Genomic DNA, 122,783 nt, shown 5'->3' with positions numbered 1-122,783 from the left:
GGGCTGATGAATCACCCGGCGTGCATAGTTACTGCACTGATGAATTGTCAGGCGTTCTTAATTAGCAAACTGGTTAATTTTACTTGGGAAAGTTGATGAGTAGACCAACAATAGGAGCTTTGTGCATTCTTTTAAGAGGTATTCAGTATCGTTCTCCTTCCTCGCATAGCTAATTGCAGAAGGCTATTCCACAGAGCTACTCCTAACGTTCCTGTTTCATCCTCTCGGTTATGACTGTAGTACACATTCCTGCCTTATCTAGTGTCTGCTGTAATCTAGTTCTGGGATGGTGCTAATCACAGGAGACTTCCCAAAACCTGGAAGGGACAAAAGGAGCAAATCCCTGAGCAACTCCACCTGCTTTACTCATTAATACTCTCAACAACCTTCTTCTAATTCTAGCACTCCATGAATGCCTTGCTGCTTGCTTTGAAGTTGCTTAACCTTGTTTGGCTTTATCTTATCTTTTTCAGGAGCCAGTTTGGGAATTAAGAGCCCATGACTGACAGCACTCTGCTTTCCGCTCTTCTGAGCTTTATGCAAAGTTTTTATAGCTGTAATTGTCTCCAAGGAGCGTAGCTTGTCTCAGGTGGTGCTTGTGTCTCCTGGTGCCCTGGTGGCATTAAAGCCATGCCTCTGGAGGAGACAGAAGAGCATCTGAGAACAGGATTGCACTCCAAGAAAAGAACAATATAGCGTGCCCATTTTACCTCCAAATACAGCATCTTCCAATTGCCCCATTGCTCTAGATTTTGTATCAATGGCACGTACAGCTGGAGCTGCTCCACCAGGAGGTGGATGGCCGAGTGTCTTAATTCCCCACCAAGTATCACTGTGGATGTTTCGTTTCGCCTTCTCACACCTATCTGTTCCGTAATGCACCAGCCATAATATTCCTGGTCTCATAATGCAGGTTTATTGGGTGATGGGGAGGAGGGCAGCAGCTCCCCATTTCCCACCTCATGCCATGTGTCCATCCCTGTGTCGACAGTGCAGCCCAGGTTACGTGGCCAGGCTGCCCCTTTTTTGTCCCAGTTAAACAGGGGCTGTCTCACTCCCTGGAAATGTCATTGACGGGGGATCTTGGGACTCTGTAAACACTAATTTACTCTCGGCTCTTGTTAGCAAACGCATGTGTCTTCCACATGTCCTGGTAGCGATCAACGTGAGATCAATATTTAGCATGTGTCATCTCCTAGAACAGTAAAGACGGCTATTTCTGTCAAATGAAAAGTGCTAAACTGGCTAAAAACAAGCCATTTTTTTCTGGCTCTTACAGAAGTATTACGTGGAAGAAGAAATACCAGTTGCCCCAATGTCAGAGAATTGCTGAGGACCGGGCCTGGAAAGCATTGCCAAATGCTCCACTGAATGCCAGATGAAGCAATATAAGTGGAAGCCATCTGTCTCTACTGCAAGGCTGAATGGTGACTTTCAGACTCAAGCAGTTAACTTCATTTAATTTTTCTATTGCAAAAAGCAACAGACTGATTAAATGAAGGCGTTCAGTACGTGGTTTACATAGCACCCTCTTTGTCCTGGCCCAGTCATGCTCTTAAAAGTTCAAAGTTGGACTGGGTTGTGTGGGGGAGCACATCAGTCTATTTTTCATTATGTATTGCCTTTAAAACAGGGCTAGGAAAAAAGGGCTTTAAACATTGGCTGACACCTTATTGCTACCTCGCAATTAGCGTCTATGGGCTTTCTTGGACAGCTCCTCCATGAATGTTGTGCACAAATGTACCTGACACTCAGTTTCAGAAGAATCCTTCCATGCTTTTTGTTAAGTCATCTCTCCGTTTTTTTCTACCAAATGGTCTGTCTAAATTAAATTGCATTTAAATGAGGTGAGTGTGCAACGGATCATCTGACCACCAATATTTCCCTCCAAGTTTTGTGACAAATTGCTCTACTACAAACACCATCTCTCATGCTTTGAACTTTCAGCTGCAATTAAATACTGATCCTTTAAGTCTTATCTGGAGAAAACAATATAGTAATAGCACTCGTGCGTGTTTGCACAGAAAAGCAGAGAGGTGTGCACGTGGCAGTGCTAACAGACCTCTGTTAATCTAGTTTGCAGGGGTCACGGTAGTGTTAAGGACATAAGCGATGCTCTTGGTATGCGCTAGGACCTTCAAGGCAAGCTCTCTGGAAAACAGCATACCTTGTGATTTCTTTACTGGGCTGTTGTTGCATGTTAGCTGAGTTACATCAGCCCAGGTGGTTTTACTAGTTTATGGTATAGACACAGGGAGATGAATATTATGCAAGTACTATGAGCAAAGAAAGGGTGCTGACCAGCCTCCGAAATCCCAGAAAAACTTAATTTTGTCCAAATTATCAGTGGGATATAATGATCGACACTGGAATGAGTCTGCAGGGCATGCAGCTAGGGGATTAGTCAGCTCTCGTTACCACTTCCTCCAACTAGCTGTAAGCAAATCAGAGCAGCTGAGTCAGTGAGGGCTTCAGGAGAAAGTAGACCTCCTCAAAATGCTGGCAGACAGCAGCAGACACTCTGGTTCCCCTTTTGCCTTGGTCTTTTTGTACCTTTAATGCACCTAATCAACTTCTCACGCAGTCGCATTTCTGTCACTCTAGCCCTTGCAAATAGTCTGCCAATAAACGTCGTTAGCTTAGCAGTAACGGAGGAGTCCGTGCCCAGTTCTGCGGTCACGTGCTCCTGCAGCTCATCGTGTTTCCGAGCTTGCTCCATGCAAGCCTGAATCCAGCCTGGAATCACTTTTACTTCAGCCTCGTTTCTCCTTTGGATGCTGCAGACCCCTACTTGCATTTCTTGCTGTCTCTGCCGTTTCTTTTGTTTGTAAGCGTAACATTGATTAAATGACAGCATTAAGGCTGCAGACTTTGTGCTCTGTTAGACCTTAGTTTTTATGTTTGGCATATAGAAGTGGAATATAAGTTAATTTTTCCCCATATAATCCAAAATAAGCATAATTATGGGAACCCTTAAAATATTAACATGTTTTTGGGAGGAGGATGGTTACATGCTGTCGAAGTAGCTGACTTGCCACTGTGCCCTTCCTTATGAAGGGATTGGTTTTACCTTTTTTTTTCCCTGAAGCCTGGTTATCTGTGACTTGTCAGAAATAATGGCGTGATCTGATTATTTTGACCTCCCTTCCATGGGCGTTCCCCCAGCTCGTTAGTACAAGAGTAGCTCCACTGTGATCTCTTTCCACTCAGTACGTTTGACAGGGCTCAGGTGAAGTTGCTAGGGGATATTCAGCAGTGCTTTTAAGAAGATTAGGAACCCAGATGGATGTGCATTGGGGAGGCTCTCAAGTTGGCGATTTCCTAAACCCAAATCATGCTGCTCAGACCCCCTCACTTTTGTGTGTTCCCATTAACAAGTACTCACTTTTATCCCCAGGTATTTGTACAAGTCCCCATTGCTCCCAGGTTGGTGTGGGCAGTGCTGCCATCCAAAATAAATGAAGTGCGTGAAGACCGACTGTTTCAAGGCGTTCAGGAATGCGGCTATTGCAGACGTCGCACGTCTCCTCCCCTCACCTGATGGGTATGTTCTCCTCTGTAGGGACATTTCACAAAGGACTTTCTAAACCTTCTTTTGTCCCTTTGAGTAAAATCAGTTGAATTGGCTCCCTTTCTCGCGCCTTTCTGTTTTCCCTAGGGAACCTGAGTGGATTCTTAACCCGTTCTTTCCCCTAGGACTTGCTAATTTTATGATGGAAACACTTAGAGGTCTAACGAGTATAGACACAGCATGGGCAGGCGGCTGGTAAGCTCACTAGGGAGAGACCAGTTTCTTGTTATCCGAATAGACAAGGTATATAGGTGAAGAGAAGAGGTGTTAGCTCATTTTATGTATAGGAACTGAAACAGCAGCTTGCACAGGGAGGTACCGTGCATTTGTGACACCAGATCTAGTTCTCCCGGGTCCCTGGAGATCCTGGTGCCATTTGCAGGACATCTCGTTGGACTGAAGCATTTACAGACGTTCCCCAGTCACCCGCCACCCTCGGCAGCTCCCGGAGGTGGCTTGCAGCCCGTGCCGGGGCGTGCGAGCTGGGCAGGCTCACCGCTTTCCAACACCGTGGCATCGAGAGATGGAAGATGAACCGGGCTCATAAATACACAGAATCACTTTTTTTTTTTTTTCCCAGGGAGCTCTGAAAGCCTCTAAAAAGCCTCTAAAAATTCCCTTTGTTAGCTGGATTTTTCAGTAGTACAAAACATGGCCTTGATCAGTTCAGCTTCGTTAAAAATACATCTACGTGGTGGTAGTAGGTGGATTATGTGGACGCTTTTATTAGCCTGATGGGTTTCTGTACAGGTCACACACAATGTCTTATTTTAATTCAGTTGTTTTTTCTTATGAGAGTTTCCAAAAGCCATTTCTGTCAAATGCTGCTTAGGACAGATGTGTTTTTATTCCCTTACGGCTGGTTTGAATCAAATGTTTTTTCCTAGGTAACTCAAGTGTCTTCACTGGAGTTACTCCCACTTTACTGCTCTGAGAACAAATTGTAGTCGTTTTGGTGACCTTCTGCAGAAGTTGAATTTCTGTGCACGCATGCGTAATCTATTAGTTAATATTCCCTGCCCAGCGAATAGCAAGGGAAGGGAGAAAGCGAGACCTAACCGGTCCCCCGTGAGAGGCCGGTGTGGATCTCCCCAACCTGCCCGGGGCTCCCGGCCGGCGGGGAGGGATCCGCCGAGCCCCGGGGGGAGCTGCGGCGTCCCGGCCTGTGGGGGAGAGAGATCCCCGCGCGGGGGTGGGCTCCGGGCCGGGGGCTCTCGTATTTCGTGGGGGATCCCTGCGCGCGCGTGGGAGGTCTGGGCGAGGGCGTCCGGTGCGCCGGAGCTCCCTGAGTGGGAGGCCTGGGTGGGGGATCCCCAGGTGTGCGAGGTCTGGGGAGACGCCGTGTGTAGGAGGGCTCTGGGGGCAGCGACCCCACGCGTGGGTGGGCTCCGGGAGGGCGCTCCCCACGCGTGGGTGGGCTCCGGGTGGGGGTTCCCCACGCGTGGGTGGGCTCCGGGTGGGGTATTTCCTGCGCGTGGCTGGGCTCTGCGTAGGTGACCCCCCCCCCACGCGTGGGAGCGCTGTGGGACCCCACGCGCGGGCAGGGGGCCGCGCCCGAGGCGCGGGCGGCGGCGGCGGCGGGGCCGGGCGACGCGGCGGACGTGCCGGTGCCGCCCCCTCCGCCCGGGCCCGCCCCGCTCCCTCCCTTCCTGCCAGGCGGCGCCGCGCAGCCCCCGGCTCCCCGCGTCGCGCCGCGCTCCGCCGCGCCCGGCCCCGCGCCGCCCGGTGAGTGCGGCCGCGCCGCGCCGGGGGCAGGGGGGGGGCGGCGGCGGCGGCGCCGTGCGGCCTGCGCGGGCCGCGCCGCGGGCGGGGGCGGCGGGCGGCGGCGGGGCCTAGGCCGCGGCGGGGCCGCAGGTGCGCGCGGGGCCGGCGCCCTTGGCGGCCTGCGGGCGGCCGGGCCCCGCGGGCGGCCGGGCCGGGGCCGGGGCCTCCCCCCTCTCCCTGCGCCGCTCCGCTGAGCCTCGGGCCCGCGGGCGGGGGAGCAAAACGAGCTCGTTCCGGGGGGCTCTGAAGCACCCGTGTCGTAATTCCCGAGGAACCCCCCAAATCTCTCTTTTTCTCTCTTTAAAACTGTATTAATTTTTTCCCTTGGGGGGGTGTGGCGAGGGGAACCCCCCCCCCCCCCCCCCGGGAGCTGCGGCGGGGCCGCCGCCGCCTTCCCGCGGCCCGGCGCCCCGCGGGCCCCTTCCCGCGGCCCGGCGGGGGAGAAGCCGGTCGGGGCTCGGGCGCGGGGGGACCTGCCCGGGGGAAGGCCGCTTCGGCTTCAGACCTCGCTTCTAACACCGTCCCGCCGCCGCCGCCGAGCCGCTCGAGGGCCGTAACGCGCTGTTACGTTTGGCCGGGTTCAACGGACCAGCCCGGTTTACATCCTCGCCGGGGTGCTAACTGCGAACGGTAGAGCGTGCTGGGCTTTCACATGATTGTGGGTTATCTTTATATTCTATTTTATTAATTTTCTTTTTAAAGCTATCCATGCGCGCCGCTGTAGCGCCTGCGCGGGTTGCACGCGGCTACGTTACAGCCTGGAGCTGTTGCCACCCCCCTGCCTCTGGCTCCCCTTCTCCCTCGCGCCCGGCTTGCTCCCTGCCAGGCTCCTGCCTCCCTCCGCAGCCAGGTGATGCGAGCAGGTACTTCCAAGGGCCAGCGCTTGCTGGAAAACCATGTCTGCGTGGGTTATCCGCAAGGAAATGTGGTGGTCCGTGACCGTCTGGAAGGTAGTAGCCTCTCTCAAGGTCTTCCCGGCCTGCTTTGCCTTCGTTTCCCTTGATCGTATGGGATGGTAGCGGTGAAAAGAGGCGCTGTGGGTAAGAGAAAAAAATTAAGGTTGCGAGGTTGCGTCTTTGCAACTTCAGATAAGCAAGCGCTTAGCGCTGAGCTGCTTAAATGATAGTTGTTACGCTTTGATAAACTTAAATCTGTCCCATCCATTGCGGTCAAGTTATAGAATAAAATTATCTGAATGCTTGATGCATCTTGTTATATGAGAACTATCAACTAATGATGACTAGTGCCTATTTTAATGAAGTAGGTAGCTATTAAGAATAGCATAGCATAATATCTTTATATTAAGCAATGCCAGGTGCTACTTTCTAGCAGTAGGCATCTACATTTGTGTTTTAGACTTGCCAGGGATTTATTTTAAGATCAATAATAGAAAAAAATAAAAGTACTTCTTGTTTTGTGCAAGGTGACTGTTGGCTGATACCCTAACAGATGTAGTGGTTTTCTGTTTTTTTTTTTTTTTTTTTTTTTTTTTTTTTTTTTTAAGAGAATTTTGTGTCGCTGCCTCTGTCGAGCAACGTGCATGTAAGCTAAACTCTTGGTATTTAGTAGACATGAAGAAACATTAAATGCAGCTTGACAGTTCTGTGTGACAAGACAGAAATCTTGTACTAGAAAGCCTGGATTAATTGCTGTGGAAGTAAAAAAGGGATCCGATTCAGGCAAAATTCCTTCCTTCAGGTATTTTTCTTGCCTGTTGTAGTCTTCCTAAGAGATCCTAAGTGGATCTCTAACATCCTTGTGTTTGGTTTGGGCTGGAAGTGAATTTCTACCTTGTGGACCTCTTTCCTAGAACTGTGCTCTAACTTCCATCCATGAACAAACCATGCAACTTGCTTTACCACATTTTTTTTCTCCTTCTTGCCTCATATGCTGATGCTGCTTTCCACATGCTGTGATTAAAATAACTTGTGTCTGTAACTGCAGCAAGGAAAGATTGGGTTTGGACAGAAATGCAAATGTTCTGTTAGAGTTTTTACACAGATAAGTAAAATAAGTTATCTGCTTGGTGTCAAGAAGATACTTTTGACTCTCAGAACGAGCAGTTGTGATAGGATATGAAATGTGCAATTAGGGTTTATATGATGGTGGAGGAAAAAGGGCTGAATGAAAAACTGCTTCAGGTAGCTTAGCCTGCCAGCTACTCTGGGTTTGAAACCCCTTAAAGGAAAGGGAAAGGCTTGTTCAAGCCTGTATAAAACTGTGTTGTTATTTGGTTAACCGTGTGATATCTTTCATCTGTATCATCTGTTCTTTCTGCTTGAGATTAGATGATTATGGCTCAAAACTGTCTAATCATTGCTTGAGCATCAGTGCCATAAAACCAGGTTAGCAAAATTCATGAGAACCTAGAACTCTATTGAATTTTAGAGGCTGTGGGCATAGATTAAGTAAGTTTTTGGCCAAGACTGTTAAGCATAAGGATGTGGGGGGAGAGGACATTTGTTTTATTTTAAGCATCCAGCTTCGTTACTCCTAATCCTGCCCTCCTGTCCTGCCAGGACACCTTCCTCTCTCCATTGACTGTGTGAGAGCTTCAGCTCCTAAATTTGGTTCCCTGATCATACCCAAATTATATGCCATTAGTAAATAGTGTGAATGCCATCCCCCGTGGTGTCCTGGAGGGGTCAGGAAGAAATATCAGACTGCTTGTTGTCTCGATTTTGGGGGCAGATGGTAGGAATGAAAAGCTGCCCTCCTACGATTCTGCTCCGTGAGAACCTGAGACCGTAAGGGAGCTCCTGATGGAGTTCAGTTTCTCTGTTTGTAGCAAGCATCCATGTCGTGAATGCCTTTCATAACGTAACTGCTTTTAAGGTGAAACTCGATCATTTTCTCCTCTCTCTCCAGAACAGTCCCAAAATTTCCACCTCCAAGTTATTCATGGCCTGTTCGTACGACTTGTTTTGGTTCTGGCATCGCCATTTCGTTTGAACAGTTGTTTCCCCTCTCTGATGTGATTAGACGGAGCGGGCATACCTCTTATTTTGATAGGTTAAACAAGTCAGTTTTAAGTCTTCTCCTCTTGTTCTCTTATCAATATTATCATTGTTTTCTGCTTGGGGAAAACCCTGTTACATCTGTCTGTTGAAAGCTTTGTACTATAAAGGGCGTTTTATACATCTGCATTTAGCTCTTAAGCTTTCTGCTTAGCTGTGTTGGCAAAATAGCTGCAATGGACTATTAAAAAAAAAAGTGAATATTTTTCTGAGGGCCTACCAGCTCTCAACCACTTTGCTCTTTTTTTACCCTTGCTACCTCTAAGCTCTCAACCTTTTTGACATTTATTGGGTGAATGTTTTAGGCTAGTGAGACAGTGAATTGCTGGGCTAAATATATATCTGCTCCAGATGATCACTTTTTGTTAATGACTATGCATAAACTATGGAGATGATAGATTGGAGAATTACCAGATTGTGAACCTTAGGAGTCCGTTTCTTCTGCCATCATTATACAAGCTGTCCAAAAGAAATAAACGTGTAATGCCTTAAAAAAATTAGTGTTTATTTATATTTAAAAACTTGCAAGCTTCTTCCTGTTAGTATGCCTGAAATAAAGCTGAATGGAGGAGAGGAGGGTACCTCGGAGATTTGAAAACTTTCTAATCTTTGCTGGAAGGAAACCTTTAAGTGCCTCCGTAAAATGGGGCTTGTTGATGCCTGTGGCCTCTGATTTGGGAATGTGTCTGTGCCTGTTGGTCTGGGCCTCGACTGGGGGCTCTTCTGCCACCATGGTGCTCAGCTGGGGCTTTTATTCCCAAGTAGTGGGGAGCTGATACGTGCAGCGCATTGGACTACGCGCAAATTTAAGAACCGGCCTTTAGCCACGAAGGGGGAGCGGCAGGGCGGCTCCAGGTATCGCGTCAAGCAGCGAGACGGTGTACGGGCACCTGCAATTTGTGCGATTCCTCCGAGCTTTTCCGCAAGGGAGCCAAAGTCGCTTCTGTGCCAGGCTGCTTGGGTCTGAACTCCCGCTCTCGTGGTCGCCGTTACTGCCTGTGTGCTGGAGTGCTGCAGGCTAATTAGATTATATGAGAATGAATAAGTGAATCTTAATAAATGAGCTTATGGGGGCACACTCAGGTCAATGCAGGCCCTAAATATAGGTATTAGGCACAGTGCGGGCTTGGTGCAGTAGCTGTCAGGGCGACAAAGTTAAATGGAGATCGCCTGTGAACGCATGAATTCTGCTGCCTCGCTGCGTTATCAGCCTGGATGCTCCAGCATCTCGTTAGTGCAAGAAGCACCCAAATCCAACTCTAATGGGGGCGTTCTTTAATTGAAGCTTGATGGGACGTTGGAAGGGGAAATAATGTGTGTGGAAACCGTAATAATCTGAGATGCTAAAGTATGCAAATCTCATGATCCCTTTTAATGCTTCCCATTTAACTAAAGGTGAATTTTATTAAGTCTCTTAGATATTTCATCAAGCAGAGAGAAGGAAATGGTTTCAGTTGTATGTATACACCTGAAAACTCTGGAAAGTTGCTTCCTTAAGTTATTTCTAGCACACGTATAAAGAATATGGTCTCCTGTTCTTGCAGCTCTCGGGTGTGGAGAAGGGGATTAGGAGTTTCAGCCTTTAGTTTTGCTGTGCAATGTGTGGGGGATGGGAAGGAGGGGAGTGACAGAACTGTAAGGCATCTGTGCTAAGCAGAAGTAAAATTATTAAACACTAATACAGGTATATTCCTTGTTTTCTGTAATGTTCCACAGTGTTTTCTTTTTCTTTTTTTTTTTAATTCTTTGTCTCTACCCTGTTTATCAAAGGGGACAGCTCTAAATTCCTATCACTGAAGAGAAGTGGATGAAGTTGCTTCTCTTCTCCCTGAGGAGATCTAGCTGTGAGGATAGCATTTTTTTTTCTTCAAACTAAATCTCATCTTTGTTTGCAGGTCACTGAGGTGCACTGCAACCCAGAGAAAGTGTCTGTAAATTAGTAATGCTGGCAAACCACTCATTTTCTTGCAGTAATAATCCCTATTATAAATAGCGTTGTCCACCATTAGCATTAACGGGCAACTCCTGTTGTCAGGTTGACAGGATTTTCAGTGGTCCTTTGTTATGGTTTGGTAAAGAAGAGAGTAAATTGTGCAAAGCAGTGCTTCTGCTTGCAGGTTTTGACTGTTTCCTGTTGGATCTTGCTGGGAGTAGTTAAGGGTCCTAAACTCTGTCTGCAGCTGTTTTCCTTAGATTTTTTTTTTCTTTTTTTTTCTTGTGACAAACACTTAAAGTCAGGATCTTCAGAAGCGTGATTGCTGATGTAAGCCAAGCGTCTGTCTCCTATGAAAAAGGGTTTTTGACAAACATACTGGATATGGGAATCACTCTTTTGAAAAAGACGCAGGCGAGTGCGGTGCAATGATTTCCCGGTGCCTGGAAGCCAGCACGTTCCCTCCGGATGGGAAGCGGAGCCTGTTGCCTTGCACAGAGGCAAGGTGCAGCTACAAAGTTCACTGGTTTGCAGTGATCTATCTTATCACTGGGCAAGGCAAGGTCTCTTTTCTCCTGCTGGAGTCATTTGCACACCTTAAGCTCTGTAGGAAGGGCTGGGGCTGGCATCCTCCCATGCAAGACTGCTGATCCTGCTGTCTGCGCTGCGTTGTCTGCATCCGCTCCAAGCCAGGCAATCCTGCAAATCATCGGCTCTGCTCAAGAACAGCTTGCACGTTGCTAACTGCTCCCTGTTTGTAGGAAACAGTCTCTGCCATCCTCTTGTGCTGTAAAAAAGGTGAGGAAAGAGAGCAAACCCTTTGATTTCCTTCAGGTCATAGTTTAATGGTGAATTGAGTACTAGGTAGTTTGTTTTCCCCATGGTGCCAGGGGAGGTGTTTCAATGCTGTGCTGCAAAATATGAGTTCTTTTGGTTTTTGGATTATATGTATTAATTGAATAGTCAACCTTGTCAAGGCATCTGACTGGTGTCCAGCTCATGGAGTGCTTGTTGAATGACCCAGGGAAAATAAAGCTTGACTTCAGAATTACATGGCTGTTGAAGGCTTTTAAGGCCCAGTATATTTATGCCTGTGATTCATGATGCTTCCAAAAACAATTCAGCTCTCATATCCTGCAGGGGGGAAGTACCTCAGCCGCTCCAGTGAGCGGCTGCATTCATAATTTCTTGCTCAGCGGTGTCACTCACTAGAGCAATATAAATGGAGTTGCTGCACAGAGTATTATTTTGGGTTCCTTATTCTTCTGTTCCCCAAACTTTCCCTGCTCCTCCCCATCCTCCCTAGCATTTTTGCGCAAGGAGCGCAGGCTTACTTCTGCATTGCTAGTATTTACATTTGCCCGTGTGGTCTTCAAATGGTAAGTAGGGTATTTTATTTTAGAGGTGTGACATTTTAGGGCATCTTGTTCCTGTGTGAGATGTGGAAAGGTGTCTTTTGGGTGTCTGCAAACATAAAGGAAGTTTTTGAGACCCAAGCGATGAAAGCAATACCTCTTCTAACTCTTTTCAGTCAGCAGAAGATAGCTTTCTCCTCCTCAGCGCAGTGTAGTTCTGCTTGTGTTCATCCTTGTAGCATATCGGAGGGGTCCTGCTGCTTACGGGGAAATCTGAGTGGACTCGTAATCTATTTGCAAGTGTATAGCTGTCAAGGGAGATGATGACTAAGCTGTCGCACAAAGTACTGGTCTTCAGGGAGAGTGCTGGGATTGGGCTGCGTTGTGAGTGGCTGATAAGAGCGCCTGTAACGTCACTCAGCTGATATTTTATTGTTACTGGATTAATCTCTGACCACTGGCTACAGCTGCTTTTTTTTTTTTTCCTCAGCCTGTTTGTTGTAGAATTTTAAGTTGAAAAATCTGTCTCCAGTAAGAAAAAAAAAAAAATAAGACAGACACCCAGCTTGTCAGAGGAAGTGAATGGTTCCCATGGCCCTTGTGCTGAGCGCTCGGTGGCAGAGGTATTTAAAGCCACTGACTCAGCTGCCCTCGCGCCCGATTCCCCAGTGCCGCCTGCATCGCGTTCCTTTGGAAAGGGACCTGCCTTCTGCCCGCCCCTGCCGGATTCTTCCCCGGCGCCACTCGCACGCCCGAGCGCGTGCGAAGGATGGGGATGCTTCACTTCCAGTTTAGCAGGGGGGAAGCACCCGTGACGCGAGCCGTGGAAGGTCGCCGGCGGCCGTTCCCGGGTCCCGTTCGTGACCCAGCTGCTGGGGAACGCCGCCTCGCGCTCCCGGGCCGGGCGGGTGGGAAACTTCTTCTCCAGTGGCTGTGGCTATTCCTGCACCTATCTCGCTTTCCGAGGCCCCGCAGTGTTGTGGGTGGGAGGCAGAGCCTGCGCCCGGGAAGTGATGTTTCTTCCTTCCCTCTTTGAAAGGGCACTTTCAGATCTGAGAATCGGAGTTGAGCAGCGCTGTGGCAGGAAGGGCCCTTTGCACTGGGGCTGGAAGGGGACTTTCCTGCCCCGTTAAACTCCCTTTGCTCTGGGGAAACTCGGCACGCCTCTGGCTGAGATGTGCTGTTGGGAAGCTCTCTAAAAATGAGATTTGTGGGTGAATGCTGCAACCCATGTCTCAGCTGCTAACCTTTGCTTGTGTAAATGCTTGTGGGGAACGTGTGGCTTCAGCTGTGAAGGACTGATGAAGAACTGTGTGTCTTTTTGCCTTGGCCTCTGCTGCCTCGTTTTGCATTTGTAGCTAGCGGTGGTGATGGTGGTTGTGGAGGTCCAACAGTGTCACCTCCAAGTTCGCAGTGTGACCAGGGAGTTGTCATTAGCCCCGGTATTTGCTGAGAAGGTATCCTGGCCGGACCCACCCTCGCGCGAATGGTGAAAAGCATCCTCAAAGAGAGAGGCTGAGGTAACATCTCCAATTCTTGGAAACTGCCAAGTCTCGGAGAGAATTTACGTAGGAGGCAGCAGGATTTTGCCGGGTGCGATGGGCTGAATGGGGAAGTACCTACGGTCCTCACCCACTACCTTCGCATGAGGTCACTTCCATATCTGTAGCCTGTGATACACCATTGCTGGGATTGGGTTGCATGCTAAATTTAGTAAACCTCTTTACAGCTTAGTGTGCATGTGTGTATGTGAACACAGATTTTTAAAAGTAGCTTTTAATGAGTTAGAGCCTAGTGCAAAATGCTCAACAAAGCTAGACTTTCTGTGTACAGCTGTTAGTATACTAGACCAATTACGGACTGAATAGGTGCGTTTATTTTTTTTTTCCACCTCGATGTACTTCAACATGTGGATTCAGTAAGATGCAGAATGCTGCAAGTGGGAGGGTTGCAGAGGTACAATTACAACTCATATAATGTGGTCTGTAGTTTCAGCTGTATGAAAAGTGTTAGCTAACGGGTTGTGTTATGAAGGACTTAAACTTGCAAAAATTCCCAGTAAGATATTTCCATTACAAGCCTGCCTTTCAATACTCCTCAGCCCAGTTTCTTCATTTCTTCCATGCTATTAAAGCTTTTGGCTTCTGTGCCAACAGAAGAATTTTCCTGATTTCAGGTACGATGTGTGTATTTCTGAAGTTATGTCTTAACCACCCCTGTCCCCACTACAGACTGCTGGAGAAATAGTTAAGCGTATAACCAAAGCCAGAGGCAAGTAAGTTTGGATCTGTGTAGTTGTAATGAAGTATTTGTTAAATTTTCACACGCTGAAGGAGGAGCAGCTTGTGGGACAGTAAAGTGAGGGGAGTGAGAACCCAGGGAAGCATGAAAGAAATGACCTGAATTACTTTGAATTTCTATTGCCAAGCATTTTTTAGGCTTTTTTTTTTTTTTTTTGAATAACTTGGCATGTTCTCAAGTTCAGATCTTAAAGCTGAAGCTCAAATTTGAGAGCACTGATCACTAAAGCTGATTTATTCTGGAAGTGTGAGTGTTTTATCAGACCATTTTTTGAGGGGTGAGGAGGAACTTGAGAATGCTGGGGTAGTGATTTGACTTGAAGTCAATTCTGATAACAGTGAAATGTGTGTTTGAGGTCTTTTTAAGAAACTTCTAGAAGGTCGGTCCTTGTGGTCACAGGTGGAGAAATCCAGGAAATCCTTAGAGGGGCACTTTTTGGGGGTTCTTTGTGTGGGAATGTGTTGTGGCCCCTTCCTTCCCTCTGCTTCTGGCGTTGTGCTGTATTTGGGGTTATGCAGTGATTCGAGCCCAGTCTAGGTAAGGGCTCGTGCAGGGCCTGCTGGGCGGCGGCTGCTGCTGCTCCAAGAAACGTCAGCAACCCTCAGCTTCATTCACCTCGGATCCAGCAGCTGCAGGAGGAAAGTGGTCAAAGAAAGCTTCACAGCATGGCTCAGGTGCATTAGGTAACTCTGGAGGAGCTGGAGTCTCTTCCCTGATGCTGGAGGGGAGCTTAGCCTGATGCTCTGGGTGTTTAAGTGAAGAGATGAGTATCTTCTTGGAGTTGGCAGAAATACCTTGCTGGTTGCTGAGTGCACAAGACTTCCTTCAAGTGCCTGTCCAAACCCTGCAGAGTCCCCATGCTGATGGTGTGGAGGCTCTGTACTGCTCTTACATACAAGAGCCTTTAGCAGACTGGCAAATGAAGCATGGAAAGGTTAACTCGGTGAGAAGAAACTTCACGGACAGGAGTGTGAGATGTTCCTGCTTTGGAGGAGGCGTTGCCGGTGTGAAAATCAAAAGGGCAATATCTTGGTGGAGCTGTAGGCAGTGAGGTCCCTGCAGTAGTGCTGTTGGCATTTCAGATGGAAGATGACGTGAGCCCTTAATGCTGTCCTTGATAAATGGGCTACAAGCCACGTCTTGCAGGGGGATGGAGAGACGCCTTAACATTTAACCTGTTTCAGCAGGGATCAGGGAAATGACTGCTGTGGTTCAGCAATTCCTTGAACATCATGTTAGACTTCTAAATTAACAGTTAAATGCTCTAGCTCATAATGCATTTTACCCTTTGAAATGTGCTGGACTGCCTTGTATGCTGCTAACTTTTTGTACATAGGGACTGCTTTTAAAGAGATTTTTTTTCCCAACCTTTCTGAAAATTTTAACTAATATTTTGAAGAGCATAACTCTACCATGTTCTGTAGCATAAAGCACCTCGCTTGGATATAGAAGTACGATCTTCTATGTGCATAATACAAGCTTTAGGATAAATTTTGGATAGGATAACTGCTTTGCTACAGAGCAGTCAAACTCTAACTTGAATCTGCTGTGGATGTCTTAGGGATGGGAATCTGCTCAGCCTTCAGCTGCTCCAAATTCATGCTGGATCAGAAGGTCAGAACATCAGCATTGTAGGCAGTGCACCATCATCAGCAGAAACTTCTGCAGCCCAAATTCTGTCTTGAATGATACCTCTACAAATCCCCTGTATTCAAAGGGTTTTATAAGTACAGCATGAGCAGGGTTTTAATCTGGTGATTCATTTTAAATTTAATGCGCAGTCATAATAAAACTGAGCCTCTTTTGCTGGTATCTTTCCTGATAATGTGAATAGGGATTGAAACCCACGGACTGCTGCTAACGTAAGACTGGTAGAGGCTTCTGCTGTTGAACCACCTTCCCTGCGCTCCTGGGGCTCTCGTTCACCCCTGTAGCTAAACTGGGGGAGTTGTGAGCAGGAGGCTGCTGCGTGGCCAGGGGTGTTAACATAGGGAGACTGCTCTAGACATCGAGCTTTAAAAAAAGGCAAAAATAGCCATGCGGGTGCGGTGCCTGCCCAGCTGTGCACGTGGAGCTGTACGGAAGGAGGGGGGCGACTCGCAGTGCTCGCGAGTTCCTAGTTTGGTAGCCGTGCGGTGCGTGTCGGTGTTGTATCTATTTATGATGCCTCTGTCAACTTAAAGGAACTTCTGTCCACTGTATGTCAAGCCTGCAGTCCTCCCGTGGTCTAGCCCGAACTGAAGCTGTCCTCCTAAAAACGTTGGTGTGAGGAACAGCTGTGTATCCCTGGTGAGCGTTAAACCTTTGGCGTGTTCTGAGATATGTTACAACCGTGCAAAATTGGATTGTTTAAATGGAAACTCCCCCCCTCACCCTCACTCTCCTGTACGTGGTGAGAGGGGGGAACCTACCTGCTGATTTCATTTTGCCTTTTGAGCTGAAGAACTATGAAAAGTGGAGTCTAATAACGGGATATAGCAGCCCTGTTTCAAATGCTGCTTTCTGTTGCTCTAATTTAGCTAGGCTGTGCCACATTTACAGTAATTTTGATGCATCAGTCGCGTTTTCTTTCCCTTTAAAGGCAACTGAAATCACTCAACTGTTCAGACTTGGTATGTGCAGTAAAGAGGATCTTAAGGCTTCAGGTGGGTAGAGAAAGCCACAGGAAAGGATCTTCTGATATGCTGCCCGATCACGCAAGGGTTGTGATTTCCCTGAGCGGGTCGTGAACAACTCTCCTTTGAATCGTTGCTTGTTTCCTAGGTGGGTAGGTTGGTCAGGTTTTTTTCTCTAGGAACTTCAGATAGATGAGAGCATCCGTCTGCTGTCAGTCTGTCCTTTTGTCCATTATTCCAACAGTCGGATGGTCGAGTCACCGAAAGGTTAACGAAGCACCGCTTTTGTCGGCGGCCCAGTCCCTTTGTGTAGCCGTACGGAACAGCAGACTGAACAGAAATAATAGGAACATCTCGTTGCTGGAATGACCGGGGCTGTCGTGCCGCAGTACCGGGCCGAAGAGCTGCTTCCCCCGCCGTCCTCTGGCTGCGCGTAGGAAGGCCGGTTTCGGATCGCCTTGCGTGTTCGCTTCTCCGTGTTTAATAGTGTTAGAGGTACGGGGATCTGAAGGATTACAGTTACTGGTTCAGGAGTAGCTTCCAGTTTAGCACTTAAAAAATGGTTTAACTGTAGCAGGTCTGTTGGGGCTTGGCCGTTAGGAGAAGGCGGAATTGTTGTCCTTAATTACGAAGCAGAGGAAAATTGGAGTTGGGCAGGCAGGCAGCAGTCCAACTCCTCCCTGCCGAGCGAGCAATGTTCTTGTGCTCTGCCGTCCCCGTGCACCAGCGGCTGTCGCAGGCTGCTGAGAGATTGATTGGTTTTGACCTCTTTTAAGAACAGGTTGGAAAGTTGTAATTTTGGGTTTATCGCAATAGGTTTCTACCCTGTCGTGCTGAGCAAATCTGTGACGGTGCTCACCCCGAAGAGCTTGCAGTGTGGGCAGCTGGCCGGGGGAGCACGGGATGGCAGGGAACTGCTAAATCCGACTGCGCCCAGACACCGGAGGGTGTATTTGTCTGGCTTGAGTGGGTGTTGTGGCCAAGTAATAGTGGTGAGAGATTTGAAGGAGTGGTGGTTTGCCAGCTGCCCAGCCCCTTCTCACGTGGAAAGGGCGTTGGGAGGAAGACGGACGGAGAGTGACGCGGTTTGACAAATTGGGGGTGGAGGTGGGGAATTAAACTCGGAAAGGTGTGGGACACGGCGCGTGGGTGAGCGCGGCTTGCTGGATGCTTCTCTCCCTGGGGAAGATCTTTCTCCTCCAGTATCTGTTGTCGGCACTCTGGTGCGGGCATCCCTCGCTCTGCAGAGCTCGGGACCCTGGAGACTCCTGCTTGTGGCAGCGCTTCCAAGAAACCTTTCCCTTCTCCGACTGCAGGTTCCCAACCTCTTTTTTTTTTCCCTCCTCTTTTTCGAGACTGTGTGGTGGTTGGCATACGTATGGAAGTGCATTCTCCTGTTGGGAATGTTAAAAATACTCTCTATAATTTTCCCTTTCCACATCCCAAAATATATTAATGTGCTGTTGCTTTGATTAGTCATTTCCTTTTCCTTTGTTCCTTTTGCAACAGGGTAGAGGACTGCAGGCACACGCTTCAGTACGACTTGAGAAGTCTAATGCTGAAGAGATTCTCTTCAACTAATAGTTGTCTTTTATCAGCAGAGGGCTATTGGTCTCACTCTTAAGTATGCATTAAAAAATAAATCTGGATAAAGTCACTGTTATGGTATTTATCCTAAATAGCTTTTTTTGAAAGAAATTCTAATCTGAACATGGTTAATGCTCCTATTATGACTTTAATATATGCATTCTTGCAGGAGAATTTCTGCAATAAATAGCTGTCAAAAAAATTCCTAATTCTCTGCTTTATTTTGAGGTTTATTGTCTTGCTCCCGTTCTGTTGCCTCTGCACTCCCACCCCGAGTTCGTGCAAGACCTTGTTTAACGTGGGCAGGAACTTTGTGAAAATAACACTGTGATGTTGCTGAGCTGTGCGTGGCTTGCTTATGGGGCGGTTCTAGCAGTGTGCAGGCGCTCGGGGTGTGGAGGTACAAAGGTTGGCAAATTCAGATACGTTAACCTGCCGAAGTGTTGCTCGAGTAACTTGCCAGCCCTGCAAGGTCGCGTCGTCTTTGCTCCTCCATTGCCACGGCTGCTCATCGCAGGCGTTTCTCACTGCACCTCTGAGGAATTTGGCAAAAATCTTCAGTGCTGGCAGTCTGGAGACCCGCGGCGCTAAGTGCTAAGTTTAAAACTGTATTTCTTGTCTGGCTGGAGAAACTGTAGTGAGTAGGCTAAGAATGTCATCTGAGCAGAGCGGTTAAGGGCCGAGCTGAACAGAAATGTTGAGAATCGAGCAGTAAATTAAAATATAGTACTACTTCTCCTAGGTCTGTGGAAACTTCAGAAATAGGCCCCCGAAACAAAGTCCTATCCGCAGCATCCTCGTTAGCAACTGCCTGGGTTTTCCTGTAGTTTCTTCCCTGCGCACATCTGCTTTGTGCTGGATTTGTGCCCCCCTGGAGTGTGGCACTTTCGGGAGCCCAGGTCGGGGGAGCCGTGCTGCCCCGCTGCCAGTGAGCCTGTGGAAGGGGGTATGGAGGCAATTTGCTGGGATATATAGGCAGATGATAGAGTCAGGTCTTTTCCTTGACTCTTTGTGGCTCTTGTATATAAAAATCTGGGCTGAATTATTATTTTTTTCCTTTCTTTTTAAATGAGCGTTAGCTTCTCTGTGCTCAAATTCCATTCATGCTTTCACAGCAATCCCCAAAGGCCAAAAAAAAAAAAAAATCTTCCAAACCCTGTAGTCCTTTTCCTCTTTTGTTTGTCTCCTTACTTTACATTTATTTTTAAAATGCAAACGAGTCTATAGCACAGGAACGTATATATAGACAGAGCTGTAATACTTGTTTGCTGTATACACTGGAAAAAGGTTTCATTCCAGCTTTTTCCCTCTGCAGACTGCTGAAAGCATGAGCGGAATTTGACTGCTGAGAAGCTGCTCCTCCTACCTGCTTTGCTCACTGCTCTCCGGCTCGCAGGGGCTGAATTGCATGCAAGGAGATGAAAGGGGTGTAGCAACCTCAAAATTTCTCAAGAGGTGATCTAATATTTTTTTTTGCTTGGAATTTGAGGCTCTGCCTGGCTTGTGACCACAGGATAGTCAACAGTGTAACTGCGATGGGTGTTGCAGAACTTGCTTTAATTGAGTTAAAGGAACAGCTAGGCTGGTGCAGATGTCCCAGAATAAACAGACTTACGCTGGTACAACTTATTCCTATGTCAGAAAAGGATTAAGCTGCATTGGAATAAGATAGCCTGATAGCCTTACAGCTGCGGCCGCCAAGCTGGCTCATTTTGGCAGAACCGAGTTGAGTGACAGCACGCAGCGTTATGTCAGCAGATTGAGGAGCGGATAAGATGGGCGACGAGCTACTCCGTGACCCCTGTCGAAGGACGGGCCAGCGGTTGAGCTGATATGGCTAAAAAACGCATCCCCAAGGAAGGGTCCTGAACTAGGATAAAATAAATCTTCTGAAGCCCTGGGCAAACCAAGCCCTGGCTGTGCAACGCTCAGCGTCTTGGCTATCATATCTGCCTGCAATTGAGGGGCAAGATAGCTGCGCTGGGAGGCTTCCTATGCATCTGAGGTGAAGATTATACTGTGAATATGTATTTATACAATAGACCACAACAGATGTGGAACAGCCTTTGTTGCAGTGAATAATGGCTTTAAACTTGTGTAAATGGCTTTTGTGTGTAGTAAACCCAAGCTGCTATGGACTGTCGCATCAGCTTGGCTTATACAAACCTCTATTAACTTTCCAGACAGCTAATCAGAATAACAAAACGTGGCTGGCCTGACTCTTCCCTCCTGTCCCTGGGCCCGGCACAAACAGATTTCAGGTGCAGTTGTGCATGTTTAATGCTTCTGACTTTCTGACCCGAGAGCCCTGACTTAAATTTGTATCTGGCTCGTGCTGCTGAGCAGTTCAGTGTGGTAGGAGGCCCCTTGATACTTGAAAAATGCATTACATCTGAAACTGCTGTTCAGACTCTAATGTGCCCTTTTGTGATGTGCTGACACAAGAGAGAAGGCAAAAGCAAGCTTTAGTGTGAGCTACGAAGCCGAAGCTAACCTGATGTTTGGTTTCTTGCAACTTACTGTTGTATCTAGGCCAAAAGTGCAAAAGGCATCTTCAGTGAAGCGCTTGGGCAGTGCTGCGGTGAGAACAGCATGGTTTATTTTGAATCAGATTGGCACGTTGAGGCTATTAGGAACATAACCTTAATTCTCTTCTAAACGGCCTTACTTGCTAGATTTGTTTGTTCAATCTGGCAGCTTTGGTGGAGAAGTTGGACTTCATTTCTTGCTGGCTTGCAGAGGCTGCGCAGCTTGGAGTGAGTGCACTGAAATGCTTTTGCCTTAATGTCAGCAGAATTGCTAATGTTGTTGCATTTGTATAGTTAGTTTTGCAGCCTCTTGTTGGCAAAACATGCCTTTAGATGTGACTGGGGATATTTTGGCTTTTTTTTTTTTTTTTTTTTTTTTGAATATCTGTGTTAGTGACCTTGGCTTCTATAAATCACTGTCTGGTTTGGGATGTGAACGAAACATCAGGCTGGGAATATCAGCATCTGTATTGAATCTTTTTAAATTTTGCTGCTGGTTGTTCCTTTATGACAATTTATGAAAGTCTGTGAGCGGTTCCAATGTATGTTTTTTCCATATTTTGAGCAGTATTATTTTCCAGTGTTGCCTGTGCAGAAACAGTGCTGATTGAAGAGCAAACGATGGATTTAGTCTTTGCTTGCAAAGGGAACAGGAAAGGAGACCGTTACCAAAGACCATGTGCTTGCATGTTTAAATATCCCTCAGTGAATGCTGCAGTGGCAGAGTGTATCCATACCGCAGCCTGAAGGAGGGAGTTGGGGCAGTTTCAGGGACTCCCTGGGAATAGCGGAAGGGAGAGAGGTGGATGGACGTAGCTGCATTGAAGAGTGCCAGGAGCCCTTGCTTGGTGTGGTCTTCTCCACCATGCCCTCCCGAGGGAGGTGAGAAACCCTTGGTCTTCTGCAGGCAGTGTGAAGATATTTGCTATCTTCTCCCCCTGACCTTAAAGGTAAGGCTTGGGTTTTAGAAGTCAGTGAATTCAAGGGAAGGTGTGCAGTCGCTGTCATCAGCCCCACTGGACTTGTGTTTTCTTTTGGCCCTGGTGGCTTTGCCCTCTGTGTATAAAACAAAAAGCCGGCCCTGCCTTTTGGGGTGCAGGGCTTGTCCCAAATAACCTCCCCTGGAGACTGTTGCGAGAAGCCTTTGGGTTTGTTAAGTACAAAGATGTGTCGTTCAAGGAGTCTTACAGCTTGGTGGAACGTCGCCTGGGTTGTTGGCGCAAGGGGATTTCGGTGGTTTCGGGGTCCCTGCGCAGCAGGCAGGGCAGCGGCTGGCCTCACGGCGCCTTCGTCCGCTCCGTCCCGACGGCCGGTGTGTGGGCTGCTGCCCCCGGACAAACAGGAGGTTGCTCGTTCCGCTTTCACTGAAGCGCGGGTTAATCCCGACTCCGGACTTTCTTCCGGGGAGTTTCGGGGCGTCAGCTGCCGCGCGGTGGATCCCTGCCCTACCTTATCTTGTGCCGACTTGTTTGGACGGGCCGGCCGCGGCGGGAGCCTGCTGCGCCCTCCCGAGGCTGCTCTCTGCTTGCTCCGCTCCCCCCAAAAGCAAGGAGGCTCGTGGGGTGCCGATGGCGCGGCCGCGTAGCCGAAAGCGCGTGTTAAAGCGCGTGAAGGCTTCGGCTGCAGCCGAGCTGCTTGTTTTCTGGGATTTGATAAATAGCACGTCTGTGTTAACTAAAGTAAAGCAACTGCGAGGAGACGGAGCCCGGCAGATGATAGGAACAGCGGCACGTTTGGAATGGGAAGCGTTTACCTGGGGGGCACGTGAACCCCGAGACCGCGCTCGGCCAGCGGCTTAATTGTGCCAGCGTGATCCAGCGAGGAGCACGGAGATTTGTGGGCGAGCCTCGTTCCGTTCCTGCTAGCAGCGGTTTGTAGGGGGCATTAAGCGCTGTTAAGCTTTACTTGGACGTGCCTCCTTTGCAGAGGGGAGTTAACGCTAATGTATGAATGTCCCAGTGTGTTATTTTAAAGTTTTCTGCTATCACTGTATAAATCGTGCTGTTGGAGCAAGCATTTAAATGAAAAACTCTGAATTTGAGCTGCTGTTTATTGTGCTTCCCTTTAAGATGTATTTTTGAGGGGACTTGTATCAACAGAGCGTGTAAATTTAGCTTTAAAAGTCGAGCTTAAAGAGCCTTAAAAAAAAAGGTAGGTTAAACTTTGCCATCAGAGTTGAGACTAGCAGGGTGACTCGGAGGCACAGAGTTTTCCCGGCTGTGCAGTGGTTGTGGATGCAGGTTTTCTGGGATGTGGGTGCCTCAATCGTTCTGCAGTTTTAAGTGACCTACGAGAAGCCTAAGCTGTTCTAATTTTGCAGGTTTTTCAGCAGTACCGACTTTAGGTGAGCTGGCTCTACGTTCTACTGCAGCCTTCCTTCCTGCGCCGTGAGCCGAGCGGTTAGCGCTCGCGGTCGAGCTGTCGTCGGGAGCTGGCCGTTCCTGCTGAACGGGCGATGAGCCGGCATGCCTCAGCCTCTAGCTGAATTTCATATTTCACCTGTGACAGTTGTGGGTTTAGTTGCCTCCTCCAGAGCCCAAATCGCTGGGCATCCCCTCCCTGAAGAGCTCCGGAAAGATAAGTTTGGGAGTGAAGCTATTTTCAAGGTTGTCGTCTTTACAGCTGACAAATACGAAGTCTGTTGCTAATTGCGTGCAGATTAAAAAGAAAAAAAAAAGTGTTATCTATTAGAAGAATTTATTCAATACTGAGGTGTTTTGCTGTGCTCCTCGTGACTGTTGCACGTGAGGACTTTTTGGTTGCTTTGCCGATCAAGTGGCTTGTGTGGCGAGTGCGCGCTGTTGCCTTAGCTAAATCGTCTCTCCTAAATTCCTTAGGGTGCAACCCCCCCACCTGGCTGTATGTATTTTTTTCCCCCTCTTTAATGCTCATTTTTAGAGAGGCACAAATCCGTGGAGATCGCGTGCATCTTGATCTAGGCGCTGATGGAGGCTGCGCTGCTCTCGTGCTGTGGCTAGGCTAAGTGTGACTCATTAGCCAGATGGAGCTATAATTTATTTCTGTCTTCAAGTCAATTAATCCCGTGGACCTAAAAACTGAATGCATATCCAGTGCAAGGTGGTATCTCTGCAGAGGGAAACTGGAGTTTTAAATGCAAAGAGCCAAGGGCGTGGTGTGAAATCCAGCAGTAACGAGCGGAGGAGGTCAGGTGCCAGCAGTAGTTCTGCGTCCGAGTTCAGAAATAGTTATTTTTTTCTGGTGCAGCCGCTGTTTGGGGGAACAAAAGTGCAATTCTTTTGTTAAGCGCGGAATGAGAACAGTGGCTGAACCCATGCGCGGCCTGGGACAGACGCGGTTTGTTCCCTTTTTTCCCCGAGTGACTAAAAGGATGTTTCGGGTTCTTGAATTTAGAAACTGGCTGTGAGTAAGTCTTCAAGTGGGGACGATGACATAGGAATTGGGGAGATAAGCTGGCTTCTCTGCCGTCCTCCAGGTCTGTAAGATGCTCTACCCGTTGCTTTTTCCAGGTTAGTTATCTGGTATGGATGAACGGCGAGAAGTTAACTACTTTTAAATGTAAAAGCATGCTGTTAAATTCGCAGCGACTCTTTGCAGCTGCTGCGAGGATGAGTACGGAGGCAGTTTCGGCAGGGTGCCCCTGGCTTTCCGCGGGATGTCCGAGCGAGGGGTAAAACTCTCCGTCGCAAGCGCTCCTGGGGCACGGGCGGTGTTATCTCTGAGGGCGTCTCACGTCGTCGTAGCTAGTGTGAATGGGAGGAACGGCAAAACTAAAAGCTGAGGAGAACTTAAGATGGCACGGGAAGGTTTTTAATTAAACATTCACTTTTTTTTTTCTGATTTAATAAAAGCTTCTCCCCTTGCACTCCCCCCAGATTACTTCCTTTTTTTCCCTAGATGCTTTATCAACTCAGTAGGGAAGTATAAACGGGAACCGAGAAATTTTTTAGTGCTTATAAATTGGCAGAGGATAGGTAGCACTTTACTTTGCACAAAGCCCACAGTTATTTGCCCCGTGGCAAGGATGTTGCTTTGGACGGAGGCTGCGTGACAAGGGCTCGATGGCAAGGGAGCCAGCTACAGCATCCTTCTTCCAGAGGGGTTTTTTCAGTGCCTGCGCTCGTGCAGGGCTGACAGTGGAGACTGCCATCAGAGCAGCGTTCTTGTTTGATGAGTTCCGTTCTAGTTGCATCTTAAGGCTTTTACTTAATTTTTCTGAACCTTGTTTCCGTGAGAAAAAGGCTTTGTATCTATGAAAATTCCCTTTTGGACTTTGAGGATCACTTCTGCAGTCCTCTGATGAGAGTATTCCTGGCGGATATATTGATTTTGCTCCTACTCCGCTTTGCTCTGAGCAAGTGAAGAACAGGAGCAGTAACAGAGTTTAGCAAAGTTCTGGAATTAAAATTGCAGCACTCGCCTCTGGATGCTGTGTATGCTGCTTGGTACCAGGAGGCTGCCAATCTGTTGTCTCTTGCACCTGACATAACTGGTTGTCCCTTTAGGAGATGAATCCATAACTCTAAATCTATATATATTCTGTATTATAGAAATATATATATTATACATTCAAAAATCTTGGTGATGTTCCCACCTTTTTGATGTATGCTTCTTCGACAAATAAAATAAAGCTCTCTGGGAACAGATGCTTTAATTTTGACTTCCAAGAAATTAAACACTGTCACGCTCTTCCTAAAGGGGTAATGATGGGGGAGATTTTCAGGGCTTATGCAACTGGGAACCCGAATTTGCCAAGCTGTTGGGCTGTAATTGTTTGTGACACTTTATTTTCCCAGTGCCAGGGGATTGCAAAGGAGTCGTTGCACAAGTGGAGGAAAGTGCAGGGAAGGGAGGCCCTGCGGGGAAGGGAAAACGGGAGGGAGAGCCAGGAGATGGATGGAGGCGCTCTCAGCAGAGATGTCCATTGCGTTGCCAGCTCTGAGATAAGAGCTCACCTTGTTCAGTATGTGTTCCCCACTCGGACTAACTGCTCTGATTATGTATTATGGTTCCTTGTGAAAGCATCTGAAGCTTAAATACATGTGGCTTCAGCTTTCCTGCTTTTAAAATGTCAGCTGCTTTCTGCTTACGCTTGGTCCTGCCTTGTTGACCAGCCTCGCAGCTGCAGGGATGGTCATCTCCGTCATGTTGCGACCCTGCTCCCTTTCCACCCAGTGTCGTTCCAGTTGGTGCAGCTCTGCCAAGCCATGACTGCTGCATCTCCTGGTGCTTGACGCCTCAGGCCTTTACGGGGCGTGTTGTAGGGTTTTTTAATTTTATTTTAGTTTTGCCTAACATGCTGACTTGGCTTCAACCTGAGCGCCTGGTGTCTGGTCTTGGGGTCAGCTGCAGGGTGTGATTGCCAGGCGTGATGAGTTTATGGCCAGCTGCGCGCACGTGTGTTGGCGAGACAGAGGTGGGCATGTTCTGGTGGAGCGCTCTTAGTGCGTTAGGTATCGTAATTGTTACAGTAATGTACTGAAATGAACAACTTAATTACACTTTGAAAAATCTGCTTAATTACATATTTACTTCAGGGATTAGCTTCTCCCCTAAGCATTCAATATTGACTTTGGCTGAGACAGATTTTTTTCAAAATCTGCTCCCTTCAAGTGATAACTAATATTAGATAATTTAGTAATACAGGAAACTGGATTTATCAAGTAGCTGTCATTATTTTGAAAGCTCCAGCTTTAACACACTTAAGCTTTTCTCCCAAACAGACAAGCTCTCCCTCTTTTCAACCCCCCTAAAACTTTCTCTGCTGCATGTAGTTCTCAACGCAAGCCTTTCAAGTGAGTGATGTACATGCAGAAAATAAATGCAAACCGGGAGGGGACTTAAGGCAACTGAATAATTAGTGTATTGAAAAGTTGGTCCTTATTTTGATAACTTAATAGCCAAATTAGAGTTCTCACATCTTACTTTTTGTCCTGCTCAATGCACTGTACAAATATGTTATTTCAGTAACTCTTCTCTGTCCAGAAGCGATTGCCTGTAACAGCTTTTCCCTCTGAGCCGGGCTGCCGTCGCTGTGGCAGGATGGCAAACCGGTTTCTGACAGCAGGTTTCAGCACATCCTGGAGGTGATGTAAAAATTACATAGAAGTAATGCTAGCAGGTGTTCGAGAGTAATCCTCAGCCTGCCTGGAGGTGCGGGGAGCCTGGACTTCTCCAGGACCGCATGGACTTTCTGTCCCTGGGCCCTCTGTAGCCGTGTTTGGTTTAGGAGGTCTGAACTTTGCTTTTTGTGGAGGCCTGGGGTTGAATTTTCTTGTGTTTGGGTGACTACAGATAGAATGATTTTATTTTATCCTGCTTCAGGTGCAGCCAGAAAAATAATTGGTGGGCTTGCTAGCACAGGGATATGAAGAGGGACCACCAGCATGCTATGTTTCTTCTCTTAAGCAGTGGTGGGAATAGTCTAAGTGATGCTGTTCTAAATTGTGAGGCAGTTCCTCCTACTCTTTCTGGAGTCATCCATCTTACGTTAAGCCTGTGCCAAGCTCTTGTCTCAAAATTGTTTGAGGAGAAACAGAAGGGCAAATTGATGTGAAACTGTCTGGAGTCATTGACAATATAAGTCATGAAGGAACTTGTTTTTGGAGACCTTTCTGCACATTGACAGTTTTGGTGGATGCTGTGGTTGGGCAGTGGAAGACTCTGCTTCCAAGAATCTTGAATTGCACTTATTTAGTTGAAATTTTGGTCTTGTTTTTTAATGATTGGTGTATTTTTCCTTGGGACAAACAGTCCGGGTAAGATTTGAATTATTTCTGCAAAAATCCAGATCTTTTTTTTTTTTTTTTTTTTTTTTCCTTAGTGGTCAGTTGTGAAGTGGGCAAGTTTGTCAAATCTTGGCCCCAAAGTCAGGTTTGTAACTTATTCTGACTATATTTCCTTACCTCTGTGGTTACTGCTTTTTAAAATTATTTATTGTTGTTATTATCCAGTGCTCTAAGCATAGTGTTTCAGCAAATTATCTTGAAGTCATGTGGTCTCTTGGTACCCAGCAAGTTGTATTCTGTTATGTGCACAAAATAAGTAACAGATCTTCCTGTTTTCCTATATGGAGTCTTTGTGAGTTTAAAGCTTCAAAAAGCATTTTTTGAAAATAACTGAATCTTTATGGTTTACTAAAATTTAGGGCTTTCTCCCTTCTTCCCTTCATGTAGCTTCTGAAGCTGTCAAATCTGGGAGCAAAAGGAAGCTGAAATTTGACTTTCCCCTTTGCCAAGGTAAAAATCTTAATTCATAGTGTTTAATTTATGGCAAAAGATTTGACTGTGAAGAAGGTACTGTGTTGCTCTGCACGTACTGCCTATTCACAGCTTCTGAAAGTGCGGTCTTGTGTATTTGTGCAAAAGCTGTAACTGCATGAAAATCACCTGAGAAGGGAAGAACGAGGAAAGTAAGGAAGGAGGAGAACTGCCCTCCTCCAAGATCATCAGTCTTAGAAGCTACAATTCTTTCCTATGCAAGCTTACAACTTTGAAGCAAATGGTAAATGGATCCAGAAGTTGTTGCCTGATTGATACAGTTCATAATTTTGTTAAAGCTATTTTAAGGCTTCTCTAAAGCAATAATGTCAAAGTTCCTATTATTGCTATAAGTGTGTGTAGGAAATCTTGAAGAAAACTTGGTCAGAAGACTAATTATTGTTTTTTCTTCCCCCTGTAGATTTTTTTTTTAAACATAGTTAAGAAAAAGCACAATGGAGTTTTACGAGTCTACCTACTTTATCATCCTCATTCCTTCCGTGGTGATTACAGTCATCTTCCTCTTCTTCTGGCTTTTCATGAAAGAAACGCTATATGATGAAGTCCTTGCAAAACAGAAAAGGGACCAAAAGTTTCCACCTGCCAAGACTGATAAAAAGAAAACAGAGAAGAAGAAGAACAAGAAGAAAGAAGCTCAGAATGGGAACATCCATGAGTCTGATTCTGAAAGTACTCCTCGGGACTTCAAACTCTCTGATGCCCTGAGTACAGATGAAGAACACGTAGCTCCTGTTCCCTTGAGCGTGGCTGAAGCATCTAGTGGTGTTAGAGAGCGGAAGAAGAAGGAGAAGAAGCATAAGACGGTTCAAGATGATCATGTAGCGAAGGAGTCGGAAGGATCCAAGTCTTCAGGCAAGAAAGTAGAACCAGTCCCTGTTACAAAACAGCCCACTCCACCAGCTGAATCAGCAGCATCTAAGAAGAAACCTGGGCAGAAGAAGCAGAAAAATGGAATGGGTATCTCCTGTTGCATACGCTTTTTGCACAGAACGCCAAAACTGTGTTCTGCTTTTGGCAAGGCCACAGAGTGTCTCTTTCTCAGAACTGTCCTACCTGAGCTGTATGGGGCAAAGCTCACTTCTAACTTTTTTCTTTTTAAGAGCTTTTGCTTTTTCTCCTGTCTTCATCTGGCAGCACTGTTCTGTTTTTCCTCCTCCCATGCTTGCTTTCTTCTACCAGAGACAGTTGAGGGAAAGAGAGTAGCTCTTATCTCTGCTTTGCTCTATGGTTTGTCTACTTCGCTCTCAAGCTGCCAAAATTTTGATTAGCTCAAAGAAGTCATTAAATGTTTGGTGTGTGCCTTCTGATGTCAAGCCATGAAAAAGTGGAGCTCATAAGAGAATGGTTGCTCTGATAAGGAAAGACATCTAGGAAACCCCGTACCAGAGTGTGCAAAATAAATTACTGTTCAAGTGCAGGCTTTATGTACAAAGCGGTGTATTTGGTGGCTGAGCTGCTGGAGCAAAGCACTTACCTGTGCTTCCCAGCTATTACACCTTTAAAATCAAGTAGAACTGATCCTAAAAGGAAACCAATGCAGCCGCTGTAACTAGCAGAGTGTCATTTGACTGTCTTGATCATATTCTCAGCAGAAGTGAGCATACTCTATTCATAATCAGACAAGAACAGATAGAATAGATACAGATAGATATATAGATAGGGATACAGTTTCTGAAATAAGAGAGAATCAGGATATTTACAGATTGCCCCTTTTTAGATGCAGATGTAGCAGAGTTACTAGAGGGAGTGAGGAAAAAGAACTGCTGCCTGATGTGGTGGATTTTTTTTCTTAAAAAAAGACTGAGAAAGACCCACCCACCAATAACAAAAAATGTCAAATCGTGGTTGTGGGTGTTCTCTTAAAAATCTGTGGCTTGGTTAAAATGTGGTCTGCGAACACTGTTCTGAGGGCAGCCACGACTAACTTTTATCCTTGGATTACAGGAGCCAGCACCATAACCCTGTATTGTGTGTGGTCAGCTCTGACAAGAATATTACACAGCATATGCTCTCAAAAAAAATCAAAAATCTCTGGCTTGTAATAATAACTTTTTAAAAGAACAGTTCCCTAATGTGGAACGCACATTTTCTGCTTCTCACAGTCCCAGTATTTATTGGGGGTGTGTGTAGGTTGTTTAAGTGTGTTCATGGGGAGGGAGGGGAATACTTCCTGCAATTGAGAAAGTAATGTGTGTGTGACACATGCTATCCACTCTGCAGTAAAACCTGGATTGGATTTGTTAAGTCTTTAGTTTCATTGTTCTGCTTGCACATAAAATTCCTTATCTGTCAAAACATTAGCTGTAGTGGCCCTTGATCTGCTTGACTCTGCTAAACTTTTCTATTGCTTTGGGCTGTCATCTGGTATGGGAAGTGTATGTGTTTGTGTGTGTATGTTTGTACATATGTAAAATTTTGTGTCCCGATTAAAATACACGAGCTTTTTTTTTTTTTTTTTCCTCTGGGAGTGGATTTCACTGATTATTACAAATTCACTAATTTAAAAGTGATGACAAGAATATACAGCAGAGCATGTTGTCTTAATTTTCTGTTACAGATGATCAAGATGCTAAGACTGATTCTGTTCCATCTCCTGCCAAAAAGCAAGACCCGGTGCTGCTCCACCAAGAGATAAAGCAAGAAAATGTATCAGGAAAGAAGAAAGTCTCAGCAAAGAAACAGAGAGTTGATAATGGTGAGAATACTAACAGTGATTTTTTTTTTTTTTTTTTTTTTTTAGTTCGAACAAACCTCACTATTAAAGTTTTGTGCCATCTGTACCTTGCTTCCTCTTTCTTTGGAAAAGAAGGTCATATAAGTCTAACTTTAGTTTGAAAATGTAGGAATTTCAGGTAGGAGGGCTGTCTTAATGTGTCTCTAAAAGACTGATCAGCCTGAGATGCTGTTCTTCCTTTTATGAAACTCTTGTGCCTATGAACATGGGATGACCGTGTGAACCTTTCCGAGCCTTTGGATCCAAACATCCACACTTGAATCAAGGAATAATATGTTATGACTTAGAGCAATTTAGAGCCTGTTCAGCTTATGCCCTGAGTGAGGCATGTCTGTAACCATAGCAGTAATCTGCTCAAAACAGGGCTGTACTTTCCTAGCCAGTTGCTTTGAGCGTGTTCCTCTCTTATTGTCCTTTTGTTAGCTGTCTGTTGCCCCAACATACACTGCTCGTCTTTGCTGTCAAGGCCTGTACTGTTCGTCATCCCTCGTTCTCTGCCAAGATGTTGTTTCTTGTCTCCTCTTGGCTCAGTTTGCCTCTGTGTTTCTGCCTGTCACAATGACTGCTGTTGTGCCTGTGGCATTTGGGAAGAGCATCGCCGTGAAGCTCTGTGAGGCTACCTTGTTAGCTTCTCAAAACTCTTCTTTGCTGGGTCAGCTATGAGGACGTTGGCAGTCGCAGAACTGCTCCTAGTGTACACAGTGTCAGTCACTGTGTTTCCTTTATGCTTTTGATGGTCAGGCCATCAGGGCCTGGATCAGCTTTGGGCCCTGGTTAGATCAGGGTGGAGTTCCAAGTCACGTATAAAGTTTCTGTGAAAACCCCTTACTTCCACATTGTCCAAGAAAGAAACCCAGTAATGGGGAAACTAGTGCGTAACAGTCTTCTGTGGGTGTTCTTGTGCTATCCCTGATGCATATGTTGCTGGCCTTTGACAATGGCATATTCCTGTGTCCCTTCTTGAGGGACCGTTTTGTGGACCACAGGCTTGTCGGTACGTGCATAACTTGTGTCCATGTAGCATTAGAGCTATACTGTTCGTGCTGCATAGGAACAGCTTGTAGTTTATTTGAATAAAATCTGTTTTGCTCTAAAGCTGCTTGTCTAAAATGACAGAGCAAAAACTAGCTGTAGTGGACATCTGCATTAGCCAAGACAGTGTTGTAGGTGTTCCACGTATTACTGATACCACCAAAGGCTCTCAGTGGTATTACATGTGTTTTGGAAAAACTGGAGGAAGTTAAAATAGGGAGGGGAAGATAGTAAGGAGAAGATGGGAAAAGGTGGGGATGACAACTGCAGGAGATGGAGGAAGCTTCTGCTAGAGCAGAGTTCTCTGCACTTCTGCGCTTGCTGTTCACAGCAGCTGTTTGCTTGCTACTTAAGAGAGTGTCTAGTGGGTGATATCAAAGGTCTATCTACCTATTTTGCTCTTTAAAAGAAGCTAGAATACATAGGTGGTTTTTGATCTGCTCTTTTGCAGCCAGGCACTGGTGCAATATGAATATGCATCCCTGAAACCTGATATCCCAATTTCTTCCTATTGTGTCTGTGACATGACATCTTTTCTCCATCAAGTTTTTCAGGCTGGGCTGAGCAGCTCGGTGAGCTTTCTTGCTGTGGGTAGACTGTGCAGAATGCCTCATGTATGCCAGGCAGTGTGGACCAGGAGCTCAGGCACCGATCAGACAACAACCCTGGCTTTCTTAGCTCTGTTGCTGGCTGTATCTGTCATCTCTGGTCTGGCACTCTTCCTCTTCCCTCCCATGCTTTTGTCTCAGCTGTGCAAGGCTGAAAAGCTCTTTGGGCAGGGGATGTTTCTCACTAAGTGTTTATACAGTGCTACGTGAATGGAGACCCAGGATCAGTCAGTACCCCTGGGGGGTGTCTCTGAATGTTAATGATGCCTAAAGCCTGCTCTAACAGAGGAGATGTCTTCATTAAGTGCAGTTGAGTCTGCATGTGAAGTAAGCTTGATGGCTGTCTTTACCACATGTTCTGTCTAAATGCTTTAGTTCAGTAGTGATGTAACCTGGGTGAGGATGCCAGCGGTAAGATACTAGCATTTAACAGAATAGTGGAAAGACACTTTACTATATTTATTCTTAGGGATGCTGGAGGTTTTTCATATGCGGCCACAAGTAAACCTGTCTTGTGGATGCTGTGTGCAACTTTTTCATTAAAGTGAAATAAAAGTCGAAATGTGAAGTTTCTTCTCCGTTACTGTTTAAAATGCTAAAAGGCAGCTTTGAAAATGTAAGTTTAATTGAAGCTATTAAATTACTGTGCATTAGAGACCTTTATTTAATGAACTTACCTGAAGAGCTTTAATGAATTAAGCTGTGAAGTATAATAGAAATGGAGAGTATAAATAACTATTGAGGTTAGAATGTTTTAATCCAACTCTAATGTATTATGCATCATTTTGAAATGCTGAGGTTAATTATTAAATAGCTCTAACCTATCCCATGGACTTTCTGTTACAGCTTTGGTGGATGAACCTCTTATTCAACCAACTACTTATATTCCTTTGATGGATAATTCTGATGCCAGTGCTTTGGAAAAGAGAGAAGCAACTGAAGTAGCAAAACAAAATATAAATGAGGGGATCCAGAAGAGCAGCAGCAAGAAACTGAAGAATGAAACTGATAAAGGTAACGGATAGATGACCTAATCTCTCAGGCACAGTCTGAACAGCAAAAGCATACTGTGCATGTGAGGAGGGGGATCTTTTTCTTCTTGTCTAGGAAGAGGTGATTTGGGGAAAACATTTGTGGCTGCAGGACACTGTTATTGCTTCTCTGTGCTCAGATTCATTTATCCCTTGTCGTAGACCCTGTTAAAAGGGCTTTTGCCAGTTGCCCGTGGACGTGGACTCTGGCAGTCCCCAAGGCTTCTGATGTTCCTTTTAACGCAGTGGGAATTGGTTGGGATATGGCAACTTCTTTCATACTCTTATATGGGGTCTGGAGTGATTCTTGAATTGTCTCACTTTGAACTTCTAAATAATCCACTGACTTGCTCAGAGTGTGGCAGACTTAGTGAGCCATGAGATGAGACCCTCCAGTGTGTGGCAGCTGTAGCGAGGAGGCCAAGTGACTGACTGAAGCAGTGACTCTTTTTGTTCAGGCTAGTGCAGAGCATTGGTTGTCGCATGTTGTCTGCCTGGCTGCTCACTGCACTGTTTGGAACTGCTGTTCTTAAACTTGTGTTTTTCTTCTTCTTCTTCTTCTTTTTTTTTTTTTTTTTTAATGCACACGTGAAAGCTTCCTGGCAACTTGGTATGATATCTAGACTGAATTCCCACCTGCCTGAGGCCCTTCTTGTGCTTTTAACTCAGATGGCTGCATATTCCTGCCCCATGGCATCAAAGCCTCTCGTGTGCCCCTGTCCCTTCTCATTTCCTTTTCAAGCTATAACCTTCTGTATGAGCTCCTAATTCTTCTGAATCAGCTGGGATTTACCCTCCCAATATAGAAATCTTTCCCTATCCTAATTGTAAGCTTCTTGGGCGCAAGGTCAAGGTTCTTTCTGTGTTCAAGGAGCACAAAGTGCAGGCTGTTTCACACCGAAGTCCTATGGACTTCCAGCTAACCAGAATCTGGTCTATCAGGATTTTGGCATTTCCTTGGTAACTGCATCACTGACTATTTCAGTGCAACGATGACTTAATCTGAAGTTTGTGGCCAAGGCTCATTTGGGTTTAAGGCTAGGAGATGGTGCTGGAATTTCTCAATGATTCCTCCCTGCCTGCCTGGACTCTGTTATTCAATGACTTGTTCTCATGCTAGATAGTCTCTCTTAGGGTTTTAATAACACTAATATTTTTGTATTTTTTTCCAACTGTACTTTTTGTTTTGAAAACTCTGGGGAGGCTTGGGTTTGATTTGTGACTTGAGTTCTGTGACGCACTTAGTACGTGTTGTGAGAAAGCTGGACCGTTCTCCATGAGCTTTGGCATACCTTTTTTACCTGAACCAAGCATCACTGGTATGCTTAACTTTTTAAAAAATCCCCTTGTATATTTTTGTGTGCTGGTGAGTATTTGACAGAGGTAGTGGGAGCTTCAAGAGTCTTGTGCTTCCATTTGCTTAAGTTAGGGGGCCACCTAATGACTCGCTAAGTGCAGCTGCGCTTTTTTTGAACTAGATTTTTGCTCCTTTAAGGATAGATAGTTGAGTTGATCTGTGTTCAACTGTTTGTCTTTTTAAACACTTACAGGGTCTGCAATTAAGATGGATCTTACTAATTTATTTTTCTACTGCTAAACTCCTTCTACAGGAATTAATTTCCAACCTTAGACTTGGAGTAGTTCTCTAATTTCCGTGTATTATCGTCTTCAATATGTCACTACTTAAATTCTTTACCTTGTCATTTGCATCTTGCTTATGGAGCCAGATTTTCCTTTAAATTGGGAGCTTAGTTTAAATTATTGTTGTAACTTGAAGATTCCTTCCTAGTATATTTTCACATTTGTGCTATTTTTTTCCAAAAAAAAACCAAACCCCAAACCCACGAACTGTTATGCTTTGTCTTTTTGTTAGTGACATTATAAATGTTACCAACTGTAAAAACAAAGTGGTGGGATTTTCTTCCCAAAACTGTCAGCGGACAGATTGTTATCAGCTTTAAATCTAAGATATGTTGTTTTTGCTGAATATTTATGACCTTTTGCTTCTGACATTTTAAACTAAAATTAAATGTTATATATAATGGCATGCTATCACATGTTATTCTGAGGCAAAATAAATAATTGTGTTTGCATTCCAATGTGAAAATTCTCCCTTTTGTTTTGCAGAAAATGCTGAAGTAAAATTTAAAGACTTTGTAATGACCATGAAGAATATGATCCTCACTGATGATGAGGCCCGTTGTGTAGTGGAGGTGTTAAAGGAAAAATCCACTGCGATTCAAGATGCCTTACAAAAGGTGAATGACTGTGGGTAGGGCGAAGAGTATTAAATAAGCAGAAATTGCAAGACACATTATCAAATTAGTTATAGCAATGTGGTGTTGCAATTTCTGCATTATGTCTTTGGAAGACATTTTCCAGCTGGTTTGTGCTTGCTTTGCATACATAAAGCAGTTGTCAGGTATCTGTGTACTGCATCTGTCATCCTGTGGGTTGTCTAGACAGACTGATGGCTTTTGGCTGGGTCAGAAGGAGTAGATGTAACCATGGCGTGTAAGGTACGTAATGTAGCCTTCCTCTGTGCCAACACGCAGCAATAAGCAACAGTTAATCTATCTGGTGACTTCTTTAGGAGTGATGTTGCATAAATGTGTAAATAGGATGAACTATCGTAGAAATGGAGGAAAACCCTCCTGCAGCAGTGCAGTCTCCCAGCTAAATCTGTGTTGTGCAGCACTTACCCTCTTGTAAGTCTGTACTGTCTGGTCTTCTGACTTCTTTGGATGTTTGTCATAGGGTGACTCGGATGGGAAGGGAGCTCAAAAGGTCTCTTGTCCAACCTCCTGCTCAAAACAGGATCAGCTCTGAGGTCAGGCCAGGTTGCTTAGGGTCTTAAAAACTTTCACGTATGGACACTGCCCAGCCTTTCTGGGCAACCTGTCTCAGTGCTTGACTCTTTTTAATTCTTATTTTGCACTTAGAGGAGAATAGTGACCACCAATATCTCTTACAAATACCCTCTCCTCTCTGCTGTAAGTTTTTCTTATGATGGCCCTTTTGTGCTTAAAACGTCCTGTTGGTCACACTTGAAATCTTGCGCTTTGTTCTTCTGTGGATACGGTACCAGAACAGAAATGCAGAATGAAACATGTATTGATTCAGCTAATACAATATAATAGCCTATTCTGTAATAATTCAGGGACTTCAGGAGGTAAAGCAGCCCAACCTTCTGCTCAAAACAGGCTTAACACTGATTTCAAACCAAGTTGCTCTCAGTCTCGTTCAGCTGGGTCTTGAAAACCTCCAAGGACAGAGACTTCACAGTCTCTTTGGGCCCCTGTGTCACGGCTTATCTGAAAATCCTTTAACTTTATTTCTGCAGTTCTATTGCCTGTTTTATTCAGAACAGCAGCGTGTTTCTCTGCTCTGTGTGTGTATGTGTAATTAAATGTATATTATATAAATTTTACTTATATATATATATATATTTTAAAAGATTTGACATTAAAACTGGAGCTTTAGGGCTAAAATGGATTCCTGTGTTTGTATGAAACTCAATATAAGATAACTTTTTGTAGATGTAAATGTGAATATTGGCCTATCTGCAGCACATCTCATGGTGCTGACAGCCTGTTTTGTGTATGTGTGCAGTACACAAACTTCTTGCTGTACGCCATTCCGGGTAACTCCTATATAAAGTAGCAGTTTGCCACTCAGTCTTTGTGAAAGAAATGTTAACTGAGTTGCAAAGTTCAGCATTCTTTGTGTTGTGAGGAAGAGATTTCCTTTGCTCATGAACTAGACTCAGATAAAGTAATTTTCTTAGTGTTTACTTAACTGCTTCATATATATATATATGTATGTATATATATGTGTGTGTATATATATATATATACATATAAATATATATACATATATATATATATATATATATGTAATTTTCCCCTTTGCCACAAGCACACAGCAGAAAAGATACAACTTTCAAATAGTTGTGGAGTGGTCTTATGGGACCTCTTTGCAGTCCTCTTTGCTCCTTCCATTATCAGACTTTGCTCAGTGAAGTCAGAGTGCAAATGTCTTAGAAGTCGGGCCCCTTGTCACAGTTACCTGAGTGGGGACAGGTGTACAAGTGGCAGTGGTGTGGGGAGGCTTCTAGCTCTGTTTCTGTTCCATTTCCTGTGGCATCTCTTAAACTTGCATGTCAGTTCTCCCCAGCAGCATTACGGTTATGTCAGCTGAAAGCTCTTCTGGCGAATGCTGTCAGCATCTGCAGGTAGAAGGAGAGACCGGATTGGCATTCTCCTTGTCTCTGTAGCGAGATATTTCAGGTGATTAAGCTTCTTCTAATCCATATTGGACCTGCTTTGAGCATGAGTTGGACCAGGTGATCTTGGAGGTCCCTTCCAACCTCAGTTATTTAGTGATTCAGCATATCTATAACTTTTCCCTTTATTTGTCTTAATTGCAGTTCTCTCTTTTTCCCAGCGCCACCAAACCGACCGTCTTGGAAGGCGGAAGCACCTTAAGAGCTCATTTGTTCTCTTAATTGGTTTCAGAGCACTTAAAAATGCATTTCCTGGTCTAATGAAAACAGCCCTGGAAGATCCATTAGCAGAATTTAGTGCTAGTGGTGCCATGTTATGCCACGTGGGCCAAATGATTGGGGGGCAGAGAAGGGTGTGTTTCTTCTTTTCAAGTTTGCTCTGCTGCCTCTTAGTGTACTATTCAAGTACTTCCAGGGAGCATGATCCTTCTAATGTACTTTTGCTGCAGGCTAGCAAGGCAGAGTCGGCTGCAGCTATACATCAGCTGCAAGACAAAGAGAAAATGCTTGCTGCTGTGAAGGAGGAGGCAACTGTTGCGAAGGAACAGTGCAAGCAGCTAACCCAGGTAAATATAGACATGTTTATACATAAAGAGGGGTAGGGGTAAGGGCTTTAGAACTAATAGCTGGCAAATGATGGTTTACTGAGACCGGTATGAATTAAAAGGGGAATCTTTTTCGATTAAAAATTTAGGAAGACATTATGTATGTTTTTTATGACATTAGTAGTACTTGTAGAGTTATTTCCCAGTAGTTTTTGGGATCATTTACTATGACTTCTAAGCTGAGACTGTGTTTCCAGTTTAGAAAATATTCTAGCATTCATGTGCTTGTGTGCTTCTAGGTGTGATAATCGAAGTTTTCTTCTTGAAAAAAGCTATAGAAAGCTTACTTAGCCCTTTTAGCTGCAGCCCTAGGAGCTTTGGACTTAAAGGGATGCTGATGTGTGATTGTCAAGACTAATTTATGAAACCTGTTTTTTCTGTTTTCCTTTCTTCTTTCCTTTTTTTTGGTGAAGATTTCAGAGGAAAGTGGTCTCTGTAGGAGACGTTATTATGCAACTATTGCAGTAGTTGAGAAATTGTTTTTCTTATGTTTTGGGAAATCCAGTGGCAGAGTGGCATTAGGAGCAGGACAGTTGTGTTGTGGGACAAATGGGCTCTGTTCAGAAAGCTGAGTGGTTAGCAGAAGGGGACAGGACATGAATTGGGAGCCTTGGCAGATGAGAAAGAAGTAGTTACTTTGTGAGCTACTGGAAGGCTGTGGGTAGGTGTATGCCTGCAGATGGAGTTGAGATTTGGGATAGTCAATACATGGTTGTGTGGAGGAGAGACTCAAGTCATTTGGAGAGGAGGGAAAAAGTCTGGCTGGGGATTGCATAATGAAAGGAGGGTATCTGCTGGTGAAGAAGTAAAGGGAACGTTGGAAGGAGCCTGGTTCTGGGGGGGCAAGTTGCTGCGGTGGCAGGAGACACTCTGCAAAGTGGGACTTGCAGAGACGAGGCCTGACCTATGGAGCAGCAGGGTCATCTTGAGGCTTTTGCAATTTGGGTTGGGGAGGGGAAGGGAGGAGGAGAAATGAAAGTTCCTGAAAGCTAGAAGAAAACAGGTAAAAGTTAAGTCACGGTAGTACTAAATCATCAGGATAAAGCAAGCAAGCTTAGCTGGACTGACAAAAAGCGTTTATTTTGTAACTGATGTGTTGCTTTGAAAACATTGTTAAAAGCTATGGAGGAACCATAGCGGGGGGGGGGGGGGGGGGGAAGTGATTTAACACTTTCAGTGTGACTTAAGTTCCTAAATGGCTCTGTGAGCATGAGCTTGGGAACTCATGTCACTTATCTCATTCTGGAGGGAATAGCCTCCTGAAGGTAATGAGTTGTATCTAAAAGGAGAGAATAGCTTTTATTTAAATTAAATTGCAAAGCTATAATTCACTATGAAGAGATGGAAAGTATTCAGGCTAATAATTTGGAGCACTTAAATTTTCTATCAAGATTCCTTGTGCTGTCAGAGAGGCTGATTTCTGCAGTAGGTGCTTTTGAATATCTTCTGGAGAAATCGCTGGCAATACAAGGAGCCAGTGCTGTGGAGCTAGAAGCACCCGAAGCTCGGCTGGTACGAGTATCTCATCCTGCAATAGGAGCTTGCAGAAAGCTACACTTGGTTTATGCGTCCTGCAGCAAATGCATTTATATTGCAGAGGAGCAGCTCTGTGCACTTCTTAAGTGTCTGGGTTGAGTTACTGGCTAATAAATGATTCATCCAAATAGAAACGTGTATTTTCATTTGAAAGCTTTAATACGGTGTCGTACTAGTGGGATTCAAGGTGTCTCTCAGTTTGGCTATTGGCTGGATGCTACAAGACTGTTCTTGACCTTGCCTTTGCAACATCCTGTGAAATGGTATTTACTCTAAAATGCTCTGTAGTCTTGTCACAGTCCTTTACCTAGGTTCTTCCATTTTGCTAGATTTGGGAGGAAAATCTAAAATCTGCCATGTGCAATGTCTGTGGCTGTAATTGTTAGGAATTTCTGTGATTTGGCCAAGCCCGATAAAAATGAGATAGCTATGAAAGATTACTATTTAATTTGGCAAATCCAATTTTTAGTAATCTTAAAGCAACGTGACCATTATACTGTAGAAGAGAATAGTAGATGACTTTTCTTTGTTTTTCATTTGATTTCCCAAGGAGCTGGTTGCAGAAAAGGAGAGAAACAGTTTACTTACAGCGAAAATGAGAGAACGTATCAACACGCTAGAAAAGGAACATGGCACTTTCCAGAGTAAAATACATGTTAGCTACCAAGAATCTCAGCAGATGAAGATAAAGGTAAAAACGCTTTACCAAAACTATTTGAGCTGAAGTTCAGGAGCAAGCAGATCAATGCTGGGCAACACCTGTTTTAGCAAAAGGAGCAGCATTTATTTCTGTAGTAACTGGCTTTTTGTGTTACCCCAAACCTTGAGGAAGGCAGTGCCTTTGACACATCTGCATGAAGATGGGAAACTCTGTGGCAATTTTCCACCTTAAAAGAAAGGCAGGGTCTTTGCACAGGGGACTGTTTGAGTCTGTGAAAGACCAATGTTAGGCAGCTTGCCTTTGATCTAGTTAGTTCCTCTTCATGATCTTCTGCTGAAATGTTATGCAATTAAAGTGTAAAATCTAATTGAAATACTCAACTTCAGAAAGACATTAATGCTAATCATTATTTACCAGCAGCTAAATCTCATTTTAAATTATAGTACAAAGTGATTGGGCAATATAATTCTCTTATGATGTAAAAAAACGCTGTTGAATGGAGAAGTACTTTGAAAATATTTGAAGGGCAGATTCCTGAGGCTTTTTAGACCCTTGTTATTCTAGGTCACATTATATTGGAGTGATCTCAGTGTTTTAGTTTAATCAGATTAAAAAGTTTAACTTAGTTTTCTACCAAAACCAGCTTCTCTTATAGCATCTGACTGGTGCTTAGATTTGATGTTTTAATCTCTTTTTTTTTCCTACCTAGATACCACAGTGTCAAACCTAGCATATGAAGTTTCAAACTGTATCTTGTATCATGTCTTAGCACTTCAGTGAGGACCATTTCTGTGGGTTTGGAGCAGAGCTACACTCCCCAGAGCAGAGACTGTCCTATTTGAACCTATGCAGGAACTGCCTAAGGAAGGGGGCTTGCATCTGGCTGGGGAGGTTGAAGCAGATTTGGGCAAGAATAGGTGATTTTGTGAGGAATTGGTGCTCTGGTTCTGCTACCCCTGCTGATGTGCTATAACACTGCAGATGGGCTGAAACCCTAACCCAAGTTTCCAGTTACTGTGGGCTGGGCCCCCTTTTCTCTCAGGACTTTTATATCTGTGTTGCATTTAAAAAAAAAAAAAAAAAACAGAACGTAAAAAAGCCACCCAACCAGCTTGGTACATAGGTTGGTGCTGAACTTCACATGTTTGCCCTAGAAGCTAGTGCTGTCTTCTGCTGCACTTATCTGGCAAGCATTTGTTTGGACTTTTTTTATATACAAAATTCTCATTGAGTCAGTCATTTGATGAAACTAGGTCTGGGAAATGGTGTCACCTGTGTTCCCACATTGGTGCTGGTGAAGAAAGAAAGAAACACTGTAAGCTGCCTGTGCTTCAGGACTGTTCAGAGCAGGCTGTTGGCCTGTAGGAGCCAGCTACACTGTCACCTGGATGTGCAGCGTCCTGTTTTTCCTTCAGATCCAGTCTGCTGATCTTGTTCAGGCTTCTGAAGCAGCCCTGGGCTGCCAGGGCTTCTCTCTGCCTGAGCTTCAAACTGTCTGAAGTGCACCAGCAACATGTTACCGTTTAAACAAAGGATCTAGTTCATAGTCTTGACTGCAGCGTATTAGATAAGGACTAAACTTTGGCAGTTCACAACCTGCAGTCCCTGTGGTGTTAGTAGTTTTAAACTTTTCTACTTTGTTTGAAGGCTTTTTGAACTTCTAATGGCAATTCTCGGTGGATTTATTTCAGTTTCTGTTGAAAAAGTAATATATCGATATCCACTTATTGGTAACTATCTAAAATTATACACTTGAGAGTAATCAGTGTCATATGTAGTACTTATGTGCTATTTACAGAGCCTGTTGCCTTCATACACAGGCTGATGCACTGGTATAAAAGGAAACCAGTATTTAGATTCAAGCAAGAGGGTCTGAGTTGTGCGCTTTAATTAGGAAGTGGGTTTGTGTTGAAGAAGGAGGTGAAACTGCCCCCTCCCAAAAACTTCAGATCAGTTTTCATTACTCAAATTATTGTGATATCATTAGTTCTACTATTTGCTAGTTTAATTCTTTTGGGATTGTTTTTCCCTCCATCAGTTCCAGCAACTCCGTGAGCAGATGGAGGCTGAAATAAGCCACCTGAAGCAGGAAAATGGTATTCTGAGAGATGCTGTCAGTACTTCTACCAATCAAATGGAAAGCAAGTATGTTAGCAGCTAATTGGATCTCTGTGTGTGTGTTTTTGTGTGCCTTAAACTTTCCCTAAAGAGTTGTTCTACCTTCTGCTCCCTCTGTTTCCATCTTCTTTGGCTGTGTCTGAGTTTGTGGTTATACTAGGAGCGTAGCTATGTGGGGTTCAGGAGGTGCATGTTTACATTTGCCTTGAGCCAAGGCTTTCAAAACTGATCGGTGTCTCTTATCAAACTGAAAGCTCGTTTTGCTGCGCCTCCCCCTCATCCGTTGAGAGTGGGTGCAGAAGGTGTTTTTTCCCCAGACTATGTCCCCTTTCTCAAGTGGCTTTAGGAGGGGTGCAGGTGCTGGCCTCTTGGGAGGCCAAGAGCTCTAAACTTATAAATCAGTGCTGTAAAAAGTGTCCACAGCCTGCAGTTAACAGTACCGCTGGGGAGGCAGCGGGATTTATGTAGTGACTTTGCAAGTGTTCAGAGGAAGGAAAAGGCATCTCGGTGTTTCATCTGTTGCAAGTCCCTGAGCCAAGGAATAGGACTGTGTGTGTGTGTGTGTTATGGTGACAGCTGAGGGCCCCAGGAAGGTGTGTAGTCAGACTATGCTTATGGTTATACTTTATCATAGCTGATGCTGTGAAAATTTTTATTTTTAGGCAGTCGGCTGAGCTGAACAAACTGCGGCAGGATTATGCGAGGCTGATGAATGAGCTGGGAGAGAAGTCCAGCAAACTGCAGCAAGAGGAACTCCAAAAGAAGAATGCAGAGCAGGCGGTTGCTCAGCTAAAGGTGACTTCTGTTTCCTCTGCCTGTCGAGTTGCTCTCGAGGCTTTATCTGAGCCAATTTCTGCATTGGGCAGAACTGGGTGTGAGGCATGTGAGAATCCCTTCAGCTGTTTCCCTGGCCACTAAATCTGTTTGTTCTGTTCCTCTTGCACATGTGCCTTTTTTCAAATAATTGCTGATCCAGCCTATGGGGTTATTTAATGCCTGATTCAATACTTTGTATTTTCAGTAAATACTTCGTATTTTCAGTAACTACAAATTCCCTATGAGGTAAAACTTATTTTGCCAGGAAAATAAGTTTTCAGAAGCTTAACTGATAATTTGCACTTTGTTTTCAGTGAGCATGCAATTCCAACTAGATTTGATATTTTGCAGTAATTTGCTCAGATGATGTTACCCTTGTGTGATTTTTTTCTTCAAAGTACATGTTCTTGCTTCTGTGTATGCTTGAATAAAAAAAAAAACATACTTTTTTTTTTAAGAGTTAAAACATAGTAGCTTCTGATGCATCTCCTTCTTTCTGTTTGAAAGAAAAGGTCTCCTGTATTAAAACATATTTCAAAAAAACCCTCAATTTCTCAATTTTGAGGTGAGAATGCCAATCCAGAGATCATTTACTTTTTTCTTTTTCTTTTTTTTCTATTCTGCCCCCCCATTTATAGTTAAATCCTGGTTTGCAGAAGTTCTTGCTGACCCTAGCTATTGCAGATGGAGAGTTGCTATCTAGGGCTGAGACATTTTAATAAATGCAGATTTACATGATATGTGGCTAGTCTGGCTTTTAGTGTTAATTCTGAACTTGCAGGGCAAAAAAAGCTGTATCTTCATATTACAGAAACCATCCTGCTAAGAGCCTGTGATGAAATCCTGTTCACAATTTGCCTTCAAAATTAATAGGCTAAACTGCTGTAGTGGGAAGGTTTTAGGGCGCTCGGTGTCTCTGATGTGCCCTAATGGAAACAAGGAACAATTTTGCTTCATTGCCGTATGTTTTGGGAATAGCATTGAAGAGATGCACTCTGTTCAGTGCTTCAGAAATGAAGGCTTGACTTTTTTTCATCAACTGTGTTCAATGTGAAGGTCCAGCAGCAGGAAGCAGAGAGAAGATGGGAAGAAATCCAGGCATATCTCAGGAAAAGAACAGCAGAACAGGAGGCAGCACAACAAGGCATGTATAAAATTCTCTAATCTCAACTGCAGTGATCTGGCTGTTCCCTTTTGTTTAAAAAAAAAAAAAAAAAAAAAAGAAATCAACCCACTTTGTTATCAACGTCAAGCTGAGGTGAAGCCGGTACTGCTTCTGCACCCTGAGGAAACAGTGTGGTATTATACAAATTATTTTGAATAGTAATATGACAGCTGAACCTCAGCTTGCTAGAATGAGGCTTCTAGTCAGCTTCCATGTTTACAGTAAGTTATTTCCCTAAAATTCAAATACTTCTGAATTAAAATCCTGACATTTCTGCTACAGATGTGCAGAATAAGCTTGTGGCCAAAGACAATGAAATCCAGAGCTTGCACAGTAAACTTACTGATACAATGGTGTCAAAACAGCAGCTGGAGCAGAGGATATTGCAGTTAATGGAGGCTGAGCAAAAGAGGGCAACTGCAGAGGACTCTATGCAAATGCAGGTGCAGGTATTGCTCAAGTATCTTAATTTTTTTTTCTCTTTCCCCTTTGTGCCCATGGAAATCCAGTAGTATCTTGAAGTGCTGCTCTAACAAAGCTTTGCAGCTGAAGAAAGAGCAAGAAAACTGTGCCAGTCTCATCTGGTAGCTTATGAAATGAGATGCTGTGCAGTGCTGCAAGGAGGTCCGGGGCTGTCTCAGACCCTTGAAGCACTCTAGGCAAGTCAGGAAAATGTGCTGCGCTGGGTGATTACCCAAGCTGTGAAATGATGTGTTAGTCTGGGGAGTCTGGAAGAGCCAGCATGCACCTTTCGGTATTTGTGTAAATGCTTTTGGAGGGAGCTCTCTTCTTTCGGCGTGAAGTGGTTACAGGCAGCGCAGCCATAGCTCGCGAGGGCTTCAGGGAAGCCAGCTGGCATGAGGAATGTTTCCTTTTGACAGGGTGTGTTGTTATGCTTCCGCTCAAATTGGTTGATCTTAGTGGAGAGAAAAGCAATGTCTTCAAAAAAAAAAAAAAATGTCTAATACATGACTGTTATGCTGTCCTTACTAACTTAATCACAGCTGAGAGCTCATACCAGCAAATATTGACCAGCTGCAGATTTCAGCCTGCTTTTCTTTGTGCTCTTTTTACAAGGAGCTGATCGAGCAGAATGATGCTTTGAACGCTCAGCTTCAGAAGTTTCATTCACAAATGGCAGCCCAGGTACAGCATGTTCTAAGACTTTACTCTTTCTTTTGTGGTCTTGAATTTTGAACTTCCTTTTAAAAGGCTTCTTTTAAACTCAAATATGAGATGTATCATATTGAAAATGAACACTTGTTAGCAGCATCTTTTCTAGTGCTTCTCAGTCTGATTTAAAATCTAAGTTTCTCCTCTTTTTTTCGAGGGCAGGGTGCAGGGGGGAAATCCACCTGTGTTTTCCTGTGGTGTTAAATCATTTTTCATTTACAACCAAAAGGTAGAATACAGCATCTTAAATGTTTATTTCCCATCACTTTACATGTGTGGGTATTTAGTCTCATGTTGTTCTTTGGACTTTTTGTAATCTTCCTGTGAACCACCCTATAATGCCTTTCTTTTACGTGGCAGAGTTGAGAAAGTGTCTTGTGGTAGCATCTCTGTAAAGCTGGCTGTTCGTTTTGGTGTTGACTACTCGGAAAAGTAAAAATTCTGCCTAATGCCTCTCGATTTTTAGGCTGAAGGGGAAGGGGCATCAGTATGTGCTTGTTGTATTCTTTCAATGTTCCTTAGCCAGGAAATACTTGTAAATCGCTTGTGACAGTTTAAAATAACTTTAGACAAATCTTAAAATGCTATTTCTGGCTCCCCGTAGAAGAGGATTCTTTGACTTGCCTTACTTTCAGCAATTTATTTTTTTCCTCCTGCAGACCTCAGCTTCAGTCCTGGCAGAAGAACTACACAAAGTGTGAGCATTCATTTCCCCTTCTATTTGGGAAGGTGTTACTGGCTTTGAGTGCATACCACCTTTCCTTAGTGTCTCTGTGGTGCGTACGGGGGGGGGGGACTTGTGAAAGAAGTGCTGTTGCCCATGCTTTTTAACTCTCCAGTATGAGATGCTCGCAAGAGCTGTGGAACTGCTTCCTTTGGATTTCCCTTCCTTGCCTGGCCTTGGAACTGGAGTCCGTTATGTGCAGTTCTGTTTGCACAGAAAGCTGTCTCCTCTCTCTTATTTACCCCTGTCTATATGCAGGGGTAAATGTGCAGGAATGTGCATGACCATGAGAATGTTAGTATTTTGGGCTGTATCACTGTGCCAGGAGACTTCTCCCTTTGGGAGATGGGGTAGTTGTGTTTCAGAGCCAGAGAACATCCCATACATTCTTGGCAAGCAAAGAGCATTTAAAATGGATGGAAAGTCATTTGGACTGAAAGAGTACTGTCAGTAGGAGTGCGAGTAGTGAGCTGGATTTGAGGGCTGGTGTGTATTTCATGTTTAGCCTGGTGCTTCACATATAAACTTCACCCAAGACATCTTGGTATTGATAGTCATCTTTTTTCATTTGTACAGGATTGCAGAAAAGGACAAACAGATAAAGCAAATGGAGGACTCATTAAGCAATGAACATGCTGGTTTAACCTCCAAGGAGGAAGAGCTCAAGGTATAATGAAAGCCAGCTGATACAGTGACAGGCACATCATATGTGCATTGTAAAATGCATCCTGAAAGGCTGCTGTCTTTGCATCCAGAACCAGCTCCTTTGGCTATAAGTCTGACTTGGATCTTCTGGGCAAGATCCGTGCTTGATGCTGGAAAGCGGGTGACAAGAAAGCTTGAGGCTTTTCCTTGCTTTTAGCACTAGACTCTTGTAAAGGGTGACCTGAAATACTTCGCACTGAAAAATGGACTTACTTGAAATACTGACTCTACAAAATACAAGTATTTGTCTTCTTCCTTCAGGTCTTACAAAGTATGAACTTATCTCTGAAATCAGAAGTACAGAAGTTGCAGGCTCTCACAAATGAACAGGTAAAAAGATTGTGTTTTATTTATTAAAGATCTCATTGTACTCCCCGCCTCCCACCCCTGTTCATAAACACAAGGGCAGGTCCATTGGTTTTGGTCGGCTATGTTTAAGCCCTTTAGAGGTGTGAGGCTGCAGAACCAGACTATAATATGTGATTCCACAGAGTTTACAGCTGGACTGAGGCCTATTTCTTACCTTCTCCACTAGCTGACTTGGTTAGCCAGTAAGAAACAGATTTACTGAAGCAAACTGCTTGTTAGTTGGGCTTTTTTGGTAGACTCATTTAGATTTGCAGGCATGCAAAATGCAAGACACTTCACAGGAGCAAACACAACTGTGATTAAATATGCAGTCCTGGCAGTTGCATACAGGGTCATAGCCATCCCTCAAAAATCCCCTCTGACATAGATATATTTTTATAATAAAACAAAGTGCAGTTACTCTGTTGCAGCTATATGGCCTGCATGTTACAGAAGTGGAAATACTGTATTTAAAGAAATTCCTGGTCATCAAACACATCTCTACAAGCCCCCTCCATGCTGATTAGTTTCTTGGCTGGTATACACTGGTGTTTTACAAGTGTGTAAAGACAAGCTTACTCCTTTCACTCTTGCTAGTGAGTCATGTGCTGAGAGACCGAATGACTTGTTCTAGCTTTTTAATATTGTGGAATGAAAGGTTGATTGAATCACGTGATTTGTCCTAAGTCTATGTTAATCCTCTTTATATCTAGGCTGCTGCTGCACATGAGCTAGAAAGGATGCAGAAAAGGTAAATAGCTTTGACATTTCATAAACAACTTCTACTGATATTCTTCAGAATTGATGCTTTTTGTGAGACTTGAAGGAGAATGTGTGTATTTAACTGTTCTGCTCTGTCTCAGCATTCACATGAAAGATGACAAAATAAGAACTCTTGAAGAGCAGCTTCGAGAAGAACTTGCTCAGATTTCAAACACAAAAGAAGAATTTAAGGTGAGATATGCAATGGCTATCCTCGTGCTTATTTACAGTAAGTTTTCTAGACTTTTGTGGTTGGCGAGCAGTTCATAGAATTGAACAGTGATTTGTGAAATAGAACTGGCTTCCAGATGTTAGGTTGTATCTCAGTATTCTGTTCACAGGGCAAGAACAATGTGAGATGTGACAGGAGTAGGAACAGACTGCAGCTGAATGTGATAACACAAGTCAAATGTAGTGTCTACAGCTGTGAAGACTGCAGTCTCTGAAACCTGGAAGAAGAGGTTGTTCAGTAAAAGCTATTGTAGTTTTTCTGCATTCCTCTTTGTAATGTAACTTCCAAGGCCTTGATAAGAGCTGCTGTTGCTTGGCTTATGCTGTCAGGTCTCAGTCTTTTATTTTGTCAAGATAGGTGTAGAAATGCTTGCTTTTCTCCTGCCATCATCCAAATTGTTGCTTCTAAAGCAGCAGCTAAATTGCTGAAGCTTTTAGTTCTGACACTTGGATTCTGCATGGCAGAGCTGGTACTTGTTTCTAAATAGCACGCTCAGAGTGACATAACCCTTCCTTTGGCTCTTCCCCCCAAACCTTTAGCACTTAGAAGTGGAGACCTACTTCCAAAGAGAGGTGTTACCTCTATCTTAACTCTTTTAAAGCCCATGTTAGGCAGTGCTGCTTTTGTGATGTTTCTGATGAAAGGTTACTCAGTCTGAACCCCCTAGTGTCAAGCTGGTGGGTTTGCTAGTGAGGAACGAAGAAGGTTGATGGTAGGTACCTGCAAGGGCAGAGTCAACATGGCTTTTGTAGAGGAAATCATGCCTCATGAGTTTTGTGGAGCTCTTTGAAGGTGTTCAGAAGCAGATGAGAAACTTAAATCAAGTGCTGTAGTTGCATTTTCAGAAAGCTTTTATGAGGGTCCCTTGCAAGGGCCTTTAGTTTCCTCTAAGCTGTCATAGAAGGAGCACAGGACTTTAAATGGTCAGTTTTCCTAAAGAAGATGTCAGCTAAACCTTCAGTGAGGCATGTGCAGGGTAACGTCCATAAATGATCTGGAAAGGGGAGTGGGAAAAGGTGTGAGTTTTATTGGTGGTACACTTCAGTGCCTTGAATAAACTAACAACTTAATCGCAGGGTTTTCAAGGTGGAGTGTGTTAAACTGGCAGGCAAAGCATTGAAAAATGAATATGAGGAGGAACAATCTGAAATTTCTTAAGAGTGGTGGTCTGTGTAGTAGCTGTTACCTGGGGAAAAAGACCTCAGAGCTATTGTGGATGGTTAAATATTGAAATCAACTCGATGTTCAGTAATGACTAAAAATCAGCTGGAGGCAATCCTACGAGTTCAGTTCCCTATTCACTTCCTATGAACACAGATCATCATTGTAGTGATGCTGTGGAAATTCATCGTGTACTCACAGCTTGAATGCTGCAAGCACTTCTAGTCTCTTCCTCCTCCTGTCTTTGATCCCAAACATAAGTCAGTCCAGCTCTGTGCTGAGTGCTTCCACCTGAGCAAGTGTTTCTTTCTTTCCATACATATGAAAGAGGGGGAAAAACAGATTGAGAACAGATTGATTCCTTAATCCTCTCCCTTGCTACTCCTTCCTGCTTGTATTGTTGGGCTCTGGGGTGGCAGCATAGATCGTATGTTCTGCTTCTTACTTTCATAAACCATCTAGCAGTTCTTCAAAAAGATTTTGTAAAATAGAAAGCAATGCTAGAGAGGATTTAAAGTACATACGAGGAACCTAATTTACCAGAAAGGCAACAAGAGGAATTTTCCCAATTTCTCCCCTCTCCAAAATGAGGAGGTGATCAAATATGTCTAAAGGGATCTAAAAGTTTTGAAACTAACAGTTGCCAATCCAACCTCTGTTTAGTCTGCTTTCTTGAGAGAGGTAAATTCATCCATTGCAAGCAGCTGTTCCAGAGTCTGCAGGAATGTCCCTGATGTGAGTGCTGACCTGAAGAAGACATGCCATTAATATTAGTTGTTTTGTGTACTGGAGGCTGCTTTTCCCCCTGGCACCCTAGCACCTTCTGCAATCACAGCTGGTGCTGTGAGGTGGTGGTAGTTGAACGGTATCAGCGGGCTTAACAGCAAAAGCAGTGCTGTGTTCACTGGAAACTCCCTTTCCCAGGAGCACCACCGGCGTGCCTAACGAGGCAGCCTGCCTGTTGACGTGCTGCTTCATCCGTTGTGCTCCAAGTCAGTGGAGGCAAGAGCTGTGACGTGGCCTTTTGTCACCTTGAGCTGCCTCTGTGGCCCTAGGTGGGCTGCACAGTGCAGGAGGCTGTAAAAACCTCTCTGCTGAAGTGCTGGTTTCTTGCTGTGTGTCATAGATGTTAAGGCAGCTGAAAAGTATTAGCGAAGGGATGCCAGATCCTTTCCTTCACCAGACGAGTGTTTTGTAAAAGGCAGCTCTCAAATCTTGAAATGATGCTGATGGTGCTTTAGGAGGAGAATGTGGTTTCACTTGCATCTTCTGCCTGGTACTGTCTGATCCTCTGCCAGGGCATGAAGATGATAACAGTTGAATTTTTTGTGGGAACATAAGGACAAGGGTATTAATACTGAAAAGAAAAAAAAAAAAAAAAAAAAAAGAAAGGACTCTCTGTAGTCTTGCAGTGTCTGTTCACAGTAACAATTTCTCTGCCATTTAATTACCTAGTTGCTGTTATGGAGAATGCTGTAATTGGGGTGTGCAGTTCTGAATTGATACTACGTTTAATTTCCTTCCAGGTTCTCAAGGATCAAAACAGAACTTTGCAAGCTGAAGTTCAGAAGCTGCAGTCTGTCTTGTCTGAGCAGGTACAGCCAGTGTTTGCTGAGATCTTATACAATATCTTACGGTGATGTGGGTGGGGGGTTTTCTTCCCCCTGCTGCTCCCCTACCCTCCCTCCCTTAAGTATTTTTTCTTAAGCCAGCCATAGGATGAGCTGCTTGAAAAACTGATGTGCAGAGCTCATGCATTTTAGGACATTTTCTCTTCCATTGAAGATGGAGGGTCTGAGCAGTTGTGGCTGCTTTCTGGACTTGGTCAGGACTGTTCAAACTAAATGTGAAATCCCCCACAAAGACAAATGCTGGGTTATTAAGCCAGGAACTTCCTTCTGGGATCTCTTCTAGTTTTTGAACGCTTCCATGTTTTTCCTTGTGGCACACTTGCTGCAACGAGTCTGACTGGTACTCACCCAGGATGTTACAGGTCCACAGCTGTGCTGTGCTGTTCTGCCCCATCTCCCTTGCAAGTGTTGCCTGGGACAACTTTGAACACCCTTAAATTCACACTACTTTGGAATGAGAAAACTTTGTGGAGCACTGGAGAGGAAAGGGGGGGAAGCAGCTTGCCAGACATAGAAAATTGTTTCGTTTTCAGTCTTGTGCTGGTACCTGCCAGTGAGCAGCTCCCTTTCTGGAGTGGCTCCCTTTCTTCTGATGGATAACCAGATCTGCAGTCTTATTCCCCTGGGCCTGGCATATCTGACATCCTGTCTGAAACAGTAAATGCTCAAAGGAGGCAGACTTTTCAGTTCTTGAGCTGGCTGCTAGGGATTAGATGCTGCACAGTGCTCGGCATTCTTGCTACTGCCGAGGATCGTGGAGATTGTGTCCCACAGCAACTCCAGCAGTCCATCTTAATCTTAAAGGCATTTGGGCTGGATCTGTAGCTCTCCTGAGGGATTTGCGTTTTATAAGATCCGTATTAGAGACATGCTATGAGAATATTTTTTTTTTCCCTATTCTGTTTTCCCTTCTGGAGTAGTGTAGTTAAGTAACTAAACTTCTGGGGAAGATGATGTTATCTGTTCCTTCCTGTTAAAATCTCAAACCAGTATTGATTCAGTTAATGATCAATTTATGTATTTTTAATAGGCAAACAAAGATGTGTTAGAGCAAATGGAAAGAAGGTAAGAAATTTTTCTTCTGAATCAGAGGCTAAAATAGAGACCTGACTTGGGCAGCAATTTTACTGTTGATAGCTGAAATGCCTTCAAAGGTTAATTCTGTTTTTATTTATTTTTTTTTGTTATACTTGCCTTTGATTCCTCAGCGTGAGAGAGAAGGATGATAAAATCAAAATGGTTGAAGAGCTACTTGAGGCAGGACTCATACAGGTGGCTAATAAAGAGGAGGAGCTGAAGGTAAAACCTCTGTCATATTTTTTTATGGGGAAAAAGAGATTAAGTGCTCTTGTGCAAAGTGTATCTTTGGGGCTCGTAGTGCAATCTGAAGTCATTCTCTTTGAATAGGAAAATTCATGTCCTGGACATGAGGTTAAAAACATTTCAGTAACACAGACAGAGTGTAAGCATTAATGGTGAACAGTTGGTGCTTCTCTCTGCTTAATCTAGAGAAGATATTACTAGGATTTTTACCTGGTTTCTCTTGAAATAAAGCTAATGCATCTCCAGAACCATATGTATGGTCTAATTTGGAATAAACCTCTTTAGAAAAGGTGGTTGTGTATGGGGCAGTGTGGGGCTTTTGCATCTTCCTGCTTGGTTGGTGTTCTGAACTGTGAACTGAAATATAAATGGATGACACTTCTGGACTGATGAAGATGTTTTTCTCTTGTGTTATTTGAAGCCAGCAACGAGAAATCTGAAAAACTAGTGACAAAAATCCATCTGCTTTTTAAGTTTTTTAAGTTTTTAAGTTTAACTTTTAACTTTTTAAGTTTTGCTAGAAAACTGTGTCCCATCTAACTGGATGTAGCCAAGGCGAAGTGCTCTTTACCTAATGTCCCTATGTGCAAGGTGGGGAGAAGTTGTACGCTAGGAAAATGCCAGGAAATGCAGCAGCGTGGATGCTAGGGAGCTGCAGATGTGAGCAGATCAGCCTGATGCTTCTCAGTATTTCAGCACCTATAGATTCAAGTCCACTTTGAGGTGTCTGCAGGGATTGTCAGAGCTCTTCCGTTAGAGTAACTGTTCTGTTGAATAATTTGGCTTCAGCTGCTGCTGAAGGTGTTTATTTCCAGGCTTTTGAATAGTTTTTCACTTGTTCTAAGGGAAATGATTTTCCCATCAAGCTTAACACTTCTTCCCCCACGCCCATAAATGAGTCTTTCATTACCTGTCTGTTTTCAAAGGCACTGCGAACAGAAAATTCATCCTTGAGAAAAGAACTTCAAAGTCTGCAAATTCAGCAATCAGAGCAGGTAGTACTTTTCATCTAAAACTTTTATTACACCTAAACTACATCTAAAAGAATTTTGCTGCCATTGCAAAAGTCAAGGGAAAAAGGTGAAGATGTCTCTGAAGCCTGTTGGCAAGGCATGCTGTTTTTCTTTTGGTGTTGGTCTAGAAGCTGCTACTTCAGTCAAATACTTCCTTAGCGTAACTGTCAAATGCTGTGGATCTAAAGGTCTCAGTTCAGCTGAGAGTCTGGGTTGATTTTCAGTCTGCTACATGAAATGGCTGTGACTTGCCTTCTTGCAGAAGTAACAAGCATGGCTGGTACTCAGCTGATGCAACGTCAGCTTTCTATGCATCCTTGAGCTTTCTGAAGTTAATTCATATCCATGCAGGTGGGATTTGCCCACCTTTTATGTATGTCTGTTTGCAATGACACTATCACAGTATTATTGTTTGACGTGCATTCTGTGTCTGTTTAAAAAGTGCCTTTTGTGATGCCCAGCTCTGCTTGGACAGCTCAGGAGAGCACTTAGTTGCTAGAAAATCTTCTATGGGAGAGAAGAACCTGTATAGATATATGTTGTTAGAATGATTGTGGAGAAGTGTGCAACGCCCATCACAATGTCTTTATAGCCCATTCAAAAAGGGGGGAGAGGGGAAGAAACAGCTGCACTGGCCATAGTTGGTTCATAGTTCAAGAACTTCAGTTCACTTTTTCTCAGAGATTAAGTAACAGCCCCTAAGGTTGTGATGACTTGACTGTATATTTACTCTTGGATAAATGCGGTCTGTGACCTGCAGAATGGATTCATTTTCAGAAGCTTGAACTCTGATCTGGCACTTGTTTGTAGTGGTCTGCTTATAACTTACAGGATTGCTTGTATGTTAAAACTTTCAAGCCTGGGGTGTGATTAAATCTAGTTGATTGAATGCTGGCCTTGAACCTCAGCCTCTTCTGGTAAAAAAATGGTATGGATTTTTGTTTGTTTTCCTGTAATTTGCTGCAGGCTCATTGCTATTGGTTTGCCAGGAAACATTAGCTAGTTTTGTATAAACTGCCAGATAGGAAAAATCTTGGGGCTGTTACACAGACTTTACCCACTGCCAAAGAACCTGAGCTCTCTATTACTTAACACTTTTAAGTTGTTTGTGTTGCTATCTTCTGTTTTTGTAAGTTAAAATTTCTTTTGTACAGGTTTCTTTCCAATCACTGGTGGAAGAACTCCAGAAAGTGTAAGCTACTGCACCAATTTAATTTCTAGTTGTTACTTCTGCTTGTCTTTATTCCATGCCTATGGGCTTTTTGCTTCCCGGAAATGACTTACGATTTGTTTTTTTAACTAGATGAAGTGTGTGTGTGTGGCAGGAAGTCAGCTCTTTGGAAATGTATCAAATCAGATCAATACCTTTTGAAAATCCAATGTTTTTTCTGCTAAGCTATTAACTTTATAATCCCAAGTTTTGACTAGACGAGGAATCAGACTGAACTATCAAATAAATGTTTTTCTTCAGTAGGCACTGCAACAGTAGTGAGCTTGTTTACTGTATTTCTGTATGTGTAGATCTCAAATTAATAATCCATATTTTGCTGGAATGTCCAGTGAAGGCTGCAGTTAGGTGCATATCATTCCAGGGATCACAGATGCTATTTTTTTGGTCTTAAAATATAAATTCAGTTATCTGCATAGCGTATTTCTCTTGCTTTTTGCATCTGGTTTTGGAATCAGTGAGTGATAGTACCTACAGTAATTGGAGTCTCACTGTGTTTCCCAGAGGAACCTGCTGGTGATAGTAGAACCAAAGCTAGCATATTAACTCTTACATAGCACAGTTATTCAGCCAACTAATGAAGTTCCTCTGCTCTTATTAAGAATCCATGAGAAGGATGGCAAAATAAAATCAGTGGAAGAACTCCTGCAAGCTGAAATCCTTAAAGTTGCAAGCAAGGAGAAAAGCGTTCAGGTACTCATCGGAGCAATACCTTGTTTCCTTTCTGTGTCTACGCCATTGACTACCATTTATTTGTTACTGCACTGCATTCTATAATAACAAATTTGTAGCATCCATTTTTGTGGTGTTTTTGTGTTTCCATTGTCCAATCCTGTCTGTTTTGTCATTGAAAAGGCTTTGACACAGGAAATAGAGGCTCTGAAAGAAGAAGTAGGAAATTCCCAGCTTGAGATGGAAAAACAGGTAAAATTACTTAGTGCCAGAAGTGTGAAACAGCCTTGCCTTAGATGTGCTGCTCATTCATTTCTGTTCTAGTATGTTTTCTTTCACTGGTGAATGTCCTTGGATAGGGGAACTTTTTAATGATACAGCTACACTGTACTTGGATATAAAACTGTAAATATGTAGCACAATTATTCCGGTCCTTCAGAGACTCCCTTTCACTGGATTCCCAAGTTTGGGACTCTTAGTTTGAAAGATTTGGCAAGAATTGCTATCGCTTAAAGCTCTGTAGCGTTGGCCCTGGCTGGGCAGCTTGTGTAGTGCCCTGTAGTAGGCATGGAAAGCTTGGGACATCCAGTGGGGCTGGCACCTTCGAGCTCTCACGTGCTCAAGGTGCTTCTCCTTTTGCTGTTTCTCTGCTAGAACAGCACTACTGGCTCAAATTGCATTTGCTTTCTGGGTAAACTTAAGACCATTCGCTTTCCCACGTCCAAAAAAAAGCCTGTCTTGGCAGAGTGAGGTTTTACCCTAGCTGTCAGGAATGCAGAAGTGGAGGAGCGTTGGGTTTTGCAGCGTGCCTGCTGTCTAACATCTGAAATGGTGCGAACCCACGTTTCCTCAGGGAGTCTGCTGTGCAGGCAGCTTAATCCCCTGTGCTGCCGGGAAGCTTGCTTGCTTGTTTGTGTGTTGGTGGTTCTTTTTTTTTTTTTTTTTTTTTTTTTTTTTTTTTTTTTTTTTTTTTTTTTTTTTTTTTTTGTCTGCATTTTTTTCTATCTTTCTAGTTACATTCTAACATGCCACTGACTTTCTTTTCTCCTTAGTGTTAAAGCTTTTGTCCCTTTTTGGCAAAGCTTAAGAGGATATGTTTCTGTCCTGGGTTTTTCCTCTAAAGCAGATTCCCAGGAACTGGAGGAACTAATATTTTATTTTCCTTCCCTGGAACTTGCACAGTGCTCGCAGCAAAATGTAGTTTGGAGTTGCAGTCTCTAGAAAACTGCATTTGGGAGACACTTGCTCCAGAGGTGGTGTGCATGCATTCTTTGGTCTTCTGCAAGCGAACTAGAGGTTATGGGGAATGTCTGAAGTTCCTCCCATGCTGTGGAGCAAGAGTAAACTATCTAAGCTGTTTTGAACAGCCAGTATCTACACTGTTGAAATCTGTTATAATAGCAGCTATTTAGTCTGTGGCTTCTGTCAGGCTTTTATAGAGAATTCAAAGGAAATGTAGCCCTTTAGGTATTTTTCTCATTTGTGTTCCTCATTAACAAGGAGCACTGCCATTGCAGAGAGAGCATCTAAAGTTTTTCCTTGTGCAAGGGCTGGAGATGATTTCTCTGATTTGAGCTCCGTTTGGCTAGTGAGGTGGATATCATCAGTCTCTGCTTTTCTCTTCACCGCTTGTATTGGAGTGGTGCTCTGGTGGGTCTGCTCGTTTGCCTGTTTGTGTTTTTTTCCTTCCTGAGGGGAAGAAATTTTTTAAATGGGGAGAGGGTAAACAGTGGAGATGTGTTTCTTCATAATTTATATTCCCTCAAAAAATGTGTGTATGCTCACACTGCTGTAGCGAGTAGTGGCTATTGTAATAATCTCCAATTGCCTTTTTCTCTATTTTTTCCATAAAGCAGTTCTTAGCATTGATATGGGTATTGAACTGAAGTACTGCTTGTTTTCTTTAGGTGTCAATCGCTTCACAAGTCAAAGAGCTTCAAACACTGTAAGTATAGTTGTTAAAATGTCTGATTTACCCTGTGGACCCCTCACTGCCCTACTCCCAGTCTATATTAGGTTAAAGTGTTCCTACCTGATCTCTCTAGTTTGCATGAAGTTAGCCAAGTTGTTAACAGTTTTCCTAGTGGACATACTCCTTATTTCAAACACCATCACCCCGTTGGTCCTGTCTTTTGAGACAGCAAACAAGGTTAAGTGCTATGTGGCTGCAAGGGCCCCAATCAACCTATAAAGGATTAAATTCACCTTGGGATGGAAACATGTAGGCAAGGCGCTGTGGGAAGATCACTTTGTAATGTAGCTGGGTAGGTAAGTGAGAATGAGTCACCATGGTTGTCAGTCCCTCACTGTCCCCGCATGAGAAAGGGAGAAGAAATATTTTTAGCTGAGGAGAGCACACGCGTATGGAATTGTTGCAGTACATGTCGGAGCAGAATTTGGCTGTGTTCATTTAATGAGCAGTATCATTGATTGATTAAGGGCTCCTGCTAACCCAGATTGAAGTGGGAGTGTTCACACATTGATTTTTAGCAGGTGAATTGTGGTTGTGCCTTTGATCACACAGGCTGCTTTTGCTTGTTACATGCGCCAAAGCGTAGGGTTTGTTGTTTTCAAATGGGTAAGAGTGAGGCTTATTCTGGGTGTCTATGTCTATATAATGGTACAGGTTGAAGGGGAAGGAAAAGCAAGTAAAAACCATGGAGGCCTTATTGGAAGAGAAGGAGAAAGAGATTGTCAAGAAAGGAGAATGGCTGCAGGTAAACTTCCTTGCTATTCTAAAGGGAAACATAAGTTCTGTTGCAGTATTTCTGAATGCAGAAAGGACTTAGACTTCTAAACTCTCTCTCTCTCTCTCTCTCCTTTTTTTTTTTTTTTTAATCCAAAGGGTCAGCAAGATACAATTGCACAATTAACCAGTAAAGTTCAGGAGTTAGAACAACAGAACCTGCAACAGCTCCAACAGGTATGGCCTGCAAAGCAGATGTGTCGGAAACAGGGCTGCTTAGTTGAACTGGAAGGTGGTGTTTGCTTATCCCCAAAGGTATCCTCTCAAAGGATTTGCATTGGTTTCAACCTGCAGAGCAGTTTTTAAATCCTACTTGACTAGACTGATAGTCTACAGTCCATAGAGCCCATTAGTTCAACTGTCTTTATCCAAAACATGTTATGCAGAGAAGCTCTGAGAGCTTTTCTTTAACCTGGATGATGCTGTCGTTGATGAGTGGCTTCAGTGGCTTGAAAACTTTGAAGCTCAGAGACTGAATCATGATTGTGTCCTGCGTACCTTCATGCCAGGCTGCAGCAGTGCCCCTGTAGGACTATGGACCCTGAGGGACCTCCTGCTGGTCTTGAATAAAACCACTTCCCTGTGCATGGTCAGGCTGTTGCTATGATTCCTTCCTGCCTTGACTTATTGAAGTGGCAACTGCATGGAATATTCTGGCTCTGGATTTTCTGTGCTGGTCTTGAAAACAAGCAGCTGGACATCCTTGCAGTTGGTTGTTACTTTATAGAGGAATTTTTCCTATCAGGTGGTATCTTTAGCTCACGTTGGAATTTTCTTAATGAAAGAGGGGAGAAGCAGAGTTGCATTCTTACTTTGAGTGGATGTCTAGAGAGGTATTTGTCCCAGGGGAAAGGTGGGAGGGAGAGAAACTGGCTAGCATGAGGTTTAGGACACACAGTGTAAGTCACATATCAAAAACCATCCTGTGTTCAGATATTTTTAGAACAGTGTGGAATTTTGTGATGCAAAACTTCTGATATTTCCTTGGAAAATCATATTTCAACCTTTGTGGGGTCTCTGATCGTGCAAAGAGTTGTTAATTTGACAGCTTTACTGTGCCATCAAGTGTGACTGGGAATTCTTTGTCAGGTACCTTCTGCATCCCAAGTCCAGGACCTGGAGAGCCTGTGAGTATGCTTAGCTGCGGTTTCTCAAGTGTCTGCTGATAACACGCATTCAGTGCTGATGTTTTATTTAAATTTCAATTGGAATGTATGACTTGATTTCAAGAATTTTATGGGCTTTGCTAAAGTAAACTGTTAGCGCTGATGGACGTGTACCAGCCAGTGTGTCTGCTGCTGTGTGTAATCGCAGTCTGGCGCTTGCCTGCCTAGTAGTGTTCATACGCTCTGCGAGAGGAAACAATCGCTCAGGGCTTCACTAACTAGTGAAATTGCTGCTACTTGTGTTTGGTGATACTTCCTCCTTCTGTTCAGCATGTTTTAGAGTGTGGGTTTGCGTGCCCAGGCATATACAGCATGCTGGAGTCAGTAAAGCAATGAACAGATATAACTTGCTATTTTTAGTCTGTGAGATGCAATAGCCGGTTCTCCAGCTCCTGTTTTAAGAAGTGTTGCCATGCTTTCCTCTGATTTTTGACTCTGCTCTATTTGGTCATTTGGCTGCCCTAAATCAGAAAAAGGTGTATTTGATTGTGCCAAAAAGGGCTCCGTTTTCAATATAGCTATTGTAACGTGCTGCCTGCCCAACAGGGCTCCTGTTTAGCCAGTATGTGATACCTCGAGTTAGACTCACCTTTGGGAGGTTGTGTCCCTGGCACATACTTCAGGCCAAGGTGGTTTGGAGCATTTGCTCAGGAGACCGAATGCTCATTGCCCACTTCTGCTCTGGATGCTGCTGAGTTCATTCATGCCTAAAGGCTTTTGCTAACCGAGACATGAAATGAGTAGCTTGCTTCAGGCCGGTTCTTAGCAGGTAAGTGTTTGCAATACGTGTTCCTGCAGCTGATGTATATTTTTATTAGCTTTCTTGGTTTAGAGCCATAGTGTGGTGGCTTTTTTTCCAATGTATGTGCTCTCCATGTGGCTGATTATTGTATATAGCATGGAAACTTCAACTGCTTGCTGCTGCTGAAAACTCTGTGCCATCTAAAGCATCTGTTCCTCTTTTCGGCATCAATTCTTATTTTATTTTTTTTGTTTCCTAAACTAACTTTGCAGGTTGAAAGAGGAAAATGAACAAATGAAGAAGTTGAAAGTTGTATTGGAAGAAAAGGAGAGAGAAATTGCAGGCCAAGTAAAACAGATACAGGTAAAGTCTTGATAGAGTTGTGTTGCAGATAGGAACGTACATGTTATGTGTTTTTTTTCAATAAAAATATTTTAATAATACATATAAACATATTGCCCCTTTTCTTTAAATAGGACGTGGAAAAAGAAAATGAATTGTTTAAAGTTCAAATTCAAGAATTAAAACAGGAGAACTGCCAGCAGGTACAGCTTCCAGTTGTGCTGTGACTGAGTGAGGTTAAAGTGTTGGCAGTGGCTTTTATGGATGCATGGAAGACCAGTAGTTGTATTGCATGTGCAAATCCAGGAAGAACCTCAGGGTTGGATTGCATTAGGACAGCTTTCCTGACTGTCGGATGTCTGCTCTTGCTTCCCTTTAGTGTGTGGATTTGCAGCCTTGTATTATTTCTTATGCTTGTTGTGTTTCCCATCTGGCTTTCCCACTCCTATCTTTAGAGTCAGTGCATCACAGTCAGTATTTTCTGGCTGAAGGTTAGACAGGATTCCCTTGAAGCGATGAGTGTTGCACTTTATGCTGCAGCGATGACTGATTAACCAGGCAGATCATACCCTCTGCATCACTTTGTGCTGATGTGCTCCTAATGAATTTCTGATCTGTTTGTAGGCGTCTCTGGCTGCCCAAAGGGAGGAGCTGCTGCAAGTGTAAGTACTGCTAGAAGCTGAATGCGATAGACGAACCTCTCATTTTACTCATTACTTAGAAAATTTAAATGAATTAAAAAACAAAACAAACAAAACAACAACTGATACCTAATAAAACCTGAATATAGAGATTCTGCTCGTGCGAATAACCCTCAGTTGTGGTTTTCTGTGAACAGTGCTTGCTCTGTGTGTTGCAGTCATGGTGTAAGCAAGGCACGACAGATTTAGTTTTAGACATGTGCCGGCTAGGCTGTTTGTCTGAAGAGTGATATGTGAAGATTTCAAGCAAAACTGGCAGGCTTTTATTCTTAGAACCACAGCCTAGCAGAGGATTTTTGTTCGTAGTGCGTAATTGTCTTCCCGTGGAAAGCCTTGGGAGTAGAAGTAGGTACAGTGCAGAACTGAACTGTAGTAGAGAACTATGTGGAAGCTTATGCCATGCCAGCTTACACTGTGCTACACAAACTGCCACTGTCACGCATTTTGACCGACTGAATTATTTTTTTTAAGTTAAATGACTTACGATTTGTGGACTAGGTGCTCGAAAAGGAATGTTCTTATCCAGCGAACAGTGCTCATCTTGATTTTTATACTAGTTTGGACTGGCTGACTTAATGTGGTGCCTTTCCGTGGCCTTGATGAATGCGTGCAGATGCCTGTTGTAAGCCAACAGCAGGTTTGCAATAGGTTTCATTCTGGCAGCCCACAGCTCAGAGCGGCAGAGAGCAAGCAGTACTGTCAGGTCAGCAAGAGCAGTTTTTCAAGCAAGATATATTGCTAGAAGAGAAAGTATGCTAGCCTGTGTCAAGGGAGGGTGTCGCTGCTTCTCTTGCAATGTCCTAAATGTCTCCTGATTTGTTTGTGATTCTTTCTGGTAATTCAGTATTGCAGGGAAGGAGAAAGAAATCACCAGTCTCCAAAGTGAGCTTGCCTCTCAGAGAAATGCTTTTGAGCAACAGAGGAAAAAGAACAACGTAAGGAACCTTCTTCCCCTCCCGCCCCCCCCCCCAAAAAAAGTGCAGCAGTACTAGATGCCTAGGGCATTTTTCTAAGAAAACACTTATCTGACAACTGCCTGCCACATTGTGTGCCCTGAATACCCTGCTTTCTACCTTGGGAGTAAATAAGCATCCCTTCCCTACTGCTCTGAATTTTACCGGCTTTTTCACTGGTTGCTGAACTGGTGGAGGGAGGAGACTTGCTGGGGGACACATCTCGTGGTCAGTTCTCATGACTTAAATTCAGCCTTGTTAGCCCTGTTCAGAAATGTGCCCTTTCCCTAGGGAAGAGGGGAGGATTTGGGGAGGGAGGGAGGATGAAAGGGGCTTGTTCTCCAAGCTGTGTTCGGTGTGTACGGACGTGGGAGGAGGCGTTACCTTCAGGGCTCTCAGACCTGGCTCTTCCCATTCAGAAAATCAGGATTAGGCACTTTCAGGAAAAGGACAAGGACAGGAAGTGTTGCTTTTGTGGCAGCCGCTGACAGTGTGATACAGGTTGTTTGTGAGTGGAAGCAAAATATGCATCTTACAGCACAGAGCTGTGAGATTAGCTCCCCAGAATACATTACCTGTGCTGGGCGAGAGAGTGGCATCCTTAAAACATTTAAAAGATGATTGTTAAAATACAGATCTCTTACCTCATTTTTCTCTTCTTGATAGCTTGCAAAACCCAGCAAATACTACATAATAAGCCATATTGATCTAAAAAAAATGGCCCAGTGTGTGAGAAACACAGAAGGAAAATATTAAGAGTGCATTGCTCTTGGCTTTTGAGCATGTAGTGTAACTTAAGAGCTGAAGTAAAATAGAGGGAAAGTGGCTAGGTAGTCTCAAGATTGATGAGCTGGGAAGGCAGAACATATGTGTGCTTCCCATGGGCTCGTTTCCTGGGGAACTGCAAGGTTTAAGTGCCCTTCATCGTGCAGGCAGAAATCTGGTTACTGCTAAAGGCAGAACATGCCTGTAAATCCCAGCTTTCCATATGGTGATTTTATCCCCCCCCTCCTTTTCTTTTTTTTTCTATTCAGTGAAATAGCTCATAGGTTAGGCAGGTAAAAATAATACAAAGGAATAATGAAGCAAAGCTGGTGTAGGTATATACTTGAATTTGGATGCTTTGTGGGATGAATAAAAAGATGCAGCCTTTTAAAAGTAGCCCTTTGCTGAAGCTGACTGCTCTGAGGATTGAGGGGGGGAATAGTCCTAAGTGCTGTTATTTCCTCCCCACAAGACCAACTATCCTTCCTAGGTTACGGCTGTGAGGCATTTCCTTTCCTCTTTTTTTTTTTTTTTTTATTTTTAAAAGTGTTTTCAGGGTTAAGGCTCTCAGGCTAATAACTGTGAGCTTGCCTGATGACATCTTGTGGTGTACACGTTTGATGACCTTGCCAAGAAAGATACAGGAGCACAGCATGGTACTACGTCGTTCCCGAGCACGTCTGGGGTGCGCTGGTCGCTGGTGAAATCCCGAAGCCTTCGGGGCAGGCGTTGCTGAGGGAGCCGGCGTTTTATTCTGGCGCAGCGAATTGGGGGTAGACGCTGCAAACCAAGGCCCTGAACTTTGTATTTCCACAGCCAGCCCTGGCTTAGCAGGTCTGCGCTGAGGCACGAGGATCTCCCCGGTTAGATCCAGTTGCAGGGTCAGGGGCATAAATGTGCACACTTCCATGTGTATTTGGGTCCATTCTAGGTTCTGCAATGCAACATGCCTAACACTCTGTTGTGTAATCTGTGGTTTGGTGTCTGTGTTCCTCACTACTTTTGAACACTTCCCTCTTTCTTCTTACAAGTGCAGTCAAAGTATGGGGTTGCTAGCACTGTAATGATACGCTCTGCAGTTGAGTAACACTTGGATCGATTTTGGACACGGGGGACGGTTGGGCAGAAATTGGCACTTTCCCTTTTTCGTTCAAACTCTGGAGCATCACACGTTTTTGCTAGTGTATGTCATCTTACCCAGCAAAATCATCTTGCAGTAACCAGCATTTAAATGCAAATGATGGAATGTAATGCAAAATATATCTCTGAAGTAAAAGCGGAAACAGTTTGAATATTGGCTGAACTGAAATCATTCTTTCTAAAAATGATTAGGACCTTCGGGAGAAAAACTGGAAAGCAATGGAAGCATTGGCATCAACTGAAAAATTGCTGCAGGACAAAGTGAACAAGACTGCCAAGGTTGTAATGTTAACCGCTAGAAATGATGCATTAAGCTAGAAACAGATCTGCAGCTGTTTTTTTTTTTAATCAAATGGAGGCATTTAACTTTTACTGCAATTTAAATATAGTCTGTTCTGAGTGATCATTCATATACTCTCACCTCTGCTTCTTCCTGTCGTCTTCAGGTTTCTTTTATTTTTCCTTAATTTGTGGGCCTGCTGATTTGATTTCTGTTTGCATAATTGTTAGAGCTGTTGTGAATCACTTTTCTTTGTGAGGAGCTCTAGGAGAAGAGCTGTGCTGGTGAGCAACCTGCTTTCACCTGCTGGGCTTTCTCTGTTCTTGAGTAAATATAGCGGACCCAGGAAGAACTGGGACTAGATCGTTATTTAAAAACCTGGGAGCTTCTCAGTAAAGCTGTCACCGTAGCTGTGAATTCCCTCCTTGGAAGTATCTGGAGCTTGACAGGACCAAACTCGGCGGTTAAAATGATACGGGGAGCGAATTGTTCCGCAAAGCGCTTGTATTTGTTATGAGCCTGATCTGGTGTTAATTGTCATCATGCAGAATTCACAAAGCATCTAAATAACTTCAAAACACAAGTCAGGTAGCCAGAAGCAGACGATTGCTGCTTTGGGATTATGTGTCGATGCTTCTCAGATGTCTCTGCTCTTGGCCCAGCCTGGTGTTTGGAGAATTTGGGCAGCTGCTTTTGCTTTGTCTTAAATGCTTGTCTGCTTTCTCTTGCAGTCTAAAGGTTTTGATTAAACGGCCACTTCCTGGCGGTTTCCAGATTGCCAAAAACTAACACATGCAGCGCGGTTTCACAGCTTATGTCTCCTATCTGTTTCTGTCTCTGAATTTCAACCTAGTGATGCCACTGCCCTCTCTGACAGTAGAGGAACTCAGAGCAGCAAGGCTCAGTAACACTGGCATTAAATAAAAAGAAAATCAAATACTAGTGAGGAGTGTATTGTGGAAGGCTGCCTTACACGTGGAGGTCCCAGCTTTCTGTGTTTAAACCTAACTGGGAGCCTAAGTGTAAGGAGTGCTGTATAGCTAAATAAACCTATTTGCCCCAAGCACAGCAAACAAGCATCCTGTGGCTGGTTGTCTTTTAATGCTAAATAAATCTCAAAGTAATTAGAGATCTGTAGTGTCTCTTGGCTCTGTGGATTTTTTTTTTTTTTTTTTTTTTTTAGTTTGCAGAGCGATGACAAAGAAAACCCAGAGATTGTCACACAGCTCTAATAATTATTACCCATTCCATCCAAGCTTGGGGAAGGAGGATGTAAGGGTCTCCTTGCTAAATACTTGAAAGTAATATTTAGAAGATGCAGTATTGCTTTCTTGGCCTGGTTCAAATGTGCATTGACACAAATTTTCCTTTTGACTTTAATGCTGGTTTTGATGTAGTGATGTTAATTTATGATATTTTCCCACCATAAAGTTATTTAGAATAAGTATAGGTTCTTTAAATGTTAACCAAGCAAACTTCTTGTTTTTTGAGTTATTGCTCAGCTTATTATTTGAGTGGAAGGGTTGGTGTGATCTATGGATATGATTACTCAGCACCGGTTAGTTCATACTGTAAATAATTGAAGGGTAGTGTAAATTCTGTTGGAACAGGCTAGCTTGGAGGAGAGCTTCATGGATAATAGCTTAAAAGCATGAACAAATTTGAAGGCCAAATTCTGAAGCAATTTAATGTCAACTTTTGAAGGAAGTTACTGGCAATTTTAGAGACTGTAAGCCTTTCTCGCTCAAAAATGATTCTTCTAGGTTAAACTTTAGGCCTAGAAGAGGGTATTGCCAGGTCCAGGGAGTGTGTTTCCCAACTTCATGAAAGCCATTCTCTTGGTTTAGGAGAGACAGCAGCATTTGGAAGCTGCCGAGATGGAGACGCGAGAAATTCTCCAGAAGCTCTTCCCTGAAGTGTCTCTTCCTTCTAACATGGTAAGAGAAGCGACTGTCTGTCCTGCCAGGCTGACGGGGAGCTCTGTTTCTGTTGTGCTGGGCAGTCCCAAGCACTAAACCATGGTCCCTTTTGCCCCAAGGCGTTTATGGTGGGAAATGACTGTCTTCTGCTGGTGCTGTGTGTACTGCTGGCAGCAAAGAGCTTCATTCTGAGTACAGACAATTATATAAAGAGAAGTAGTAGAACAAACGGGGGGAAAAATAAACCCACTGTGTTACTGTTATCTTGTTTTTTACCTTACCATCATCCATGTCATCTGCCTGTGTTATCTTGTCTCTAAGGCAGTAAATTTTCAAGAGCAGATAGTCTACTGCATGTTTATTCACTGTCTAGGCGCGGTGGGAATCCAGCTTCCCAGACTGCTGTGCCAATAACGACCGAGTGCCCTTTCTAGGGGGGCTGCGCTACCTCTAAGGCAGTTAGTATTGCTCAAAACTGTTTATTTTGTTCCCAAAGTCTCTTTGAAAATCACTGACTTCCAGTTTTGTATTCTCAGTGGCTTTCAGTGCTTTGTTAAGGAAAACTGCGTTTGCCTCATTTAGATTGACTTGTAATGTGTACCATAAAGACCTTTTAAATACTAATAGTTAAATGTTCTCAGTGTTCTGAAGTTAGTGTCATGATGAACTAGGAGGTCTCTGGAAAAATGACTTTTGTTAATCTGCCTTCTTAGGAAAGTCCCCAGAATCCTGTTGAAAGAGTCCTCTTTAACTATTTGTGGATTTTGGAAAACATTTTTTTAAGTCTTCAAATATTTGTTGTAGAGCCCTGACACTTTCAGGTGGACCTTTGTGACCCAATCGTATTTCAGCAGCTCTAAGCCCCCATGAGCTGTCTCTCTCCTGTAATTTGTATTCCTGGATTGCTGCCCGTGGACTGTCAGCTTGGCTCAGCTGTGTGCCGTCCTAGATGAAAAGCTCCTGTTGGGCTGTACATGAACTCATGGGAATTCGAGTGCTGGAACACTCTTCCATAATCCTGTGGTTGGAAGACAGATGTCCTCAAGATAAATTTATTAAGGTTGCTTGTAGCTCTAACAGAGTGTATTTCCCAACAGAGTCATAGCGAATGGATATGTGGATTTGAAAAGATGGCTAAAGAATATCTGCAAGGGGCCTCAGGATCTGAGGAGATCAAGGTAAGCAGAAGCAGCGGACAGCTTCCTTGTGCATGGCATATTTCACGCTATAGATCTTGCAAATTGTGCTCTGGATTGTGAGGCTCAAATGAGTGAACAGGTGGCAAGAGAACTGTTTTATAAATATTTACATCTTGTAAGGAATGTATTTGAAACTCCTGAAAGGACCTTGTGGAGTTGTGAAAACGTCAATGAAATAAAGATCTTTGGTTCCTTTCCAAATAAATATGTTTTCAAGCAACTCAGTAAGTTACTGCAGTAACTTGCGTGACGGCTGTGACTGGGTAGTGAAAAGTTGCACTTGATATTGGTGTGTTTGCGCAGGGTGGAGAGACTGATCTGCTGACGTAAATAACAGCTTGCTTGTGACAATATGCTGAAGAGCAGAGCTCAAGCCTGCAGCTGAGACTTAATTTTGCTGGTCTCCTTTCTCCTTTGGCAGGCTATGGAGCAGAAGTTGAAGGAGGCTGAGGGAATGAACATGCTGTTGCAACTGGACTGTGAGAAATACAAGTCGGTTCTGGCAGAGACGGTAAGCGGCACGTGTGGTCACTTGTACCTTGTGAAGTTGCAAGCTGTCTTTTTTTTTTTTTTTTTCTCCTCTCTAAGTGTTTAAACTGCATCCTCTCCTTAGGAAGGGATTTTACAAAGGCTACAGAGGAGCGTGGAAGAGGAAGAGAGTAAATGGAAAATAAAAGTTGAAGAATCACAAAAGGAACTTAAGCAGGTATTTCTGAAGATCTAGCTTTTGGAATGGCTGGGCAATTTCCACTTCAAGTCAAAGGTGTTTGACTGCCGCAGAGGCTAGCAGATGAAAAAGGTGAAGTCAGCAAAGGGTATTATACCCCTTTTTGTTACAGTAAGACTTCTACTGCCACGTTTAGTTTCTATTTATTTATTTTTGAGAGACATCTTTATGTTAAAAACCCTAAGAAGTGGGGGAATTGTTGGTATTTTTGGATTTGTGAGTAATTCTGGTTGCTGTCTTCAGAGCAGTAAGAACAAACAGCATGGCTGCGAGGTCTATGACTGGTTTATTAAGTCCTTAGCATGCTCCTTTGCAGATGATGCAGGAAACGGCCAAATAATGCATAGTAACAGTAATGCCAGGTGGGATAGAAGCCCAAGATTTGGGGAAAATACTCATTGTCCATTAATGTGCCCAGAAATATGAATGTTTCTGGTTCTGGCAGCTCAAGCTGTATTTGTCAGTCACCTCTTCTGAAAAGTCATTTTGTGAAAAGATAGACTTCGCACTAAGGTTTAAATATCCTACAACCATAAGCAGTTTTTTGAAGATGTTAAAATGGAGCTTAAAATCCATTATGGTCAACTAATTACACTTGAAATTGCCCAGAGATTTTCTTTTTGGGAAGGCTGTGTTGTTAGCAAAAGTGGCAGGAGAAAAGCCTTTTATGTTTCTTTCCCAGTATAAAGTAGGTCAAGAAATTTCTTTCAAAAAAAATCATTTGTTAAAGTTGCATTTAACATTGCAACTTTGAGTGCCAGACTAGGAGCCTGAAACAAACATGTAGATGAATTAAAAACCTTTTGTTTTGAGGTGCTTGTAACAGGCTGTCAGCTCTTACTGTAGGTATGCTACCATCTGCTATGCCTAGGCCATCTCCAATGTGGCTAAATATGCTGGGTCTAGGTATAGTTCATGAATGCAAACGTTCTTCACTGTGAAGTGACTCTAAAGGATCCTACCTTACTGCGAGTCACAGACAAGTGGCTTAGTCCTTGTACCTCAAATACTTGTCATCTGGCTCCAAATATCTGTTAGAGGACTTCTTATGTTGGGGGAAAGACAGAACAGGTATGAGTATGTTATGATGGATACTCAATATACTGAATTATTCGAGTGTCTTATTTGCAATCACCATGATTTCATCATCCATAATGTTTTTGAACCATAGAAATAAATGCATATGGAGAGTTTGCCTTAGAACAATCTTACTAAGTGATGTATTTATCTTTCTTGAAATCTGCAGTTACGCTCTTCGGTTGTTCCTTTGGAGCATGAGGTGGAGAGGTTAAAGGAAGAAATCAAAGAAGTTGAAACTGTACGTGCAGATGTTTCTTCCCTTTGAAACTTTAAAACATGATTTAAGCTTGTGTTCTAAATTTAAACATGGTGGGACCTCTCTCTTGCATGTAGTGCAGCTTGTGTTGTAGTTTAATTGGGAATTTCTGGTTGGTGTTTTTCAAGAAGCAGATGGATAAAGTTGAGCCCTAGGAAGTGTCCTTTCTTTCTGTTTTTATTTTTTAACACTTCACTACTTGTCCGCTGGAGGCTGAGGCTCTGGGAAGTGAGGCCATTTGTTTGGGAGCCAAGCAGTTTACTTTGTATCTGCTTTTTGATGGTCTTGGGCCTGATTCTTTTCAAGTTACTTTTGAAGTGGAACAATTTAAATATGTGCATCGTGCAATCACCAGGTTTGAAATGCTCTCTAAATGTCATGGAGTGTTTGATAGAAACTTGCAGCTAATAATAAATTAAGAAACAATACTGTAAGGTAAAGACTTTGAAAATGTCTGTTTTAACTCTGTTTTTCTATTTCTAGCTTAAAAAAGAGAGAGAACATTTGGAAAGTGAACTAGAAAAGGCAGAAATAGAACGATCTACTTATGTTTCAGAAGTCAGAGAGGTAAACATAATTGACCAAACTGTCTTTTTTCTTTTGTTTGGTTACCAGTCAGCTGACAAACTAATTAAGTGCTTAGCCTCTGTGGCTGAGGAATTTGTATGCTTGTGACCTCAGGGTAAAGCAACACACTAATAACTGGAGAAAAGTGGGCATCCTAAGGAGACAAATCCTAAAACTTTAAACTTCATTTCAGCTCAAAGATCTGTTGACTGAATTGCAGAAAAAACTTGATGATTCATATTCTGAAGCAGTAAGACAGAATGAAGAGTTAAATTTGGTAAGAAGCTTGTTCTCCGCTGGGCACAAACCAGGCTCCCAGCATACTTACGAAGCGGAGACTTATTCCAAATCCTGTCTGTTCTGCTAACCTCTTCAGCTTGATATTTTTGTCCATTGCAATCATTTATGTGGTCTGACTTTTACAGTTTGTCTCTCTCTGCTCCTAACAATAGCATGTCTGGTTCTTGAGACTTTTTCCAAAGTCTCTAGGACTTTCATACCTAAAACTTCTTGAGAATCAATGTTTCACACAGTGTAGACACATGTAGCTGCAAATATAATGTCTTTGGAGTAATAGAAGTTGTGCTCTCATCAGTGTAATTTGAGGATTATCCTTTGGTTGTCTTCCAAAGCTTTGGAGGATACAACTGTGGTGTCCATGTAAGCCTGACAGTGGAGAACCTCTTCTGTGGTCTTTTGTATGTACAGAAATTGGCCAAAACAATGTTAGGTTTGTTCCGAGTGTCCAGCCGCTGAGTGCCCAGTGCCCTGATGCGGCAGAACAACTGTTCTGGGTTGTGGCTTGCACTGTGTAGGGTGTATTTTGGCTGCATATGCTTTCTGGCATTTAGTGTTCCTAAAGCAAGTTTCTCAAGAAGGAATTGAATTAAGTGATGCCAGACCTACAGCCCCAAAGATGCATGATTTTACAGTCTGAGTCCTTTCAATTCTTATCTGTTTTAGTAACATGGTTTTTATGAGGCTGTCGGAGCAGGCTGATCTTCCCTCTGCTTGTGTTTGAACTGAGCTTTCTTTATGCTTTTGAGGCATAATCGGAGAAGATTTTCTGCCACCATGGCTTTGCTGGTGGATCTGAGAGTAGCTGATGGGCCAACCTGTTACTGCTGGTCTTGCCAGGGTACCACCACTAATATAACTCTGTTAAAATAGTTGATTTAAACTTAAGTAGATTGTTACTGGTTTTTTTTAGTATACTTGGCAAGCTTAGTATTGCATTGATTAGTGTCCTACCTCAGCAACTGAAGCCTCTTGTTTTGAAAGCAAGGGAAATGGGAATTGAACACGTATCTTAGAGTTAATCAACAAACACCAACCTCTTGAATATAAGAGGCAACAATCTATTATATCCGTAACAACAAAAGCTTAAAAAGCTGAGCTCCCTAGCAGGGCAGCTTGACTCTGCAGTCTGATGCTGTGCTGGTCGAAGCATGAGGAAGTGGTAAACAGGCTTCAGGCAAACACCTTGGGAAGGCTGTCCAGTTTACATTAGTGTTTTTGTAATAGGCAGGAGGCTGAGGAAGAGAAATGATGGGATTTCAAAACTTCCCACTAATTTGTAAGGTGAACTCAGGAGAGAAGATGAAGCTGCAGAGGAGCCCATCAGTGCTTCCTCGAACTGTATAAAAATGGCACGTGCTAGTCCAGGTGCTGCAGAGGGGGGGAAACCTTCCAAGTCCGAGACAAATATAGTGCAGGGGTTTGGAATTAGAATTCAGTGGTCTGAGTAGCCTATTGTTCACTTCTTTAATCTCCTGCTGGTTCCTGAGAAGATTGACAGCAGGAATAGTGAACATCAGCACAGTGCACTTCAGAGTCACAAATCCAACAAAATTGGCACTCAAGCTTCGTGTTAACTTTCCTGTTTGAGGCTTGTGCCTTAAGTGGTGTGGCTGGTTGTCTGTGCTGTGTTGAAGAGCAATGGAAATATTCTTAAAAAAATGTTTATATCCTTTCTTTGGAAGGCTGTATTTTAAGGGCAGCCAGGATTTATCTCTATTGACTGAAATAATTTCACTTTTTGGATTGAGTCTAAGCACAATCAACAATTTAATATACCCCTGTCAATGATTCATTCCTTGACGTGACACTAACAGACTGGTTAAGTCAACACTGTTGTAGTAAGTGGTGCTTTATTAAGATGACAAGTAGAGTTTTTAGTCTGTTCAGCAGTAAAGTGACTATTTAGCCCGAACTGGGAAGATGACAGTTTACATTTTTGCACATTTATTGTGAATTAAGTTGAAGTCTGGACTGACTGGTGATAGGAAAGCTAGAGAAGCTTAAGGATATTCAGTATTGCTAATGTTCTTTTTGGCAATATAATTTAAAAGTTGAAACCACTTGTAATCAAGTTGATGCTAACCTTGTCTTTTTTCTGTAATTTCCATTCTTTACATTTATCTTTACAGATGGAGTCTGTCTTCCTTGACTGTCCTTGTAAACCTCATCATACATGTTGACTAATCCAATGTGTGTAATTGTTAGTAATCGTACTGCCTCTGCAGTCAGTGTGCACTGGGTTAATCCCCAAGGGAGATGGATTAAAGTAGGGGGGAAACTCATTTTCTTGCTTACTATTTTGCAGCTGAAAACGCAGTTAAATGAAACACTATCAAAACTCAAAATTGATCAAAATGAGAGGCAGAAGGTAGCTGGTGACTTGCCCAAGGTAAGCACTGTTTTTTAACAGTCATAGATTTAAGTATTGTAGAAGCTGTCATGAGTTGTAGTTCAGCAGTGCTGGAGAATGTGGTTCCAGCAGTTTGAGCCGACTGCCAGCCCTATGGGGTTTTTGCTCCACTTAGTGGTTCCCCAGGTGGGGGACTGGGTGTAAGAGCTGATGCAAAATACCTGTGTGTCTGCTGAAATGATAAAATGCAACAAACAGCTCTGTTTAATTATCCTTCTTGAAAGCATCTCTTGTTCAAGATAATTTTCTGCCAATGGGAATAAGTGATGATTTGGGGCTGATGGATCGTTTTTTGAAAAAAAACAAAAAAAACCAAAAGAACCCCCTCCCAACTGAACAGAAACACCTGCATCTCTCAGTCCCCATGTCAACGCATACTGGAGCATTTAAATCCAGTCTTGAATCAATGGTTGCAAGTTGGTTACAAGCTGACAACCTCTTTGCAAGTGGTTACAAACTGGCTGTAACCTAGGACACTGCAAGTCTCTACAGTTAGCTCTACACAGCCTTAATGAGACAGGCAAGTGGGTTACCTCTGCTGTTCCTCAGTGGCTGCTTAAAGGGAAAACTTAAAGCATGAGATGTCTCAGTGAAGCAAACCTCTCACGGGAGGACTGATAAAGATAGACAAGAATAACCTGCAGAGTAGCTGCAGCCTGGCTCCAGGTCATATGATGCCTCCTTGTTCCTTCTGTGATGCTGTTTTCTTGGTTGTGTTGCATACAAAGCCTGGAAGCAACATGTGAAGGATGAGTTTAGTTGGGTTAGTTTTAGTAAGATGAGTTGCTAGTACTTTGGTTTTAACAGCGACTCTTAGATACCTGGAACATGTACAAAGCTAGTTTGGGGGTGGGCAGAGGACATGAAGTAAACGATGAAGGATGGATGGTGAGCCTCCCCTTAAGGAAGGCGAGAATAGCTGAAAAGGGCTTAGAGAGCAATAGCACATGCCTTGACCGAAGGCAGAGGAGAGAGGCAAAGCAAGGGTTGATCTGGTCAAACTGGCAAGCATCTACCCCACAGCTCCTTCTGAGAGGTGATCCCCAAGGCTGAACAGCTTTCATCAAAAGCAGAAGCTGAGCCAGAAATTCGGCTACGTAGCTCAGGAAGGAAAGGTGGTGGAAGGAAAGGAGGGAAGGACATCAGGCTGGGTTTCTGCAGGACTGGAAGGAATGGATGCTGAGGGAGAGCTGTGGTTGGGGTAGGAGGCAGCCTTTGTCCTGGGACAGGGACAAATGGCCACATAAGCACAGAGAAAAGATGAAAGGAGACCTGTTGAGATAAGGTGTTTACAACACTTACTCTTATGTCAGCCTCCAGCTGCTCTGAAGTGAGATATGCTGATGTCTCTGGTTCATGCAGATCTACGATCAGGATTTTGGAGGACCTGCCTGTGCTACACTATCTTAAAAAAAAAATGTTGCTGTGCAATTTTTGCCTAATAACTTGATGTGACACTATTAAAGCATCCCCACAGAATTACTTTCAAATGCAGGCAGACCGAGATGCAAGATGCTGATTATAAGGAGACATGTCAATCTCAGAAAATGTGTTGGTCCCCTAAGTGAGTCTAGCATAAAGCAGATTTCCTCCAGAACAGTGGTTACCTGTGCCTCTAGTGCTCGTGGAGAGACAGGGGTTTGCTTTTCAGCCTTTGCTAGTTGTTGCCTCCTCTGTGTTCCCCCTACAGGCCCAGGAGTCTTTGGCATCTCTTGAGAGAGAAATTGGAAAAGCTGCTGGGGATCCCAATGTTATTGAGAACAGCGATGTTTGCACAGAGTCGGTGAGTATTTCCTTTGAGTCCATCCCTAGGGGCAATGCAAGTCTCATGCGAATTACGAACTTTGGGAAATGAGCTCTAGCGAAGGAACAAGATGTGTGCTACTGATGGTAAATTAGGGCTTGATAAAGTTTCGTAATTTACAACTTGTCTGTGTGGTATTTAGGAGCTGTATCCTTGGGATACTGATGTTCTTTCAAGCATTGGGAGTTCTGGATCATGACATCTGTCCCATGTCTCAAGTTTGCAAGGAGGAGGGGAAGGGATTCTGTACATGACGCTTGGGTTTCCAAAGGGTTGTTGGTTTGGTTTAGGCAAAAGTGGGGAGTGTGGGGAAGAGCCCCAAACTTGTTTGCTTGTTAAAGGAGGCTAAAAATAAGTCTACTGACTATTAAATGAGCTTAAAGTGTTGGGCTGGCACTTGCTGTCTAATGCCAGAGGAAGGTGGCTGTCTTGGAGTGCCTTGGTATTGTAGGTCATGCAGTCTGTTGTCAAAATGTTGAATCTTCTGATCCTCTGCAGTGTGGACAAGAACTTGTTGTTAGCTATAGGTAGGTGGCAGAATTCAACTTCAGCTGACTCTGGCTCCTAAGAATTTGTGCTGACCTTGACTTGCTCCAGCAGCAAAATCATACTAGTCTGAGCTTTAGCAAGCAACAAATGTGAGTAGTGCCTTGTGCTGTGGGTAACTGGCTCTCCAGACCAAGGGAGTTTTTTATATCCTCTGGTAATGGGGTTGCACTTGTGGGATTTGGAGTCAGGTGGACTCTATCTGGCATGGTCTGCTTTCATCTTTGCAGGTAGCTCACCTGCGAAGCCTGTGGCTTACTGCTTGCATGAATGACTGCTCAACTGCTTGTGTAGCCAGTTCGAGTGTAGGCCCTAAAAAGGCACCACCTGTATGAGACGCTGAGCCCTGGGTTCAAAAACTGGGCTTCCCCATCTCTGGAAACAAGAGCTTTGACATCAGGTTCAAAATAGCTTTCCAGAAGGCAGCTGAGAAGTAGAAGGCTAAAACGGGTATCTTCCCAGTACGTTTGATACAGCTCAGTGGTGTCAGTGAAACTCATTACCCGTTTTCTTCTGATGGATAGAGTGGAAGGAAATGTTGTAGTCTGAGGGGGAGAGGAGCACTTGCTTGTAGGACAAATAATTTATATTGACTCCTTTTAGCTGCTAAAAATAAGTAGCTTCATCAGCTGCAAGAGGAGGCTTGGAGTTCTCCAAGGAGCACTGTAGAAAAGCCTTTGCCTTTGTAGTTATTAGCAGAAATGAAATGGCTTTTCTGCAGCATGATCAGTCAGGGGTGCTATTTGGCTGTTGCGTTGTGGGCTAACCTTGCAAAGAGCTGGAGCTGCAGGTGGGCCTCTGAGACCACTCATGTTTCAACTCTGTGAGCAGGTTTCCTGGAGAGGATATCCAATTTGCTGAGCCCTCCCTTGTGCTGCCAGCAGAGGCCGGCTGGTGATGGTGAGTGACACTTGGGTGCTCTGAGTCCCTGCTGCAGCAGATGGGAGAGGAAGAGCCCTCATAAAGCCAACCTGTTTACCCTCTGCTATGCCCTTGTGATGACTTCTGTTTTGGTTTGATGCTGGGGATTGAACAGAGAGTAGAAAGGGCAGGCTTGAAGAGGCTTTGAGGTGCTCTCCCACCTTGACTGGACCTGGGGCAGAGCTGACCAGGGAGAGGCCCCTCGTGCTGCCCGTTTGCCCTTTTCTTGGAGTTTGCTCCGCCTCTTGGGATGAATGTTCCTTGCAAACACGTGCTGGATGCATCTCTTAAGCTCCACAAACATGATAGCAGTGTAGGCTCACATTAACACGCTGGCTGAGTCTGCAGACACATGGTAGAAAATTTGGCGATGTTCCACAGCAACTGCTGGATTGCAGACGGTAGGAGCGTGGTCCTACAAGCTGCCTGCTCGCGCTGGATGGTAGTCGTTTACCGAAGTTGTTCCTATACTGTTGGCCGTGGCGCTTCCTGGCTAGCAACACCTGGCGAGCACTCCTAAGCCAGGTGTCCTTAGATGTGCCCTGCTGTGGCCTGAGGATGTTACTCTGGTTTAATTGCTTTAGCTATAACAGCTTGCACGACCCCTTGGATGTATGTATTGCTCTGCTGTGGCTGCATGGGCATGTTGGAACCCCGACCAGGCTTCCTCCAGAACGTCAGTTCCTCTTTTCTTAAGAGGACCGGGGAAAAATAGAGTCCCAATAAACCTGTAATTAAATCTTCCTTAGTAGAAAATGTTAATTGTCTAAACATTGCTTTAAATAGATAGCTGTTGCCAGAGACTAAAATTAGAACGTTCTTTGTCATTTTCCCTTTTTGCTTCCTCCTTTTCCTTTTTTTAAAGAGCTGTCTCCCCAGAAGCCTAAAAAACCCAGCTTAAAATAGCTCTCAGATTAAAAAAAGAAAGTCTTCCAGCCACTTTTACCTAGCAACAGTCTCTTCTGCTCTTTTTAAAGAGGATCTGAAAACGCTTGCTTGTAAATGAGCATATTTGTTCCTTCTGGGTATGGGAGCCGACCCACAAAACTGAGGAATGATGCTTGCAAAAACCCTCAAACACATTCTGTGTGTTTTCTTTAGAGTGCTTTTCTCTGCTTAAAAATGGATCGTTTGGGTTTTCTAATCAGCTTCCTTATCGCTTATGGAATTAGATGATACTGAAGGTGCCTTTTAGCGTGCTTTAAGGAAGTCATTTATATTCAGCAGCTTTCCTAGGCAGTAAACTTATTTTGAGACTTACATGCAGTCTGATGCTTTCTTTCCCCAAATCCCTATATAAAACACTCCGTCACTGCAAACAAAGTGCCTTGCGTAAAGCCTGCTGGAGATGAACGTGGCGGCTCCGTGCCTGTCCGGAGGGAGATCCGAATTGCAGAAGTACCCACAGCTCTAGTTGTCTGTGGGATTCTGTGGGATCTGTGGGATAAGCTTTTTGGGAAGCTTAACCACAGAGGGCAAAAGTGGCTTCACCGGCCCCAAAATCTTGGCTGCCAGGGCCTCTGAGAGGGTGTTTGCTGCTCCTCGTTCTCCCTCTCTCCCTCCCTGCCCTGGGCTCTGTCTATCCCGAGACATGTCCTTCCCCTAGCTGCAGAGAGCCTGTGGTTCGGGTGGGGTGGTGTTGAGCCCAAATCCATCCTTACCTGGGTAGGATTTGGCCCCCAAGAGAGTTGAACATACGTTTATGATTTGATCAATGGTGGTCAAGCCATAAAATCCAGGAGAGGAAGCAGAGAGCTAAATAAGGGCGAGGAGAGCTCTTTCCGGACGGGAGGGCTGAGAGGGAGTTGAAAGGCTGCTTCTGCTTGTGATGGTTTTGAAGGTGATGCACACGCTCTCCCATCTCCAGCAGTACTGGTCAGTGCCGTGATTCATTCGTTTGCTCGGATGCTCATTGGATTTGCCTTTCTACTTGCATCTGTCCGCTTGAGATCTGTAAGTGAATTCTCGGTCTGCACGGAGTTGTGCTTGATTTTCTACTTTAATATGGGTGAAGCAGGTTAAAGCTACTCCTGTACAGATTCCCGATGATTTTTACGGTAGGGAAGATGCTTGCCGCTTACGCTCAAGTAGAGCTTTGCTGGGGATTGCTTTGCTCTCTTGCCTGAGCCCGGAATAACGCTTGTAACGGTGCAGCTGGCTGAGCCTGATTTACTGCCCTCCCTGCGTTACAGGCAGGTCTGGCCGCAGCGCTAGCCGGCTGGGCGGTCTGCAGGTCGCCTTCTCTGAACTCGCCCTAATTTTCCTTAAACTCTAGGGAGAGATTTGCAACAGTATGATGCATCAGTCTAATTCTGTTGCCACCAAAGTTAATTGTGAAAACTGCTTTCAGTTGGAGCGGGTTGGCTGATGCTGAGTGCTTGTGATCGCCTCTCGGTGTCCACGTGGAGAATTGAGTAGTTCTGTATCACGGCCACCAAGGTCACTTTGCTTATTTTTAGCAGATGAATTCTTGCAAGGGAGGTTTTATTAGGTATATCTGCGTGTCTGCCTTATGAATTGAATAAGGAATAGTAATGCATGTTTTGGATGTGGAGTCCTTTATGTCTGTAAAGGAAGTAATTGGTAAAGGTAGTAAAACGGATTATGTTACTGTTAACTTGGCAAGAAAGGAGGGCAGGGAAGGCTGAGGAGTCTTTTTGGGGTTGTAACACGTCCCTGTTCATACAGAACTGTTGAACTCTGGAAAAAGTATTTTGTTTCTGTGTTTTTCTAAAAGGAAATCAGTGTTTTGATTTCACAGCAAGAAACTAATTTTCTGACTCTTTTGAGCTTTCTTTTCTAGTTCTCAATGTCAATTGGTGCTTAAATTACTTTGAAGTCTTTTTATGCAAGTTCATGTGTCACTGTACTCTCGGGAAAAAGGGATTTTACTGGGGCTTAGAGCAGGAGCCCTTGGGGGAGCTGGCAGGCGGCAGCAGCCTGCACGCAGATGCCCTGACCTGGAGCAGGCGTGCTGGTGCTGCAGGGCGGGTGGTGAGTAGTGCTGTTCTCGGGCTGCTTTGAAAGGTGGTGTCAGGATTCACAGCTGGAGTTGCCTTATGCTTGGGATGGAACATTATGTACTGCTGAGGACTTGATGCAATGGAGCACGACAGACCTATTGAGAGACATCGGTGCCTTGTTAGGCTTCCAGCTGCTCGATAGGGCATGGGGCAAAAAATCCTTACAGACGCCAGCCAGCCATCTCTTCTGCTGACTCCAGCTAGTGGTGCACGTGTGTAGTACTGGCACATCTGTCGGAAGAAAAACATTCGCTTACCCTCCAAGCTGCCTGTTGGGTCCTGCACAGCTCTGTGAACAGGCCAAGTCGTTGGTGGTGCTGCAGCCTTGTTGCAGCTGCAGGGTGTCAGGAGTCATCCTTCCTCCGGGGCACACTGTTGCTGTGCTTTGCAGGCCTGTTAAATTAAGCATGCTCTCTGGTCAGTGTGGGTTTTTAGTAAGGTTTGTGGGGATACATAGTAATACTTTGAAACCTTCTGAGGCCAGGTGAGCTGTGGTTATGAGCTCGAGCTCTGAGCAAGGAGACTGGGGGGCAGTGATGCTCTTGCCGGTGTTCAACATGTGCAGGTAATTCCTTGGCGCAGGAAATGGCTTCTTGACTTTGAACAGCGTTCTCTTTAAATGTGGCTATAACCCTGTGTTTTACAAGAATTGTTCCCATCTGTGCAAGAAGCTGTAATTTTATATGGAGAATCTATTTCTAGACTTGCTTGATAATTAGATAGTAAATGAGTTTTTAATGACTTTTTTTTTTCTCCTTCTAGGAATTGACTGATAAAAGACTAAATGTGGCAGTGAATCTTAACCAGGATGTAGGTCATCTCAAGAAGCTGCTTGTGTCAGTAAGCCAAATGCTGTCAAAGGGACGAGAACACTATCAGCTAGTAGGTAGGAATGGCCGTGGGCTGCCTCGCTGAGTGGGTGGGTTTGTTAGGAGGGATGGGTGGGGACCCTGTTCAGATTTAACACATCAGATGTTGAAATCTGAAAATTTCTATGTGGAATTGATCAAAAGCTTCCAGCGAGCACCAGAGATGTTTCTCTCTGAATATTTGCTTCACTTAGCTGGGCCCAATCTCTCTTCCTTGTGTCCCTGGCTGTGTGGAGATGAAATTCTTTTTATCTCTGCTTCTTTCTGCTCGCTTTTTCACTCAGATTTTCTAGGTTTTCTTCACACAGTGCCCGTGCCTTGTTTTCCTCTTGCCAGTTACATGGGCAAAATGCCTGTGCTTTTGTGCTCCAGTTGCTTTGGGACAGAGAATATTAAGTAACCCACTGGGCTTTCCCCGAGTTTGTCGTGGCGGCTTGCTGTGGTCATGGGGATGTGAATATTTAAAGCATCAATTTGGCCTGAGCTCTTGATCCAATTATAGGTACACGAACAAGGCTTTTATTTAATATACGGCCAGCTTTGAAACGTGGGCTTTTGTGGTTCACTACATCGTGCTGTTAACTTCTGAAGTGACTCAGAGTTAACCGGCAGTTGGATAAACTGGAGACACCAGAAGTTTCTCACAAAGCCCCACCTAGATGAGCTGTAAGATGGGTCTGAAGGCGAGTTGTGAACTGTTCAGCAGGAGAGGCAGCAAAGGCTTGGCTGCAAATCTTGCTGTTACAAACAGTGCCAGAACTCTGTTTACTGGGGTTGGATACGTGGGGGTTTTTGCCCCAGTTTAGGAGTTTTTCCCGCTGCTGCCTCTATAGCACACTGTAGGTAGCAGAGCTCCTCTTGCAGGCTAGCAGCAGGGTGCTCACGGTGGGGTGAGGACGGTCCCGTGAGAAGGGCTTGGTGCTGCTCTTCATGCACGTGGGAGGACGGGGCCACCCGTGTCTTGGCCTCCGCCTCGGGAAGGCTGTAGCCTTTAGCCTCCTGTCGGATAGGCCTCCGCCTCCCTGCTCGTCCCTCTGGGCTTCGTCCCGGCACCGAGGCTAACGAAGCTGCTGAGATGAGCTGCTGAACCAACGTGCTGGCTCTGGACGGATTTGCTTGAGCACTGCTCTTCAGAAACTGCTCGGCTTATGTGACGTTTTGTGTTTCTCTTGCAGAATGAAGTCACAGGGGAATCGTTAATTTGAGGATAGCAGAAGGCATTGTATTATATTTTGCCAAATTAAAGCCTTATTTATGTTTTCACCCTTTCTACTTCGTCAGAAACACTGAACAGAGTTTTGTCTTTTCTAATCCTTGTTAGACTACTGATTTAAAGAAAAAAAACCAACTCTGTAGACACCTCCAGAGTTTAGTTTTATAATAAAAAGAAAAAAAAACTGTTTGGGTAATTAGACCTTTACATTCCTGGAGAGACAGTAAACATATAATCTTTTATTTTGCTCAATAAAACTTGTTCAGAAAACTCCAATGTGGTAAAGTCACCAATGAAATATAACATTTTAATACTGATGTTGTACACTGTTTTACTTAAATACATTTTGGGATTAGCTGCCTCTGACTTCAACCTCAAGTAAACACTTTTTTTTTTTTTTTTTTTTTTTGGTTGCTAATGTAATCAGTTTTTGTAATGGTGTCAGCAAATAAAGGGATGCTATTATTCAAAGTGTTTCTGCTCTGTTCTTTTAATTGAAGTTTGTGAGGACTCCTCAGGTGAGATTTCCACTTTTCCCCTCCCTGAAACAAGTGTCAAGCCGTGCTCAGCATACGTGTCTCCGGGCAGAGGCTGAGGCAGAGAAGGCACGAGCTTGGAAAGAGGCACGCTCGGGCACCTCGGAGGAAGTCTTGGTCTGAAGTCTGTAGAGAAAGGGTGCTAAGGTTTAAAAAGAAAACAAAACAGCAGCAGCAAACCGTCATGCAAACTCTTTGTGGTTCTGCGTCATGTATTTTCTTTGGCAAAATCAGCGAGTATAAAGCAGTTTGCCATAGAGTCCTCAAAGCTTTTAAGCCAGCACTTGTGGAAGCGTCAGATTAAACCCATCTGGCTGTTGTCAGCATACAGGTTATCTCTGCTCGCCCTTGGACCTGCCTCCTGGATGGAGTCTGCAGTGGAAGGTGCGTGTGGGGATTTTTGGATGCTTTGTTGGTACTGGGTGCTTGCTGGGAGCAAACCTGGGCAAGGTGTCTGTGATGGGACAAAGCAGGGGGATGTGTTGGCCTTTCCCTGCTTTGGGTTTGTAAATGTGCATGTTAAAGGACTTCTCCAGTTCTGTGTTAGGACCTTAGACAAAGTGAGATGTTCTTGCTGAGTTTTTGATAATACTTTAGGATGTGATTATCCAAGAGAAAGCAACAAAACAGTTGGGGGCCACAGTTAATTAATTGTAGAGGTTAAAAATGGTTCAAATTGCTCAGCCTGAGCTTATCACACCTCTACCTATGTGGGATTTTTTTTCTTTTGTCCTTTTAGCACCCAGCCCTGTTGACCAGACAGAAGTCCAAGAAGTTTCTTCCGTACATGGACTCAGTAATTTCCTGATGCCAATCCTGTGGTGAGCTGAGAAATGGCTCAGAACAGGGGCAGAAAAATTGTGGTTCTTTACAACAGCTGCATTTTGCTGAAACTTCAACTGTGGTCGGTAAACTATTGTACTCCTTGGAGATGGTATTTCACTGAGTAAAACTCAAATGCCTTTAGCCTGTGTTTTATAGGTACTTTGAAATAGTAGGCATTTCTAGTGCTAGTGATACCCCCTACACTAGATTTCAAGAAAACCCAAGCCCTGAAGGGTCTCTGCACTTGCCCAAGTTATGGTTGGATGTGTATCCTGTGACAGGTGTGAGCCACCTGCAAAAATCTGCTTTTGGTGGGTAACAGCTTAATAGATGCATGCAGTTTTGATTGTTTTGAAACCATTTATTCCATACGCTTAGGTGAGCTTAGTTTGGGCATTGTGGGCTGGGTGCTCTGATTCCAGTCCTGCCTGTCTGGAGAGTCCCCATGACCACCCCAGCCAGAAGTGTTCTCTTCTTCAAAGCTATTTCACTTAGACTTGGTTGTTGAGGCAGGGGCTGGTGGTGGTGTCTGTGTAGGACAGCAGGCTGGATTTTCTCCAGTACAGAGGAGCAGGGTGAGGAACTCCCTGCTGTATCCACCCTGCAGTGCTTTGGACAGTGCTGGCTAGGGGCCTGTGGGCTTGTAGTGCAGATCCGTCCAGCCTGCGGAAGGCACTGGGGTTTCTCTGCAGCGTACCTGTGTCTTCCTGGCCTTGGTTGTCCTCCTGGCTGTCGTGGTTGCTTTCCAGGGTGCAGCCAGCAGGAAGCTCACCTCCCTCTGGGTCAGTGCTCTCTTTCAGCTCCTGCTGGAGCTCTGCTCTGTTCTTTGTTCCTCTCCTTTCCCCATGTGGAGAAGGGCCCTGGACAGCAGGGAAATGTCACAGGGAACTGTTTCTCACCCTCCTTGGGCTCTCCAGATCCCAGTCTTCCCATTACCCTTGGGTAGCTGGTCTAGAGGTTCTCAGGACTTTCTTGAGTGCTGTCTTGCCACATGTGTTGCTTGTTAAGAAGTGTGTGATGGGCACTAGCAAATTTCCTCGATACTACTTCTGTGTTCAGATTGGGACAGTTGCTTTGCAGGAGCCTTTTTGAATGTGGAAAAGATGGAGAAATGGGGAACAAGGAAGTTGCACAGATACTAAGTGAAGTTGGGCAACCTGCATCTATTTGGAGATAACCTTCTCCTCCTAGATGTGCTGCTGCAAGGGCAGAGCAGGTTGAGGAGAAGCTATGTTGATGCTGCCTCCATGGCTAGAGTTGGGGTCATTTCTTGGGTAACTTTGGTATGGGCAAACCTGAATGAAAACTGAGGTCTCCAGGTAAGACGATGCCCCTTTTCCTTCAAAAGGATTGTTTTGCAAGTGCTGACAGTGCCTTGGCTATGGAAGAAATGCTTCGGGGTGCCTTGAGAGCCTTTGTGGGGGTGGCATTTGGAGGAGCAAAGACAGTACAGGATGGAGTTGTGAATGTGGTTTCTTCAGGCTCTTGATCTTTTCTATAGGGCAAAGTTGCAGAGCAGAGATGAAGGTGCTGCTGCAGTGCCTAGTTTGAAAGTTTAGGAATTGCAGAGTCATTCAGGTCTCTCTTGGCAGAAATCCTCCCAGGAGAGGATGCAAGAACTTTGTTATGAAATCTCAGTGCAGTGTAGGGTGGATTTTTTGGTTTGCTTTAGGAGATGCAAACATTTGGCTGCCTTTCCAAAGGTGTTAAAGGTAGCTGTAAGAAAATCATCCAAAACCCCAGCTGAGCAAACTCTGATCCTCTGTCTAAAGGGTGAGGAGAGGTTAGGACTGTTCCCCAGGACCTGTGGGGAGGTTGAGAGATCATATATAGTCTCAGTGTCCTCTCCAGCCTTGAACTAAAATGTAGCTGATAGTAATTCTCTCTCAAATTTGCACAGCTTTAGCTCGGTGATTTCATCAGTAAGAAGTCAGCGTTGCTCTGAGCATCTTCTGAGATGAAAATGCGGTGACTGAAAAGAGAAAAATCCCAAGCGCGGTCGGGCAGTGCAGAGGCCGTGCTGATGGTTGTCACGCTTGCGCAGCCTGGCGCGAGCCCCGGCTCCCTGCAGCTGGAGCCTCGGCCTGTCTGTCCCCGCCAGCCCCGGGGGCCACCGGGGGCCACCGGCGGCGGAGACGGCAGCCGCGAGCCGGGGCTCCGTGTGCTGCGAGAGCCGCCGCAGGCCCCGGAGCGCCGCGTTTCGGCTGTGCCTGCGCTAGAGGGAGACAATAGCTAATGGATAGAGAGGAGCTTTTGTTGGGAAAAAACCCATAAATGTGGATGTTTGGATGCCAGCGATGGATCTTAATTGAAACGCCGGAACGATTTGCCTTAGAAGAAGCTGTGCACCGTAAGCCGCATGCGTTGCGGTGCTAAACATTTTCCAGCCTGGTGCTAGCTGTGTTTCTGAGCGTAGTTCACGTTCAAATGACATCTCTTTCTTCCTGTTCTTAATCAGCCTCTTTAGAAATGGCGAGGAGAAATGCATGGGAAGCTTTGGAGCTGCCTATTTACTCCTGTGGCTTCCAGAAGTCACGCTGCTGCTGCTGCATCCTTAACTGTGACCCCCTCCCCACCCTTTTTCAGCTGTACCCAGCAGATGTTAGCAGTAAGGTTTACAAAAGTTGTTCATCTTTTGGTAGCTACTGTTGAGTTTTCTGGGCCAGTGACCCACTCTTTTTTTAATGTTAATTGCAGTAATAACTATTTATCTCATGCACTTTTAATTTAACCCTAAATAATTCAAATAATTGTGCTGTAAAACTGCTTGTAGTGACACTGACACTTCCTTCCTATGGCCTCTGCTGTGGTAGGTACCGCGGTGGTGGTGCAGGTGGCCAGCGCCGTGGGGCGGCCCCTACGTCCTCCTCGCTTGGTGAGTGACCTTGGCCCTTCTTGGCTGCACTCGCAGTGCCGTTTGCAGTCAGCCCTGAGTTTCCTTGTATTGTTTGCTCCAGTGCAGGTAGGCTGTTCTGGAGAGAGCTCTGCCCTCCTCCTGGGGCGCTGCGGGGACTCCCTTGGTTTGTGTGTGTGCGTGGCATCTCTGGCAGTGTCTCTCAAGGCTCTTCTGCACGTCTTGGTCGAAGCTGTGAGCGGGGAGAGCAGCCGCTGGCCAGCTGTGAGTCTCTAAGGGAGCATCCAAGAGACGAAGAATTGCCATTTCTGCCTGTTTAGCTTCAAGCCCTCGGCTGAGCTTACCCAGGACGTAAAGGCGGGGACGGAGTTCAGCTCCGCGGTGGGTGTTGACAGCCTGAACTGTGGAAGAGCTTTTCTTTTCTTTGCCTGGACCCTTGAGTCTACTCAGCTGAGCCTTGTTTGGTTAAATGTTTTCCTCTAACATGTTCCCCTCTGCAGCTTCAGAGCCTACCCGTGGGCTGGCCAGAGAGAAGAGGAGGTCTTGCAGGGGGAAGTCTGTGTTTATTGTAAAAGTTGTATCACCCTTGGACTGAGCGGGGAGCTCATGTTAAATGGACAGCCTGACTGTGGAGTTAATGTTGGCCAGAAGGCAGCGTGCAGGACACTGGAGGAGATCTGGGTACCTCTTGGTGCCTCTCTGAAACTAAGTTTCAGAAGCCTGTCCTGCCCCGGCTCAGCAGGGCCGGAGGAGGTACTGCAGGTCCCACTCTGGTTCCCCTTGGTGCCCTCCTGGCCCTGCCATTGCGTTCTGGGGTGACTGGTGGCCCTGGTGCAGAGCAGCAGCCTGCTCACGTGAAGCTCAAGTAGTGAGATGACTCCCAAGGGATGGGGAGCAGAGTGTGACCCCCCTGTCTCAGTCCTGTTGCCACCTACAGACCCCAGACACCATCTTATGGCTCAAATCCAGCACGTTTCACTGATGTGTAAGAAACTTGCTTGTAGAGAGGACTTCTTCTCTGACTGCAATTGCTACGTCCTGCCAGTGCCTCCAGTGTCAGGCAGTCCTAGAGGTGTCGGTGCTCCGCTGTCACGGGCCATTTCTCACTGCCGTGGTTTCCCCAAAGCCTCGTCCCTCGTAGCCAGCCCGAGACGGGGCCTGACGCCGCTGTCGTTGCAGGGGCTGAGACCGTGTTGCTCCTCACTTCTCCCTGGTCCGTGTCTGTAGGTGTCCACACCTCGTCCCTCTGCCTGGAGTTTAGCAAGAGGTGGCCTCTTCTGCTGTGCTCCTGGAGCAATGTCGGTTTTGCCGAATGTCCTCAGGCAGGGCATTTCCTGCCCTTTCTGACCAGTAACCAGTCAGGTTACTTTTGGTCAGAGCTCTGCCAGTCGCGGTGGCAAGACTAGAGACCCGGCAGCTCACCTTGGCCAGTCAAAACTTCACCTGAATGTTGCCCTCTGCGAGCTCAAGCGTAGGAAATGGGTCAGCGAAAGCCTCGAGGAGTTTCCTGCCTCTCCGAGAGAGACCAGGAATAAATTTACCAGCTGACGTGCAGGTTGTCTTGGGCATGCTGCTTGCAATGCTGTTGGGTTGTGGGGTTGATGTAATTTGAGCTTGCGAGTGGCTGGCTGAGGAGCATGAGGCTCTGGTTCAAGCCCATAGCACCAAACTGGGTGGATTTTCGGCTTGGGCTGCCCAGCTCCTTCCCAAAGTCAGGACTGATGCTTTTGTCCTTGTCGTATTTTTTTTGTGTCAGAGTTAGACTCCTTTACTTAAGTCAACTGAAAGCATTTGTAAATGAAAAATGACCCTGCAAGAAAACCTAAATAACCTCCAAAACCCTTCAGACTTTCACTTGCAGGAGGGGGAAAAAAAATATATATATATATAATATATATATAAATATATTTTCCCTTCTGTCTAATGTTCTTTCTAAGAAAGAAGCTACACTGTCTCCTCTCCTAAACCCCCCCAATGACACTTTACAACGGCTTGGAAACGGTCTTGCCCAACAACCCAAGCCTATTAGCACTGAGCGTGTTTCTCGTTTCTCCTTTTCTCTCCATCGCTCGCTGAGATGACGGACGTCCCCCGCTAATAGCCGTCGTGGGGCTGCAGCTGCCGGTTTTATTGTGGTCCTAGTGGGCGGCCGTGGGCCGTCCCCACCGCCCCTGCACCTGGAGAGGCTACGGGTTGGCTCTCGCACCACCAGCACCATCTGCGCGGGGGCCTCGGGGCTCCTCGGTGCCTCCCTGCAACTTCCTCTGGTTTTGGAGAGGTCGTACCTCAAAATACAGCTCCGGTTTATCCTGCCGGGGTACCGAAAGATGCAGCACGGTGGCCCCGAGCGTCCCCCTGGCCGTGTTCCCACAGGATGTAACGGGTAAAAACCCACCGCCTCCGAGCAGCGACGGCGTGAGACCCTTCCCAGCGCGCGGGGCAGGGCCAGCTCTGAGCGTGAGTCAGGGCGTGAGCTAGAGGGGAAGGCTGTCGGCAGGTGTAGGTAGCGATATACTGTGTTTTGGACTCAGGGGAAGGGAAACGAGGTGAGACTGTCCGTCCACGCACACCGGAAAAGCAAACGAGGCGGGACGTCGTTCGCCTTCCTGCAAGGCGCTCTGAAGTGCTGCCTGTGCTGGAGTCACGCATCTGGGGAGCTTGTGAGACACCAGAAGCTCCTTTGCGGTGAGCCGGGAGTGGGAAGCGCTCTGCCCCGTGGACCCGCGGTGGCTTTGCTGAGTCCTGGCTGGAAGTGGGTGACGCTTTGCGTTTGGTGCCTGGTTATATCGTGTGCGCGTGGGAGAGGATGAGGAAAAGGGGAAGTGGGTGCGGCGGGGGGTCTGGGCTGCTCTTGGAGCGTGATGTCCTTCTGCAAGGAGAAATACTGGTGGCTTGAAATGAATCATACAGCTCCAGTAAGCCCAGTTGCTCCCTTGCTTAGAGGCAGTAGCTGATGCTCTTGGTCGCTGTTTTTCCGTTAACGTGAATGAATGGATCAGTGCTACGAGTAGAATTAAAGACAAGGAGGAACCGATGACTTTCTCAGGTGTTTCTTTGGTGTAACCCTGATTGCCTGCTGGAAAAGTTCATTAGAGATTTCCCCAAATGTGACGGGAAGACGACGTTTCTCCTCTGCGTTGCTTTTTCCGTTCAGCGCGTAGCCAAAACTCTGTCCTCAGCATAGCGTGCCCAGTGCCTGCTGTAACAGGGCCCTTAGGCTGCTGCGTCTGGTCCTTTCTCCTGTTTTGGCCCCTCCTCATGGACATCCTAAACTTTCTCAGGACATGAACCAGTGCCTCCCACGTTGAAGTCCACCCTGAAGCCCTTCGTTTAGGGGAGCTGGTATGTGCTATGGAGCTGCTTTCTTCCACCATTGGGCCTCCGCTCCCATCCGCACGCCACAACTCCATCTTTACTAGGAGGAGTTGAGCTGCTGAGTCGCTTCCCCGTGTCTTGCAGGCTCTCAGCAGCCTCAGGCCTTTTTGGCTTCAGCTGGAGCAAACTGCTCCTCAGCTTGCGGCATGGCGCTGGTTGGAGAAGACCGCGGCACAAGTGGAACAAGGGCGCTTCTGCCTGCCAAGCCTATTGCACCCAGCAAAACGGAGGGGGACCTGCCGGCAAAGCCCCTCTCGCGCCGGTGCCGCTTCGGGTCCGTCCATCCGTGCAGCGGATGCATCCGTGCATCTTCCCTGGGCTCCGCTGCGTTAGGGAAGGGTCGCTTCGATATTGGATTTTCTTTCTTTCTTTCTTTTTCTTTTTTTTTTTTTTTTCCTATTTCTGAAGTGTAACTCTGGCTAAAAAGCCCGTTGTGGCGAATAGTAGGGCGCTTGTGTGGCCTCCCCGAATAGGAGGGGTGTTATCCCGTCGCCATGACGACGGGCATCTGAATTAAGAGCAGCCTGCGCCGAACAATTTGTCACGCACGGGCCGTAGGAAACTGCCTTGAAACCTTCCTCGGCTTTCCAACGGCCTCGACCGCGGCCGGCTCCCGAACTCGGTCCTGCAGCGCCCGAGTCCCGCGCTTGGCGTTTTCCCGGCCGTCCCGGGAAAACCGGCCGAGGCGGCCGCTGCTTGGGCGCTTCGGGGGGTCGGGGAGGCGATTGGCACCCGCGCGCACCTCCGTCCGCCACCCGAGGTGATTAAAATCTCCACCAGTCACGAGGTTTAATAGAAATTACGGCGTTGCGGGAGAGGATTAATGTCTTCTGCCTTTAGAGATAGCTCCCTTGCTCCCCTCTGCGGCGCTTAGGGAGCGCCAGGCAGGGCGTCAGCCCGTGACAGCCCATGTCGTTACCGCTTAATTAAGGCACGTCCGCACTTTATTCCCTTCTCAGCTGGAAGGGCCGAATTCAGCCCGGGAAATTCTGTGCCTCCGAGGGGCGGTTTCTCCCGGGGTCGGCTTTAACCTTGTACGGGGCTCGTCCCGCGGAGGGCTGAGCGGGCTCCTTCCCCGCCAAACCGGCGCTGAAGGCTCAGCCCTGCGGCAGCGGAGCGAGCCCGCAGCAGCCGGGCTGGGGCCGCCGAGGTGCAGGGAGGAAAAAAGGGTTGGTGGAAAACTCTGCAATTTTTGCGTGCGTGCCTCGAAGCTGCAGAGCAGAGAGGAGGAGGACGGGAGGCTGCGAAGGGCGCTGGAGGCGTGCGCGGCAGCGCGGGTGCTCTTCCTTCACCAGGGGCCTGAGCGCGGTCGCTCTGCGTCTCGGACCGACGGGGTGTTTTTTTCCAGAACGCCCCGAAAGGGAAGCGGGGGCATCGCCGAGCTCCTCCGCGATGCAGCCGCCTGGTTTTGCAGCTCTTCTGTCCGCCGCCGCCAAAGAGAGCTGCTGCTGCTTTCGTTCCTGCGTGGAAGGAAGGTTGCAGTGGGGTGGGGGGAAACGGTCGGGACAACCTTTCTGCAGGAGGCCGGCGGTCGCCTCTCCCTTTAGAGCGAGGTGACTTTGTGCTCCCGGCTCGTGTCCCCGCTGGGGCAGGCGCCGGCCTCGGCGTTGGCGCGGGGACTGGGGAGAGCCGCGGACCGTCGCCGCCGCGGGGGCTGAGCGAAACGGGTCCGGGCGCCGGGGGAGGCGAGCCGGCGCGTGGGAACGAGAGGACGAAGGGACGGGGCCCGCGCGTCTCCGTTCAGCGTGACGCGGCCCGAGGGGCGCCTGCCCCTGGCTCGCTGCGCGGCGTCGCTGCCGGGGGGGGGGAAGGAGCTCGGAGCTCGGCCTGGGGGCAAAAACGGGGGCTTTGGGCACGGCAGAGAGCGCGGGGCAGTGATTTATGGTGCAGACGTGAAAGCGCTTGAGGGAACGTCAGCTTCTCGTTTCTCCTTTGGGACCACGTTTTTGAGTGCTGGCAGAGGTCAAATCTGTGCCTACGTGAACCTTTGATCTCACCCTGCACTTCTGTCCCCAGTGGATGTAAACTTTTCTGTGGATCAGGCCCTAAATGCCCCAAAAGGGAAAAGCATGGATTTGATACCACCCCCTCAGGGCCCCTGCACTCCCCTTTGCCCCCGGGCAGGGATGGGATCTGGACCACTCTCCTGCAGGTGGTTGCCTCCATAACCACATAGCAGTGGGAACATCTCCCTCACCTTGTTTTGCATCCAGCCCTGCAAGGAATGGTGCAGCAGACCCTCTCCACATCCTAGGGAGCCCCCAGGACCTCTCTCCTGCTTTGTCCATCTGTGATTGGTTTCTTTTCCATGCAACTGTAACCCGGCACCTGTCCTGGCCACCCACTTCCCCATCCTACTCTTCCTTATTCCTGTATGCTCGACCTGTCGCACAACTAGTGGCTGTACTATAAACCTGGTGTGACCCTGGTGTACCTCTGCCATCTTTGCTTGACTCCTTGGCCTGGTTGGGGAAGGGCTGTCCAAGGAGGACTGAGGGAAAGAGAGGTGGTGGACCCAGGACCTTGGTTTCCCACATCTGAGTGAGACCAGCAGCAGCCGCTGCAAGCAGTCAGAATTGCAAACCAATTTCAGATTTTCACCTGAACCAGGGAGTTGGAGAAGAGGGTTTCGTTGGGTTATGGGGCCAAAACCCTGGTTCTGGGTCCAGCTCCAGTTGGCTGCTGTATGGAAACTGCCTCCTTTGCTGCTTCGGGCTCTCTGGTGAGGAGGCTGGGATTTGGGTCTAGGCAGTGCAATTATGGTAAATCTTCCTGCAGGAATGTGCAGATTTCCCATCCGCTGGCCAGGCCTGCTGCCCTTGGTGAGGACTGAGGGGTGGCAGGTTTTTGCTGGGGAAATCTCTGTGTTTCCCACCTGTGACTGTTCAGCACTGAGCTGCTAGTGCCTGAGCAAGCTGCTCTGCAATTAAAGTTTAGCTGAGTGAGAGGCTTAATTAACTCTGGCTTTCTAGGGTTATAGCCACACGTATACATTTTGCAGCTGATTCTTTCCGTTAGAGTAGCTGAAGCCTGGCTATGGCTGTGAGAAATTCCTCACGGGACTTGCTCAGGTCCCTTCAGCATCTGGCTCAGCTTGTGGGTCTGAGTTAGGACAGCGGGAGTCAAGTGAGGCTGTGAAGCAGTCCAAGCTCTATGTCATGGGACCTCCGGTGGTCTCGTCCAACCTTGGAGTGGGACTGTGACCAGCACTTGCTCAGGTCATCCACAGATCTGCTGGATGAAGTCTTGAAAACCTCAAGCCACCATGGATGGGGACCCCACAACCACTCTGGGCAACCTGCCATTGTGGTGCACCACCATCTCGCAAAGGAAAGACTCAGTTTGAGTCCTGGCTGTCTTATCAGTCTTCTGCCCAATCTCTTCTAAGAGCTCATCTCTGTCACCTTTAGCCCTTCCAGTTTTTAAACAGAAAAAGTTCCAGTTCTGTAGATGTTTTTTTGGTGCCTAGTGGACAGGAGTGGATTTGGGTAGAGCTGCAGGCAGTGCCACGCTGCTGCTGCTCCTAGTGTCCATGAAATAAGAGGAAAGTGGTGGCTGGGCTCATGGCAAAGATTCCTGAGCGAATAATAATGTCTCTCTAGCTTTTTTTTGCAAGGCACTAACAAGGATTTTCCTTGCCCATTCTGCTCTCCATGTTGGTTATAAAACTGCTTGCGGAGAGACATTAGCCTTTTCAAGTTGACACTTTTTCCATGAGCACTTTTTTCCCCTCATTCACATTTTATGGAAGCAGATGTGCGATTCAGCAGCCGTGACCTGGTGTGAGCGCTGAAGTCACTGCTGTGACAGATGTGTTGCTCTTTTGATATAAGGTAGGATGTTGGGTTCCTCCTCCCCCACCCTGCTATAAAATTCTGGCTCCTGGGATCAGATGACTGCCCCCAAATCACTCCACGATGTTGCTCCCCTGGCCTTCACTCGCTGCTCCTGGTTGCCTTCAGTGGCTGCAAAAATACCCTGAAACCGTCCACCGGGAACGTAGGGGCTGGCATAATAGTTTAAAGCACCATGAGTTTTGCACTAATGCCCTTATTTTGCCAAAACTCCAAAGAAACAGAGCTGTGACGCTGATGTACTTTATCCTGAGCTACGCGGACCTTATCCCACCGGCCGATTTTTCATTTAAGGAGGGAATGGACCAACCCCAGAGCCAGCGAAGGCCAGACCCTGGAAGGACGGTGCTGGTCTTCACGGACCACCAGTGCACGGGGGATCCCTGACTTGGCTCTGAGCTTCTAAAGGAAAAAAAAAAAAATTCTCCGGATAAAAACCCTCCTTGCGGGTGGTTTGGGCACCACCTTCGTGCCTGAGGCTGAAATTTCAAAGCCTCCCGTTTCCAAGCAGACGCCAGCGGCAGCCCCGGTCCGTGCGAGCCGGCGCGGCGCGGCGCGTCCGGCTCCGAAGGCGCCCGGCCGCCGCGAGCCGAAGCAGCGTCGCTCAGAGCAGCGAGCTGTTTTTGAGTTATCGGGGCTGCAAAGCTGCTCTCGAGAATATATGGCTTTTATGTGCTTTCACGGCACCCAATAATTTAACGCGTTTAGTTAAAAGCAATCCCCGTTTTTTCTTTTGGCTGTTGTTTTGTGACAGCGGGGATCATTTTTTTGGTCGGAAATAGATACCCTTGGGAAGAGCCGTAACCCCCTGCCCCCCGGGGAGGCTGTTAACGTGCACGAAATGCCCCCGCTGCGCTGAGGAGTTAACTGGGGTCAAAAGCATGATATTTTTTTTTCCCCTGGCTGATAAGGAAAAGGAAGTTGGTATTTATGTTCCCGCAGTAGGCTTGTTAAATAGGAAAATAACAAATGGAAAAAGAGCACCTTCCCAAAGGTATTCCTTTTGCCCGAAGCTACAAAATAATCTCTTCTGCGGCCTCTCCTCCTCCCACGCGAGGGTAAATGTCGCTCCTCTGTTTTGCACGAGCGTGGCGCGTCCCCAGGGTGCATCCCGGCGAACGGGCTCACCGCGTGCTCCAGCAGCGCCCCGGCCCTGGTTCTGGAGCCTGACGTGTGTTTGCTCTAAACAGGTCCGGGATGGTCTTTGAACTGGCTCCTTCTCCTTGCCCCAGCTGAAGGTAGGCTGGCCTCTGTGACCTGTCCCTCACTCCCCGTGCTTGGCCACATCCTTGGGCTGCTCTTTCCTCCCACGGTTTTGGCAGTGACATCAAACTCCGCTGGTGTATTGCAAATGTACGCTGTTGTCTTTGGGGTTTCATGGAGTAATTCTGGATTTCACAGAATCAGGGACCTCTGGAGATCATCTAGTCCAACCTCCCTGCTCAGCAGGGTCACCTAGAGCATGTTAGACAGGGTTGCGTCCAGGCGGGCCTTGAAGATCTCCAGAGAAGGAGACTCCACCACCTCTCTGGGCAGCCTGTCCCAGTGCTCCATCACTCTCATAGTGAATGGGAAACTCAGCAAATCCAGGGGTCTTACACGGCCCACTTGATGCAACTTTGCTCTTGCAGGTATCTCCTGTGTTACCACCACCAGTGGTCCGTCCGCCACCAGCCGTGCGCAGGGATATTCAACTTTTCCAGTCGTTAGCGGCCCCGCGCGCTCAGACAACAACGGCCTATTGTATTGCCTTAATCCGCGGCCGATCCAGGAATTAGCCGGGATCTTTAGAAGCACCTTAGCTGCTGGTACAAGCGGCTGAGTTTCCTCTCCTGATCTCCCACCGGCAACTGGTTTGTTTATTTTCGGGTCCCCGCGCCGGATAATGTGCGTAAGCTGGTTACAGCGAATTTGTGTGAATAAGCAGGCGCTTCTGCCCAGGCTGAACAAGGCTTCGTTAAGGCGAATAATTATCGCAGAACGTTTCTACGTGCAGAAAAAGCTTGCCGTGGCCGACGCGTCGGATGCGCGTCCGTTCCTGGGAATCGCGCTGAGCCGAGCTCCGTCGTCGGTGGTGGCGAAGCCCTCGGGGAGGTGCAGGCAGGTTGGCTGCTGGCAAGTAGGCCCGCGCTCGAGCACTGCAGCAAAGCCGCCCGTTTCCCTACGGCTTTGGCTGAGGAGTGGGACGGAGGCACAGGACTGAGGCAAACTCGGGGGTAATCCTGCCCCCCAAGTGCCCGGGTGGAAAAGCAGCGCTACGGACCTGCCTGCGGGCAGGCGGTGCTGTGCACGGCCGGCGGCGCTCCTGCCCTGGCCCGGCCGTAAATCAGCTCCCGCTGGCGTAGCTCGGCCCCGAGCCGGAGACCTCTCCCTCGTATTTATTTCAAAGGTCAGGGGAGACATCGGTGATTTACCTGAATACAAGCAGCGTTGCATAAACAAAGCCATAAATACTCCCTGCTTTGGAAATATTACCCAGGGCTCATTCCCTCGCCAGAGAATTTATTGCACGGCGCGCAAATTGGACTCGCGAGCGGAGAGACGGTGGCTTTTGGCCTCGCACCCAGCCAAGGGCTTCCCACCTTGCTCCGAGGAGTTTTCCTCCAAGAAGTGGGGGCTTTGCACAGCCTCCTCATCCCTGGATCCTCTCGGGCTGAACTTGGAGGATTTAACATCCATGCTGTGCGATGCCTGTGCAGCGTCCTGGCAAGAGCAGGGGCAGAAAAAAATGTTTGGTTTTCAGCCGAAGCTCAGTCACTTTAGGAATAGGCTCTGCCTGTGTCTCAGGCTCTTCGGCACGTGCTGCTGCATACACCGCGCGTTGCTCGCTCCTTCGAGCAAGTTATCACGAGTTTCCTTAAGAGCAGGTGCTGAGCCCTGTTTAGGGCTGTTGTGACGACTCCGAGACCAAACCCCCTCCCATTTTGACCGAGCGCTGGCGAAACACGACCAAGCCGATTGCTGGGAGGGGATTGCCTGTGCTTCCCTGCTCCGAAGCCAGCTTTGGCATCTGAACGGATGTCAAGAGCAGTCGGTGTGCCTGGGCCTAATAAATAAATAAATAAATCCAAGATGTGTTGCAAACATCAGGCTTCTACGTGAAACGGCTGGATGTAGAGCCGCTGCGTGGCTTTGGGAGGGCAGAACAAGTGTCTTTCTCCACCTGAGCGGCATCTGAGCTGATATGGGGGACCTGCAGCATCTCTGCTGAAGTCCAAGTGCCCAGAGCAGTGCCCGTGCTGAAAGCAGCAGGCTTCCTCCAGACCTATAGGACCAGGATTTGGGCCTAAGTCAAGGAAGATCTGGAGGGACTTTTGAGGTGTTGACTCCTAGGTGCTCCCATGCAAAGGCAATTGCAGGGGAAGGACTAGGCGCAGAGACGCAAGGATTTAAGATAACTTCTCCAAGCTCAAGCGCTTCACCTGGCCGTGGTGCCAGGCGGGGGGTTAACCCGAGATCCCCACGCCGTCTCCTCGGCCCTTCCACCCTCCTCGCCGGTTTGATCTGTCGGTGTCTTTCTTCGGGCCTCGGCCGGCGAGCGAGCGGGGCCGGGAGGAGGGAGAGGGCTGGCGGCGCGGCCGCGCCGGGGGCCCGGCTCCCATCTGGGCTGCCTTATCGAGCCCGGCACAGCCTCGCGTGTCACATTGGAATGTAAATCGCATTAATTGCATTCGCTTTGGCTGCGCTTTTGGGAGCAGACAAGGACCGAGTCAAAAATCTCATTTGCATACTGATAAGACACAGTTGAAAAATGATGCCTTCTAATGAATAAAATGTGTGTAACTGGTCTGGCTTGATATTAGCATTAAAGTGTTAATCACTTTGGCATACAAGTTTATAGTGTTGAGTAAATTTGTCTTCAAAGGGTCCTGAAACAGAAATCTATGTTTCTGGACTGCCATAGCAACGTATAGACGTCTTCATTGTATTTCTTGGTCAGAAAGCAGGTGCCAGCTTCTAATTAAAGCCTAATTTGCAATTTGTGTCTTATTCACTGTTTTCACGGGAACTTTGATGGCTGATGTGGCAGTAACCAATAATCGGCAGCAAGACTTGAAAGCCCTGATGGAAATTCATCCTCCCTGGGGGCTGCTGGGCTAAGCGAGCACAGGCAAGGGAACAGGCCAGGGACATGTTGTGACGGGTGTCTCTCATCCAGGAGGTTGCTTGCAGCGAGGAAAGAGGAAAAAATCTTTGCAAGAGAGCTGACATCAGCCTTGCAGGGGCCTGTAGTCATCCTTGGTGCTCTGCTCCGACCTCCTTGCGGCCACACTGCCCCCCCCCTCTCTGAAGAAGGGTGAAAAATGCTTCGTCCAAGCTCCTGGTTGAAGGCTCTGGGTTGATAGTGCAAGACTGGTCTGTGGAGGTCTCCTGTTGCAAGTGCTCCCTGGTCACGGTACGCTTCTGGCTGATGAGATCTTTGCCCACCCAGCTGACCTAAGTTGTCTCATAGTTTCTGGTCTTTCACTTGTCCCTACTTAGCCCTCTCCTCCTTTTGCTTCTAATTACAGGCTTATGGGTTCTTCCAGGCAGGGCTGTGTTTGGTATTTGTATGATATGCAGCCTGCTCATCTGGGCGTGAGGTTCTTGATAACTGCTAATAACAAAAGGTAATTAGCTATAACAGGTTACTGATTGACCAGTACATTGATCCATGGTGTAAGGGTTGGTAGATCTGTCCTGCTGTTCAAGGCCACGCTTAGGAGTTTGTGCTCTTCATCTCAATTTTTATTAGAAGACCAACTGTTTTGCTCTACCTCAGAAGCGTGAGTTTTGGAGAAGACCTGGGACGTTAGGGAACTGCAGGAGTGCTCAAAATTTTTGAGCTTCCCGGCTGCCAGGCTTGCTTCCTGGCACTCACTGCTGCCAGCTGGGTGTCCAGGGAGTGATGGATTTTGATGCTGCTGGTGCTGAGCAGCCAGCACCCCTGTGTAAGAGGTGTTTGTGGACCTGGTGTGACAGCAGTGCTGCTCTCCCAGGGCTTTTTATGTCCCAGTCAGTGCCTCTTCCATGCAGGACGAGGGTCTGGAAAGGCACCTGAGGGAGCTGAGGTTCAGATCCCATTGAAATTCAACGCTGCTCTGGATTCCTTTGAATATTGCAGCCTTGGGCACTCGCTTGAGAGTGGAGCCTTCCAAAATGCGCAGCCCAGAGGGCGGAAATGCTGCTGCGAGACAGGCTGGCGGAGCTGGAGTGGGCCTACTGAGTGAGGAGCTTTTCTGAAGCTGTTGCCCAGCTGTAGACACCATGTCTGCAAACCCAGGCTGCGGAGAGCTCTTGCGGGCTCTGCCTCGCTCTTGTGGGTTGCCTGGCCCAAGGGACCCCAGACCCACTGATGAATGTTGTGCTCTTCATCAGCTTGCTGTTGAATTTGTTATTAATGATGGTTTGTGTTGCAGTAGGTTCAAGGATGGGTGGTCACAGTTCCTGAGAGGTCCTTGCCTCAAGGGCCACTCAATTGTACTGGTGTAGCAGGATGGCTGGAGACTCCAAACTAACAGGTAAGAAGTCACACGGCAACGTGTCCTTCAAGAGTGGACCACAGGCTTCCCATCATGGTGCCAGAGCTGGTGGGGAGGGACTTCTTGGGGGGAGGGGGATCACCAATCCAACCTGCTACTCAAAATGGGACTTTTGCTGGGACTAGCCCAAGTCAGTCATACCTTGGAAACCTCAAGGAAGGGAGATATCGCAGTCTCCCTGGGCCCCTGCTGCACCACCCTCTGATGAAGAAGTTTTTTTATCCAAGAGCATGCCTCTCTGCTGGGTGCTCCTTTCCACCTCAGGCCAGATTTTCAGCTGTGATAAATCAGCATGGCTCTGCAAAAGCCAATTTTACAGTAGCTGCGGCTCTACCTCTTGGTATTCAACCTCCCGCCCCTCATTCTCCTGCACTATTAAATCCCGACATAGCCACTGTAGGCTATGTGTTTATTAAAGCCCCGTAATCCGTTGTGGAATGCTCCTGCTTTTATAAAACAGGCAGGAGCTTAACAACGAGGTCACTGCGTGTTTGTGCTGCACCGGGAGGCGATGTTGCTTCCAGTGCATCACCATGCACGTGGCGAAATGGGATGTCAAACACCAAATCCTTCAGTCCTCAGCCCGCCAGATCCCCTCTCCGTGCCCTCCCAGCTCAGGTCTCTACCTGCAAAAAGGGAAATGCCAGCAGGCTTCCTCGTCAGCCGTTAATCGCCTTCCAGAGGGATTTGGGTCCCTCTGGCTGGGCTACAGCCGGCAGCGTCCTGGAGGTGTGATTATCTGCTAATAAGCATGTTCTCCTTATTGCCTTATCGCTTAATCGTGGCGTGCATGGAAACGCCGGTCTCCTGAGCAGCCTGAGATGCTGCAGCACCTGCGGGAGACCTGAGCTCTCGCCCTGGTTCGTCTCCGGGCTCCCTCTAGTCTCTCTGCTTTAGCCTCAGGGCCCCAGCAGCACTTTGAAGAGCAGGTGAACGTTTTTACACATAGCTGCTTGGTGCCTCTTAAGTACCGCGGGTAAATCCCTAGCTAAGGATATAGCAAAAGTGGTGCGCGCGTCGCTGCTGCTATGAGCTAGGGCTTTAGCCGGCAGTTTTTGTGATTTCCTTCGCCACGTGGGGCTGGGCTGATCTCCTGGGTGGGAAGCCCTTCCGACCATCGCACGCATTTCCAGCCGGGTAGAAATCTTCTCAGGCTCACGCATGTGCACGAGCAAGTATACACACGTTGCACAAAGCGAGGCCGCTGTGAAAAAGGCCAGTAAATGGGTGTCGCCAGCTCAGAGCCCAAATCAACCAAACGGACCTGGACCTTCCCCTGCCTCCCTGGCGGCGTAACTCCCTGCAGCAAGGCGCGAATCCCCGTGGGAACCCGGTTGGCTCCGTACGCCCTGAAACGGCTTTAAAAATCTGCTCCTCAGCCTCCCGGGCTTCCCGGGGCACGGGGTGCCGTCCGCGAGGGTCGTTTACAAAACGCCTCCCCGGGCGCTCGGGGAGGGTCGGGGCGAGCGGCAAAGTCAGCTAACGAGCAACCGAGAGGAGTTAGTCGGCTTCTGGGGTTTCCGCCAGCTCGAGTTACGGCTTGTTCTAGCCCAAACATCCCCAACCACACGCTAAATATTATCAGTGTTATTCAAATATTAGACCGGAGCCAGAAATGTTTGAAAAAAACCTGTTACGGCATTAGGCTAAGCGCTTTAATGCGGCGTCGGGGACCGGTGCGCTCTGTTCCTGGTGCAAACGGCCTGATTTTTTTTGCTTCTTAACCCAATTTGCCATGGCTGGGACGTGCCGGTGTGTGCAGGACCCGGCCCCAACCTCGCGAGAGAGGCTGTGCTGGCAGGAACGGGTCCCGCGCGGGCCCGATTTTGGGTCAGGGCCCGCGTTTACGCGTTACGGGTCTGAAGGATAAGCAGGCAGGAAAGGGGAGCCGCTATTTTCCTGATTTGTAGGGGGGGGAAAAAAGGAAAAAAACCCTGTGTCTTTCCCACGGAGCAGCGAGCTGGTTTGCAACGCGGCGCGGCCCCGGCTCCGCGTCTCCCTTTGCTCGTCAAGGTCTTTTGTGCGGCTCGGATTAGCAGATGTCTCGTCGCTCGCGACGCGACGCCTGCCCCCAAGGAGCCGGGCGGCAGGCACAGCAAAAGCAGCGCTACTGCTCGAGAGCAAATATTTGCAAAATATAGCAAAAGCGACTCGGCGACAGAGTCGTGACTCACGAGCTCCTTGCTTAGGCTCGTAGCGAATAATTGCCGGGATGATGCTGGATGTGCAATGTCTTGCTATTCGCTAGAGAGAGACTATTTGCGAGCGAATATATTCACACCCCAGATGTTTGCATGAGGAATTTTTTATTGCCTGTTTTCACTAAAACGTCGTTGAAGGAATAAACCGTGGTGTTTCCTTTCTATCTGCAGAAACAACAGCAGGGCATTTCCCGCTGCCTGGCACAGGCTGTCTTAGTCCCGTTGTGCGGCACCGACTGCCTTAACATCAATTGCCACAGAGGCATGGTAGAAATGCAAATCACTGGCCATTTCTAATGGTTTCCCCAGCTCAAGGATGTTTTTTCTCCCAGCACCTGCAGCACAAACACAGCAGGTCCCCCACAGTGCTGAGACCCCCCAATGAAATCCTCCAGGGTTTTTTGAAAAACTACATTAAAACACATTTTATGCTTGATGCTCCTGCAGCTGCCTTTTTAGCAGGCAAATGCAGCCCATAAATCCCTGCTTAACTTCTCTCTGACCTCAGCTTTACAGTCTCCTCTTTGCTGAAGATGGAGGAAGCACGACTGGGAGAAAGGCTGATGTCTGTAACCTTGCCGAGGTTAACGTAGCCCGGGGTAGAGGGCTCCAACCCAGGGCAGGGAAAGTCACGTCAAGCTGAGTAAAAATTATTTCTATTATCAGCTTGGCTGCTTTTAAGTGAAAGTGGAAGACTGTATCCTCATCTGGCTCCTTTGAGGAGAAATGCGGATTTCCAATCTTTGTGCTTGTCGGGGAGAGAAAGAAGAAGTGAACCTTAAAACTCGATGGAGCAAATGCTTCTCCCTGCAGGCTTAATCTTGTGCTTTCAAGGGGATCTTTGAATGTTTGGACAGAGGAGACCCAATATTTCTGAGCTGGGAGAGGTCCCTCTTCTCTGGCCTCGTCATGTCCATGCTAACCCTCCTGCAAGGGTTACAAATGGAAACCACCGTCGTGCACCCTGCCTCTGCCTGGGCTGCGGTCAGTCACGGAAACACATCATTTGCAGGTGAGTCCCTGTTTCTTCCTGTGTTAAAGAAAAGGAAAAAGGGAGAGGAACTCACAAGTGGGTTCCTCATGGTGAAGGCAGGCCTCCAATCCCATCTGAGTGGTCAGGTCTCTTGGCTGGAGTGCCTGGGAAGGAGTGCAGCTTGGTGTTGGGCTGGGAGCTCTGTCCCTGCTCCTGCTCCTGGGGTGTACCCAGGTTGGGTCACTGTTTTGGAGGCTCTGACTAACTGGGGTCCTCCAGTCCCCCAGTGCTTCCTAATGCAGCCCCCTTCAAGGGAGGATGTGGTTTTTTTCCCTCCTCTCTTCATTAGTGTCCCATCCATTCTGAGACATGTTGCATCAGATATCTCATGCTTCAGCGATCCAGCAGCATGAAACAGCCGTTAGGGCTGATTGCAGGCCATGGTGTGGAGGAAAATGTGATGGGGCACACCTCTGTCATATTGAAATCAGGTGTTCCCCAATAGTCATTACATAAAGTCCTCTTGTAACAGGAAACTCCACATTTGGAAGCAGAGATTTAAACATAACCAAGCTAAGGTTAGGCAGTAGAGTCTACTAAACTCAGTGCTGCTCACCTGCATGTTCATGCAGGTAGAGAAACACCAGGGATGTAGGGTTTTAAGCAGAAAATAAGTAAAGGTAAAAGGCTGAGTCCTAATATTTGGACTCTGTAAAACAGCACAGGTCAAGGATGTGCTGATTTTTCCCCGAGGTCACTGCAGACATGAATTTCCTTTTTGTTTTGTTTTCAGTCTGCAGTACTTGGTCTGTTTAGAGAAGGACAGATGCGGGAGTGATTTTGGAAAAAAAGAAGTCCTTGGTCCTCTATCAAGGCCGGGTAAAGACGGTTTGACGTTAGGCCTTATTGTTATACAACCAAGGGGTCACAAAGTAGAGGTTAGCTTTTGTGCCCAACTGTCCCTAAACCGTAGGTGGGATTTGAACCTAGAGTTTATACTCAGACTAATCTCTAATTTAATTTGAACTCTGGATTTCAGGAACCTGGTTCTGATTCAGATTATTCTGGAATGTGGGTAAGTGTTTCTGGTTCTGTCTTATTTCCAGTTCTCCTGACTATAACCAGGAGAAGAACTAAGGCCTGGTGCCCACCGAAGTCTCTGATGAAGCTCTGAATTTGCTCGATCCTCAGCCAGACCAGAGATAGCTAATCCTCCCACACCAGGCCCCATTCTGGTCTCCTTTTTCTCATCTAAAGCAGAAATCAGACCAAGGGAAGAGAATGGGGAGAACAGAATTACGGCTCGAAGCCTTCTCCAGAGGCTCGGTTTGGCAAGCTATAAATTGACAGCATATCCGAAACTCTCCTGGGGGAATGAGAGACATTACAGCCACGCTCAATAGACTCCAAATGCAGCTGCAATTACTTCAGACACCTTTTTCAGGCACTTATGTTGTCATCTTAGTGTCTTATTCAACGCTGACAAACAAAAATCGTTCCTCCCAAGTCATGAGGGGGGCTTAAACGTAAGGGCTAATTGACTCCACTGAAGAAAGACATTTTTATGGCACATTTTTGTTACTATAAAACCAGTCTAAAATAACGAGACTCATGAAAGGATATGACCTAAACTATAAAACGCCCTTATTAAAGTCATATGATAAATCAGGGAAGGACACGCTCGCCTTTTCCTAGGGAACCGCACACAACCAGATAAGAAATTGAGGCAAGACAGATTGATTCCTGGTAGGTAGCACTCTCCCAGTTGGGGGTAAGGAATTAGCACGGGTCAAATTGCTCGCAAACCTCTGTCACGCAATATATATTTGTCTAGCCCAAATGTCAGGCATAAAATCCACTGAGGGAGAATAGAAAACCTGAGCCCTGCGGTCCTGCTATGTCACAGCATGGGTCATTTCGGGAGTTACAAAACTCCCTTTACTCTTCTATCTAGATGGTGAATTTTTGCCCCCCTTTTTTTTCCCTAACCCACAAAGGAGCAGGGTCTCCAACAAGATTCGGGTGCCCCCCTGCTACATTAGATGCCCAAACCCTAGATTTTCAAAATCTGTTGCAGTGCATGGGATTTAATTTGATTTTAATTTGATTTTTGCCTGTCTTGTGCTAATGCTGCAGCCAGTGGGCAGGGAATAGCTGCATTTTGGGTGGGTTGGAAGGGAATGGTTGTTGTTGGTGGCAACAGCCTTTGCACTCTGTGATTAACAGCACCAGTAGAAGGAGAGGGCGAAAAAAAAAAAGAGAACTTTTTCTTTGCCAAGAACATGTCCTCATTCTTTGAATGCCTGGGAGTCTTTTTGAACCCACTCAAATGATTTATTCTTCTGCAAACGGTCTGGCCGGAGGGGAGGTTCCAGAATAGCTTCCACGAATAGTGAATTGCAATGGGGAGCAAAGCTAAAAGTCCTGCTGAGGGATTGCAGGATGTTACAGGGTCTGCAGTGGGATGGTGAAGCAGAGTGAAGTTAAAGCAGCTTGTTCATGAAACCATTGGATCGGGGTGCATCGGCAGGTCTTTCTCAACTCCAAGCCCCCAGAGCATCAAAGCAGCCCTGAAATGACCTTCCATCCTCCCCCCCACCCCGGGGGCCACCTGGATCGGGTGCTCCTGGCCCAGGAGGACTTATGTCAGGGTCAGTTGAAACCCAGGAGATGTGTCTTCTCCTCCCAATTCCTTGTGGCACTAAGCAGCCTCAGTTCTTAGCTGCCAAGTAATTTTCTTTTGGGTAATGAAATAGTGCATGGAAGAGCCTATTATTTGCCAGTAGCAAGAGACTCGGCAAACACTAATTGGACAAACGAGGCTCCAGGGATTTACAAACTAAGCAGATGAATATGCAATTGGAGAAAAAAGGCAAAGAAGGCTCTGGGCCACCCTGGCAGAGCACCTGGAGGGGCACGCTGCTCCTGAGGGCCGAATGGCACGTGCTACCCTGCCACCAGCTACAGGAGCGGTAGGGACCCTCTCCCTCTTTGAGAAAGGTCTTTCCCTGCCTAGTTAAATCGCCTTCTTCCCCTGTGTACTCCTGTGCTTCAGCGGAGTGCTGCTGATGAACTCATCTGTTTTACTGTGGGAATTCACAGGCCATACCATGCGGCAAGTATTTGAAAATATTTTCCCAGCTTTTGGCCTCTTTCCCAGCTCACCTTATGTGATGGGGTTGGGATCCTGTGTTGCTATCAGCATTGGGCGCTCTGGTGGGTATTTGTTGAGTCTAGGTGAAGCTCTTGAGCTTTCTAGCTCTTCATCTGTTCCTGGCCTGGAAGTGTCCCTCTACAAAAGGAGGATAAAAGGAGGGAAGAAAGGGAAAGAGAAGGAAAGCAAAGTTAGCAAGGGGCTAGCTCAGGGTTTGGGGCTGAGCGACAAGGAGAAGGGGCCACTGGTGACATATCCCTTCTCCTTTCTTTTCACAATCCTGTTGGGTAGCTCATTCTCTGGGGATAGGGCTCTATCAACCCTGGGGATCATCTGACGCTGCCTCTCGCGAGGCTGGTGGATGCTCTGAACATGTCCCACAGAGAGATAGAGACATCCTGTCCCACCCAACCTGGCTGGAACCCCCAGGAGGTGGGCGCAGCCCTGCTCAGGCAGTGGATGCATTTTGACCTGGCTGCCATATCCCCAGCATCATAAGCAGGTCCTGGGTGAACTGGGACTGGTGGCATCCTCTGAGGGCTTTCTGGGGTCCTACTCCTGGTTTTCAGCAGATCTGAGGCCCAGGGGAGTGGAAGTGCCTGGCGTAGTGGCTGGAGCTCAGGTCTAACCTTGGTGCATCAGCATTAAGCTGAACTGTCCAGAGGGCCCCAGCACAGAAGTTTTTTTGGATCATTGGCTCTGCTTGAATTCTGGGGCTGGCGTGGCATGATGCGTCCTGAGACCTGAACCAGTTACAATCCAAACGTGATTGGATTGGGCCTCAGGTCATATCTGTGGGATGGGCACGTAGGGCTTCTGAAGCAGTGGTGTCCTGAGAAAGGTAGATTAAAGACTACAATTTCCAATATCAATGGCACAAGGCAGGGAAATAGCTTTAAGAAATTGCTTTTGACCACTTTCAGCCATAATTCCTCATTGGTTCACTCTTCCTTAGCCTACCCAGCTGTAGGAAGAATGGGAGCATTTATTGTACCACCACCAAGTCCGACATACTCTGCTATCAACAAGCCTCCAGGGCAAGATCTCTTGCTCTGTACAGCTCCTGCCACAGCTGGGGCTTGCTCCATGCTCAGGGTGCCAAGCTACTACAATAAAACGAATAGCAACATGTTGTGTTGAATCAGCATCTGAGGCTGAATGTGCTGCCTGGTCCTGCAACGCTTGGACATATCACCACGAAGGCCCCTGAGAGGGATGCCAAGAAGTGACTGATAGTATCGAGTAAGTTATTGCAAGCCCTCCTGCTAGGAAAAGTGGACTTTGCTGGAGTTTGGATGATAAATCACTGCATTTTTCTGTAGTGCATTGGCACTTGATCTCGGAGGTCAGGCCAGAGAATAACCTTCTCCCTCTAATTGACATGCAAAGCTACTGCTGTGTATTAATTTGGCTCTGGGCTGAACTTTGAGCACCAGCATTGAGATCAGACAAATGGAGAGTGGTAAATCTCCAGTAAATTGCTTGGATATTTATAGGCTCTTGTATATGAAACATTTATTCTTAAAAAAAAAAAATACTGTTGCCTGTATGATGGTCTGGCTTTCTGCCAACAGTCTGGGTCAAAAAGTCCACAGCATCTGGCAGAAGCAGGAAATATGGCATGACTTTTAACCACTGCGAGAACTCACCAAGATGGGAGAGGAGTCTGTCATCTGCATTTTCATGGCTGGTGTCATTAAAAATAAGTGGAGCTGTTTCGTCGCGAGTACACTCAGTAAGGAGCAGAAATACCGAGGCTGGAGTTACATCGAGGGGTGAACGGGTGACCATGATCCTTTCTACTTTCTTGCTGTTTTAGAACAGAAATTAGCTGGTTCAGAAACTGCTTTTAAAATCTTTTATTTTTAAAAAAAGAGCAATCAAGGTGCTTTTCTTTTTCTGCTGCTGGAACTTTTGGGTGCGTTCAGCTCATATTTTCATGCTTTGCTCTGCAGTCCTGATGGCCAGAAGTGTCTTAAAGAGGTAGATAGTATACTGCCCTGACTCCAGGTGCCACGGCTTTGAGAACAGCTCCAAATGTCGCAGTTCCCGTGAAGAAACCACAGATATTGGTGAGGCATTTGGGAGGCGTACAGGAATCCCCCTTCAGTTTTGGGAAGCATCTGCTCGTTTTTGTGGTACAGCAGGGCTGCGGGTGCTGGGGACCAAAGAAAACCATCCAGACCTGGGGGAATGGGCATCACTGATCCCTTCTGCCCTGAGGTTTTCCCTGGTGGAAGTGACCTGTCAGTTAACCCAAGGTGCAAAACACCTTGCGAAAGGTGGGAGAACTACACAGAGCGCAAAGCGATGATGCTATCACCCCTTTGCTCTAGTCCGTCTCCTTCAAAATTACCTGGAGCCTTGTGAAGAAAAGCCTCCCAGGCTTGTACAAGCCATAAGCTTAGGGAACTGTCTGCTTTAATTTTTGCATTATTGAAAGCAGCTCTTCATCATGTCTTCCAGAATAATTGGAGAAGTCAGAATGAGAAAAACATTATGAAAAAGGCTCATACAAACAGATCCATGTCTTCCTACAAGTCTCTGTCACTAGCTGCTCTCATTAATTACCGCTGTATCCAAGAGCTTATGATTTCCAACAATTATTTTCTCTGTGTACTTCTCTTGGAGGGAGGGCAGTGACTAACCGGACCGTGGGTTCGTCACTGCTCCGTGGCGCGGAGGGGTTGCCGGGCCGGGCCGGGCGCGTGCTCTGCCTGGCGGGGGCTGAGCCCTTCCCAGCAGCGCGACCGCGACGAGGGAGGAGAAGACCTCGACCGCCCGGCCTGGAGGACCTGCCTGAACCAGCAACGGGGAGCTTTGCTCCGCGATGGGGTGGGGACGCGTCGAGTCGCTTGCGAGAGACGGATGTCGTGGGTGCCCTGGTGTCCTTCAGAAACCCCCTCTCCAGACAAGACATCTGTCCGCAGCATCCTGGCCTCGCGAATTCACACGCGCCGGCTCAGCTGTCCTTGTCCGCACGGCGCTCCGGCTCTGCTGTTTTCCTGTTTCTGACCTATTTGCCTGTTTCCCCCCCCCCAACCCAACCCAAAACCGCGCACCGCTCTGCTCGCTTCGTGCGTGAGACGGCCCGCGACCGTCGGCGGGGTGTCGGGGCACGACCCCACGGGCTGCCCTTCCCCTGCTGTAATTAAGCACGAGGTCCGATCGCAGCACGCCCGCTGCCTGCCCATGTTGGTAAACGAGACGGCGAAAAGTAGTTTTTCCCGGTAGACGTCCGCCGCGGAGAAAGCAGCCTGGCTGCCCTTGCCCGCCCGGATTCAATCCGTGCAGGGCGGGGATGGTGCTTCACGTATCCCCAGCTACCCCAGCTACGCTACAGCAAACGCCTCACCAGGCTGCTTTTATTATTATTATTATTATTATTATTATTATTATTATTATTATTATTATTGCTATTGCTATTGCTATTGCTATTGCTATTGCTACTGCTGTTGCTATTGCTATTGCTACTGCTATTGCTGTTGCTATTATTATATTCCTGACCCCAGGACGAGCTGCAGCTGAGTTAAGCACGACTGCCCCGGAGCAGCGGGCTGCAGCAGACGCCGGGGCAGCGGGCCGCGCGTTCCCCTTGGAAACCCGTTGAGCGCGCGGCGTCCCGGCGCGTGTGATTAATGAGGCTCGATTTCACGGCGGCTGGGCAGCGCGGCGCTGCTCGGCTTGCGAGCCTCGTGCTCCCGTCCTGCAGGGTGCCTGGGCTCCGCAGGAGCCCTGAGCTTGACTTTTCAGGGTGACTCATTCCCATTTTCTATTTTGGTCTTTTTTTTTTGGGGGGGGGGGGCACTCGGGGCCACGCATCGTCATATATCGGTCTTTTGGTCTTGATTTATTTATTTTTTCATTTTGCTTTTCATTTTTAGGGTGATGCTCCAGCAAAGGCACTTCTTTACATATCCTCTGATCTCTGCCAGCACCTGCTGGGCTCAGCTGTGTCACCCCAGCCTCGGGATTTTGTTTTTTTTTTTTTTTTTTTTTTTTTTTTTGATCTGAACTTCCAGATTGTGGTAAATTTGCATACTACGTTTCTGCTGTTGTTTTACTCAAAGAACCAGGAATATATTGCTTTCCCTTCCTGCTGGGACTTGACAGAGCATTTTAGAAGAAAGTATTTAACTAAAATGACAACAACCGGAATTTCTGGAGAAACACCATAAATAAATTATCCCACTCTCCTATTTCTCACCCTCCTAGGCTTGTTTAGTCCATGTTATTCTGGAGCATATTCCAGGGGAACACTTATGGGCAAAGCACGTTCCAAGCTAGGACTGGCTTACTTACAAATTACCCTTTAATCAACAGATTTAATTTTAATTAATAATTCATAGACTGCTCTTAGGATAAAATTGCATAATAATGTCTCTGATGCAGCCCAGAGTGTCCATTGTAGATGGTATAAAATGTTAATTAGCAGGAAAATGCAGTTAGGAGAAAACTCTTTTAATTATGTAATGGGCCTCATTACAATAGGTAATCAACAATGCTTCCAAATTAGCCCACTGACAGCATTTAGCTATATATAGCAAATAAACTTTTGTTTGTAGAAAATGCATTTGAAAAGATCGCTTCTTAATTTCTCTCTGGCTGCTTTTAAGCAGTTGCAATCCCTGTGGACATTTCGAGATGACCACGCTTTTCAACCGCATGGGCCGTATGCAGAGCTTCGAGAATAATGGGGGAAATTGTTCACAAATATTTGTTCAAATACGCAAGCAAATCTCAATTTGACCTTTGCAGGACCCTCAGCTGAACATTCGAGCGTTGTGCTGACAGCAGCACCCAGAGAAAAATGTAAACCGTCGCTTACATGAATATCCCTTGGATTCCACATCGCGTACGAGGTCGCGGCGCGCGCAGCGGGCACTTTGTTGGCGGACTGCACAAATCACCCTGCCGTGGCCTCTGCAATTAGCCAATGCAAAAAAATTGCGACCTGAGAGGGTGCACAAAGACCTGACGAGTTACAAATCCAGATTTCCTTGCGGAGGAATCTCAACCGGCGGATACGGCATTCGTCATCGCCTTCCCCGGCCGATTGAAATCGTGGTCTAGTGAAACGGAGGGTTTGGTGTTAGGATGGCCAAACACGTTCGGATCACCCGAAGTCAAAGCTGCGCCGGCACCTGCACCCTGAAGCCTTCTGCTATTTTCTCCTTCATTTTGCAGGGGCGATGGGTTTGCTATGGTGAGTCCTCTGCCCAGCAGGTCTTTGTACAAATAATTAGCAGTGGTAATAGCCCACAGGCAGCTGCTAAGCAAGACTTACGGTTGCTGGTCTTCCTCAAAAAGGTGGCATGAATCTTTGGGATATGATGACCTTTACTTGTGGCCCTACCTGTAATTCTCCTTTTAATGTTGCACAATACCAATAGCAAAAGTTTATCCATATTGTTCAACAGACGGATAGGCTAATATTGGATTTGTTCTCACAGACACCTGGCTGTATTGGCTGGATGTGATTTACAGGCTTTAAAATCTGCAGACACAAATTTCTGCCTCCTTCGGTGTCTGGTCATTTCTGTTCACTCCATCTCTGGAATCTAATGTAATAAAATTATGAAAGGCTCTAACTCCTGAGCATTTAATCAGCTTAGTGCGGGAGAATTACATCAGCAGCCCTTAGGTGTACTTTATCCTGCGAATGAAATCTCACGTTCGGAGACAATCTCATTATTTTGACTACTAAGGGTTGCACGCATTTCTTAAGAACCGCCAGGAACACAAAAGCGTTTAGGCAGGCTGCTGATTTACGCATTGGAGATGAAGAGCGGGAGGATTTTGCTTTGCTCGTTGAGGTGTAACATGGACCCAGAAGCAGCATCTGGGTTCTCTTGTGACGATCTCTACACGATCTCAGGTCCTAGCCAAAATAATATTTAAGGGCAAGGAGCAACTTGCCTGATACAGCTGGTCCTGCCGCTACTCAGGGCCCTTTTCAGGCTCAGAAGACCTGCTCTAGGTTAAACCTGTGTTCAGTGAAGGAATTAGTAGGTACTTCATCTCTCTGGGATGTCCATTTTAGTTATTTCAATGCTTATTCAGGCTTATTCATTCTTGTCCCACAGAATTTTCTCAACCAGGGAGAGGAGCGAAGCGCGAGGGATGGGGATGGTGCTGCTCTCGCCGTGCTGCAGGAGCAGAGCCGAGGCTCGAGAGCGTTAAGTGACGTGCCCAGGGTTACACTGAAACTCAGAGGCGAAGGGCAGCGGACTAAATCCAACCTTCAGACCTGCTCTCCGCTCCCAGCCTCGATGAGCCGCGGTGCTTGGGGCCCACTGGCCGGCGTTTCTCCTTGCCTGAGCAGAGGAGTTATTTTAAAAGCAAACAGCACGCTTGTTTTCCACCCCAAGCTGGCTTCGCCAAGCTCAGCCCTTCTAACCACAGTCTGGGTATTTATGTCCTCCAGACTTTTTGAGGCCTTTTTTGGGGGTTGTTTGTCTGGTTCTTTGCTGGGAGTGAGGGAATGTGATAAAAATAGAGAGAAGTCCCGGGCTTTGAGTTTGCTCCTTTGAAACTTGGGAGTGAAAGTTAACACAAGGCTTGGGAAATTGGGATTCCCGGAGCAGGATGGGTGCCATGTCCCCGTGTCATGTGCTGGACCGGGACGGCAACCAAGCGCACACGCATATGCATGCACAACAACGCACGCACCCACGCGTGCCAGAGACCATCAGGGCAAGAAGATGAGGCAGCCGAACTGAACCTCTTCCCAGGTGGGTGACCAGCTCTGCTCCCACAGGGAGATATTTTGACTAGCTGGACGCAGTCAGAAGCACAGGGCTGACTTCAAAATACTGATTAGTTAAAATATGTAAGACACTGCCTCTGGCTTAAACTCAGGCTCAAGGGGCTAGAAATGGTTGTGAAATGAAGAGTGGAGGCCCAGGCTTCCTCTCTTGACTTTAGGACCTAGGGCTTTAATTGAAATATTAACTGTGATTTTTGCTTGGGTCAGTCACCTTACGTGGATCATGTCCAGCCCTCATAACCTGGATGTCCTTCTATGAATTCGGTGGGAATTTTGCCAAGCCCAGATTTTGTTTCACCGATACCTCTGCAGGCTTGTGCCCAAAGCTGCTCGCTGCAGCATCTGAGTGCCTTCCAGCCGCCAGCAGAGCCAGGTGGTCAGCATCTGCTAGGTGTTTGCCTTGTTATCCTCTCCTCCCAGGCAAGATGAACAGCCACTTGTGTTGCTTTGTCTCCATTAATTTGAGAATGTGTTGTTTTGTGCTCCTGCAGTAAGCGAAATGTCCTCTGCACGCCATGGGGAGGTTTCTGATGGCTCCTGGAGGAGCTCGTTCCCCTTCTAGAACGACACCCCTGAGAAAGCAGCACTAATGCACAGCTGAGCTCTGCCCTTCTTGCAGAAAACATCATTGGCAACCAATTTAGCTTGTTACCAGATTGCTCAGCTGGCCTGGAGCCTGACCATGGGGTGTTTCAAAGATAAAGACTGTGACCCTGAATACCCATGGGAAGAAAGCACAGAGAGGGGCGGACAGGTCTGGCATGATTGAAGACATGAGCTCAAATGTCCTTTGCTCCTTGGGGTGTACAAATGGATAAGCTGGGCTTGGGTCTTTCATGTGACTGCAATTCAGCCATGAGCAATCAAAAAGTATGCCTGAGGCCAGGTCACCATGGGGCCAGGCCATTTCCCAGCTTGGGACAATGGGAACTGCTTGTCTTCCAGTTTCCACCTGGAAATCTTATCTTGGCAGATTTGGAGCATTTTTATCTGCACAACCATAATCTTCAGTATTTGTGATGTTTGGTATTAGTGGTGAGAACTCATTTTTCATCAAGGGCTGCTGTATGTCCAAAAATCCTGGACAGGCCTTGAGACTGTGAGTGGTCGCTGTAAAGCAGGTATGCTCAGGCTACATAGCACATACAGAGATGAAGTTTGATGCTGCCATCAGCTCGGCTTTTGAGGAGCTCTGGATAGAGAGACTGGTGATAGAGCTGCTCTGCACGTGCACCCTCTGTTCACGCCGTTTGAGATATGTTGTATCCATTCCATGTCGGCCACTTGGTGCACATGCTCTGTAGATATCCACAAACAGAAAGCATCTCAGTTCCTTGGTTTTACCTTCAGACAGCTGTTCTTCACCCAGTAACTGATCTTACCCCCAACATTGACCACCCTGGTGGTAGAAACGTTGGCAGGAGTCGTGAGCAGGTCAGATGCTGGCAGTAGGTTGAGCGCATCCTCTGGAAGCACTGAAATACTTTAGAGAAAAACAAACAAAACCAAAAATGTACTGGGCCATGTAAGCTGCTTTGACATGGCTGCGCAGGGAAAGAAGATTTCTCTCTTGCCATGGCAGGAAGCAGCCACGATGCAGTCAGTTGTATCACTTGGCACATCTGGAGAGAGCCCTTGGAAGGCAAATTTGGGGCATGCCTTTGGGCCTAAACTCCTTGGGACCTCGTCCTTCATGCAGAGCTCCGCTGATCGTAATGCATCTCTTCTTGCTCCGTTATAGCCCAGCTTTGCAGAGCTGTAATTCAACCACTGCTATTATGGTCTGCTGACTGTTGCCTATAGCATATTTCCTCCTGGAACTTGCAGCACAGCCCTGTTGTCATTACTCTTGAATGTCCTTTAAGCAGAACTGTTCACACCTCTTGATTCAATTCTCTAAGAGTCTCTTAGCATTCCCATCGCTTATCTAAACATATCGTATTTCAAAGTTTATTTTGTGGTCATAAAAATTTGCTGTTGGCACTGAAAATAAAACTGTCTGCTGGATCTAAGCCTAGTAACAAATGTGTTGGATTGGGTTAGGCTGGAGGAAAAGGGGCTTTAAGCGTTTATGAGAAATAGGCCTCAAAACTGGAATGTTTTAATCTGCTCTCAGACATATTGGTTCAGACAAAACAAACTGAACTTACAGCATTCTGCCTTTGCTTGGGTAGCTGGTAGGGGCCATGTAATGCCAGGCTGGATCTCCACGTAACCTCTAATGAAGACACTTGAGGCACTGGCTGGAAGTCAATATCTGTTCAAGTCCACAAAAGGGGGAATGCCAAAGGCAAAAGGACACCGGCCCTGTCCAGCCCCATCCAGCAATCCTTGGACAGAATGGTTTGTTGGCCTCAGAAAACCTTCCCGATCTGGGCTGGAAACTCTCCAAACTTTTCATAGCGTGTAGGCTGATGATAGGAGAAAGGAGAGAATTTGAGAGTGGGTTGAACAGAAAAGCAGGATGCCAGGTATGGACATAACTCATAGCTGGTGGAGATGGTCTAAACAGGCAGTTGTGCATGCTGTACAAGAGGGACTGGAGAGGAGGAGGTGTCCTGGGACAACATTCCTCAAAGACAAATGCAGAACTGTGGTGACAGCCCCCATGTGTGTCGTGGAAAGTTCCCAGCAGGACCGTGCAAAGAAAGTCACACCGAGTGGGTGGGTGGTACAGCAGAAGTTGTTTCTGCAGTGTTTTTGTTGTTTGCAGTGCAGTTTGTGGCTCTGGTTAAAGGAGAGCTAAGGGATTGTTTCAAAACAGCCGCTGGCAGGAGGTGACCGGGAACCGCTCAGCCCTGCCTGGGTACAGCGTGGGATGGACAGCCTGGGCTTCAGTAATGAGGATGTGCCAGGTGGAGAGGCTGCAGTCTTGGAAAGACTGGAAGGTGCCTCCACAGAGCTCACTCCAGGCAGTACAGACAGGACCAGAGAGATGGTCTTAGGAGGGGTGAAGAGTTGTATTGCGAGGGTGTGAGAGCAAGCAGTGTGAAAAGCCTTGTTGTCTCACCATGTGGCACAGCAATAGCATCTCCAAGAGGATATGTCTGGTGGATGTGAGGACTCTGAGGCTGATGCTAGGAGAAAATGAATCTCCATAGGCACAAAACCCAGGTTGCTGGAGACCCGTGTGTGTGTTCAACACCACTGCATGCAGCACCAACGTGGTCTTTATGAAGCCACTGCACAAACACTGCTGGTGCCTGCAAGGAGGGTTATGGATGATGGGTGATGGGATGGGTTATGGGTGATATATTTCAGGGGTGACTGGTGCAGAAGCAGCAGCTCTGGCCCTTGGGATGTGTCTATTGGATGACATACAACTGGTCATCAGGCTGGAGACAGTATAGGGTGGACGGCTGTCAGGGAGATGCCAGGCTGGAGACTCTACATCTATCAATCTAGAAGCACAGAGGAGGACCCAAAAGCAAAATTTGAGAGATCTCAGATCCTGACCTTGGCATCTGCCACGGTGTCAACAAGTAAAAGCATTTTACTGGATGGCATCTTGCTGTTTTTCCAGGAAAAACATCACTGAGCCTGCTAGACATCAGAGCCTATCTCCTGTTTGATCAGCGCTGCTCAGTCACAACGCTCTGCGCTGTTGTCTCTTTAAAACAAGAACAGCCATTATATAAACATCAGTATGGGCTTAGAAGCACTGAGCAATTTTGCTCGGTGCTTGTAGGAGGCTGCTGGCGCCCGCGGGGACTGAGCGCTTCGTTCCTAGCGGGGCGTGGGGTGGGGTGGACAATTGCCACACAAGGAGACGGCAGCCCTGAGCCAGGGCGAACATTTGGTTTTGTTTATGAGTAGAAAATATGAGCTGCAGAAATAAAGAAAGAGCTATCCCAGAAACCAGGAGGATGGGAAGGAGTCTTCAGCTGGGGAAGTTTCCTTTTGGGAAAATCAAGCACCAGAGAGCCTGGATGGGAAGCCCATGTCTCCATCCTCTGCTACGGGCAGCGTGTCTCCTGTGTGTGGCCTTCTGAGCTCTTTGGTGTGAAGGTTGCATTACCAGTGAGCTTAAAACGCCAAGTCTTGGCACTTTAAACTGCTCTGGGCCTGGAGGGGTATTTAAGGAAGAAAATAAAGTGTGTCTGACCTCTTGTCCATCACAGAGTCATTTAAGAAGGTGGGAGGTGAAGTGAGAGAGCCCGGGAGCAGCCGCGAGAACAGCCACCCACAGCGGCATGGCTGCCTGCCTTTGCTGGCACGTGGGCGCTGGAGCTCCCGTTGGTCTTTCTCACTGACGAGCCCCAGCTGAGGCCTGAGCCCAGCTTAAAGGCTTTACCCTGATGCTGGCAGGGATTTGTGCTCGGTATGCTCTGCCACCAGGAATTTCCTCCTGTTTGTCTGGACTGCAGCGTCTCTTGTGCTATGAAGGATCCCATGTAGTCCACGTCATGCAGAACAGTGGTGAACTCCTGGAGCTGAAGGAGTATGCAGAACAAATGAAGAGCAATATCCTGCAACGCGAGTGTAAGTTCATCAGCTGTGTGGTTTGCAGAGGCCTTGCTGCACCCCTTCGTATAGGCCCTCGTTTTGCAGATGGGGGAATTGCGAGTGGTTACAGCACAAGCCTGGGGAGCTGGAGATTGCGGGCTTTGGCAAATGCTTCTTAAGTGATCACGAACTAACTGCTCTGTCTCCTGCTGGTGTTTCTGTGATCCGCGAGACGAGGGCTCGTGTTTGAACTGGGACCTGGCCAGGCTGGCGTAAGCGATGTCTGGGTAGCACGTTGCCATTCCCAGATGGAGGTACTGTTAATATGAGCTTATTCTCCAGTACAGCACATGCATTATGCAGAGTGCATACATATGCACATAGTTGAACATGGAGAAGCTTTCCCCTTCTGCTCATAACTCTGTCAGCTCCTTGGATTTTGGGCCCAGAGCTGATGGATGTTTTTCTCAGCCTGGAGTTGAGCTGTTCTGAGAAGCCTGAGCAAAGCTGATTTGTCTGTTTTATGGCAACAAAGCAAGAAAGGCAAGAGAAAGTTCACAAAATGGGCTGAAAGGCTGTAGTACCTTGTAGGGAGGTGGAAGAAGCTCCAGGTATGGCAAGGTGATGGACCTTATACCACAAATGTTTCTTTTGGTGGCTTGCAAAAAATGAACACTGATTTCTTCTAGTTATATAGGGTAAAGTGGGAACGAGGATTTGCAAGATCTGTTAACGTTCTGCAGAGATTTGCATTTCTGGGAAACTTGGCAGGAAGAAAACATAGCACCAGTGTGAAGGAGCTGGATGAAAAGGAAAGAAACCTCCAGAAAAGGTTTTCTCAGAGCAACAAAAGACAGGGTGTAGGACCTTCTCCTTCTTTTATCAAAGTACACGTTAATCTGGACACATGCTTGGTAGCATGAAAGCCAGGATGATGTGAATTCCAGGCCAGGTTCAGATCATGCTCTTGGCAGGCAAACGCTGCCAGTGCTGCAGGAAGGTAGCAGGGGCACCATTTGCCAAGCTGTAGATCAGGTTCTCTACAATTTCTCAAGGCAGTATCTGGGTGAGATGTAGCCACTACTAAACCCCTTTGTTCCTCACTCGTTCCCAGAGGAATCAGCAGTGTGTAGAAGACAATTCTCTATCAGCTGGGGCTAAGACAGGGCTCTTACACCAAGGATGCTTTCCAGCTATGGACTTCTCCATAGATAAAATTCCTGGCTTTGAGTTTGCTGATGGAACTGTCTGACAGCCAGCCTGCTTGCCATTTAAAGGAATCTTGATTTTCTCTGTCTCTCATTTTTCTTGCCATCCAAGCTCAGCTTTTTGACTCAGTCTGAATGTGTGCAGCACTTACGAATATTTATGTTCATGCTGTGTCAGATCGCAGCCTTGTGCGCCCTAAAAAGCGAGGTCTATCATGTTCAAACCTTTTAACTGGTTGCAGAAAGGATGTTTGCAGGCCTGGTGGTAATCTAAAAAGCACATTTCTGTTCAGATCCTGTTCATCACTTCTGGCTCTGGGACCATTTGGGGAGAGTCAGGCTGTGTGGTTCACGACGGTGCAGTGGGCAAGGAAGAAAGAGGATGGAGCAGAGTGGAGGGAATGGGTCTGCCATTCAAAACCTGCTTCAGAGATAGAATTGTACTAATGTTTGCAATATTTCAGTCTGTCCATAGGAGAAGCTGCCCAGTTTCTGCCTCTAATGCCTGCTATAAGAAAGCAAGGCTTGCTCTGGTCCTGGAGCAACAAACCCAAGGGAAGAGCAGGAGGAGGGAGGAGATGTACGCACTCCGAGGGTCTGTGCACCTTGCACAGCCAATGATTCACAGTTGTCCTTGTAACCTGGAAAGACACTCAGGTGATTAATTTTAGATTTGCTCGCATAAGCCTTTTTCTCATCCGGGCTGTGAAAAGCAAAGCGGAGAAATTGGAACCCCTTTCGGAAACGCATTAATGATGGGGGCGTACTGCTCTGCCTTGCCTTCAAAGGACGCAAAAGCAGGAGTTTCAACCTGCGGCTGTGGGAAGAAAATGCCCCGGCAGAAGATCGCTCATAGGACTTTGGCAACCTCAGGAACATGCGGTGCCCCATGGAAGAGGGCTGTGGGCAGAGCAGGAAAGAGGAACGTGGGACGATTCAGGTCTTCCCCCGAGATGCAGGAGCTGTTGTTATTCCTGTATCTGTCGCTTCACCTAGCTCTGCTACTGAGTGACTAAGGTCACATAATCTTGCCGCCCCTCTGGTTTCCACCTGGGAAATGGAGGTTATCGTCCTGTTTCCTCCATCTCGTCTGCAGCAAGGCCCTCAGCACAGGGGCCAGTCTCACTTTGTGCCCAGTGCAGCTGGGGCTCAGTTTATGGCCCTCCAGATACTTCTGTGGCACCAGTAACTGCAGCAAGCAGCTCGGATACCTGGTTGATCACGTAGTGCAGATGTTGCACTGCAGATGTTTTTGCAGTATCTGCAGTCAAAGCTGTGGATTACACATGGCTCTGCCGAGGGAGAGATGTAGCAGAGGAAGGGGAGGAATCGCTGTGTGAGCTAGTGGTGCGGCTGAGGCGTGGGCTGTTGCTTTTCTGGTGTCTCTCCCAGCGCTGTTTCTTCCTGGATATATATCCTTTCCTCCCAGCTCCTTCTCCCGAGGATCCTCTGCAGGCACTGCCACCGGCTGTGCCTTCTCCCGGGCTCCTTCTCGCTGCCCCAGTGCAGCAGCAGCAGGGCCGGGCTGAGTCTCTTTGCCCTCTCTGAAGAAATCTTTGACATTTGGGGAGAAAGATCCTGCTGCCTGTGGACATTACAAGTGGGCTCAGCTGCAAACTGAACAACGGTTTCTGGTCCTGGCCGCAGGACAGAGTCCCCTATCGTGGCCTGGGGTCCCTACGTGCTATGCAACTTTTGACTCCAGCAGCAGTCACGTTCGGCCCGAACTGAGTTATTTAAACCCTGACAGTAAATAAGCGGCGATTCGGCAGCAGGGTGGCAGGCTCTTTAACCCCTGCCCGATCCAATCCACCTCTCTTCTTTCATTGTCAGGTTGCAGAGAAAATGTTCCCTTCCTTGTGGACGAGGGGCTGTGGCGGCTCCGGGGTCCGTACGGCCGCTCTCCCGCCCGGCGCCGGCTTGCCAAGTGGGCCAGCTCAGCCCTTCAGTGGCACCTGGGTTGGTAGTCATCGCTGCCAGGTGACACAAGGATTCCTGGTGGCCACCAGCTCAGCTCGTCCCTCCCCCAGCCCAGCGGATGCGTGGAGGTGACATGGAGGGCTCACAAAGGCAGGAGGAGAGCAGATCTTTTTTTTTTTTTTTTTTTTTTTTTTTGTGTGTGTGTTGTGCTTAAAAAGCTGAATTTGCAGCTGTATCCTGGTCTAGCACTTAGACTGTTACACTGCAATTTGAGAGATTTTTCTGCTCTGCTCCTCCACAGGCTGCTTGTGTCAGTGACTCAGGATTTTTTGCCTCAGTTCTTACATTTGAAAAGAGGGGATGATGTATATTGAACTGCTCTGTGGTCTTCCGATGAAAACGACCTTGCTTTGAAGTGCAAAATATTCTAGTTTGCTAAATTGTCCCTTGAATCTTGCAAACTTTCAACTGATACATGATAAGGTCTCATATTTTCCTGGTTTTGCATGATGCAATGGTAATATGAGGCCAAAAGAATAAGAAAGAAACCAAATTTTAAAGAGTTACCTGGAAAGACAGTGGACGTGAGACATTGCAGGAGTGGTTTAATGGGTGAATTATGCCAAACCCTGGTTCACAGAGGAGGGTTTCTTTCTGCTTTGGCCCCTAAACTGTTCATGGTGGTAAAGCTGTATTTGCTACGTTGGTATAGTTGATTGCACAAGCAAATTGTAGATGAAGTAGTGGACTGGGTTGCTGTTGAGCATGGTTAACTTTGCTCTCTTCTCATGTAGTAGAAAATGCACTTTTTTGGTTAGGTGGGATAGTAGTGTTAGTCAAGAAACCCTGCACCCAGATCGGTGTATATGAAGAGAGGGACCTATGCATTGTGTCCTGTTTTGGAGGAAGGAGAAGGAAGGAAAGGCAAACCTGAATGCAGAATTTCACAAAAAAACCAACTGATCCATTTTGCTAGATGGCTGCAGCCCAAGGAGAGCATCTTTCCTGTGCTCCCCAGCTGAGAACAAGCAGCGTGTGCAAATGTTCCCATCCTGCTTGGATGCCTGGAGACGCCCACTGCTGAGAAAGGACCTGTGCCAAAATTTCAGCTGACTCTCCATGTACTGTGCTGTCCAGACCGAGTGAAATGTGCTTTTGCTACTGTTGCTTGGCACAAGCAAAAAGGGCTGTTTGCGCATAGGAGAATCTGGAGGTGCGCACCTCATTAGTGCTGGTATCGTTAGGAGAAGGTGGACAGCACAATTAGTTGACTGAGTACGAACGAAGAAGCATCTCTAGTGTGCTGAGGGCAGACATGTGCCTCGGTACCAGTGCCAGTCTCTCCACGGAGGATGGTGCAGGTGGTTCCTCTTCATCTTTTCTGAGGTGCTGAACCAGGCTAAATGGTTCTGCCTGCCCACCCTTGAGAGCTGATTGAGGTCATCTCCTCTGGTCTCGCCCTCTGGATGTTTCTAAAAGGGTCTCTGTGAGATTTCCAGTCTGCTCTCTCTCTCTCTTATTCTTGAATCGATCCTAAATCAGGCAAGATGTAATTTCAGTATGATATGTGCTGAAATTTAAGCACTTCATTTAATTTGGGGAAAGGTAACCTAAGGTTGAAGAAAACCTGACCAAGAAAAAAAACACTAACCTCTTCAGCCCCCAGAAGGCCAAAACAGATCACTACTTTCCATTTGAAGCAAAAACTGACCTTCCTGGATCTTCCCCTGGCTTGTAGGGGAGGAGGAGCATGGAGCCTCCTCACTGCCATGCAGTTCAGCTCTCATCAAATGACATGTTCACACACGAATGCTGTTTTGTGGTGGGAAAAAAATAGATGGCTCCAGCTAGCAGCTGTTCACAAGGAGGGGCACTGCGAGGGCTCTAGGCTAATTACAGCCACGCATTTGTAACGAGAAGAACAGGGCGAGTTCAAGAGCAAGATGGTAAGTGTTTGATTTTTTTCAAGCCTTGTAGCATGAGGTAGGGCCAAGTGGTCCTCTCTTGTTGGTTTGGCAGAGCTAATAAAAAAGACCAATAGAGCTCCATCACCTCTGTTTTTCTCATTAGCCTTTGAAACTTTGGCATCTTGATGAGCTCCCAGTGGCCTCATCCCATCAGCTCTATTTAAGGCTGGGGAAGTGATATGTTTTTCTAGACACTGGGAACAAAACATGCTCCCTTTTTTTCAGTCTGGGACAACTTATTTTAGGTTAAGGAAAACAGCAAAGAAAGAACGAGCAAATATAACTCCAGGAGACAGCGAGCCCACTGTGTCTGCCTTGGGGAGGACCTCTGTCCTGAAAGCATGTCAGAACTCAAACCACCAGGGTCCTGCAGAGAGGTGAAGTCAGCAATTATGCTGTTGGCCATGAAGCCCACAAAGAGAGAAAATTCAGAAGAGGCACTAACCAGAAACAAGACTCTGTGCTAGGAGTCAGGAGACCTGGCTCCATTTCTCCAGGCTGAGCTGAACTGAGCTGCAGGGTGACTTGGAACAAGCCCATTTCCCTTCCAGCACTTCTGTTCCCCATTCTGCTCTTTGGCTATTTAAACCAAAAGCTCTCCTGGGCTGGCACTGGCTCCATGAATGTACCTCTGCAGGCTTTTACGATGTAGAAACTAGACCCAGCCATTTCCATTTGTTGGGCTGTAACATGAGCTACTGCTAGGGAAGCCCCTCCGCTCAGTTCCAGAAATTCAGGGGCTGTTCCTAGAGCTGCAGCCTCTTGGGTTTTGTGGCAAAGCAGGGAAAAACCCTACTTTTCTCTGGAATCAGGTGATTATCTCATTTACCTCTAATGACATAAGTCTGGTGGAGAGCTTTGGCTGGTGATGAGGATGCATGCTTAGTCCTTGGTGTGAGAAGCTATAGGGAGATCCCTTCCCTTTGCCTAAAATAAAGAATGTGGGAACAGCCAGCTCATCAGAAAAGCTTTGAAAAGCAATGATTGGAGGACTGAGAAACTGTAGTTCTTCTGACTAGCAGGAACAACCTCTGAACTGCCAAGGGTTTTTCATCCAGCAAATGCTAGTTTTCCCTTTGTAAGGAAAAGGCAGAGGATTTTCCTCTTTGTGGTCGGGAGGCTTCTGTTCTATCTCACATGAAGAAACTCTGGGAAAGTGGGACTTGCCAGCTGGATCGCAGTATCTTCGGCATACAAGGAGTTTCTGCTCGTGCTTTGGTTTTCCCAAACAGTAAGACTGAGGACTGGGGTAGGAGCTTTGACTGTTTGTGGGAGGGAGCGTAAAATGGGAAAGCGAGAAGACACCAAAGCTGCCATGGAGCGGAGCTTAGCCACATAACCCTTATGGGATCTTTACTCTTCTGCATGGCTTGAAACTGTGTCAGTGTGTGGAGCCAACTGTGGTTTGATCCTAGGGAACAAGGAGGAAAAGCAGTGGTTAGGATATGAAGTAAGATGCTTGGAAGGTCCAAATTCAAGTCCCCCCTCTAGTCTTAGCGGAGACTTTAGTTGTCCAATGTGACCCAGGGAAGGGGTTGGCAGCTGATCCCCACCAACTTGCATCTCCTGCTTCTGGTTAAGCCTGTGGAAAGGGAGTGTGAAATGCTGCTGCACAATTGTCACTGGTGAATATTGGTACAAAATGGGCAACCAGACTTCAAGGACAAGTTGGCTGCCTCCAATCCTGTCTTGGAGAACAGCTGTGCAAAGAGCTGCATATCCTCTGTGCTGGTTACTGGGATTCAAATTGCTTTCTAGCACTCTTTGTTGCAGCTAGTGATGGAGGAGCAGCTCCACAGTGTTTTGTCCATTGATTTGGTGAGACTTCTCACCCCTCCTTGGACTCTCATCCCTTTCGCTGGCCAGGAGCTTGCTGTCCATATTGGTCCTGCTCCCTTTCCATGCACCCCATCCTTCTGCTACTCCTGTTGGCCTCTCAAAATGCTGCACAAACCCATCGATTTCTTCCTTCCAGCCTTTCCAAACATCCCCTCCTCACTCTTCTGCTGGAAAGACC

The 122,783-nt window shown here is 46.4% G+C and overlaps 1 protein-coding gene across 10 annotated transcripts; it reads left to right on the top strand.

Annotated features, from left to right (window-relative positions):
* Positions 1–5,230: 5,230 nt before the first annotated feature.
* KTN1 (kinectin 1) lies at positions 5,231–81,633 on the top strand. Of its 10 annotated transcripts, none has more exons than XM_062577557.1 (45): positions 5,265–5,296; positions 27,826–27,888; positions 28,331–28,782; positions 30,488–30,625; positions 33,151–33,318; positions 35,463–35,593; positions 38,070–38,186; positions 40,312–40,452; positions 42,461–42,567; positions 43,203–43,335; positions 44,413–44,500; positions 44,804–44,970; positions 45,599–45,667; positions 46,354–46,391; positions 46,995–47,085; positions 47,385–47,453; positions 48,185–48,222; positions 48,335–48,425; positions 51,153–51,221; positions 52,288–52,322; positions 52,466–52,556; positions 53,507–53,575; positions 54,748–54,785; positions 55,424–55,514; positions 55,677–55,745; positions 57,401–57,438; positions 58,120–58,210; positions 58,339–58,416; positions 59,329–59,366; positions 60,420–60,510; positions 60,624–60,692; positions 61,114–61,151; positions 62,035–62,125; positions 64,241–64,327; positions 66,176–66,265; positions 67,345–67,425; positions 67,868–67,957; positions 68,060–68,152; positions 69,420–69,491; positions 69,993–70,076; positions 70,270–70,353; positions 72,682–72,765; positions 74,477–74,569; positions 79,843–79,966; positions 81,125–81,633. In XM_062577557.1, the coding sequence occupies exons 3-45, from the start codon at positions 28,365–28,367 to the stop codon at positions 81,127–81,129; spliced, it is 3,987 nt and encodes a 1,328-aa protein (XP_062433541.1). In that variant the 5' UTR covers positions 5,265–5,296; positions 27,826–27,888; positions 28,331–28,364; the 3' UTR covers positions 81,130–81,633. The 10 variants fall into 10 exon arrangements, with proteins under 10 accessions (XP_062433536.1, XP_062433541.1, XP_062433535.1 ...); XM_062577551.1 differs by having other exon boundaries at positions 28,331–28,887; XM_062577552.1 differs by lacking the exon at positions 27,826–27,888 and having other exon boundaries at positions 5,231–5,296; positions 28,331–28,887.
* Positions 81,634–122,783: the final 41,150 nt, after the last annotated feature.

Source organism: Rhea pennata, chromosome 5 (assembly GCF_028389875.1).
Source record: "Rhea pennata isolate bPtePen1 chromosome 5, bPtePen1.pri, whole genome shotgun sequence".
Classification (NCBI taxonomy): Eukaryota; Metazoa; Chordata; class Aves; order Rheiformes; family Rheidae; genus Rhea; species Rhea pennata.
The sequence above is the reverse complement of the archived record's forward strand: the minus strand, read 5'-3'. Positions and strand labels throughout refer to the sequence as shown.

Bases quoted from the DNA above. Each gene is read 5' to 3' on its own strand.
- KTN1 (XM_062577552.1), top strand. From the start codon at position 28,365: ATGGAGTTTTACGAGTCTACCTACTTTATCATCCTCATTCCTTCCGTG. The intron at 28,888-30,487 runs GTATCTCCTGTT...TTTCTGTTACAG, and splicing joins GAAGCAGAAAAATGGAATGG to ATGATCAAGATGCTAAGACT. The intron at 52,323-52,465 runs GTAAGAAATTTT...TTGATTCCTCAG, and splicing joins TTAGAGCAAATGGAAAGAAG to CGTGAGAGAGAAGGATGATA.